The 137,375-nt window shown below is 37.5% G+C and overlaps 1 protein-coding gene across 1 annotated transcript; it reads left to right on the top strand.

Moving 5' to 3' along the window:
• The first annotated feature begins 18,037 nt into the window (after window positions 1-18,037).
• Window positions 18,038-92,350, top strand: Smarca1 (SNF2 related chromatin remodeling ATPase 1). The gene is given in 25 exon segments (XM_034485783.2): window positions 18,038-18,357; window positions 23,664-23,765; window positions 26,435-26,601; window positions 26,933-27,033; window positions 27,138-27,238; window positions 30,882-31,061; window positions 33,732-33,887; window positions 34,993-35,124; window positions 36,053-36,121; window positions 40,430-40,539; window positions 41,451-41,677; window positions 43,888-44,009; window positions 49,239-49,391; window positions 51,181-51,313; window positions 52,119-52,267; window positions 54,369-54,488; window positions 63,156-63,266; window positions 63,526-63,538; window positions 63,541-63,638; window positions 73,468-73,590; window positions 75,840-75,972; window positions 78,508-78,626; window positions 78,739-78,951; window positions 90,957-91,067; window positions 92,125-92,350. Coding segments are annotated over 25 exon segments (3,186 nt in total). The 5' UTR covers window positions 18,038-18,186; the 3' UTR covers window positions 92,197-92,350.
• Window positions 92,351-137,375: the final 45,025 nt, after the last annotated feature.

Here is a 137,375-nt window from a genome sequence, read left to right as displayed (position 1 = left end):
CCTCCAGGCTCTGCGGGGCTGCGGACTGCCAGCGGATTCCACGACACCGCCTCCTGCGGCCTGCCGCACGCCCGCCTCGCCTAGGCGGAGAGGAAGGGCTCCGGCGCTGCCCGGGCGCGGGGAGCCTGGGAGCCCGGGAGCCCGGGAGCCTGGGAGCCAGCCGGGGAGCTGGGGAGCCGGGAGGAGAGAGTCTGACCCGAGAGAGAGCGGCGCCTCCCGCCTCCGCCCCCGCCCGCCTGCCAGGCCGCCGCAGATTTCGCCCCCTGCGGCCAACCTGGGGAACTGCAGCCAGACACCCGAAGGACTTGGGAACTCCACAGCAGGTCCTGCTATGGAGCAATCTGGCTTCAAATTGCTATTTGCAACACCCTAGAAGGAAATCTGAGGACTTTGAAGACGCTCAGAGAAAAGAAACTGCCACATCAGTTGAACTGGACCGATAGGACCCATAGCATACTGTTCCCCCACCCCCAAATCCTTAAGGTTTTGAAGGTTATGAAGGTCATCTTTTAAGGTGTTTTCTCTTCCTATTTCTTTCTTCTACCCCCTAAATTGGAAAATTACTCATAGCTCAGCCTTCTGTCCTTCTATCCCCCATTTTTCATCCTCCCCAGGTGACTTCCAAGTATGCAAAGTTCAAGCACGCAGGCCTCTTAGTTAATATAGCCCATTGTGAAAACGCTACTCATTGACAAAACTAACTTTCCATTTCACTCAGCCACCAGCTCTGGAATTCAAAGATACAAGCTTTCTTCCTCTCCTTTGATTTTTTATCCAAATAGACCTTGTTTATATTTACTTTGGAATGACGTTTTCAATTCCTTGTCTTCTCTCCTCCTCAACCCCCAAATCACTCTACTATAAGCTCTGTGATATTTGATCTGGGATGCTGAATCTCCCTCCAAAGAAATCCTGTTAGTTGCACCTCTCCTTTAACTTTTCTACTCTGCTGATAGCCACCGAAAGTACTATCATTTTAGTTGTGCATGAACACAGACCAGTGGAATGGAAAATACAGCCCCCAAATACACCCATAGGCTTATAGAAGATTAATACTCAGTATATATGTTATTTTCTTTCAGTGAGGGAAGAATCTATTCTTCACTAACTAACACTGGAAATATAGATTTTTACACATGTAATATTATAAAATTTGATTCTCACATCACACCATGAAAAGGGAAATTAATTTCAGGATATCTTACAGTTAGTAGATAGCCTGAGCCTATCAGTCAAGCTGTGTGTGCTATGGGGAGGTAAGGTTAACCAAGCACTTTAGAGCCCAGAAGATCACAAATGAGTCCCAGATACCTGACATTAAGCTTTTAATACTGTTGGATTTTTTTGTTGTTGTTTTGTTTTTCCTTGACCTGATTGTAACCATGTTCTGGTTCTTCCCTCTCGAATAAGAATATATATATATATATATATATATATATATATATATATATATGGATTTTATAAGAACCTGTAGTTAGTTAAGAGATTTTGGATTTTTAAAGAGAACTTAGACTTTAAAATTATGATTTTTAAAAAAAAACATTGAAACTTTTAAAAGTTGTATTGATATTAAGGTGATATCTCAGGAAAAATAAATGAAAAAGGGAAGGTGTAAAAGGGTATGTTTGTGTGTCAAAACTGACAAAGAGTGGAAGCTCATAGATTTTGTAAACTTAATATAAGCATAGCCATACCTGGGAAGAAGGAATTCCAACTGGGGAAGTGCCTCTATCAGTTTGGCCTGTGGGAGCATTTGTCTGACTACTGATTGACCTTGCAGAGCTCAGGCCACTGAACAGGTGGGGCCTACACTGAAAGATAGCTAAGCAAGTCAAGGACAGTGACCCAGTAGGCAGTATTCCTCCACAATCTCTGCTTCAGTTCCTGCCCTGGCTTCTGTTGATGATGGATCCTAAACTGTAAGATGAAATAGGCCCATTTTCTGTTCAAGTTGGTTCTGGTCAGTGTTTTGTCACAGCAACAGAAATCTAGGAAAGGTAGATGAAAAATCAGATGGTGGAAAGCAAAATGTTGCAACTTTCAGAAGAACATGGGAGAATAAGTGAGTCAGGCCATATGGGTCAGGTGATAGCACATACATTTAGCCTGCATAAGTCACTGTAACCCCTAGCAACAAAATTATTGTCTTAAAATAGAACAAGAATGAGAACTTTAATTATTTCATTTTTCACAATTTATATACTTTAAAACAATATAGTGAGGCATGGTGATGCACACCTTAAATTCAGGACTCAGTGGCGGAAGTAGATGAATTGTGAGTTTGAGGGTAGCCTAGGTAACACAAACAGTTCAAGACTGGTTGGATTTATATAATGACAGCTTATTCCCTGGGAAACAAGGAGATGGAACTCATCTCAGTGTGCTTGTCTACTATGTGCCAGGCTCTGGGTTTAATAACCAACAACACACACACACACACACACACACACACACACACACACACAGAAACACCATACAGTAGAATACTTGATAAAATTTATGAATAAATAATTGTCTAGGAAACTTTAGTGAGTGATAAAATCTAAAAGGATGCCCAACTTTATTTCTATTCAGGGAAACAAACAAAAAAAAAACTCATGAATTATTATTTCACAATCATTTGTTTAGCAAAAATTGAAAAGTTGGGTATTATCTGTTATGTCTCAGTCCCTCCATATATTTAGAAATGATTTCAAGATGGACTATGAAAGGACCTCTGGTAGTTAGATAAAAGCCAGCAAGTTCCTCAGGACCTTGGAAAACAAGTGTCTCACCCCCAAAATGAATCTCTCCCTCCAGCTATTTGTCCCTTCTATTATCCTCATGGCTTGTCCACACCATGCTCTCTTGCTATTCTCTGCTCACTCTTACTCTCACTATGCTCTCTGTCTTCTGCTATGCTCTCTCCACCAGTATCTTTTTGCTTTGCTCTGGACTCTTCTAGATGCCTCTGGATATTTTCTCTCTCTTATCCATAATAAAAACTTTCCCCTAATGAACTATTATGTTGGCAGTTTCTTTACTGCATATGCAGCACTCTCTCATATACAGCACCAATTCTGTGAGGATGTAGAACACAGACAACTTTGGGAGAATTTGTACTATAACTCTAAGTTGGTAAAGCACAATTGGCAATGTTTAATAAAGATATGAACACATCCTCAAACCCAGAAATTCATTTCTAGGTAGAGATCCTGGGAAAACTAAATATTCTGCATTCATTGTAACATATGGAAGCAAATCAAATGCCTGTTGGAAAGTAAATGGTTAAATTATGATTTCTTGAAGTAAAAATGAATGATTTTGGGTTTTAATTAGAACAGAATTAAATGTCAGAACTATGGAGTTCTGCAAAAGGCAAATTGCAAAACATTTAACATATATTTATGCAGAATCTGAAAATTGTTTGTGAGTATATATATATATATATATATATATATATATATATATATATATATTTAATATATAAGTCACAAAAGGGCATGATCACAAAATTATAAGGGAGGAAGAGGACTGAGGATGGACATAAAGCAGATGTCAGAGATATCAATTTTTCTCTTTTCTTTCTCTCTCCTTCCCCCACAAGACAGGGTCTCTGTAGCTCTGGTTGGTTCGGAAAAGACTATGTAAACCAGGCTGTTCTTGAACTTATGACGATCTTCTTGCTGTATCCACTCAAGTGCTAGAATCACAGGTGTGTGCGCCCATACCTGGTTTTTAATATTTCTTCCTTTTTTATTTTGCCTTTTTCTTTTAAAAAATTATATTCTTCTCTTATATATTGCATCCCAACCACAATCTCCTCTCCCCCTCTTTCCCCAGCTTCTCCCTCCTACCTCCCTTTTCCTCTAGGTCCACCCCTCCCCTCAGGAAAGAACAGGCCTCTCAGGGATTATAAACCAGACAGCATAACAAAGCACACAGTAAGACCAGGCACAAACCCTCATATCAAGGCAACCCAGTAGGAGGCAAAGGGCCTCAAAGGCAGGCAAAATAGTCAGAGACAGCCCCTGCTCCCACTGTTAGAAGGCCCCATAAGAAGGCCAAGCTACACAGCGGTTACATATGTGCAGAGTGACTAGGCGAGTCCCTTACAGGCTCCCTGATCTCTGCAAACGCCCATGAGCCCAGTCAGTTGATTCTGTGGGCTGTGTTCTCGTGGTGTGTCCTTGTAATGTTTCTTTCTTGCGACGCAAAATGAAAGTTGTTGCAAGCTTAACAAGAACCGGGGCGATGGGTATGTATACTTGTTCTGTTGTTCACAAGTTTCCCTGCGTTCGTAACCCTTTTCAATCAATGGAAAGGGAACACTCTAGGAGAGCGTGAGCAATGTCAGATGCTAAAATTAGGCCAAGGAAAGTGAAAGCCAAGAGAGTTTCTTTGGCTGTTGCAAGGAGTCCACTAGCAAACACAAAATGTGTGGTTTTAATTAGAGGTGTGGATAGAAACAAGATTATAGAGCGTGCAAAGGAGCTGTGTCCTGAAAAAGTGGATGGAGACAAGAGACCACAATGTTGAAGAGCTTTGAAAATAAAAATGAGAAAAATCATTAATTTAGCTAGAAGTGTAAAACCAGATTTTGGCAGACCCTGAAGGCACTGTAAAGCAAAGGGACAGGAGGCAGCAAGATCCCACGCAAATGCCCTCAGGACAAGGGTCCAAGCTGGCTATAACAAAATCAACTTTGGAGAACGGGCAAGATTCTCTTTCCTCCAAGTTTATAGTAACTTCTGGACCTTAAAATAGTGCCTACCAGATAGCGGTTTTTGAGGTAACTCTTCGTTGGGTAAAGGAAACCAATAAGCAAAAATACAATAATTTATAATCAAGTAGCTACAAAATAGTATGTTTTATCAAGCATATCAATTTTAATCTCATCCCCAAACCAATTCTGTTTTGTTTTTCGCAGTGTTGTTGGCTTGCTCGTGCTAGTTTAATGCTCTACCACAGAGTGTTCAACCGTGCTTGGTATCCTTCTAGCTCTAAAGCCCATGATATCTGAAAATTGTTTTGAGGTCGGATCTCCCCACTCCCCCCCCCCCAAGTCTGCGTAATTATTATGGGAGAAATCACAGCCATCCTAAATTAAATTAGTTATGTGCAGACAATTTCAAAAGCAAAATTACAAAAGCCCTTTCAAAAATTTATAGCAAAATATAAATGTTTAATGCAGGAAGGGATGCATTTTAATATGTTTAATTTGTTGCTGGCTGGAGCTTCCACAAGTGATACTGCTTAGCGTCTGTGAAGGCAAAAACAGGCCTGCTTGGCACAGATGAAGGCAGGAGGGAAGACTACATGGACGTGAGTCAGCAGCCAGAGGCTGGAAGGCAAGCGGAACGAGACATAAATGATTCATTGATTTTTTAAATTACCACTAGTTAAAAAGCCTTGCTTTTCCCACACAGAGACCCAACTATTGGAATGGCTTTCCTTACAGAGGTGCATGAAAAGCTCATTCTTATGTACATATTTCTTTTTTACATCTCTGTGATGTATATTTCTAGTTAGGCATTTCTGTTTTGTTTACATATATTTTCCTTCTGTGCAGAATTAGCACTAAGAAAGGTTTATTACTGGGGGGTCATGTATACTCTAGAGAAATGGTGAGAGGCCCAGCAAGCGGAAACAACTAGCCTCCTTTGGCACATGATGCCCTCCAGACCCTCCTTTTCCCCTAAGCCTCACCTCTCATTTGGTGTTTTCCCCTTCCCTGGCTAAGTATTGTTTCCATTTCCTGCATACATTGTTCTTCTCTTTGGACCATGTCGTTGGCTTGTGTCTTTCCACATATTGAATCCCACAGCCAGGCATTACCAGGACCTACTTACCTTCACATCTCAGAAGTTAAAGAGATCCAACTGAAATGGTGCAGAATCAACCTGCCCTTCTCTTATCCAAGGATTTGTCTTTGTTGCATTTTTGTTTGTTGTTTGGTTGATTTTTTTCTTTTAATTTTTAATATATATATATATATATGTGTGTGTGTGTGTGTGTGTGTGTGTGTTTGTGAATGACATTTGTGGTGGTGCACAAAGGACAATTTGAAAGAGTCAGTTACTTCCTTCCAGCATGTGTGTCCCAGGGATTGAAATTTAGGCTGTCAAGTTTGACAGCAATGCCTTTACATTCTGAGCCATTTTATCAGCTCTGACTTTTGTTTTGTTCTGTTCTATTTTTTGAGACAGGATCTCTCATTCTACAGCTCAGGCTGTCTTGGAACTCACTAGATAGAGCTGGCAACTCTCAAAATCACAACAATCCTCCTGCCTCAATTTCACAACAGCAACACCTGTTGGGATCACAGATGTGAATCACCACACCTGGTTTTGAATGTCCTTTTCTTCAGTTATAGAAGGCAGATCCTTGGGACGTGCACACGCCAGATCAGTGTCCTATTACTGAATTCAATTCAATTTAGCCATCATGACTTTGGAATTGAATATGTGGAATAGCTAGGCGCAACACGATTGGTTTGAATCACAATGCCAGTGTTCAGTTGTTTATCCACTTGAACACTGCTAGCTTGCCATCTTGGTTTTGACCTTTACAGTATGTAAAATTACAAAGATGCTCATAAAATAGTCACTATCTTTCCAACGAATCAGAGTGATGGGGATGTTGAAGTAGAGTGTAAAATTGATAAAATGTCTACAAATTATCAAGATGATACTTTACTCATCAAACCCATAAGCTGATCAAAAATCTGATATTTTATATAAAGTGTTCTTGAATTGGAACTCTAGAAAGCCTAAGAAAAAGAACAGAATGATGTCTCCATTCCAAATCTGTGTGACATTGAGAATAAAATCAGCCATGTTTGCCAAATTCAGTAGTGATCTTTAATTTCATGTCTAAACAAGATAAAAATTATTTAAACGAGCAAGAAAATATTTCTCAAACCATAAAATTCAAGAGAAGGGGGATAGCCTTTAATTATCCTTATTATAATTCTTATCCTTTAGCAATGGTGTATCAGATGCTTGAGGCAGGAATTTAACCCAGTGCTGGGTTTGTACTTGCAAAACCGAGGTCACCACTAGGGGGCAGAGTTATGAGTTATTTTATTTTATTTTATTTTATTTTATTTATTTATTTATTTATTTATTTTAGATTTTTCGAGACAGGGTTTCTCTGTGTAGTCCTGGCTGTCCTGGAACTCACTCTGTAGACCAGGCTGGCCTCGAACTCAGAAATCCGCCTGCCTCTGCCTCCGAAGTGCTAGGATTAAAGGCGTGCACCACCACTGCCCGGCCTAGTTATGAGTTATAAACAGAGGTTTTATTATTAGTTTTTAAAGCTAGCATGCAAAATAATGGGTTCCGTCGTGGCATTTTCATACATATGTGTCATTATTATACTTCTCATTTATCTCCTCTCTCACCACCCTCTCTTTGTCGCCACTAACGAATTCTCTTCCTTTCCCAGATCACTTCTCCCTTCTGTTTTGTTATTACAAAGTATCAGACGTTGAAAACAGCTTCTGCTTGTGAATGCTGCAAGGTCGAGTAATATTTAGTTGACGCTGCTATAGATACAGTTAGAAGGTCTATGAAGATTGACTGACTGCACCTACCTTGGGACCCTTATTGATGAAGACAGTGTGGCCCCAGACTGATCTTACCTCTGATGAAGGTGCCATAGAGGGAGAGAAGAACCTAGTCTTGGTTTTCATTTTAAGTCTCAGTGCAGGTTATACGAAACATGTTTGGTAAGAATTTCTGCTGATATATGTTACATCCCTCACTTCCATCTCTCTAGCTTCAACAAACAAAAGCCAAAGAAGCGATTAGAACACAAGTTGGAAGAGAAGAGAAATTAGAAGTGGAGGCCTCGTGGAATGATGAGATGAAGATGTGTTGGGGAGCAGTAGGGGCCTGGGCCTTCGAGGCCTGATAAATGACTCCCTTAGTGGATGGCATCATGTGTTGGTAACTGTACACATCCAGCAAGGCCCGGGAAAACTACAGCCAGAGGTCAAGGAATGGGCTCCTCCCCTCTCCTCCAACTGATACTTCAGTTGTTTTTTTCTCTTTAAACTCTGAAGTTCAAAATCAATATGGCCATCCTGAAATCAGGAGAGGATAGAGCCTAAATTTCATTGAGTCTAAGTAGAAAGTGACTGAAAGAATTCCCCCAAAGTGAATTGACCTAGTTTTATGTGGATAATCTCATCACTGTTCTCCAGAAAGAAATAATGTTCAGATAGAGGCCGTGTAAAGTCTAGAATTTAGTCTCTATTGCTTATGGAAGTATACTCACCAGTAAGTACCCAACGTAATAGCGTTTCTGTAAGCACCTGTGAAACGTGTAGTATTTTCATAGGGATCTATTAAACATTCCTTAAAGAAAAAGATGAAAGGCCTAGAATTTTCCAAAAGGTGTTAAAGAGCAAAATCAATGTAGAAATGTAGTCTCATTTCCGGAACATGTACTCCTTAACTTCAATGTCCGTATTAATTTAGCTCTATCTATCTTCCATCTCCTCTATTATTTTACCTGAGGGAACCCTTAGTTCTTCGGTACTCACCTTAATAGGGCCGTTCGCTTTGAAGCTCTTCTCCCATTACTGCTCGGCTGGAAAGGAATGCTCCCGCTTCTGTGCAACAGTGCCTCTTTGTACCTTTTAGAGAACTTCTTGGAACTCTTCAAGGTCGGTCTTGTATCATACTGTTGCAGACTGAAGCAGCACATGATGGCCCCTGCTCATTCTTATCTCTACATTCCCACCATTTTCTCAGCACTGTAGAGTCACCCTTTCTAAAGCAAATGCTTATAAAAAAAATCTGTTTATATTTCATATGGTGTGTCTGCTTCCCCCCTTCTTTTAAAGTGCATAAAAGAGTTATTCACACTTTAACAATAATTATAAAGCAAAATGTCCATGTAAATTCTGTCTGAATAGAAACAGGAAACCGAACACAATACCGATCTCATTATTTCTCTCCCAACTTGGGATTAAACTCGGACCAGTTGCTGAGCCAGAATTCTCTGATGTATAAGAAAATGACTGTTTACTTTCATTTGTCAAGGTCTGTGCCATACTGTCTGTTTAAAAAAAAATCTGAATATTGGGCTATGGGAGCAGCTTAGTGGTAACAGGTTTCCTTGGCAGAGTCAGGGCTATAGATTTGATATCCAGCACCACAAAAATTTTATTATCACTTCTGGCCATAAACCACTATCTTGACTTTTGTGATAAGTGTTTCCCCCTTGTTCTCATTTTTATGTTATAACATATAAACATTATATATATTATATATATTTGCATGTTTAAGGATATATAGTATATACTTCATATTTTGTTAATTTCACCTAATAGTTTCTCACAAAAGTGGTTGTATATAGAGACAATACATTTTCATTGAAACTTTGGAACAACTAATACCCACTGGTGAGTTTACTGTGTGGCTGAAATGGTCCCTTTCATCACTGCCTGATTTATTTACCTTAGGTATGCAAAACCTTGGCCCAAGTGTCTCTCTGCAGCTGGGGCAGACTCTGGAAGCTAGTAGTTGAAGGCTAGCTCTTTACTTTGCTCTCCAAATATGAAAAAAAATGCACTTCCTTGAAGTAGCATCTAGGTGGCACATCTCTGTCTCTTCCACAATATATGTTTTCAATTCTAGTAATGTAATGTAATGCCAGATTGGTTTAAGTAGCTGCATAATGTCAGAGCCATGGGGTATCTGCCAATAATGTCTACATACAGGGAGTGAAACTATTCCAAGAGAGAAGTGTTGGTGGGGTGGTATCATCCAAGCCATTTGACAATGGATGAGTCTACAGGTATTGCTGTTTGCCCTCTGGTCTTGCTTTGATCTAGACTTTCTTCACTATTTTCCTTTTCTTCCCCTTTGGAATGCTGACATACATTCTGTGCAATCATATGTTGTGTGGTGGTTTGAATAGAAATAGCCCCCAATAGGATCACAGATTTGAATGGTTGCTCACCAAAGAATGGCACTATTAGGAGGTATGGCCTTGTAGGAGTAGGTGTAGGCAGAACTGTGTTACTTTGGGGGTGCACTTTGGGTTTTCAAATACTCAAACCAGGCCCAGTCTCTTTTTTTAATTTAATAATCCAGATGTAGAACTCTCAGCCCCTCTCCAGTGGCATGTCTCCCTGCCTGCTACCATGCTTTCTGTCTTGAAAGCAATGGACTAAACCTCTGAACTGTAAGCCTGACCCAATTAAATATTTTCCTTTATAGGAGTTACCATGGTCATAGTATCTCTTCACAGTAATAGAACAATGGCTAAGACAGGTTGGAGGTATGTAATTTGCTTTTGGGGGTCTTATAGTGTATTACAATTAAGAGATTGTTTTGAGTTTCAGAGGAGATTTTGGACATTAAACAGTGTTTAGATTGAGAAAGCCTGTGGGTACTTTTGAAGCTGGACAAAGTACATTTTGGATTATGATATAGCCATGAGTCCATGGGGGCTAGGGAGTGGAATGTGGTGATTTGAATGAGAAATGTCCCACATAGGCTCAGGTATCTGAAAAATTTGATTCCCAGTTTGAGGCACTGCTTGGGATAGTTAAGAGGTTTGACCTTGCTGGAGAAAGTATGTCATGGGGTGTGTGGGGGAACCTTTGGGTGTTTGCATTCTCATAGCACTTCCAATTTACTTTCTTTGCTTTCTTCTTGTGTTTAAAGATGTGAGCTCTCAGCTTCTTTTTCTAGCTATCAAGTCTGGCACTTGCTGTCATGCCTCCCACCAGGATGGACTCTTATCACTGTTACACTGTAAGCCAAATTAAACTTTTTTTTTCCTTCTGAAGGTCCTACCAGCAGCTGACTGAGACAGATACAGATACTCAATCCCGGAACTGAAGTTGGAGACCCGTATAGTTGAATTAGGGGAAGGATTGAAGAACCTGAAGGGGAGGGTGACTCCATAGGAAGACCACCAGTCTTAAGTAACCTGGACCCTCAGGAAAATACCAGAGATGGAGCCACAAATCAGGCAGCATACACAGGCTGGTCTGAGGCCCCCAGCACATATATAGCAAAAGACTGCCTGGTCTGGCCTGAGGGGGAAAAGATGTGCCTAATCCTGGAGAGACTTGAGGCCTCAGGGAAGGAAGATGGGGAGGGGAACACCCTCTCAGAGGCAAGGGGTAGAGGGAATGGGGTGAGGAACTGTGGGTGGGGAGGCGCTGGGGGAGCAATGGCTGGAATGTAAATAAATAAAATAATTAATTTTAAAAATGATGAAAAAAGTTACCCTGGTCTTTATATTTTATCACAACAGCAGAAAAGTAACTGAGAGATACTGTAAAGGAGCCTCGAAGATGTTCTATGCAAGGTGGTTTCTTTTTGCTGTCCCTAGGCTGAGTTTGGATTCTGTGCTGGAAGCTGCAATTCCCAAGTCCTGTATTTTTTTTTTTTTTCAAGAGTGAAAGGGATGAATACATCTGTGTTATTTAAGGAGGTGAATGTGAATATCCCTTGGGACAAATGACATGGCCTGGATAATACTCAGACTTTGTACAGGGGTATAATGAGAGAGGAGATGTATGGCATATGGAATTTAGGGGATGCAGTACCAGATCTGAAGTGATCTTCAAATGAGTAAGAATCATATTGATGGATGATTGAAGATATTCCAAACCATACTGTCCCAACTGTCTAGAAAATGAATGGCCCACATTAAAATGTACCATAAAGTCAGAGACAACAGTTGTGGTAACTTGTCATTACAGATAGCAACACATCCACCACATAGAACATTCATTCAAGGTAAAGACATAATTTGAATTCAAATGTATTTCAGTGAGTTATAAGTAGTAGAAACTAGGTTTGATGCCTGAATAGTTGAATCCTGTATTGTTATGTATGTGATACCTGTCAAGACTGGGAACCTAGGACAAGATAAAAGAAGGAAAATGGAAGAAACATGAAAAGCTGATGTAGAAGTCCAACGGTATTGTATGGAGGGTGAAGGGCCAAATGCAGCCATGATGCCAGGTCTTAGACTGAACACTCCTATGCTATTTTCAAAAAGAGAATCATTCTATTGTAGTATCTGACATGTAAACTGTACTGTCATACACAAAGTATTTTTAAGGAGGAATTAGGTATGTTCTCTGCCTTCAGGTAGGTGTCAGTCTATGTTGGGAAGTGTCTTCTTGACTCCCTTTTGCCTAATTTACTGCCTTTCTAGGGAACTTGCCTTTAGAAAAGTACAATTGTGCTAGATTGCCGACATTTACAAATAATAATAGACTCAGCTAACTTGGCAACTGTTTAGGGCTGACTTCCAGCCAGTTTTTTTAAAAAATACCCTTGGCTCAGTTTGAAACTTGAAATGTTACCTTGAGTTTTTTATCATTTTGTTAATTAACATTCACTGACGGAATTTCATACACCAACACCTTTCAAAATGTTTTTCATTCATTTAATTTTTTTTATCTGTTTTATGTTGAATCTTTATTAACTTCATTAAATTACATATTATCATATCTGTTTTGCAGATGCAAGTCTGAGGCCAGAGAGATTAAATAACTGAGTAGAATTTAAACTCCAAGCTTTTGGATCTGCTAATTTGCCAGAAATAATTTTTTTTTTACCATGAATGATATGCATTTAACAAACACTATTCATATAATTTATCATATTTTATATCTTAGGGTATTATACATGGATCAAATTTCAGGATTGGAAAGCACATAAAAATTTTATGTAACTTTTTTCTCACCTAGGTTTTACATGATAATTTCTAAAAGTAGAAAAATCTTTATATAATACAGTTAAAATGGTTATAGTTAAAACCAGTTTCTTACCCAGCAAACATTAATGTACTTAGAAAAACAACATCATTTTATCCTAAAGAAACAATGTGGCAGTGATATGTAAAGTAGTAGAAGCAATGTGGATTATTTTACTAAGTACATTAATTAAGTACATTTACTAAGTACATTAATCTCTTGACCTTCTAGCCTTAAGTAATTAAGGCTAGAAGGTCAAGAGATTAGGGCCAACCTGGGCTACATAGTTAGAAAAACAACATCATTTTATCCTAAAGAAACAATGTGGCAGTGATATGTAAAGTAGTAGAAGCAATGTGGATTATTTTACTAACTATGTAGCCCAGGTTGGCCCTAATCTCTTGACCTTCTAGCCTTACTTTCTTGTTATTATTGGTGTATGCTTCCACACTCATGTTTTCCTTTCCAGTGTTTGACTTCTACTAGTTCACACTTCTTGCTTTAAGCAATGCTTTAATTTTCATCCTTTACCATTTTCTTTATTCCTTACATAAAGAAAGAGCTTCATCACAGACAACTAAATATAATAGAAAAATGTCTCCCATTGTCCTACCACATTGCTATAACTACTGGTAACATTTGGAGCAGGAATTCTCACTATTTACATAAATTTTCTTTCCTTTTTGTCTAAAATGAGAACATACGGTTCTTCACTTTTCTTTTCATTCAACTGTATATTGAGATCATATTTCTGTGTTAATAAATGCCTATTTATATAATCATTCTTTAAAAAATTGTTCCTGATTTATTCATTTTTATTTTATGTGTATTTTGCCTGCATGTAAGTCTGTGCACTGTATGCATGCAGTGCCCAAAGAGGCCAGGAGAGGGCATCAGATCTCTTAGAACTGGAGTTACAGATGGGTGTGAGGCCCTCTATAAGTGCTGGGAGTTGAACTGTGTCCTCTGGAAGAAAAGTAGTGTTTTTTAACTGGTGAACCATCTCTCTGGCCCCCAGATAATCATTTTTAATGTTTGTGTAGCATTCCATTTGTGAATGTGCTTTACAATTGTTTTTCAGTATCTTCTTAAATATCTAAGTTGTTTCCATTAGGGTTTCCCCTTTTTAGTAATAACTGTCCTGAGAATCATTACTGTTTAGATAATTTATAGGCAACAACAGGAAGATAGGTGACAAATATTTTTCAGTCATTTTCTCAATAAAATTTCCATGACTAAGGAGGAAGCTGCATGAAGAACAGGGAACTTAATAAAGATGAAAGAAAGAACAAGGGGTTGCATGAGTTTGGGGGTTGAATCTGGTTTACAACACTTACTAGCTATGGGCCTTTAGAATTTAACCTTCTTAAATTTCCATTTTCTCATCTGCAAAACAAATATGTTTATTTTTATTTGAAAAAATTATTGGGAGGATTAGAAGTATCAGATAGTAAAAATGTAGTATACCAAGGGTCAGGGGACAATGCAGAAGAGGGAGAAAAAGGCTGGAAGAGCCAAAGAATGTGGAGATGCGCAGCAGAAAAATGTCTTCACTACATGATGTAATTATTGCACTGAGGTTGTGGGTACATGTAGAAGACCAGCACAAGAATAGGGCTATTATCTTTTCATCATGGATGAAAGGTGGGACCAAGGTCCCATCTCTCCATGAGGGACTATTGGCTGTTAATTGTTGTTGGGGGAGGAGTATCATTTTCTTTGGTAGAGGTAGCCACTGGTAAGTCACACTCTTGCTTCAGTAAATAACCTCCTACCCATATGTGGGCAAAATTTCTGATTCAACCCAGTGGGTCACACACAAAAGGAAGATGCAAAAGTAAAAAGACATGTTCTAGCAGGAGAAGTAGGGGTATAAAACAGGGGCTCGAATTATTTATGTTAATGTCTGAAATTGTCAAATGATTAAAAAATAAATTTACTATAGAAAATTTATAGCATGAGGAAAGAATATAGTATACTATCTGTTACAGGATTAGGTTGGAAAAAATGTCTATTCAATATGATCATTAGCTTTTCCTTAACACCATCAGTACCAAGAACATATGACTTTAAAAAACATCAGCACTACAAATTAAAACAAAACAAAAAAAAAAAAATGAGGAAGATTGTTGGCTCGAGCAGACTGGTATCACCGCAGCAACTAAGATACGTTGACCAGAACTCTGTGTTCTAGCCTTGAAAGATAATGATGTGGTTTGAAGCCATCATGTGGTTCCCATGAGAAATTTCAGATATAGGCTAAGAGAAGGAACACCAAGCCCTTGAAGTGGCCTTTATGAATTTTGTCTAATACATTAATACCACGAGTGAACATGCATTCTGGTAGCTACTGGACATGTCTAACTCTATCGACGTAACAATTGTGCAACTTCTACGATGTTCATATCTGTTAAAATAAACATCTAGTATTGTAGGCAAGATTAATTTTGAGATTCCTACATTCACATGGCTCTGGTTCTTTATAACCACTTGTCTTGTTCTCCAACCCCAGTGAATAGTAAAACTAAAGACCACTTAAAAAACACAAATTCATATTAAGGTAGAGTAGACGCACCTAGAGCAGGGTGTTGAGAATCATAAGCTAGCTGACTTGAACAAAGTCTACAAATTATGAGTTCTAGGCAGATTCACAATAAGAGGGTACACAGCAGCTGTTGCTCTAATTACATGAATCTGGTGGCAAAGTCTATTGACTAAGCATCAACCTTTACAGCCAAATGTGTGTACTTGAATGCACTTACAGCACTGTCTCAAAAAGCAGGAATCACATTATACATATGTGGGAAATTGCCAAAGTACAAATATGTTCTATTCCCAGCTCCCAAATCAATTCCCACATTCTTCTCTTGGAATGTGGAACACATGTTCACACAGAAAAGGTTTTCCTGATGAACGTACATTTAATCCGTAGTACACCATAAACACGATAGTAGCAATGAGTAACACAGCATCACACAATATCTTGTTAGCAGGGACACAGCAATAGCTAACAAAGATTTCTTATGCTTTTAGGCCTTTTCTACAAGCCGCAGGTGATAAAAAGGGAAATTCTATTTTCTCTCCGTTGAAGTTTGGATGAAAAACAGAAAAAAAAAAAAAAAAAAAAAAAGGAAAACTCTTTACTTCCTCTGTTTGGTAGGTATGTGTATTTTACTGTGTCCCTTCAGGTCTTCAGTAACTTGTTTACCAAAGGACCTTAATGATTGAGGAGTTTGTACAGGCAGTGGGGAAAGGGTAGGAATTTGCATTCCTTAATATATTTACTCATTTAATAGAAAATTCATATTCAAATGGTGAGTTAGTTGACTTAATTCTCTCCTCCTCCTCCTTCTCCTCCTCCTCTTCCTCCTTTTCCTCCTCCTTTCTCCTCCTCCTCCTCTTTCTCTTCCTCCTCCTGTTCCTTTTTCTCATGGAATCTGATGCTTCAGGAATACTAGTTCTTCATGTTCTAAGGCACCCAGTGTCCATTGGATAGTGCATGACTGTACCTCAGTAAGAAACATGAACAGCAGACTTGGGAGGAAGGATCCACAAATAATGTAGGTAAAATGAGAAGATATTGTCATCAGGTTCTTCTCTCTCTTTGGCACACTCCTTCAGTCACCAGCTTCTTCCTCGCCTCTTTTTCTGTGTTTAAAATTTAACCATAGAATGCAGCATAGTTGCTTACGCCTGTAATTCTAGGGTTTGAAAAGCTGAGGCAGAGCAGCTGAAAAGTAAAGGTCAGCTTGGGCTACAGAGCAAGACCCTACCTTAAGAGGTGGAAGAGGGGGAAAGAGAGGGAAGTAGGGGAAAAAGAGAGGGGGAAAGGGTAGGGAGGGAAGGAGGGGGACACAAAGGGGAAGTGAGAGAGAGAGAGGGAGAGAGAGAGGAGAGAGGAGAGAGAGAGAGAAAGAGAGAGAGAGACAGAGACAGAGAGAGAGAGAGAGAGAGAGAGAGAGAGAGAGAGAGAGAGAGAGAGACTAGTGTAGGGATGGAATCTCTTAGCCATTCACACTAAGGTATGGGTGACCATACCTTAATATTTGGGGTCATCTGACTGCTATGGTACTATCTGCACAAACCACACCTTATTTTAGAAGAGTTGTTTAGGAAGGTGTGTTGATGCCGGGCGGTGGTGGCGCATGCCTTTAATCCCAGCACTTAGGAGGCAGGCGGAATTTCTGAGTTCTAGGCCAGCCTGGTCTACAGAATGAGTTCCAGGACAGCCAAAGGCTATACAGAGAAACCCTGTCTCGAAAAACAAAACAAAACAAAAAAACAAACAAAAAAAAAAGAAAAAATAAAGGAAGGTGTGTTGATGGAAGCTAACTGAACCACAGCTACTTCCGAAAGCATTTGCTTCATTTTGGAAACAGTATGCTTTGCTATTGTTTGGTATACTGTTTCTAACATGTTATGTTGTCTGTCATCTCTAATGACTGAAATTTAAAGGCTAAGATATCAGTTTTTTCCATTGTTGATAAATGATGAGGTGACAAAGAAGCAATAATTAACAGATGTGTTTATACATACTCCCACCTTTTACAAAATACATTCAGCGATCATTGATTAATAGAAAGATGTGAACACAATAGAAACGAAAAAAAAAATCATAGCTGTTCGGAAACCTATCTCAAGTTGCCTTGGGGTTTCTGGAAGACTTTGACATTGTCCCCCTTGATTTTTAAAATTCAGGGGTGCAGTCAAAAGAGGGACTCCTGCGTACTGGCCATCAGAGAAAATCAGAAAGCAAAGCAAAACGCTTATTCATAAAGTATGAGTCAGGTTTTGCCTTCTACCAGAAGCGATTCAAGTTCTCTTTCAGCAGAGTCTCTGAAGGTGACTGTTAACCATCAATCTAATCCTTTCTGAAACCCGGGAAAGAGCAGTCCTTAGAGGGACTGTGGACTTTCCAAAGAAACACTATGCTGAGAAAGACCTATAGTGCACTCATAAGCAGAGGAGTTCTTTGTGCAAGAAGGGGAGAGCGCCCCAAGGTACAGAGGTGCAGAATAGGTAGAACAGATTGAAGGCAAAGAGAATTTCTTCTGCACACATCTGTCAGGGGAACTCAGGCTCACTGTTGGGGGCATATGGAGAAGTAGAATTTTTAAGGGGCCATGAGCTGTGGGTTTCGTTCTCCACCCTTGAGTGCACCCCACAGTCAGGCAACAGTTGGTCGTGTGGGACCAGCCTAGGCTCTGGATGGGGAGGGGGAGTCTCGCGATTGGTGAGGGGGGGCGAAGGGGGAGGGTGATGGGGGGAGGCCATGACGTAGGGTGGGTGGACGGAAGTGGGGCAGGGTTGAGGGTTATTTAAAGAAGGTGGGGGGCGAGCGAAGGGGTTGGAAGCTAGTATTCCCTACCCCTGCTCTAGCAAGCTCTTTCCAGCGCAGCCACCGCCGTCGCCCAGGAACCTCCCATCTCCCCTTCCTCGTCCCACCTCGTCTTTCCCGCTCCAACGCCATGGAGCCGGACACGGCCACAGAGGCAGCCACCGTGGCAGCCTCGGATGCCAGAGCCACAATCGTTGTCGTGGAGGATGAGCAGCCTGGGCCGTCCACCTTTAAAGAGGAGGGAGCGGCTGCTGCCGCCGCCGAAGCCACCGCGGCCACTGAGAAGGGCGAGAAGAAGGAGGTAAATAGGAAAGGGGTGTGTGCGCGCGCTCTGTGTGTGCTGGACACATCCTGTGCCTGGCTTCTCGCAGGGGCCCAAACCCTGACCCTTTGGCGCCGACAGGTACCAAGATCACCGCAGGGATGGGGGCAGCAGGGCGGCAGAACCATCTAGCATTCCCTCCCCTCCCCCTTTCCTGCTGGCCGCCTGCTGAGCGGGGGCGGGGCAGGGCGGGGGCGCGGCCGGGTGGCGGGGTGTCTCGATCCTGAGCCCCAAATCTCTCCTATCCACGGGTCCCCTTCTACCTTCCCGGAACTGGGGGAACCTTGTGGGGGATGGGACAGTGCAGGAAAAATGCCTCCGCCTCTCCCTCTCCTTGCTCGATCTTCTACCCCCCTCTTCCCGTCGGCCTCTGCCTGGGAAATCTGGGCCCTTTAGTCCCACCATCGCGCTGAAGGGGATTTGGCTGAGGCTTATTTTTGTAATTTAAATTTCAAGGTGGTGGTGGTGGTGGTGGTGGTGGTGGGCGGGGGTTGGGGGGGGATAAAGAAAGGGAAGAGGGAGGATGGTTGGAAGATAATGCTTGCTGTGATTGGCAGTGTCTGTCTTCGGGATTACAGAAATAAAAAAAACAATCTCTCATGTTCCTTTGATCCCTGCCTCATGGTGAGGAGGGGGTGTTATGTCAAGAAGACGTCCTCTCTGAGCTTTATCTTACAACCCTCACACCGAGGAACCATGCTGTCTTAGGAAAATGTCCAACCTTTGCACCCTCTCCCTCTCCTGCCCCGCCCCTGATGGTATAGTGTTTCACTCCAGGACATCCAGATGATTCCCTTATCTGGCCTTTGGCCTTCCAGCCTTTCACTTCCCTTGCCTAGTGGGGCACCATTCATTTCTGGACACATTTTATTTTAAACGTTGTAAAGTCCTACTCTGTAGGGATGAACACATGAGAGAGGACCACTGTCACACCTATTACAGACAAATCCAGGAAGTAGGTATTATTTCCCATGACTATTTAAGTAAAACTATAAAATGCTTTGAAAAATCGATGTTAAAGAATAGGGTGGAACATAAGTTTTGATGTATAATAAAATTGCAGAACAGACCGTTTATAGGTGGATTTTTCCCCATTTAACAATATACATGATGATTTAAAAATGGTGGGTAATTAAAATTATGCTTTAGGAATCTCAAGTGGCTTTGTATAAATCATTGTACAATGGTATATGACTAAATAGCTTTTGGTGGAAATTAACACCTTTTGCCTTGAATTAGAAGAACAATGCTAAATCCATTAGATAATTCATGTAGTTTGCTGTAGCAAGGTTGATTAAACAAAAAGTGCTAAGTGAAAATCATGGAAAGCACTGGTTATAAGATGTGTCTGGTACTAAGATCATTAAAGCTGGGCCAAATACTAAGTATTTGCTTAAGAAATTTAAAATGCACCTAGTGCCTTTTATTCTCTGGATTAGGCAAATGTTAATTACTTCTCCTTCACATGTTAGTCAATGTTGAATTTTGAAATTGTTTAAGTTTTTGGATTTCCATTTTGAAAAGACTGGGGATCAATAAAAATGTATGTAATAAACATGAAGTTTATTGCTGTATGTTCATGAATTCTGTATGCTATTATGAAGGCACTTCATTTATACACTTAGGATAGAAACTGCATCTCTAAAGATTCCTGGATCTCTAAAGATTCTTATTTTGATTAATCTTTTTTAAAATTTATTTAATTTTCAGTTGTCTTTAAAAACTAAGTTTGGGATGGGATAGGAGAAAGGGTTAAGAGCCCTTGATATATAATCATGAAAACTAGAATTTGGGTTCTACCAACCACATAACACAGCATGTCTGCACACACCTGAAGACCTCATCTTTGAGGGTGACAGAGATAGGATAGGACAATTGCTGGGGCTTGGTGGCTGCAAGCCTAGTGAAGAAAAGGCAGCCCTTGGTTGAGAGAGAGACTCTGCCTCAAGGAATAAGTGGAAATGATATAACACACTCGATGCTCTCTCCTGTCCCTTCACACTTGGTTCATGGAACCACCACACTCACATATGCATACAGGCACACAGATGTATAGAAATGCACATAAATGAATCCTTTAAAATATTTTTTACTACCTTGAATCTATCTGTAAGGGGTTCGCATTTATCCTTTCCTCATAGTCATAGGTTAGTGTACTCTGACAGTGTTACAAAGCCAGTTGACATTAAGCATGCTGTTTTCCCTTAACTAAATAACCTATTCTCAGACTCTTTTTAGTAATAACTTCTAACTATTTGTTTCTAATAATTCTTTCTGTCTCCTCGCTAGCCAGCTATTCACTTACAACTTTTAAAGACCTCATCTGCTTTCATCAGAAGAAATTTATCTACCATAAAACAATGAAAATACCAGTGATGCCCAATCCCAAGGATAAAGGATGCTACTATGCAAGAAGAAGCATTTTAGATTTGGAGTTCTGTCATCTATTTCTGGTGTCCAGGATAAACCTTGTTTTGGTGGTCTTTACTGTGTCTTTTGCTACTGCTTTCATTTCTTGGGGTGTGCAAAAGTAGACTATCAAATGAGGTGGAACTGGATAGAAATAAGGGTAAACACACTTCTGAGTGAAGAATGCTTTCATGCTGAATCAATTAGATGAGCTATCAGGGAACTGATTGTGATGGTAAGCCCACACAGCAGTATTTTCAGCTTACCTTCTAGTTCTTGAATTTATTTGGTTAAGTGACAATTGGATTACTGGGGAATGTAGAAATAGATAGTATTTTGCAGGAGTAAAGACACTAAAGTCATTGTCTTTAAGGCCAAAGTTTTTGGTGATCTTGTGCTACATTCTCCTGGCATCAGTACTATAAGATCTGCACATGAAAAAGGACAGGAAAGTGGGGTGCATTAACTTGGATAAAGAAGAGCTCACCAGAAGTGAGAGAGAATAAGAGAAGAGGTGTGAAAATGACCAAATATATTATGCACATTTATGAAATGGTCAAAAAAATTAAATACATTAAAGACTGCAAGGTGGTAAAATCCACAAGTAGTCCGTTAGACAAATCTTATTTACCTGTTATCTTTCCTTGTATGAGAAGAAGAAGGAGAGGAGAAGCTAGGTGATGAGAGAGAGAAAGAGGGGGGAGACAGGGAGGCAGATATTCATGTATCCACCAGTCAAAGATAGTTGATATATCTAGGTTGGGTATTGGGTTACACTTCTGATTGAGCATTACCAAACTTATAAAGCTTTTGATTAACATTTTTAAAAAAATGTATAAGTGCAAAAAGGAGAAGGGGGCATGGGATAGGGGTTTTCTAGGGAGGGGAAATGGGGATGGCATCTGAAATGTAAATAAAATATCCAATAAAAAATTAAAAAAATAAAAAAAGAGAAATGTATTTTGGAACACATACTCAAATAGAAATGAGAAGGTTGGAAAGGTAGTTTTTTTTTTTTTTTTTTTTTTTTTTTTTTTTTTTTTTTTTTTTTTTTTTTTTTTTTTTTTTTAAAAACCTAAGGAATTTGCTGTGGAGAGTAGTGTCAATGAAGTTGTTACCCACTGCTTTTAATAGTACTGCTCAAGATGAGGGATTCAATTAGTGTGTGATTAGATTTTTAAGCACAGAAGTAATGAATACATGATTTTCTGAGATGTAATTCTCTGAAAGTGAAGTTTTCTTCACACACACACACACACACACACACACACACACACACGCGCGCGCGCGCGCGCGGGCGCAGTGAAGTTAACTGTTACTGTTTTAAAATTTGAAAACTCTACTTCACTGATCTTTTAAGTTAAAGATGTGAATTTTGATATCTAAGATTCAGTTTCTTTCAAAATGAGACTTGTACTATATGTGACATTTTTTTTTGTTTGTTTGTTTAAGACAGGATCTGTCTATGTAGCTTTTGCTGTCCTGGAACTCTCTATGTAGACCAGGATATCCTCGAATTCACATAGATCCACTTGCCTCTGCCTCCTAAAGTACTGGTATTAAAGGCAGATCCTACAATTCACAGCATATGTGATATGTTGCAAGTATGATTTTGAAAGTGTCTTTCTCAGTTTCTATTCCAATACACCCAGAATTCAATTCAAGACATCTCATGGAGTTTTGATCATGACACACGAGATGCTGTAAGTTAACATAGTTCTTATGTGATTACTGCTCCAAGTAGGACTCTCACCAAGGTCAAGCTCCATAATTTTTGGTTGAATTTCCTCAAAATAAAACTTTTAGCAAATGTTGGAAGACAGTCATTAATTAGTGGAAACATTCTTTTTCTTGCTTAAGGTCCTATTCTGATGCTGAATTATTCTGGAAGATTTGAACAACACATTGACAAAAATTGTGACAAATGTGACCTCATTTCTTTTGTTTTTGCTTTAATTTCTGCAAAGTTTCTGTTCAAACTCAAATATCCTTGGTATTGATTTGGATGGATAGGCTATTGCTTTGTTATTTTATCTTTTTATTTCTCCTAGAGAAGGCTATTTACATCTGTCCTGATATTTAAATCAATAGGCTTGTTTTTACAAAATGTGGGATACATAAGATATCAATCCGGTACTTCCAGGTTGTTTTAGATTTCTCAAGTTACTGATCGATGCTAGCTTTCACTAAACTACAACTTTAAAAGTATCAACAGGCAACAGAGAATAGCTCTGATGAATCCCTCCTATAGAATATTCTTGTAACACGAATTGCCAGAATAGTTTTCTTTGCAGAGGAAATAAAGTGACCAGTTTGAAGCTGTACTATTGGGTTATTTTAAGTGTATGAGATCGTGTCACACTGTATAAAAATATACATGCTTTAATTAGTCTAAGAAAACAAATTTTAAACGTGTCATTTCAGGAACAGAAGCCAGAGTCTTTTATTCTGAAAGTCTGGCTTGTTTCCAGCACATAAAGAACTGTTTGGGAGAGTTATTATTTACATTTCTTGAATTCTTTGGTTTGTGGTTGAACATTAGCCTGTTCAGGATTTCTAAGTCTCTTATTTTATGGTTATGCATTTCTTCTGCTTTAATTAAAAAATAGATGAAAAGGCCCACTGTTTTATTTTTGGTTTTTATTCGAATTCATGTCATGTCTCTGATATTTTATTTTTATTGGATCTCAGGTACACAGAACTGGATTAATCATAAGGCTTGCTTCATAACTTTCATTGTTGCTACAATGTGTGCCCCTCAGTGATTTATTTATCAAGTTATTTAATTACTTTTGTCTTCCTTCAAGGGAGAACATCTACCAGCCTAAAGACCTTGCTTTGCAATTGGCTGATATTTATTTCCTTTTAAATTCTAGAAAATCACTTCTCAATTTCAACTCAAACTTGCTGCTAAAGCTTCCAAATCTGAAAAGGAAATGGACCCAGAATATGAAGAGAAAATGGTAAATATACCCTTGGTAAGGTGGTAAACAGCATGTTTCTCTTTGTTTGTTTGTTTGTTTGTGATTATTAGTGTACACTACCATACATGGCTTATAGTTAATTTTTATAGAAATTTCAAAGATGAAAAAGACTTGCCTGTTTATGATGCATAATCTGATTTCAGAGTATAAATGTTAGTTATGGAACTGTCACAATCAATTTTCTGTGTGTGTGTGTCTATGTATGTCTGTGGTTGAGTGTGTGTGTGTGTGTGTGTGTGTGCATGTGCAAGCATGTAGGCGGGAAGTCTCTGTCAGGTTTCTTTCTCAGTCAGTGTTCACCTTAGTTTTTGATCCTGGCGTCCTCTGATTTACACTGAGGAAGAGTTTGAATAAGGCCTTCCTTAATCACTCTCCATATTTATTATTTTTTTTCACTGCCTTAACCAAGAGTTCACAGATTTGATGAGGCTGGATGGCCAGTGAGCTCTAGAGATCCACACATTTCCTCTTTGTTGATGCAAGGAATACAGGTGTATGCCACTGTACCTAGATTTTTATGTGGGTGTTAGGGATTTGAACTCAGGATGTCATACCTTTGTGATAAGCACTTACTCATGGAACCTTTTCTCCAGCCAACAATTATATTTTATTGAATAAAGTAATCTCATCTTCAAAGGTGAAAAATTAAAGACTATGGAAACTATGTGGACTAGTTGGGATGAGAACTCATATCTCACTTTTTCTTAGTGTTCTTTACCTAATACGAAAGTAAAGACGTGTTGTGTACTCAGTAGTATAGGGATCGGTGGGTAGCAGTATCAGTGTGGCTTTATACCCTGAGGGAAATGCAGTCACAATGCCAGATCAGCATTTCTCCTTCTTAAATTATATATAAATGAATGTTATACATTAATGAAATGTGTAGTATGGTGGTATACCGTTAGAGGCATATTCAGGCTTATTAACCCAATGCATGAAAGTATCACATAGTTAACTAGTGTAATCTTAGTTGAACCCCATATATTGCTTTTGTGACTTGTTTAATTTTCAGACACTGAGGACTGAATAGGGAGTTGAAACTGATTTTCCCTCCAGAAGGAGTATTTTTGTAGTTTTGAAACTAAATAGCTAGGAAATATGTATTTTAGTTTCTGGTAGCTATTTTTACAGGAGTCTGTGCCTTAATGTTTAAGACCACATCTAAGGAGACATCTAATGTTTTAACAATTCTAAAAACAACATTCCAGAGAGGATAACATGAATTGGGGAAGTTTTGGCCTCCTTCCATCTTGTAATCGGGATGTGCTTTTCTAAGTCTAAGTATCTGTGCTAATGAATTGTCCTATACATTTCTGGTGTTATTAATTTTTCACCAGTAATCAAGTATTCTCTGACTATAAATAAAAAGAAAATCTTTATTTCTTCCTTTATTTAGGATGAAGTAAACTGTTGGTCTTTTAAAGTTTTGTTGTGAACCAGTTTATTTTTATTTTGTTCTATTTTTTATATGGAAAATAGGATTTTTTCACTATATTCTGATTATATTTTTCCTTCCTCTAACACCTCAGATTTTTTTTTTACCTCACCTCCCATCTAAATCCACACCCTTTCTTTCTTTTATTAGAAAACAAATAGGTATCTAAAAATAAAGTAAAATAACCCATTTATTTTGATGGTTTACATTATAGGTAATGCTTCAGTACTTATTGAAATTTTAAACTACACATCAGCATTAAGTATGGAAATACTTAGTGTGTATGAACTACTTCACATATATGTGTGCCAATATTTTTCTCTAAGTTCTGTTCCCTTGTGTAGAAACCTTAAATACTAGTAGCATAAAATATAAAATTCTAGGTTGACATAATTCAAAGAAAGAAATGTCATTACTTTATAGTAGTACCATGACATTGAAAATATTTCTGAGAGCAGCTTTTACTCTATGCCTAGATTTCAGTTATTTCTAAGTGCAGCTTGGTAATTCTCAAACGTTTGAGTATGTGTTATAACTTGTATGTATTTTATTCATTTATTTATAATTATTTTTGAGATAAGATCTCTCTTTGTAGTCCTGGCCTTACTGAAACTTGCTCTCTGGACCAGGCTGACTTTGTACTTGCAGAGATTGTCTTGCCTCTGCCTTCCAAATGCTAAGATTAAAGTTGTGTGCCACCATGCCTGGTTCCAATATATATGTGTTTCTATGTTTAGGACATACATAACTGATGCAATGTTTTAATCAGAGAAAAAAAAGATCATGTTTAGAGAGAGGATTAATTTTCTAATTTTGACTTTCTGATCTTTTTGTCATATTGGGCACTGGGAATTGAACTCTGGGCCTTGGCAATACTGCAGTACACTTCCAATCCCAAGGGTATACTTTTTTGAGGGAGCATTACTAAATCTGTCAGGCCATTTTTCTTCTGTTCAAATTACTTGAAATAGCATTTTAAAATGTGGTTACTTACAATCTGGGGAAGCTTGGGAATGTTCCTTGCCCATTCTGTGCCTCCATTTTATCATCTGTAAAATGGGTATGATCCTAGTGACCACCTCATGGATTTCAAAGGGAATTCTGTAGATTAATATGTTAAAAGCACCAAGGATATTGAATAAATGAAGCAGAATATAAATGTTTGATAAATAACTTTGAATGAACATAAAAAGCCAATCTTTACCTTTCTCTCTTGTTTGTAAATTAGAAAGCAGACCGAGCGAAGAGATTTGAGTTTTTACTGAAGCAGACGGAACTTTTCACACATTTCATTCAACCTTCAGCACAGAAGTCTCCAACATCTCCTCTCAACATGAAACTGGCTCGTCCTCGAGTAAAGAAAGATGACAAGCAGAACTTGATTTCTGTTGGAGAGTATGCAGTCTTCTTTCTTTCTTCCCTTTCCCTTTTTTTACCTCCCACTTTGCCATTTCATTTGCTCAGTATAACTTTCTATGAATAATATGATTAATGGCAATGTAAATATGTTTTGGAGACAATGATCTTTGTTTTTTTCCTTACCAGAACTTAATTAGTTAAAAAACAAAACAAAACAAAACAAAACAATGTAGACTGCTTCTACCACATTCTATGCTAGACACTAAGTAACACATTCTTTTTAAAATAAAAGACATTTGCAAATCTAACTTGGTGTCTTAGTGTTGGTAGTGAATGTGAAAGTTTTTGTTTTTGTCTTTTCACCTAGTTATCGCCATAGGCGCACAGAACAAGAGGAAGATGAGGAACTTCTGTCAGAGAGCAGGAAAACATCGAATGTGTGTGTGAGATTTGAGGTCTCACCTTCCTGTGAGTACTTTATCACACCCATGGTTACTTTTGCAGTGGGAGAAAACCAAATTTCCTTGAGTCTACTAGTAAAAGTCTGAGATGTTCTACATTTCTGTTTTCAGATGTGAAAGGAGGACCCCTGAGAGATTATCAGATCCGAGGACTAAACTGGTTGATCTCTTTGTATGAAAATGGAGTGAATGGTATTTTAGCTGATGAAATGGTAAGGCACTGGTATTCAAAGGATGTTCTGAGTTACTACAAGTTTTCAATGTAAATTTGAATTACCTATGTTGAATTTTCTTCAAGCCCTATGTCCAAAAGCTTTATTTAGTGGCAAAATAATTTACTTTTTAGATTTATTTACTTTATGAGTGTGAGTGGCTTGCCTGCCTATATGAGTACCATATATTTGCAGCACCTGAGGAGGAGAGAAGAAGGCATAGGATCCCCTGGAACTAGAGTTATGGATGATTCTGAGCCATCCTATGAGGGCTAGTAATGGAACCCAGGTCTTCTGTCAGAGCAACAAGTGCTCTAAATTATGTCTCCAGCCTGCAAAAGAATGTTTGTTGTCTACAACTGTTCAAATAACCTGTAGAATATAACCCTTTGCATGGCTCAAAGATTGTACAACACCTAATTTTGCTCTTGTTTTGGTTTGAACGTGGGCTTCCAAGAAGCCCAGAGAAAAGTGCAATGCCAAAGGTCTGCCCTTTCCTCTTCTCTCCTCTCCTTTCCTTATGGTTTATCTTCTAGTCTAATTTTCCTTGATAACTTTTCATTTCTGTTTTACCATTAATTTATGTTCCATGTTTTTATAACAGCCAAGCTGGAATCTTCTTGGGAATGAGGTGGGATAGATAAACCAAAACAAGTAAATAAACCAATGAACAAATTCATACATAAATGAATGTAGACCCTATAATTGCCCTATAATTCGCCACTACTATATGGCCACAGATGAATAGGTTTCAATCCTCTTGCATTAGCCTTCTGAGTGTTGAGATTATAGGCATACCCACATGTTCAACTTCAGTGTTGAGCCTCTGTAACAGTAGAGTGCCAAGTCGCAGTCTTTTGATAAGCTAATGAATAATGGACATGCATGTAAAATAACGGAAGAAAAGTAAGGCCATGTAAGATGTCAACTGAGTAGATGAAGGGATTATATGAAGGCCAGATTTGTATGTTAAGACAAAATTCATAAAATTAGACTTAAGAGAGGGGACTTATATATCTGTTTAACCCAATAATATAATATCTATGAGACTTGGGAGCCATATTTTCAGTCACTATTATCCAGAAAGCCAAATGATGAAATGCATCTTCTGACATCTAGTCTAGTCTATCCCTTAGGGACTTACCTTTGGCAGAGCAGCTGTCAGGTGTATGGCCGAGCATTTTTTTTTTTTTAAAGCAAGGACTTGTAGCTCCTTATATTTTCATTATTCTGTTGAGGGTCATATTCTGCTCATACCAGGAGGGCCTTGGTTTATCTGTCAACAGAAGGTCGAGTATTATTTACCCCAAGAACTTGTAGGCTACAACTTGTCTAAGACAAATGATCTTAAGATCCTTCAAGAATCTGTTGATGCCGTATAAATTTTAATTCTATCTTATCTTTTACTGTCTTTCCCCCTTTTCTTTCCTTTTCCTTTCCAGTACTGGAGCTTAAAACTAAGGCTGTGTGTGTGTGTGTGCTAGGCAAGTGGTCGATCATGCTACACACCAGTCCCTTTTATATGTTTTGAAATAAGGTCCAATTATATTGCTCAAGCTTTAAACTTGTGAGTCTTTTGCTTCAGCCTCCCTTCAAGCTGAGATTACAGATGTATACCATCATGTTCAACTTGTTTTAAGTTCTAAAAGAGAGGAAAGCATTTTAGAGAATATATGCAATTTAGAAAAAAATAGAAATTAAGTAATAGTAATTATATAGCAATTCTGCCATTGAGAAATAACCACAGTTGACATTTTGCTATGTTTTTTTTTTTTTACATTTTTCTCTTTATTTAAATCTTTTATTTAAAATTTTATTTAATCTATTTTTACAGTCCAGATTTTATCCCCCTCCCGGGGTCTACCCTCTGTTCCACATACCACACCTCCTCCCCAAGTTTCCACCAGGATGTCCCCTCCCCCTCCCCTTCACCTCACCAGACCTCCCTATTCCCTGGGGCCTCCAGTCTCTTGAGGGTTAGGAGCATCTTCTCTGACTGAGTCCAGACCCTGCAGCTCTCTGCTGTGTATGTGTTGGAGGCCTCATATCAGATAGTGTTTGCTGCCTGGTTGGTGGCTCAGTGTCTGAGAGATCTCGGGGTCCAGGTTAATTGAGACTGCTGGTCCTCCTACAGGGTCGCCCTCCTCCTCAGCTTCTTCCAGCTTTTCCATAATTCAACCACAGGGGTCAGCAACTTTTGTCCATTGGTTGGGTGTAAATATCTGCATCTGACTCAGCTGCTTGTTGGGTCTTTTGGAGAGTAGTCATGCTAGGCTCCTGTTTGTAAGCACACCACAGCCTCAGCAATAATGTCAGGCCTCTCAGCAATAAGGAGCCTCCCCTTGAGCTGGATCCCAATTTGGGCCTGTCACTGGATCTCCTTTCCCTCAGGCTCTTCATTTTTGTCCCTGCAGTTCTTTCAGACAGGAACAACTTTTTTTTTTTTTTTTTTTTTTTTAAGATGCATAATTGCGATCATGTGGTTTGTATAATTTGGCATCCTGACCTTTTCACATTCATATGTATTTTTCATATCTCTCTAACATTTTGTCAAAGTAATGTTTTACTGTCTAATAGTCTTAAGGAGGTTCCAGTGATTCCTTCCACTCCTCTCCTGTCACTGCCCATTTGGATTGTTAGCCATGCAGTATAATACTATGACAATTTTATTGTTAGTTTCCTCTCATGTTGTTATCATAGAATTCCTGGAAGTAGAATCAGTTTCTTAAACATTTTAAGGTTTTGGTAGATCTTGTCCATAACAATTCATCCTAAGTGGCTTATCAGATAAGATATAGCCCATAAAAGTGGCACTTAGCTTAGATTCATAAAGTAAAGTTTTAGGCTCTGCTTAGAGATTAAGCAAAAGCTGCTTAATTATTTAGTGTTTACTTTTACTCCGGAGGCTGGGATCAAACCCAGGGCTTCATACTAAACACGTACTCTCCACTGAGCCACACCCTAACTCTTATTTTAAAGTGCTGACTCTTATTTTTAAAGACTGACTAGCATACGGCATAGTTCCCGTTCCCACGGGCTAGGCGCCAGACTCATGGGTGTTTGATATATTGCTTTTTAAAAGTGCACTGAGTAAGTGATCTCTAAGGTCTTTTCACATTGCTGTGCTCTGTGACTTTCTGGTTCTTAAGGTCTTTGAGAGCGTGGGCTGTCAGTGACAGTCATGAGCCTCTTGAACTGCACAGTCTGAATATTTAATGCCTGGGCTGGAATAATGTTGGGGACAATAGGAAAAAAAGGTCACTATCTCAACAGGCTCAAGAAGGAAGTCTGTTTTTTGTGAAACATGCACCCTGAAATTCCTAGGTTTGCACCTACTAGAAAAGATTACAGATCAGTTTGTTTTAGACTCAGCATATCCTAAATGGAAAAGTGATTTATTAAGCAATATTTTGACTGCAAGTTTTTGGTTCTTTTCTTTTCCACTCACAACAAACAATGAATTGAAATGGTTTTGTGCCTTTCTTCTTTTTTAAAAAAAATCTCGTCTCATTTTCATTGCTAGAAACCTAATCCTTAATGCAAGATAATTGGCCAGAATTTTTTTGTAATGTTATTTCTAACAAATTGTTTCATTTTAAAAAAGTGTATTTACATGTCTTTTCCCTTGTGTTGATAAATACAGGGTCTTGGGAAGACTTTACAAACCATTGCTTTGCTTGGTTACCTGAAGCACTACAGAAACATTCCTGGACCCCACATGGTTTTAGTTCCAAAATCTACTTTACATAACTGGATGAATGAATTTAAACGATGGGTTCCATCTCTCCGTGTTATTTGTTTCGTTGGTGACAAAGATGTGAGAGTAAGTGAGAAACTACTTTTAAAAAGACTGTCAAGAATATTATATTTCTAGACTGCAGATGTATAATGTTCCTGTTAAACACATTTAAGTCAGCTATGACTACTACTACTACTTTTACTAAGTGATACTTCAGATGGACTGACTCCCAGCCAGGCTCTGCTGTATTGTCCATATACTAACTCATTTACCTACCACATTTATGAATTGTATTTACTTTTCAGTATGGACTATTAGTCACCTTATCCTTTGGGCTACTTAGGAGACAGAAGTGTGGAAATTGGAACGACTTAAGTTTTGCTATTTAAAGTTTTGGCTTTACACACTTGTCCATACATAGAAATCTTCTGTGAGTGCAGAGAACCTCACCATTTTGTATTTATGCAAGGCTTGGAACATGCCTGTATATATTCTCAGATAATAGTAGAAATTTGGATTTTGGCCCGGGAGGAAGAGGTATTTAGATTAGCTATTTGTCCAGTTAGTAGGCTGTAATTATTTTAGGATTGTAGAATCAATCAAAAGGTAATAAATTATGCAAAATCACAAAAAGAATAATTTGCTTAGATAGAGTATTATTGAAATTTGTCTGTATTTTGCCTCCAGAGAACAGAGTTTAAAATAAAAGTTTATACTATTTTACATATTTAGATAGATAAATTATCAAGAGAGACTCTCAGTGGAATAGTCATATAATGAATTATGTAATTTTATCATTATCATTTTGCTTGAAGAAAATTACTTAGATTTATTTAAATTTAACTTATAAATAATTTAAATATTGAAATACTGAGTTCATAAATTTAGAATCACAAGGTTGATTCTTTCTGAAGCCTACTATTTCTCCATAGCAAATTGGTCACTTAGAATTCTGTTCTGGTCATTGCTACTATTTAATATAGTACTATTCATGTTGATGAATCTAAGATTCTAGATGACCGTTTGTAGACCCATTTGAATCTTGGTATCCTGAGGTAGATATGTTGACCCTTCTATTTTTTCTGGCTTTTAATAACTACTTTAGGAGGCAGTATTTAACAATGAAAAAAATCCAATTACTATAAAAGGCATTTTAGTTGTGACATTGTTAGTGATATTCTCGATCCTGTCTATATAAAAAGAGATTCTCTTGATCCTAGTTGATATAAAGTCATGTCACAATCTGTTGCAGTATGGTTTTTCTTTATGTATTACAGAGAAATCTGTATCTAGTGGGCATGAAAACAGATATGGTCTTAATTCCCATATCACTACTGATTGTATACTTATGAGTGAATTTCAATGTGGACAATTTTAAGAGCCTTTGGGTTGTGTGGTCTTCAATATTTTATCAAGATACTTAACCCTAAATCTGGTCAATAGTTTCATAAATTCTAAAAGAGAGTTAAGTTAAATAAAAAACAAATCTTAATTCCATGAAATTCTTGAGGAAGCATGATGCAGAATCTTTCACTCAGTGAAACTAGGATAAGGTGGTACCAGGAGTCAATTAGACTGGTACCCAGTCCTCTCCACCACTTAAACAATCTTCTCAAATTTTAACTGCCTTTTGTTTAAAATGTGATAATTTCTCAGCATATAACTGAGGTGGCTACAGAGGTATTTTTCTGTCCACTGTGTTAGTCTAGGAAATCTTTTTTTTTAAATTAACTTATTTATTTTATGTATGAGTACACTGTAGCTGTCTTCAGACACACCAGAAGAGGGCATCAGATCCCATTACAGATGGTTGTGAGCCACCATGTGGTTGCTGGGAATTGAAGTCAGAACCTCTGGAAGAGCAGTCAGTGCTCTTAACCGCTGAGCTGTCTCTCCAGCTCTAGGAAATCTTTTAATACATACTGAATACTTATAAATATTGTTGGATGAATCAATGCATTTGGTGCATGTTTATGAATTATGTAGTAGAGACTTTGTAATACCCCATTAATTTTTGTTTATGCACCACAACTCTGAAATTATAGTACCAAATGGTTCCTTTTCACATAGATTTTTCTGCTTCCTTTAAAATTTTGTGGTTTTACTTTAGCCCATAACATCTGGAATGAAGTTCATACCAGTTAGAAATGTTTTCAGTCAAGTCGGCTACCATGTTGGCCACTGCCTGTGAAGATTTTAAAATAGTTGTAAATAGTCTCTCTGTTTTTAATAGCTTCCTTTACTACACAGAGAAGATTCCCTTTATGAGGCCACATCCGTACACTTATAATAACATTAAGAACTTCAAAACTATTAAGGACTCCTTACCAAAATACATAATTATTCTCTGCTGGGAAATGGAGGAATATATAAGATGTCTCCAAAGGCGAGAAATGTTGCTATGTGCTAAACATTTTATGCTTGTTAAATGAGATTAAGTTACTGCTTAGATCTTTGTGACACTAAGGTGTTCAGCTATGTTATTCCATGTTCTTTTGGGCCTCCCATGACATAAAGTGTTCTGATTCATGTAAGGTGAGATTTTGTTTTGTTGATAAATATATTCTCAACACAGCCAGACTATTGCCCACAAAGTTATCTTTGAGCCTTTTTGTGAGAGACTTTCCTATCTCTCAAATGAATTAGAGAAAGTGGTCTATGATGTCCCATATAGCTCTTAATAGTCTCCTGACAGTTTCTTTCAGTAATTACCTTGTCAACATAATCTAATATACAAACTTTATTTTGCATTAGGCAGCTTTTATTCGTGACGAAATGATGCCAGGAGAGTGGGATGTTTGTGTGACTTCTTATGAGATGGTAATTAAGGAAAAATCGGTGTTTAAGAAGTTTCATTGGAGATACTTAGTCATTGATGAAGCTCACAGAATAAAAAATGAAAAATCTAAGGTAAGTTGTCAGTAACATTATCCAAGTAGTAGGCTTGTTTGTACACCTTTTTTTGTGTATTGAAAATAAAAAATAAGTAGCAGAAGATCATGCTTTTATTCACAGAATGCGAATGGCAATTACTTTTTAAAGTGCCGATAAAGGCGTTACTCAATATGGAACCAATAAAAGTTGAGCACTGGCTTTAGTGCAAATTAGATATCTATTTGCAATCTCTCCTGTTGCAGCCTAACTCTGTCATGCTACATTATTTTAATATTGCTGAGAATATTTGATGTACAAATATCATTTGCATTGACTTATTTTTTTTATTGAGGAGCTATTTACCTTATGTGTATATATTCCTATGGATTAGAAAAGGGAGTTTTGTGATTTATGTGAATTAGAGTCTGGTGTTAATAATGAAAAATATAAATTATTTGTTGCCATTCAACTTCATAAACAGTAGAAAAAACTTCACTTGTAACGATGAACCTCTCTTTGGATTGCTGGGCTTCTTTGGGAGAGAAACGGGGACAGAACTAGAGCAAAACTACCAGGTGGAGCGTACTAATTTCACATGGGAACTCATCCTTGATAAGAGGACACATGTTAAAGAATAATCACTTCATTAAGAACATTATGAAAATAGGATTTTTTCTAAAATTACTGATTTTATGTTTTTGTCATTTTTTGTGGTCTTATAACTTGAAATTTTAATACAAAGTATCAAAGAAAATGAGCTCAATCCTGTTGCTAAATAATTGTGCAAAGGCCGGAAATTGGAGCTTAGCTATGCATGTAGACAAAGCTGGTTGGTGGGGAGAAGATGTTATAAAGTGATAGCTTGGATCCAGTGGAAGAAATTTGATTTTCCGAAACCCAAAATGAAGAAACTAAAAAATTTCACGATGGGCGAGGGAATCTCAGATATAAATATGATTTGTATTTTTTCAGGTGTGGACATGTCTAGGATATTAGTGTTTGGTTGTGCTTTGTTGTGGCAATACCAACTGAAGTAGGATATTTTTCCATAGAAAATTAATTTGAATGAAGGATATGATTGAATGTTGAGCATTCCAAGAACTAGAACAATGCATATATAACTTCTATTTTTTTATTTTAGCTTTCAGAGATTGTTCGCGAGTTCAAGTCAACTAATCGCTTACTTCTAACTGGGACACCTTTGCAGAATAACTTGCATGAGCTCTGGGCATTACTTAACTTTTTATTGCCGGATGTCTTTAATTCTGCAGATGTAAGTTTAAAACAAAGTATTTGGGGGGGGGGGCAGCGGTGCTCAGGGCTGAACCCAGGGTGCTTAGCTAACGCTTTACTATTGATCTCCAATCCCAGCTCGAAGCCATACCTCTTAATATATATTCCTAATATTCAGGACCATCTATACTCTCTCCTTCCCTCCCTCCCTCCCTCTACCCTTCCCTCCCTCCATCTTTCCCCTTCTCTCTCCTTTATTGTTATTGTTGTTTGTGTGAATATGTGAAGATCAGAGGAAAAATTGATCTAGTCAGTTCTCTCCTTGCATTTTTATGTGTGTTCTGGGGAATCGAACTCGTGTTATTATGTTGACCCTGAGAGCCACCTTGCTGGCCTGAGACATTTGTTTTCAAAGTATAGAAAACAGGTTAAATTTTATACCTTTTCTATTGGTGATTCTTCATTTGAGTAGCTTGGTTTTCTCAAGCATATTTTGGGACATAGTATGTTTCTCTTCTGATTATTCTGTCAGTTATTTTGTGTGTATTGTACTGTTACCACAGTGATAAGAGAGATGTAGTTCGAAGTGGTGTGTCCAACCTTTTCATTAAATTTGAGAGGCTTATATTTTTCTTCATTATCAGCATAGTTTTGTGAGATCAGCAAATTAAATGGAATAATTTAGGGGTTTTAAGGCTTGATTTTTGTATCCCATTCTTCTTAACTGGATATAACATTATGTGATATAGTAAAACCTAATAATTTGTAAGGTGACGGTGTTACTTTACATTGCCATTAAATTTTTGTCAATGGTTGCAGTATTTTCACCTATTATAAAAGTAAAACATTCTGACTATTACAATAAAGTGTTTAAAAAGTACGTTTAAAGCTGTGTATGAATGCATAGAATACCAAGTTTATTTTTAAAAATCTTGTGCCCTTACTGTAGAATTTTCACCCCTCCACAGGACTTTGATTCTTGGTTTGACACTAAAAATTGCCTTGGCGATCAAAAGCTTGTGGAAAGACTCCATGCAGTAAGTAATAGTGGTCATAAATGTCAACAATTTAATGGAATATAATTGAGCAAGAAAACAAACATCCATAGAATCTGAAATTCTGGGCTTCCTGCTTGCCTCAGTCTCATTACTTCTCCTATATAGCCTTCAAAATAATTCTATGTTGAACAAAGCCATTATATCCTTGACCTCTCCAGAATAACTTTTTCTTTTGGTCTCGATAATCCTGTGGTCCTTCCTTGTGGAGCCTCTTCACTCTCATACCCTACAAGTTCTCCAAATAGTATCAGTATTCTCCTTGTTGCTAAGTAACCTTTTTGAGCTATTGCTCCTCCACTGTATGTGTAAACCTCTGTTTCAGAACCAAGAGGCCTCTCTTGGTTCCATCTCTCACCCACTGTCTTCTCCATTATCTGTTAAACAACAGGTGATGCCCTCATATTTATTGGTCGACATTTTTTTTTCATTCTTTGATAAATATATCTACATTTACTCATTCAAATTTCTTTTGTAACATGGAAGAGATCTCCAGTCCCCAGAGCCCTTCTTCAATTTGAAACAATATTTTCCAGACTTGGATTACTCTTTTGCTCCTACTGTGGAGCCTTTTGCACCCTTGTTCTTCTGCTACACCTGCCCTGACAACACCAAACTAGAATAATATAATGCTGTTTCCCTGTATGAGTATAGAGATTTTCTTTGTACCGAAACTGCTTGATACTAAGACAATTCTACAACTCTCCTGGTGGGAACAACTATGATTTTGTGTTCTTTACAATAAGCTGGAATTTCATGGTATTGTCTCCTTCAACATGATCTTCTATTGTTATAGTCTTTGTTCTATTTTCTTATATCAGCCGATTTAGGTATTGCCCAACCTCAAGACTTCTATGTCAGGTATCTCTTGCCCTCCACCATGCTCAGTACGTAGCACTATTCTCTTCTGAATGACAAAACAGAAGTCATTAGGTAGAAATTCCTTCATGTGGTCCTGTCTTCTGAAGCTTTGTACGTTTTGGTTAGTCAGCTGCCTGAGTGGAAACATTATGTTTTCTCTGCTCAATGGCAAATTCTTCCATGCGAGCTCCGAATCTCATCCTTTCTTGTTTCCTTGTGGACTTTATCCTGTGGTTTAGTCCTATAACTAACTACAGTTTTTATTCTTCCTTCTATATTGTCTCATTTCCCTCAGTACATAAACATGCTCAGGTAGCTTCTCTGAGGTCCTTGAGAATAAGTTTCTGCCTTACAACTTGGACTCTGACATTAGCTTGTTTATTTTATTTTATTTTATTTTTTACCATATTTAAGCATAGCACAATTTTGAAAAAAAAAAAAACAGTTTTTCTGTTAACGATTCACTCAGCCTCATGAATACAACAAAGCTTAAGACATGTTTACATTGAAGCTCTTTACCAAGTCCATGTGGCTTCATATCTAAGATGGTTTCTTTAGTCTTAGAAAATATGCTTAAGAGGAGGGTCTGTGGGGAATGACTGAGGTAAACATAATCCTGTGGGAATCAGGATTTGGCCTGCCCCTAAGATAAAACAGAAGACAGTTACAAACTACAAGTGACATCTCTCACAAGGATGAATTTTATGGCCTAAAAGCAGTGCTCAATGTTTTAGGAGGAAAGGGGCTGGGATAGTAAAACATAAACACTCAAGATATGGCCAGATCCTGGTTTATCAGACAGCAAAGGATTAGCAGGTTGTAAACTATGTCCATCCCCAACATTCCAAGAGGATAGTATGCTAAACATCCTTTTCCTTTGAAGGATGCCTGTGAATTTAATTTTCCTGGGTTCTCCAGTGCTTAACTGTATGCACAAGCACTTTCCTCCTATTGATCCATCCATCCATCCATCCATCCATCCATCCATCCATCCATCCATCCATCCATTCATCCACCTATCTTCCTCAACTTTGGGTCCTTAACTGTGATTTTTCTCTTCATGAAAGCTAACCTCTACATCTTCACTATCTAACTTACTATTTACTCATAAACCTACTAATCACTGATGGCTTTTCATTTCATATGAATGAAACCTATTCACATAGTTTTCAATGACTTTCCAGTTGCTAAACTCAGGGTATAGTAGCAGTAATGCACGTGTTAATGATTATTAGAAACTATTTCTTGGTTTCTCTGGAGATCTACTGTTATGGTTTTCCCTACCTTAGCCTGTATACTTCTAACTCAAGTTCACTACTCGTAAGCATCTTGTAAAATCTATATAGTACCTCTCTTTTTTTACAGCTTTCTATCATTCCAGTTACCCATGATTAATCATAGCCAAAAATATAGAAAATTATAGAAATAAAAACAATGATTAATCTCTATGCATTAAATTCCATCATCATTGTCCTTAGTACAAAATACTTCCTGCTGTTGAAAGAAAATTTATTTGTATAATTTATATTTATGTTGTATTATAACATATTTGTTCTACTTTATTATTATTGACCATATTTCTGTGCTAAATTTATAAATTAAATTTATCATATATATATATACACTATGAGACATCATATTATATGTAGGATTTTATATATCTTGCTATTTTGAGCATCTTATAGAGATCTTGGACTCTTTTTCCAATAGGATTAATCTTTAACTTTCTATTGTCTTCAGAGCATTTTTGCCTGTCTTTTGTTTGTTTGTTTGTTTTTCGAGACAGGGTTTTTCTGTGTAGTCCTGGCTGTCCTGGAACTCACTCTGTAGACCAGGCTGACCTCAAACTCAGAAATCCGCCTGCCTCTGCCTCCCAAGTACTGGAATTAAAGGCATGTGCCACCACCGCCCGGCTTGCCTGTAAGTCTTAAAGACAGCTTGCTTAATAAACTTTTAGATAAGTTTGAGATGCTCAAGTCAGAAACCAACAGTCTTATTATCTCTTACAAATCTCTAATAATAATGACTACAGTTTATTGCATATCTATCATGAATAACCTATATATGAGCTACTACAAATTTATCAGCCTTGAAAATAGCTATGATTATTTTCAATGCAAACTATGTTAAATATTCTTAATGAAATATTTTTAGATGAAGAAGTAAATATGAAAAAAGTCTGAGACTTTAAATCTGCTTGTACTTATTAGTAGAGTGACTTAAGTGAATTTACTGAAATTGAAATAATCATATTTAGCTAGATGTGATGGTACACACACTTAATCCAATCACTCATGAATCTGTGAGTTTGAGGCTAACCTGGTCTACAAAGTAAACCAAAACCAAAACCAAAACCAAAACCAAAACCAAAACCAAAACCAAACCAACCAACCAACTACCAACCAAAAACACAACAGAAGAAGAACTCAGAAGACTTAGAAGAAGACTAAGCATCGTGGAGGATAGAATTACTGGTGGGAGCACGAGTGCACAAGAGAGAGAGAGAAAAGACTCAGGCTTGCTTCCTGGCATGTATATGGTAGCTCACAAACTATTCATAACTCTAGTTCCAGGGGATATAGTACTCTCTTCTGGCCTCCAGGGGTACTAGGTACACACATGTTGCACAAACATACATGCAGGCAAAACTGTAATAATTAAATAAAAAGACTCTCAAATAGTAAATAAAATAAGTCAGAAAAAATTGAAAAAAATAATAATTACATTCATTTCAATGATTTATTATAAGGATTAGCTTCTACCTATAATGTTAATGGTGCAGCATGTGGCACATTGCTGCTAGGTACTCTATGAGGGACACAAAATCTCTCTTTCAGGTATATACTAATATCCCCTTTTATCTCCATCCATTGTTTTTTTAAACAATATTGAAACTGTCTTTTTGACATCGATTTTTTTCCTCATTCGTTTATTTAATTATTTTAAATGACAAAATTTTGTTTGTTTTGAAGGAATTTAAACTGAAACTCTAATGTCAGATTTTCCCCATGTTAAAAACCCTTGTATTAAAAGCAGTATGTAAAGCAAGCCTCCTTCCATGATTATTCAGTAGCCAATAGTCTTGTGTTAAGTTTTAGCTTATTTTTTCCTGTCAAGTCATGAGTGAAGTTTATTTTTCCTCCCTCATTTCTAGAAGATCTGGGAATTGAACCTAGTGTCTTGTGAATGAAGAACATTCACTCTCTCTTATGAACATTACCCAGGCCTCCACTCTCATTCTTTAAGGTGTCATGATTTGGTGGTTATTTACTGAGAAATTAGGCAGCTGTTGCTTTTTGTTATTGCTGGTGTTTGTTAGATCATACATCAGGATAAAAGTTTTAACTGTTAAAGCTGTAGTATTAGTGAAACATACTATTTGAAATCATAAGTGCTTTATATGCTTTTATAATAAACATTGCTTTTTAGGTTTTAAAACCATTTTTGTTACGCCGTATAAAAACTGATGTAGAGAAGAGTCTGCCTCCTAAGAAGGAAATAAAGATTTACTTGGGACTGAGTAAAATGCAGCGAGAATGGTGAGCAATTTTATATCCAGTAACATTTATTTATATATGAGAATTTATTAAAAATCACATTTGTTGATTGTTCAGCTATGATAATTTACTTAAATGGTGAGCTATGTTGTTTAAATATTGTATTAAAAAATTAATGTGTTCCATTTAAAAAGGAAAATGAGATTGCTCTTAGCTCAAATATGAGTATAGCTCAAACAGGTAAAAGTTAGCTGTAAACTTTCAGCAAGTATTGTAGTTAGATAATTATCAGATGTAGGTGTTGGAACAATCAGTAGCTGATGGTAGTTTCTACTAACATAAGCAACATAGATGCAAGTAACATACAAAACAAAATATTCAAATCTTTAGTTTCTTTTCTTTCTTTTTTTATTGGATATTTTATTTATTTACATTTCAGATGTTATCCCCTTTCCCCGTTTTCCCCCTGACACCCCCATCCCATCCCTCCTCCTCCTGCTTCTATGAGTGTGTGCCCCCACCCACTCCCACCTCCCTGCCTTTGAATTCCCCTACACTGAGGCATCCAGCCTTCATCGGACCAAGGATCTCCTGTCCCACTTATGCCTGACAAGGCCATCCTCTCCTACATATACAGATGGAGTCATGGTTCTCTCCCTGTGTGCTCCCAGGCTGGTGGTTTAGACCCTGGGAGGTCTGGTTGGTTGGTATTGTTTCAGATCATATTTTCTTTCAAATCAAAAAGATTTGTTTTTTGTTTATGTGATTGAACCCAGGGCACTGTGCACATTAATCATGCATTCTATCATTGACTGACACCTCTAGCACTCAATTCAAATCTGCCTTTATCTACTTTATTCGTACTTAATAGGAATCCAGCCATTACCACTAGTGGGATATTTCTTTATGGCATTGTTTTCTTGAAATTGATTAATTATAGTTTCACATTTTAGGTATACAAAAATTCTGATGAAAGACATTGATGTTTTAAACTCTTCTGGCAAGATGGACAAGATGCGACTCTTAAATATTCTGATGCAGCTACGAAAGTGTTGTAATCATCCTTATCTGTTTGATGGAGCAGAGCCTGGCCCACCATATACGACAGATGAGCACATTGTCAGTAATAGTGGTAAAATGGTAGCTCTGGATAAGCTATTGGCGAGAATTAAAGAACAGGGTGAGTGAGGATTTTTTTTTTAGTTAGCATGGAATAGACTCATGATAATGATTTGTATGTGAACAAAATGCCTTATATTCATTCATTAGGAGACATTGTTGAGTACTTATTCTTTGCCAGGAGTTCTCCTACAGTCTAGGAATGCAAAGATGACTACAGCGATAGTTTTGCCTTAGAGAAGCTCACAGTGTAGTGAGAAAGAAGAGTTGCAGTTCATTGTGCTAAGTGCACTTCATCGTGCTGTTGAGAAAGTGAGAACTGGGAATGTCTTCACAGTGATGATATTTGAAAGTGAAGACTGGGGGTTGAAAGCAGGAGTGAGCCATTGGTAATGGGATGGGTGTGCTTGTCTAGGGCAGGGAAACAGGAACCATAGCACAGGCATTTTTGGTATGTAATGTAGTGTGGCATTTCTCGAACTTGGAAAAGATAGATAGTGTCAAATTATGCACCATTATGTACCAAATTATGGAAAGCCTTTAAAACCATACTTTAAAGACTCTTATGTTGGATGTAGAGAAGTTAAAGAAAACTCAATGACAGGAAGTAACATGATCAGAACTGTATGGCAGGAAGATAATGCTGGAAGCACTGTGTGGGAAATCTGGGAATGAGAGAGCAAAACCAGAAGACAAGGTGAAGACAGTTGCAGTAATAAACCAGAGAGAGATTATATGGACCATTGTAGATCCTTGGGACAAAGACAAGGCAGAATCTAAGCCATGGTAGTGTATGTGCAAGAATTTTTTTAAAAAAATATTTATTTATTTGTTTACATCCCAAATACTGCTCCTTTTCCAGGTCCCTCCCTCACTAAGTCCCTTACCCTGATTCCCCCTCCTTTTCTCCACCGAGCAGGTGGGGTCCCTCCTGGGTATCCCCCCACTCTGGCACATCACATCTCTGCCACATCAGGTGCATTCTCTCCCACTGAGGCTAGACAGGGCAGCCATGAAGACTGAGCTATTTGTCTGCTACATATGTGCCAGGGGACTTCATTCCGGCCTGTGTATATTCTACCAACATAGTTCAGATTCTAAGAGCTCCCAGAGGCTCAGGTTTGTTAACTTTGTTGGTCTTTCTGTGGAATCTTCCTCCACTTCAGGGGCTTCAATCTTTCCCCCTACTCTTCCATAGATGTCCACAACCTTTGTCTCATGTTTGGCTGAGCATCTCTGTATCTGTTTTCAGTAAGCTGGGTAGGGCCTCTCAGAGGAGAGTTATGCTAGGGTTCTGTCTGCAAGCATAAAAGAGTATCATTAATAATGTCAGGGGTTGGTGCTTGCCCATGGGATGGGTTTTGACTTGGGCTGGATATTGGTTGGCCTTTTCTTCAGTCTCTGCTCCATCCCTGCATTTTTTTTTAAGACAGGATAAATTTTGGGTTGAAAGTTTAGTGGATGGGTCCCTATCCTTCTCCTATGGGTTCTGCCTAGCTACAGGAGGTGATGTCTGCAGGTTCCATGTCCCTAGTGTTAGGCATCTTGGCTAAGGTCACCAGCATTGGCTCCTGGGAGCCTCCCCCATTCCAGGTCTCCGGGTCTTGCTAGAAATTCTCCATTTTCCCCCACCCCAGTCAGCTGCAGATTTTCATTCATTCTCCTAGATCTCTGGGCCTCTTCCCATACCTAATCATGACCTCCCCCATTTCCCAACCTCTCCACTCTCCCACCCAGTTTGCTTTCTCCCTTTCCCTCCTATGACTATTTTGTTTCCTTTTCTAAGTGTGATTCAAGTATCCTTGAATCCTTGCTTGGGCCTTCCTTCTTGTTTAGCTTCTTTGGGTCTGTGGGGTATATCGTGGGTATGCTGTACTTTATGGCTAATGTCCTTTTAAAAGTGAATGCATTCCATTTATTTCTTTTTGGGTCTGGATTATATCACTCAGGATAATATTTTCTAGTTCCATCTACTTGTCTGCAAAATTCATAATGTCTGCAAGATTTTTTAAGACCTAAAGAAAACTTTATAGTTTAACAAATAGATAATTTTGTGTAACATTATTTATTTATTTATTTTTTTGGTGTTTGTGTTGGCATGTTCATATGGCATATTATTTAGATTGTTTATGATACTGTATTTTCTTTTTGGTTTTCAAGGTATCTGGATTTATTTGCATATATTATTAACTGCACAAAGATAATGTGTTTCATTATGTAGTTTTCATCTTTGAACATGTTGTGTAACTATTTTCTGGTGAAATACTTTAGGATCAAGAGTTCTCATATTTAGCCAGATGACTCGACTGCTAGACATTTTGGAGGATTATTGTATGTGGCGTGGTTATGAGTATTGTCGCCTGGATGGACAAACCCCACATGAAGAAAGAGAGGTGAGGACAAGAAAGTAAAGCAAGATATCAAAAATCAGAGCTCAGTTGCACAATATGTTTCTTTACTGTTGTTTTAAACTTTGGTCTCCTCTACTGCTCAGTGATACTGACTTCCTCACTGCCACCATGATCTTTCTTCTATCATCACTCTTCCACACTTAGTTTCCGTTCTGCTGACTTTTTCCAAATCATCTGAGGCTCTTCGGAGATAGGCTTTTCTAAGAACACAATCTCTTTTAGCCACTGCTCCATTGAATACTGTCTCTCAAACTAACTCCCCGACTTCTGATTATATGTTTCTTTTCTTTCTGAATTTGTGTCCCATGGTGGACCCTTGCCATTTGTGGAGTTTAATAGTGGTCATTTGGCTGGTTTATGATCAACCAACTCTAGTGTTGAAGAAGCAGTCTTGGCTGTAGAGGGCTTTTGTAAAAATGAAGTATGACAAAACAGGTGCAGGTACTTATGAGTTTGGGATTTTAGGATGGTAAAAATGTTGGTCTGTAAGCATGAATAATTATACCTACCTAGCACCCAGTGTCTTCTTTATATTTGAAAATCCTTGTAAGTCTTTAGGTTATCCATCACAAAAATCATGATTGAAATCCATTTTAAACCCATTACATCATTTTGTGGATGGCTTTGCTATTTCTTTCTCTCTTTTCTATGATCCTTTAGGTCTCTCTCTCTCTCTCTCTCTCTCTCTCTCTCTCTCTCTCTTTTTCAAGTCAATACCCATGTTCTGGGCAAATGAACAAGATTTTATGGAAATACCCTGAACTTGGTTTGAAGACCTGATTTTTGCACTAACACCACTACTTTCTAGTGGCCATTTCATTCTACGAGCCTCAGTATCTTTATTATAAAGATAAATTAATACTAATGCTTCTTACTGATGACATTGTGAAGATTGGTGGGTAGGAATAGAGAGGATTAGCTAGGGTTTATTGCATAGCCATAACCTATTAGTAGAAATCTGTATAATTAATATCAAGATGAAGATATAAATTCTTAAATGGCACCAATTTACTTTGTTTACAAATTTTAAGGTTTTCATTGGCATGAGCTTCTTAGTGATATAAGAGTGAGATGAATATTGTTACTCTCATAGGCATTGTACCAGTATAACACACTTAGGAATACAAAGCTTAGACCCAGTCCTTCTTTAACTTTTTTAACTGATTTAAGATGGTCAGCCTGTGAGTTAAGGGACTATAGCAAATTCATGACTTGGAGTTTATTATAAGGGTGTTCTCTATGTTTTATTTAGAAATAGCTGAGTGGAGTTAACAGGCAACAGTCCAGATTACCTTACATGGATAGCTGGTTTTCAAAACATCAGAAATCCTTAGAATTGACAGGACAAACATTTCAGTATTAATGTCCATTTTCATTAGAGACCTGTCTGCTCCGGACAGCTTCCTATGTTAAACTCTAAGAAGAAATTGAGCATCCTTGGAGTTACTCCAGTTGTGGTGAGACAACTCATTCAAGCCACTAGGCAAGAATTGCCACTTTCCTTCTACAGACAAATTACTGTCCAGAAAAGGACACACTTGCAGAATAGTCGACTGATTATATCTGCCTAGACAGAGTAATCAGCCCTTAATAATTCTGCAGCACTAATGTCTGTCAGATGATCCTGGGCCAGAAGGCAGAAGAACAGATGCTCCAACGTTTTGAAGTAGAGCGAGTGTCCAGGTGTTCAGAGGTACAAACAGATTTAAAACCATGCACTGTGTTATATTCTGTGTGACAGGAAATCACACACACGTCTATTTCTTTCAGAACACCTTCTGAGGCCACAGGAATCTCAGCCCATGTTCCTCTACTTCCACAGTTCCTCCCATTGACAAGGCTTTCTGTCTCCTATGTACACCCTTATTAAAACCTGGCTACCACATACTGAAGCTTTGCCAACAGCACACAGACTTTTATGTTAAGGCTTTTCTGCTACCTGTTAAAAGAAAACAGTCATGGTAACTTTTGCACATAAACGAATGTTTAAAAACTTCAATTATTTCCCACCTTATAGTTTGAAGTTCTCTGAGACAGTTACTTGAAACGTTTGTTGATTTAGTCTTGAGAACCCATTTCTTCAATAAGCATAACATCTTTAGTGTTGAGAACCGCACTAGCCCCACGTTCGGGCGGCCAAAAAATGTCGCGGCCCGAGCAAAATGTTGAGGCCCGGGCTGCCCCGTATTTGGTGGCCACTGTATCCCGGTCCAAGCTGCTGCTCCGGTCCGTGGGTCTTTGTTCAGCAAGAGAGAGAGAGAGAGAGTGAGGCCGGACTCGAAGAATGGAGACCAGACAGAATGTGTTTCAATCCCGTTTATTCTTCAGTCTCTCTTCCTCTCTCCAAGTCCCAAGTCCTAAATTCCTAGTCCCTAGTTCCTACTGCCTCCAAGTTCCAAGTTTCTTCTTCCAAGTGCCAAGTGCCTAATGTCTAATAACTAACTCCAAGTTGTTCTCTCTAACCTAATTCCTAGTTCCAAGTTGTACTCTCTGAAGTGTCTGCTTCTCTGTCTCCTCTGTCTGATTCTCTGATCTCTGTCTGCCTCTGCCTTTTATATGTCTCACTTCTAAGCCATGCCTTTTGTTCACACCTATAATCATGCCCTTAGGTCTTGTCTCTAAATCTGATCTCTAGGTCACTCTTAAGTCACACACCTTTAATCTCACACACCTTTAATCTCACACACCTTTAATCTCACGCACCTTTAATCTCAAGGTATCTAAACCAAGATTATCGGAGTGTGCTCAGCTGTTGTAGGCTATTGTAATCCAAGTCTCATGTCAGGGTATATGGCTCAAGATGGCTGCAAAGCTGATAGCCACTTTCTGCTAAAGTTGGCCCCCAACACTTTAGTACTGTTCAAGATGAATGCCCTTTCTTGCTAGAAATGAAGAGGACACCAAGGCAGTATTTAGTAGGTATTATGTGGCCTTAAAATGCCAGTTGTCATTTCTGACCTAGCTATATGGAAATCTTAGTTTTTTTGTTTTGTTTCATTGTTTGTTGTGTTTTTCTTTTGTTCTTTCTTTTATTTATTTATTAATTATTTTATTTATATCCTAAATGTTGCCCCATCCACCTCAGTTCTTGCTCCTCCCCCTCTTCTTTGCCCCCGTCTCTCTCTCTCTCTCTCTCAGATTTATTTATTTATTTTATATGTGTGAGTACACTGTAGCTGTCTTCAGACACACCAGAATAGGGCATCAGATCCCATTACAGATGGTTGTGAGCCACGATGTGGTTGCTGGGAATTGAACTCAAGACCTCCAAAAGAGCAGTCAGTGCTTTTAACTGCTGAGCCATCTCTCCAGCCATCTCTTTTTTAAAATCTTCAAGTATTATTCTGCGTTCAAAGATTTTGAATTACAAGCATCACATTCTAATACCATGATGTCAGAGTCATTCTTTCCTCTGGGAGACATATTGTTTATATTGCTATTCATATAATCATTTCATGTCTTTTTACATTTGATTCTTTGCTCTGTGTATCAGCAGTGGAGATATTTTCCCCTCAATAGTTCTGACATTTGCCCTTTCCCTATGGATAAACTCAGCTAGCTAGGCCTCTGATCATCCTCTGACTTAATTGGTTTCACTCTTATAGGGAAAGGACTTAACATTTAGTGAGAAGCTACTGTAAGCTTGGCACCTGGTGGTTCACAATGATTCTCCCAATAATCTGGGTTAAAGTACTGATAAACTTGTCCAGATTAAATTGTGTCCCAGAGGAGTTAAAGACTTGTGTTTCAGATGTGTATGTATGGCTGAGTTGTGCTTCACTTCCAGGTCTTTGCAATTTTCTTTACACCAGGGTGCCTGTCACTGCACCTTTTTGCATTCTGTACTCCACGGTTTCATGCTCTACTGACTATAGAAATGCTAGGCACCAACTCTCACTAGAACATAGACCATCTTTCTCTATTGCATTAAAAAAATAACTGTGCATTTTGTGACTATATAAGTAATATGAGTACTGAGAGAGATTTACAAAATCAATTATCTCTGGGAAATCTTTATGAGAAATAATATGTAAGAAGTTGGTACCATACTATATATGCGTGCTATATATAAAGTTAAGTATATCAATACTTTTAATCAGTGCTTAATCATTGTGCTTTATCAGTAAAAATAATCACTATCTATAGTTTTAGGAAAATATTTAACCACAATGATATGTACATAATATGTCCCTTTTGCGATAATATAGGTTGTTTCCAATTTTTCACTGTTGTAAATAATGCTACAGTGAAAGTCATTATAAATAAATCTTGTGCACATCTCTGATTGTTTCCTTAGGGTAAGTTCCTGAAAATGGAATTATTGGGTCAAAGGGTATGAACAGTATTAAGGCTCTTGGTGTGTGCTGTCAAATTGCTTTCTAGAAAGGTTCCAATTTACACTCCCAGAAGCAATATCCCTCTGGTCCCTCATTAGCTTTGAGTATTATTATTTTGATTTATTCTTAAAATGTTATTATAGTGTTTGTTTGCATCTATTTGGTTACTAGTGAGAAACTAACGTTATTCTTGTAGTTTTTGTATGTTTGTATTTATTCTGTGAGTAGAAGTTCTTCTTTAAGGCTCATTTTTTTATTGGAGACAGCATTTTTCTAATTAATTTCTATGAAAACATTGTATAGAGGATATTAACAACATATTAATTTTAAAGATTCTTTATTAAATATTCCTGGACATGTCATTCTGATTTTCTTGATTCTTCACCCATTTTCCCTTTGTCATTATACTGAAATAGATCATTTTACTCTCATTTGTATTTCTCAACTTTTCTCTCTTGATTGATCTTAGCCACATGTTGTTTATCAGCCCTCAGAATGATATTGACATTTCTGACATGTTACCTGAAAATATATTTCAGCTCTTAATCAATTAGAATAGTTTTACTATTATCTTCAAAGAATGCAAATGAATGAATTGCTTAGTTAAATTTATTTGTATGATTGTCCTATGTCTCTATTGGTTAACATTTGCAAGTTTCATTTATAAAGACATATTTTCTCTAGCAACTCACACAGGGCAGTGTATAGAGAAATAGCATGGAAGATGGAAGAATATTATAAAGTATTAGGTTATGGAGAATATTATATTCAAGGTATAAAAGTGTTTTCTATGAGTATGCTAACTTTTCTCTTTCTTAAATTTTGGAATGTAATTCAGTTTTTCTCTTTTTATATTTCTTCGTTAATTAAAAAGGAAGCGATAGAGGCCTTCAATGCTCCGAATAGCAGCAAATTCATCTTTATGCTGAGTACTAGGGCTGGAGGACTCGGAATTAACTTGGCAAGTGCTGATGTGGTTATCCTATATGATTCAGACTGGAATCCACAGGTCGATTTACAAGCTATGGTTAGTAACATTTAATGATACCAGGAATTCATTGAACCTCAGAATGCTATTGTTTACATAGGACAAAGGTAATGCATAATGATAGGGTAACAGTTTTTTTTTTTTATAGACGTTAAAGTCACTGAGTTAATTGTGAAAACAAGTAAAAGAAATGAAAGCTAACAGATATGCTTCAAATAAAAGTGTAAAACTTATTCATCTATCTATATGTAATCTTTATCTAATTTTATCTTTATATCTATTTATGTCAACTTTTGTCTATTTTTGAGTATTGAGGAGGCTTTCTTAGTTTATTTTAATAAGGGTTAAAAATTAATCTCATTTTTTTTGATTAACAAGTGCCTATTAAAATCTTTAGGTTAGGCATGATGACTTTTAGTCCCAGAAGCAGAGCCAGAGGGATCTCTATGAATTTAAAGTCAACCAGGTCTACATAACAAGTTCCAGGCCAGCTGGGGCTTCATGGCTATACCCTGTTTAAAAAAAAAAACAAACAAACAAACAAAAAAAAAACTTTAGTACCGTTTAACGTTTGTAATAAATAATTGGGATGAATAGGTAAAAATGCAAGAAAGGAAAATACGCTGTTTGAGGATATCATCTGAAAACGTGTGCGTGTGCATGCATGTGTTGTATGCATTTGTGTGGGTGTGTATTCCTAAGACAGCACATGTGAAAACCTGAGATTGACAGGAGGATGTGTTCCCCAATTGCGTCTCTATCATATGTTTGAGACAGGTTCTCTTACTGAACCTGGAGTTTGTCACTTTGGCTTGACAGGTTGATCAGTGCTCCCCAGCCCTGCCCCGAGTCTCAGCCTCCCAGTGCTAGCTTTTTAAGTGAGCACCACTATGCCTGGCTTTTATGTGGGGTGCTAGAGATCCCAACTTAGGTCCTTATATTTGAACAGCAAGCACTTTACCCACTGAGTCATTGAATGTGTGTGTGTGTGTGTGTGTGTGTGTGTGTGTATTTTAAAAGAATGTTTTATCTTACCCTTTATCACAATCTGGTCATTCAGAGATTACTGGTTGGAGTTTAAAGTTTTAGATATTTGTACAGTATGGAATCTTCCTTGAAAGTGCCTTATTGAAACATTTGACTATTGTATTGTGTTTACATTTACTACAGGGACTGTTTTCAAGCCCGTTTCTTTGATTCTCTCCACCTCCTCTCTGTTCTCATTTGCTCTCTTAGTTTCTGCATTTTAAACACACTCTCCACATTCTTATATTTTGCCAGAAGTTGCCACCTGCCACCTTTGCTAATTATAAACCATTGGAGCAATTTTAGAATCTTAAAATTATGAAGATCTCATTAATATTTATGAGCCTTTACTATGTATCCCAGAATTGCCTTGGTAAGCAGAAAGAACTGCTTGATGATGAGATAAAGCAGACTTTTGTTAACATAGCAGCCGTTGCTATCTGCTTTGTTCCTTTAAAAACTCCTTGCTCCTCCTGGAGATGGTTGCATTAAGTGAGTTAACGTTACCTCGTAACTCAGTGTGGAAGCCTTAGCTGCTGTTTGTCCTCATCTTAAAGAGGATTTGCATTATGACATTCTGAAAGTTTCCCAGTAGCAGCACAGTACACTTTGAGATTTCTTTGTTCCCAGAAGTCTTTGGATATCCTTAACAGCCATCATCCTCCTTTCAAAGGTGAAAGGTTTAGAGAGATTGAAGTCTGAATTTTATTTTCAGATATTTATAGCATTGTAGTTATATGTCTAAGTCTCGTCCACAGTCTCCAGCATCTTACAGTTGGATTTTTGTTGTTGTTGTTGTTAGGATCGGGCACATCGCATTGGTCAGAAGAAGCCAGTACGAGTCTTCCGTCTCATTACGGACAACACAGTGGAAGAGAGGATTGTAGAGAGAGCTGAGATAAAACTGAGACTTGATTCAATCGTTATACAGCAAGGTATTCCTATGTAGAAACTTCATTAATTTGAGGAGGTGCAAAACACATTTAGTTTCCTTCAAAGGATACTGCTTTTCAATAAAGGTTGACTGAAAATTACAAACAGTGAAAATAATCTTTTCTCCATTTATTTTTAGCTCATAATATAGTTTAGTCATTTATTTCTTACTCTTCTTCCCTCCAAACACACACACACGCACACACACACATACACATACACATATGCATGTATATATGCACACACACATATATTTCTCCTTCCTCTTTCAAATTAATGGCCTCTTTTAATTGATTGTTATTACATGCATATATGTATATGCATATTCCTAATATAATATGCTCAGTCTATATAATGTTACCTGCATATAAATAATCTTTGAAAAGATGTTCATAATCTTTGTAATTTAAGCCTATGCCTTCAGTACATGAAATAAATGCACTGTGTTATACTTGAATGCCAATGACATGTCTTTTGTACTTTTGTAGTACTTTATAACTATTATTTAGCAGAAAAATATTGGCTTCTGAGAAATTTAAACAAATATCCATCAAAGCATCTTTTCCATGCAGAGAAGTTATCTGAAAAATGAAATTGGAACACAAAGAAAGTATTAACAGGATAGCAAAATAAAAAATGTGCTAGACCAAAACCTTCTAGTTACTTATTAAGTAGATAACATTAAACTTAACAATTTTCTCATAAAGCTGCTTTATGTATGATTTAGTCCAATGTGTCTGATCAGAACCATTATATTGTACTTTCTTTGAAATATAATGGAATATATTCCATTTTGATTGTTATTAGGAAGACTCATTGACCAACAATCTAACAAGCTGGCTAAAGAGGAAATGCTACAAATGATACGTCATGGTGCCACTCATGTTTTTGCATGTAAAGAAAGTGAGCTGACAGATGAGGACATTGTAACTATTCTGGAAAGAGGGGAAAAGAAGGTTAGTTGAAAATAGCACTGTATTCCTATAATGTAGGTTATACACATTCTATACGTTTCCACATATATGTTGTATTTGGGTCGAACTGCATGTTTCAAATTGACTTAAGTTCTTCCTAGGAATCTGAAGGATTGTCTTTGCCAGCACAGGGACGTGATTTACTTTTTTCTTCTTTTTCTTTTTTAAGGTCAGCACCACTAGGCAGCAGCATTTAAAATTAAGTGACTTGGTGTCCTTTTGAAAATACTGTACTTAAACATCCAGTGCATCTTGTACTTAATCACATATGGATGGACTTCATTGTGTGATTTTTTTTGCACTGTACTACACAAATAAAACCAATTGAAAGTGTTTTGTAAATAGTGTGAGACATTAAATCATTCTTTATCAAATCACCCTAAGTGGTTTTACAATATTGCAATTTTACATGTACTTATGGCCATTCCACAGATGATTCTTAGTTTCCAACAGAAGAGAAGGGAAACAATGTTCTAATGATTTTCCATGTGCTTATTGCCCTTCATACTTAAAAAAAAATCATCACACCATTGTTTCACCTGAAACTACCTCAGTATTTTTAATGACATGAGATATTTAATATCCAGTAAGTACTCAAACTTTTAAGTGTTTCATAGCTAGTTAGTTGTACTTAAAGATATATTGCCCTTTTTAAAAAAGTGCAGGTAAAGTCTGCACACTGCAATTGATGATATGTTGTCCATAAGCCCACTCTCTCTTTGTGTATTTTCCCCCAATTTACTTGGCAAAAACCCTGGGTTGTTTGCCTTTTGACTTAATCATTGTATAGGTTTTGTGGGTTGCATATCTATGGCTCTTTTAAACATGTTCAAGATTGTCTTGCTTCTTTTGATCTTTCTATAACAAAATACCTGAGGCTGACTACTTTGTAGGGAAAAAAGATGTTTGGAAGTCCAAGAGCTGGTGCTAGCTTTGGCTTCCAGTGGGGGCCTCGTGGAGGATAGCATTATCTGGTGGGAGCACATGTGCACATGAGAGAGAGAGAGAGAGAGAGAGAGAGAGAGAGAGAGAGAGAGAGAGAGAGTAAGAGAAGTGCAGAAGAAGATTTCCTGATTTTATAACAACCCATTGTCATAGTAATTAATCCAGTCACACAAAAGTTAAAGAGCAGGCCTCTGAGACCTAATTTACTTCTGAGGGAAACCCTTAATCTCTTTTAAAGATGTCAACATCTCTTTGATGTTCCACCAATTCAATACCATTATGGTGGGGACCAGACTTGCAGTTTATAATCTTTGGGAAATAAAAAAAGAACTATCAAAACTGTAGTAAATACATATCCTGCAAAGGTTCAGTTTGGTTCTCAAAGTGCTTTCGTTTTAAGGGTCATAGAACATTCTTGTGTAACTATGTTTTATATCAATATGCAAAAGTGTTTTATAAAGTTTAACTTTACCTTTATGATAGTACCAGCTATTTCTCTCATTAACATTATACAACAGAAATTATATTAGGGCTAGATCTTTAGTGATAAATGTCCTGTAAAGAAGCCCTGAGTGAAAATATTTGGGAATGAAGCATTTCATTTTTTTTTTCAAATACTTGGGAGAAGTTAAAATTTTAGATGTATCTGACTGGAGATAGAATGTAGGGCCTTGCATGTTGTATGTAAGTACTCTGCCACAGATTTTACCATCACGTCAAGAAAAACATGTTCTCTCTTGAGTTCTTCCCCCTCCTCTCTGTCATCACTGTTATTTTTAGAATTTTTATTTTACTATTTTATTTTATTTATTTTACGTATATGGGTATTTTCCTCCATGTATGCCTGCATACAGTGTGTGTGCCTGGTGTCCCTGGAGGACAGAAGACGGTGTCAAATAAGCTTGGATTGGAGTTATGAGTCAGCCACCATTTAGGTGCTGGGAATTGAGCCTCTACAAAGAGCAACAAGTGCTTACACTGCTGGGACATCTCTCCAGCTCAAGTGTTTTATTCTTCTTTTGTAACTTAGCAGAGTAGATATTTCATGTCAAATCTGGATTCCAGAAAACTAGAAAATTCACATTTTGTAAGTTGATTCATTGATAACTTTCTCATTTCAATATATATTCAACTTTAGACTGCAGAGATGAATGAACGCATGCAGAAAATGGGAGAGTCGTCTCTAAGAAATTTTAGAATGGACCTTGAACAAAGTCTGTACAAGTTTGAAGGAGAAGATTATCGTGAAAAACAGAAGGTAACTTAATACTTTCAGCCATTAGGCTGGCAGACTTTTGTTTTTCCTTATAAAATCTATTACAGTAACACAGTCACTTATGTAGTGCAAGGAATAGCTTTAATATATTTTGCTTTGAGATGATGATAGTCATATTTGCTGTTGTCACTGCCAGTAGAATAGTCTTGTCCCAAGTTTTGGATCGAAAGCATTTCATGCTTTGGAATTTTATTTTTTTGTTGTGTTGTCGTCCTTGCTATTGTTTTTTTTGTTCGGTTTTTGTTCTGTTTTGTTTTTTGGGTTTGTTTTTGAAATATTTGCAGAGATAATACTGGTCTGACAATTTGAAGTCTGAACTATTCCAAAAATTTCCTTAAAACTTGGAATTTGAGAGCATTTTGTATTTCAGATGTTTTTGTTTAGATGCTCAAGCTGCACTACTAGTTGTGTTAGTGAAAATGAGTCCAAGAATGTGGCTTAGACCACACCAGAAATCTCATTTCTATCACTAGGTAATACCTTAGGGTACTCAGCTTTGTTATGTTCCAAAGGTGGATTCTAGTATATATACAGAGTGACTTTTATGGGAAATGAGTTAATATTTGTAAAGTAACTAGCACTGTGCATACAAGTGAGTGTCTTAGTTGCTTTTCCCATTACTGTGATTAAAAAAAAAAAAAAAAGCAAAAGCAACTTACATGGAACTGGAGAGATGGTTCAATGGCTGAGAACATGCATGCGCTGCTCTTTCCAAGAATCTGAGTTCAATTCACGGCATCCATGTTAGGTGGTTCATAATCTCTTAGAACTCCAGCTGCAGAGGATCTGTCACCTCTGTCATCTGTATACCTTCCTGCATACAACAAACCCATACCTAATGTGAATAATAAAATGTCCATAAAAGAAACTTAAAGAAGGGAAGGTTGTTTATTTTGGTGTACAGTGCAAGGTACAATAAGTACATCATGGCAGGAGTATCAAAGTAGTAGGAGCTTGAAGCAGTTGATCATATGCATCTGCTGTCAGGAAGAAGGCAATAAATGCTTTTGTTAGTTTGCAAAAAATAGTACAGAGCTTAATGTTAATATATGTGTTACTTTAATTATTGCAATGTTAACAAATTACCATCAGTTTTCCCCCTTGATGTTTCTTTTCCTCTTCCAGGGGCTTCATTCTAGAATTCTACATTGCATTATTCAACAAACAAAGAAACAAAAAACCAACCAACAAACAAATACACATGACTTTCACAGGGTGTGGTAGTATACTCCTTTAATCCCACCATGAGGCAGAGACAGAGGCAGATGTAGAGGAGCAAAGAGGCAGAGGGGCAGGAGCCAGGAGGCAGAGGGGTGGGGGGGAGGGGGGGGGAGGGGTCGGGGGAGGGGCAGAGGGGCAGAGGGGCAGAGGGGCAGAGGGGCAGAGGGGCAGAGGGGCAGAGGGGCAGAGGGGCAGAGGGGCAGAGGGGCAGAGGGGCAGAGGGACAGAAGCAATTTCTGTGAGGCTAGCCTGGTCTACATAGTGAGTTCCAAGACAGCCAAAGGCTACATAATAGAGAGACCCTATCCCAAACACCAAAAACCAAACCAAACCAAACCAGAACCCAAAACAAATTAGACTTTTAAGTTCCCAACAAAATCAAATGGAAAGATTATATACATTTTGTCTCTGACATACACCACCCACTCTACAATCTACATCCTATACCAAAGTGGTACATGTCTTACAATCATGATCATACATTAACACGTTGTCACCCCAAACCCATCATTTACAACAGGGCTCCCCGTCCCAGGGTGGTGTATTCTAACGCTTTTAACAAATGTATAGGCATCTACCATTATAATATCATCGAGTACTTTCACTGCATTAAAAATCCTTTGAGCTTTACTCATCCCTGCCTGATTTTCTCTTGGCTCATGACAAACTCTCATTTTTTATTTACTGTTTCTTTAGTTTTGCATTCCTCAGATTGTCATACCATTAAACGAAGCTTTTTTAGGTTGACTTCCTTCATTTAGTAATATATGTTTAAGTTTCCTTTGTCTTTCTTCGTGGGTCAATAGCCCAATTTCTTTTTAGCACCGAGAGAGTTTTCACATTCTGAATGCATTGCTGTTTATTTTTTCATCCACCTACTAAGGAACATCTTGGATCTTTCCAAGTTTTGGTGGTTATAAATCTACTATACACATCTGCATGTAGCATGTCTCAAAAGCAAAAGATTTTTGATTCCTTTGGGAATACCAGAGAATATGCTTGTTGAGTCCTACGACAAAAGTAGGTTTAGATTTATAAATCTAATTAAATCTAATTCTTCCAAATTGGCTATGCCATTTCACGTTCTCCCAGCAGCAAATAAAAACAGTCCACACCTTTGCCCGCATTTTGGTGGTGTCAAAATATTGGATTTTCACCTTTCTAAACAGGTATATAGTGGCTTTTCCTTATTTTATTCTGCAATTTTAATTTTTGAGATTCCAATATAATTACATCATTTCCCCTTACCCCTTTACCTTCCAATAATCCCTACATTGTTCTCCTTAAATTTAAGTTCTTAAATATATAAATACAACCTGCTCAGTCTCTATAATGTTACTTGTATGTATGTTTTCAGGGCTGACTATTTGGTACTGTATAACCAACCCATATGCTCTTGCCTGAGGAAGACTGTTTCTCATCCTGTTGGCATTCTTTTGTTACCTGTAGTTCTTTGTGTAGGGTTCAGGCCATATGAGCTTCCCTCCCTACATTAGCATGCCTATCAGTGTTTTTCTTGTTCAGCTTGAATTTAGGCAATTATGTTAGTGAAATGTCATGGGTGTAGCTTCTTAGACATTTCTAGGAGACACAACCTCACAGTAAGCATTCTCTTCTGGATGTTAGAAAATTTTATCTTTCTGTCTTAGTTAGGGTTTCCATTGCTGTTGAAGAGACACCATGACCGAGGCAACTCTTATAAAGGACAATTGGTACTAGCTTATAGGTACACAGGTTCAGTCCATTATCATCAAGGCGGGAGGCATGGCAACATCCAGGCTGGCATGGCGCTGGAGGAGAAACTGAGGATTCTACATCATGATCCCAAGGCAGTCAGAAAGAGACTTGCTTTTACAGACAGTCACGAGCAGGCTCTCTCTTTAGCAGTGGGTGGAGCTTGAGCACTAGGAACCCTCAAAGCCCTCCTACACTGTGATACACTTCCTCCAACAGGGCCACACCTGTTCCAACAAGGCTACACTGCCTAATAGTGCCACTTCCCATGGGCCAAGCATATTCAAGCCACCACACTTCCACTTCTGAAATGATCGTGGGGCCTCCAGTGCAGGAGTTGTGTTACAGATGTATCAGTTGGGACTGGGAGCCACAACTCTGCACTTTGATTGGTTATAGTTTTCTATGATGATCTCTGTTGTGAAGAGAAATTTCCTCAATGTAGGGTGATAGCTACATTGTATCTGTGTATATAAGGATTAATATTCAGAATTCAGTAAGGATTTATGTTGGTTTAGTAAAGTGGTGCTTATAGGTTCTCTGCAAATATCAATGGCTTCACTAGCCCTGGGTAGTTGGGTAGGTTTCTAGTACCAGGCGTGATTTCCCTCCTCTTGAGTGTTTTAAGTCCAATTAAAGAGGCCTATTGTGTCATGCTGGTCATCATTGTGGTTTATAAGTATCTTCAGCAATTAGGGACTTTCCTTTCACTTCTAGGAGGCAACCAAGGTTAATAGCAGTCCCATGAAATATTTTGGGAGTCTCTTGGGTCCTGTTGACCCAACAACTCAAAAGAGGACTTCTCATGCCTGATGTTGGGGCTTTTATCAGATAAGTCTGTGCCTCTTTAGGAGAACATTGCCAGCTGAGAAGGGAAGGTTTCATTTAAGCTATCTATGTATATTTACACACAGGTGTAGTATATCTTATAGGTATTTTTAGGTAGTTAGTGTATGATTCCTTGTGACTTTTTCAGACATCCTTACTGTTATTTTCCTCTTCTTGCTCCTTCTGTATTTATCTGCCTCCCCCTCTCTAATTAGAGATATCTTCATTACCCCACTTCTTCCTTCAGCTGACTTTACCCTGCTATTCCCTTCTCTATTTCTAAGAAGTGTAGATTGTTTTCTCCTTATTTTAATCTGAAATTTCTTGATGATACGTTGAACACATTTTCACGTACTTAACTCTCCCCTCTTCTTCTTTGATTTAAATCTTTTCTTTTTTTCTTTCAGTGGAATTGTTTTCTTTGTTTTAGGATTGTCAATATTTGAATACTTATTTTATTTTAAATAGTGGCCCTTTAATCATATTTATCTTTTGCTAATATTTTCTTCCCACTTTTAGGTTATTATTTTATTTTTTAGCTCATATTATATTTTTTCTGTGTATGTTCTTAGTTGCTTCTACTCTGTGAGAGTTCTCCAGTTTTTTTTAAAGTTTTTTTTTTTAAATTTTATGTATATGAGTACACTATAGCTGTCTTCAGACACACCAGAAGAGGGCATTGGCAGATTCCATTACAGATGGTTGTGAGCCACCATGTGGTTGCTGGGAATTGAACTCAGGACCTCTGTAAGAGCAGTCAGTGCTCTTACCACTGAGCCATCTCTCCAACCCAAGTACTCCAGTTTTTGTTTCCTTTCATGACCTGGATGCTTTGGAGAGGCATTCATCAGTTATTTGTAACTTGTCTCTCGCTTTGTGTGTGGTTTTTTTTTTTTTTTTTTGACAGTTTTTCATGCTTTTACTGAGATTCTGTATTTTTGGCAAGAATATTCCAGAAGGGATGTTGTGTCCTGTACATAGTATCAGATACTAATATCAGTGATACTAACAGGTATTTTCATGGGTGATATTAACCTTTTTTTACTTAGTGGATGTGGAAGGCATCTGCTGAGTTTCTTTCCTATGAATTTAGTATTTTTGCTTTTGTAATTGCTAACTGTCTTGTTAAGGATGTTTTCAAGCTTGTATGCAATGAACTTAGCATCTGTTGGGGGAATTAATGTCTGGGTGCTTGCCTGAAGGTAATGTCCTCATTCCATCTATATTTCCTACTTGGGAATTTTTGTAAGAAGCGACCCCTTCTCAGTCAACTATTTCTGTCCTCGTTTATTTATATCACTATAGATTCGCGTCTGTTTATTTTTGATGTACAATAGAATTTTATTGTTGTTATAGCTAAAATTGGTCCATAAAACATAGTTTTGAACAGATAGAAATGATGTTTTATTAAAGAAAAACTTCATTTTAGATGTTGATTTTACTGAAAAATGAGAGCTGAACCATTTTAAATTGTATTGCACCACTATACTGACAAAGCTTTCTCGCTGTGGTCTGCTTCTGATAGGTTTTGTTTTTTGACTTATATTTGCCTGTTTTATTTGCAATTTTAACTCAGACTGCTCTGTGCTTTATCCTGCTTAGATGGAGGTGATGGCCTTTCTGCACAGGGTGGAAATTGCCTGCCTAATATGTTTTTTAGATCTAATTATATGATATGACTTTTATTTATTCTCCAATTATTCCTATGGGTTATTGGTACTAAGACTGTTTTATAAAGTAGAAAAAATATCAATAGGACCTAAATATCATTGGAACTTCTTTTTTTTCCCAGTCCTGCGACCCCCTTCATGCTCAGCACATCCTATACTACTGAACTATATCCCTAGTTCCATTCAGAGTTTTAGAATAAGATTAGTGTTAGTAAAATACTTGTGTATGTGTAATATAATAGGCTTTTCCATGCTTTGATTTCTAACAAACATCATAATTTACAGATAAGATATATAATTTATTTATTTTTATTTTATGTATATTGATGTTCTGCTGGCATGTATGTCTGTGTGAGGGTGTCAGATCCATGGAACTGGAGTCACAGACAATTGTGAGCTGCCATGTGGTTGCTGGGAATTGAACCCGGGTCCCTTGGAAGAACAGCCAGTGTTCTTAACAGCTGAGCCGTCTCTCGAGCCCCAGATAAGATATATTTTAATGATTATGATGATTTTTATAATTGAATGTCCAACATTAACAATAATAGCCAAAAATAAGAATTTTTGAGTATTCTCATTTTAGATTACATATTATTTCTGTATATTCATGTTTTCTAGATAGGATCATAAATTAAGTTGACCTTGTTTCTAAAGAGAATTGAAAATCTGAAGGTATATTGTTTATAAATCTTAGAAATTATATGTTAAGGTAGACTTCCTCATATGATTTGTTGAATCAGTTACATTATTTTACTAGCATGCCTAGTAAATTAAATCAGAGTAGCTGACATTAATCCTCTATAAATTGACTTGAATATGTTAGTATTAATATACTTGCATCTAAAACAAGCCAATTCAGTATAATTTATTCTGTTTTTGAAAGTTCAAGAACTGGCCTTTAACATTTATTTCAAATTTCAACATCCAGACTTTCAAACAAACACTGATTGGATGGCCAAATACATTACTTTTAAAAAGGTAGTTTCAAGTATAAAGTTTTACTTTTGAAAGGTTAAATTATATGTTGTTTATAAAACCTTTTTTTGCAAGCATGTATATGTGTATATGTATGTTCCCATTAATGTTGGTCTACATGTATGTTCCTATGTATATGGAGGCCAGAGGTTGATATCTGATGCCTTATATATTGAGGCAGGGTTTCTCACTTGAAACCATAGTTCACTGATTGGGCTCACTAGATTGCCAGCTTCCTCTGGGGAATCCTCTGTTGCCATCTCCTGAGCTATTTATAAAATCTCTTCCTCCCCATTACTGTCACTTAATACACAAACTCATTTGGTCCAAAAAGCACAATTCATCTCCTCCTTTACCTTATTTCTTTCCCTCGCTCCCTTTCTCCCACTGTTTCTTTCTTCCTTTGTTTGGTGGTGAACCCTGGGCTTCTTGCATACTAGGCAAGTCCTCTACCACTGACATGCATCTCTAGCCCTGGATGTGGATATTATTTTATTTAGGCAGCACATTATAATTTCTTATAACCTTTTCGAGTTAGAAGACATTAAAGGGCATTTACTCTAACCTTCCTTGTAATTCGGAAATCTCACTTTATAGGGTGAGCAAGATGGCTCAGTGAAACCCTGACAAGCTGAGTTCAGTCCTTGGAATCCGTATGGTGGAGAGAACCGACTCCTAAAAGTTGTTCTCTGATCTTCGCAGGTGCGACATGGCATGAACATGCATGCACACATACACCCATGTGCACACACAAATAAATAAACAAATAGGATTAAAAAAGAAACCCCATTTACAGCTTCTCCAACAGATGACAGCTTGTGTTTTAATTCTGAAGTGCTGGGATTCCTCCCTCTCTCAGGGTAGTGCCTTTCACTGTTTGCCATCTTGCCCTTGTGTATTCCAGGCAAACAGACTACCCTGGAGCTGCACCCCTAGCCGTGTTAAATTTTATGGCATAATGGTGTTGTTTCTTGTATGTTTTGCATATTGCTTTGAATCTTAGGAATCAACAAAAAACTGGTTTTTTTTTTTTGCTATTGCACAGACTTTGACTTATCTGCCCTAACTTTGGGATTTACTTCTCTGCACCGTGTGAGAGCTCGTAGATCCCTAACCACCCTCATTATCCTTAGTTTATTATTCATAGTTTTCTTAAGTGGTTTCTTAAGTGGAGATTGAACCAAGGCCTTGTGCATGATAAGCAATTGTTCTACCACTGAGTCACAGGCAGCCTTGCCATCCACTTTTTGCCTATGACGCCATATTGAAATCAACCTTAAGGTAAGAGATAGGACAATTAATGATACACGAATGGCCTTTTAAATGCCCCATGGCTCGTTTAGTTTAAAGTCGCTAGCCTAATAAACAGTATGAAATTGAGAAAAATGGGAATGAGAAAAAATTTCCTTGGACTCCGGAACTTTGTGTTGTCAGGTTTTTTTTTTTTTGTTGACTATTAAAATGCATTTTCTAGCTGATAATGGGGTAGGTTTTGTAATGTTGCAAGTCAATGGTAATATATTTTCCATGTGTAATATTACCTTATATTTAACTGTTGAAGTTACTGTGTTTGGTGTTGTGGCTCCAACCCAAGGCCTTGCACAAGTTAATCATACATGGTGCTACTGAGCTAGATTTCCAGATCCTCTGTGGTCATATTGAATCCTACAGGTAAGTATTAAATATTCTCATTTCATGAAAAGCAGAAATAATCCTCAAAGGTGTATGACCAGTGAAATGCTAGGATTCAGATTCAAATCTGAATCTTTCTGATTCTAGTGACTTTATTTATTCCACTATAGCTTATCTTTCTTTGAAGTTCCCTTTGAAACTTTTTTCTTGATTTGAAGATGTGACTGACATGCTGTTTCTTGTCATTTTCTCGTCTGACCTACTGTATGTTTAAAGTTACCAGAACTGATATTACTTTCCTTTTTATGAGAGTTACTTTTTATTTACTTAAGTTGGCATTAGATGTTAAACAGATTGTGCAGATTATTCTCAATTAAGGAGGGACTAATTTTCAAATTATTTCCAAAAGTGCAAAACAACAATGTCTTTGTTCTTAAACTTGAGTTACAGCAGTGCTCTGGAACTTTACAGGTAGAAGTAGGATTTACAAAGCAGGTTTTAATTGCTTCTAATTACTGCCTTATTGCATGTGGTGCTGAGGAAGTAGTTTGCAGTAATTAAACCTCTTGTTTTTGCTTGTTGTGTGTAGCTGGGTACGGTGGAATGGATTGAACCTCCTAAACGAGAGCGCAAAGCCAACTATGCAGTGGATGCCTACTTTAGAGAGGCTTTACGTGTCAGCGAGCCAAAGATCCCAAAGGTAAAATGGTACAGGGCCACTTCTTGTATGCTGTTGTAGAATTTTCTTATAACATGGTTTGTGATTCAGATTTTCTAATTACTTCCTAAAATATAACAACGAAGCAAAAATTTGATGGGAGACAGCTACATGAATGGATTCTATTGTATTTAATTTTCCAGATGTAAAAAAAAAAAATCATTTGGACTTACATTAGCTGTGCTTCATGAAAACAAATATGTATGTATGTAATAGTATGTAATATATTTTTCTCTCACAGGCTCCTCGACCTCCAAACAGCCAAATGTTCAAGATTTTCAATTTTTCCCACCACGCCTATTTGAGCTCCTGGAAAAGGAAATTCTTTATTATCGGAAGACTATAGGTTACAAGGTAATTCTTTAAATTAGTGTGCTACTATATTTTAAAATTATTTTGCTATGAGTGTTTTGTGTGCATGTTTGTCTGTACACCATATATGTGCATGGTGTTCATACAGAGCGGAAGAGGGTATTCGATTCCTTAGAACCAAAGTTACAGGCGGCTGTGAGCCATTGTGTGGATGTTGGGAAATGAACCTGAAAAAGCATCAAGTACTCTTAACTGTTGAATTACTTCTTCTACTCTTAATAATCTTTTGTGTACTGTTGTTGTAGAATTCTATTATAACATGGTTGGTTATTCTGATTTTCTTATATTACTGCTAAATCATAGGTCCTAAAATATAACAACACAGCAAACAATGATTAAAAAGTAATACACTCTATTTACTGTTAAAGAATATAAGAGCACATAACAATGTTTTGAATGATTCAACTTTCAAATCACTCAAAAGGGACATCAATGAAAGCAATTGGTCTCCAAAATTTCAACAATAACATCTGTAATGTTATTTTAATAGATTTAGTGTTTGGATTGTCAAAGCATATGTAGAAAGAACAAGTATGTGATTGGAAATGAATTTTTATATATTATATGATTTTTAAATGATTTTCTTTAATAGAACTAAGAAACAGTACTTTTGTGTTTATTGCTCATAAGTTATAAAAGCTCTGTCGATAATTAATGTTCACTTAGACGCCAAAGGTAACAAATCATATAAGAAGGATTCATATAATTTTAAAATAAAATGATCTTTAAAATTCAAACTTTCTTTTTGCATATACAGATGCAAATTTTAGTAAATAAAATTTTTGGGTTGTAATAGTATATCTATATCCTTGAAATATTAAGAATACAGGGTTATTTTTCTATGTGAAAGTTGACTTCCTAGTCAATGGAGATGGTTGTTCAAAGGAATAAGAATAACTAATTTAAAGAAAAATTTTTATTTATTATTATTTATTTATTTACACTCCAGATTTTATACCCCCCCCCGTCCACCCTACAACTGTTCCAAATCCCATACCTCCAATCCACCTCCCTATCTCCATGAGGCTGTCCCCACCCCCACCCCCACCCCACCTGACTTAAGAGAAATTTTAAAGTATCAGCAGAATTGTAATCTTAAGAAAATTTATGTTTTATGAATTGGAAGTTGTGTTTTAAAATTTATTTTATTCCACCTTTATTGGAGTTGGAGCTATGATAAATTATTTTGATTAGTAGCTGGAATGTACCTAGAGAAACTCTATATACTTAGAAAATTAATTTATATTTCCAAACTAGAGTGGGCCTCTAGAATGTTTACAGTATTTTTCTATAGTGGGAGTATTGTATTAGAATCAGAGCAAAAAAGTCTTCCTCACTCTGTATGTGTGAAGGTTTAAAAAAATCATATACACACCCAGGTCTAGTGGTATATATGTCTTTATGTAATTCTAGCACTTGGAAAGTTAAGGCAGGAGGATTGCAAGTTTGAGGGCAGTTTGGACTGCATAGTGATTGTCTTAGGGTTTTACTGCTGTAGAACAGACACCATGACCAAGGCAACTCTTATAAGGACAACATTTAATTGGGTTGAATTACAGGTTCAGAGATTCAGTCCATTATCATCAAGGTGGGAGCATGGCAGCATCCAGGCAGGCATTGTTACAGGCAGAATTGAGAGTTCTACATCTTCATCTGAAGGCTGCTAGCAGAAGACTGGGTTCCAGGCAGCTAAGATGAGGGTCTTAAAGCCCATGCCCACAGTGACACACCTACTCCAACAAGGCTATGCCTTTTCATAGTGCCACTCCCCATGGGCCAAGTGTATTCAGACTAACACAGTGACTTCAAGGACAATGAGATCTTGTTTCAGAAAACTGATGAACTTAAAGAAAATATACATGGGTTAGTTATGATGTTGTTAGAGAAATGTGGTTAAATTAGGGAAGAATCATTTGTAGGACAGTGTAGTAGAGTAAAAGCAACCATGTTTGACTACTCAGGGTATGCATAAGACCACTTTCAAAGAAAGTGAATGTAACGTAGAGACAGAATGCAAAATGCAAACTGTTTATTAAGTAGTTAATTTCCCAGGATAAACAGGCATATAGAAGTTCGCCTCTGTAGTCATTCTTGGCATAAACGTTATTTTCAGTTTCTTTTATCAGCTGTTATCAGTAAGACTTGAAAGGAGAATTATTTGGAATACTAGATCTTGACTACTAAATGAAATATTTGTGTAGAACATTGTATAATTTACCCAGTGCTTTAACATATATTTCATTTGATCCTAACAGCCTCATTACATGGGTTTGATTGTCTGCTTGTAAATGCCGAGGAAACTGAAGTTCAGCAAGGTTCAGTTACTTTGTACAAGGTCACAGAGCTAATGAGGTTGCCCTGCTGTCTCAAACCCACTTATTGCACTTTAAATACTGTGTTCTTTCTACTCAGACATTCTTGGCTACTTCTGCATGTGCTATAACCCCATTTGTTTCTGTAATCCGAAGTAAGGATTGTGTTTATTAGTGGTGTGACATGTCATTTGGGAGGTGGGCCAAGTGGTAGTCAAGTAGCAGCAATAAACAACAACAACAACAACAACAACAAAACCCAAAAAACTTCATCACGCCTTCTTTGGAGACAGTGTGATTTTGTTCTCAGTGAGAATTCCAATGCCCACTACACCCTGGCCACAGATTCAGATAGAATGTAAACAGTGCCTTTCAGTACAGGCAGTTTGTGGTGAGGAGCGAGGTCTCAGAATGATTATTTGGGTGGTGGCCAGCTGGGAGAACTCACAGGAGGGAAGAAACCTTATAAGACAGGGTAATGAACGGACAGCTGCAAGGGCTAAGAGAAAGGAAGAGGGAGGGGGTGAAAGACAAGAGGATAAGCATGAGTGGGGAGGTGCAAGATGCTATGCAGTTCACATTCTTGCACTGTGCTGTTTCAGTTCCCTCACCTCACAGAAAGTGGTAGAGAATAGCAAAGGGTGAAAGTGGGGGCCGGCTCCATTTAATAACCGTCCGCCGAGCACTGCTTTGTGTTAGGTGCTGGAATAAGCACTTGGGAGAAAATGATAAACAAACTTGGCTGCTGGATTACTGCCATGATGAGACCCAGGCATGCTCCTAGAAGCGTCCTGTTCTGGTTGATAATCCCCTTTACTGCAGTATTGATACTTGAATGGAGTTGACATCTGCCTGTGTGAGGCAGCACATTCACAAACTGACAGAGAAGGGCCAAACTCCATCAGCTCAGTCTGCTCTTTAGTACCTGTTGGGCTGAGTAATATGATCATGGGAATTCATAAGTCTTAAGGACTTACCCCCAGCCTTCCTGAAGATCATTACTATCTAACTAAGGAAACACTTGCTATTTGTAGGCATCTTCGGGGGAACTGAAAGGGTAAATGTACTAAATTCCATCTGATCCTGAAAGACAAATTCATTGATTAACATAATACTATCAAGATCATCCATCAGAAATATAGTTCACAGCCTCTACCCTAGTGGCATAATCACACCTATGTACTCAAGCAATAAAGTTTTACAGTAGTAGTAATAGTGCTATCACTAGTAATAATGATAATAAAGAAATGATAGACTCACAGAGGCGGATGCTCACAGCCAGCCATTGGACTGAGCATGAGGTCTCCGATGGAGGAGTTAAAGAAAGGACTGAAGGAGCTGAAGGAGTTTGCAACCAATAGGAAGAACAACATCAACCAACCAGACCCCCCAGAGCTCCCAGGGACTAAACCAGCAACCAAAGAGTACACATGGAGGGACCCATGGCTCCAGATACATATGTAGCAGAGGGTGGCCTTGTCTGGTATCAATGGGAGGAGAGGCCCTTGGTCCTGTGAAGACTCAATGCCCCAGTGTAGGGGAATTCAAGGGTGGGGAGGCGGGAGTGGGTAGATGGGTGGGGGAATACCCTCATAGAAGCAAGGGGAGGGAGGATGGGATAGGGGGTTTCCGGAGGGGAAACCAGGAAAAGGGATAATATTTGAAATGTAAATAAATAAAATATCCAATAAAAATAAATAAATAAATAAATATTTTTTTTAAAAAAAGAGAGAGAATTTAGATTATAATGCCAGAGACAGACATTAACAGACACATTACAAAGCAGTGGTGTTATCCATGCTTACAAAGGGTGGCTGTCAGGCAGTTTGGTAGGTATACAAAGTGGTACAGAAGATGGAGGCAATGCTCCCTAGGGAAGAGTCACTGAAGCCAAGATTTATAAGATGATGGGATTGAGCCTTTAAAGTGTCGGAGAGAAGAGATCAGGTCACCATATTCTTTGTGCCAAGCAGAGCCCTGCGGTGGGAGAGGGGAGGCAGTTTTCCAGAGATAGAGTGTGATCAGAGGTGGAGATAGTTATAGGTCATAACCGAGCTGAAATTTAACTTTAGAGTAAAGGAAACCACTCAGATGCCTTTAAAGCGGAGATGTGGATGAGTGGCAAAATAATACTGATCTAATCTTTCCTAGTGTTTCATAAAGTTACATGTTCTGTATAAACAGTAGCCTGGCATCCTCATTATAGGAACTACATCTTTAGTTTACAAATGAGGAACTGAGTCATAATAAACTTTTCTTAGAGTTGTAGGACTTATAAGTGGTAAAGGCTGATTAGATTTACATTTTGCAGAATTATATTTAAATTTGTATGTGTGTGTGTGTGTTATGTGAGTATGTGCACACATGCGTGCTCCTTTGCATGCTGTGCACAGGAAGTCAGAGCATGACATTCTGGAGTTGTTTCTGTCTTCTCACCCTGTGGAATCCGGGAACTGAACTCACATTGTCAGATGTATGTGGCAAGAGCTCTTACATCCTAAGCCATCTCACTGACGCTTGATTTCTAGTTTCAAATTATCACCCTGGATGTGATACAAGGCATAGTACATTTATTAGGAAAACCACCCAGAAGACTGTTGAAATATGAAAATAAAAGACGCAGGTGAAACCTTGGGCTGCAGTTGTGGCAGGCATGGTGGTGGCGATGACAGGAGAGCCATTGCTCTGCTGTTCTCTTCCTAGCTTTGTGCTCTCTTTGGTTCCACCTTGGACTGCCACTGCATGTTTAAAGATTTGCTGGGAGTCTCATTTAGGGATACCAAGGCAAGGATTTAGAAGATAAATACCACATTCCAGTTGCTTAAACTTTCTGAACTTTGTGTCTCCCATTCTTTCCTAAGAACTATGGGTCTGAGCTCAGGTGGGTTATCTAATTGGAAGGGTCTCATGTTTGAGTTCAGAGGGGGTTATCTAATTGGAAGGGTCTCATGTTTGAGTTAAGAGGGGGTTATCTAATTGGAAGAGTCTCATGTTTGAGTTCAGAGTACAGACAGATCAGAATGGCCTGTTAATCATCTACAGAGCTTCAAAGATAACATTATAATATGCATCTTCTCAAGAAATACCTGGGATTGGGCTGGGGAGATGGCTCAGCCAGTAAAGGTCATTTGTTGTCAAGCCTAAGGACCTGAGTTTAACCTCTGGAACTCACATGGTGGGAGGAGAGAAGTGACTCTCTCAAGTTGTCCTCTGACACCCACACACATGCTGTGGCATATGCTCACCCACACATAAACCCACACAGAATAAATGTAAACAAAAAAATCAAAGATAAATATTTACCTAGTATTGATTTCTACCTTATGCATCTAGAAAACTCATCAAAGTTACAAAATCAATGAAGCAATAGTTTATTTTTATGTGAGCCAAGCTGCTGTAGTGGAGTTACTTGATGTTTTCTATACACAGGTTCTCAAAAATTCAAGCTCCTTCTCCATTTGATGTTTGTCGTAATAACCATTCAGGGGTGTCCAATCTTTTGTCATTTCAGCATGACCCTGTCATCTACAGCGTTCACCCACAGGACCCATACAATTGAATTATAAAAAATAAACAAGAATCTTGTGTTTTAAATAACTTTATGGTTTTGTGTTAGACTGCATTCATAGCTCCCCTCGGCCACATATGGTACATAACCACAGGGTTGTGAATATGGGGTGAGCAGAAATAGGTATTGTCTATAGGTGAGCACACTGTAGCTAATGATGATGCGTATCTATTTTGAGTCTCCAAAGTGTTACCCTACAGTGATTGGAGATAGGGCTAGCAAGGGGCTCAATGGCTTGCTAATGTTTTTGTTCTGAGACAGGGTCTCACTAGGCAAAGCTGGCTGGCCTGCAACTCTCTATTTAAGTCACACTAGCCTCAAACGCACAGAATTCTGACTGCCTCTGCCATCCAGTCCTGGGATTAAAGGCATATACCTGGAGGGCTCACTAGTTCTGAAGCCATTGTTTAGACATGTTCGCGAGAGCCTGCTTATTAGTTATTAGCATTTTTGTTTTCTACTGTCTCTCCTTCCACATTCAGTACACAGAGGCCACAGCAGTAGTGTGGCTACTAAGATTTTCAGTTAAAATTTTCATTGTGGGTGGGAGGAGCGGTTGTTTGCTTTACTGTAATCACTTTGTGACTGGCGGGGGGGGCGAGGGGGGCAATTCTTCTCCACCCAAGCTTTGACCTTGCTGTAAGTGAGACGTCTTCAGAGCCTTTATTACTCTCTACAATGGAAGGAGTTGATATTTAATATACTTAACTTGTACACTAAAGTCTTATCATTGGAAGAGGGTGACAATTGAAATTTTAACTGCAGAATAAAAAAGTCCAGGCTACCTGGAAGTTATAGCCGATCTAAGAGCGTGAGTGAAAAGTGGTTTTGCCATATTTAAAGCTGCACAAAGCTTCAGGACATTCCTGTGTCTATCTCCAAGAGATTTCTTTAGGGACAGATATAAACATTTGACAAATGGACGAGGTTCCATGCACTTTGTGAGCTTTGGTAATGTATCATTGTGGGCTGCCTGTTAAACTATGGGGAGCTGATTTCAGGCGACTGCTCTCATTTTCTGTGCTGCCACGTTTAATTTAGCAATCCATATTTCTATAAAATCTTGCTGAACTCCTAAGCAATAAGGTTTTTTTTTTAACTCTCTTGTGGAATCTAGCTCCTTTTCATTCATTTATTTATTTTGAGGGGATAGAGAGAGTTCACACCACTGTGTGGCCCCGGAGGTCAAAGGACAACTTGTGGGAGTCAGGTCTTTCCTTCCACAACCATCTGGGCTACAGGGATTGCCGTTATCTGCTGAGCTATCTGGAATGACACTGCTGCCCTCTCATCAGCCTCTACATTTCATGTTTGCTTTATGCTTTTTCTATTTCTTTTGTCATCGTACTTCATTTCCAAGTAAAATGTCTCAGCAGTTCTCTGTCTCTGTCTCTGTAGTGAAGGGACCTTGAAGTCCGCACAGAACACACCCAGACACCAACAACTCAGCACAAAGGAGATTTATTTTACCTCAGAGTGTACAAGTTGGGTGATGGGGTGCTGTCTTTGGATCTGGCAAAGACAGCAGCAGGTGTCTCTGCTGGAGTGGTTTTTAAGAAGAAAAGCAGGGAGTGGGAGGGAGGAGTCTGAGTTAGGATGAATTCATAAGTACTGATTGGACATGTTAATCAGTGGACTCAAATGATGCATTTTGATAACTGGACCTTGATGTTTTGATAGCTGGACCTTGGTGACCAGCTTCAGGAATGAGTCAGGCATAAAGAAATAGCCAGATAAAGGAATGGACCTTGGTGGTTAGGTTTGGAATATGGAAGTGCCTGAAAGAAGGAATCTAATAGTTTAGTAAGGGAGAGAGAAGGGAGGGGCAGGGCAGGGCAGGGCAGATTTGCCTGCACTATTTTTGCATTGTGCTGGGCCTGTTAGAGAGCCCTTAAGGTAGCTTCTGTACTTTGCTCCATGTACTTGGAAGGACTGTAGTGAAAATAAGTAATTTTGGTATTTCACTACCGAGATCAAAGCCCCTTGTGGAGTTTGGGACCCTCTGAGTCCATGTACTTAGCTGCGTTTTTGTATGTTTGTTCTTTTCTCAATATTAGTCCCAACACTTTTTCTAGTGATTGCAATAGAACACAAAATTTTACACTCCTCAGCATAACCCATGCTAATACAACTCTAATGTATCCCCTTGCATTTCTGCTTCCATGCTTTTGCTTATATTGTGCCAGTCTAGAAAAGTCTTTTCTTCCCATGTCCCCAGAAATTTAGGGTTTTAATCGCTGTCTGTTCCTTTCATTTCTTTGCTCTCCCCTTCTTCCTCTCCTTTTCTTTCCTCTTCCTTTCCTACCACTGCCCCCTCTCTTTTACTCTCCCCTTTTCTTTCCTCTCTCTCCCTCGGTCTGACTCCTGAGCTATTCTCCTGCCACAGCCTCCGAGATGGTAAGGTAAGTGGATGTGTACTAACATAGTATTGTCCTTTCTCTTCTTATGAGAACCCAGCTAATCTTGAACTCACAAAGTAGACCAAGTTGGCCTCGAACTTACAGTCCTCCTACTTTGGTCTCGAAGTGCTAGGATCACAGTTGTGTGCCATCACATACGGTGAAACTATGTCAAAATCACAGGAAGTTTGGGAATTTCTTGTGTCCAGTAAGTCAATCTGTGTTTATTTTAGTACTAATATATAATGATTTGGTTACTGATGGTTACAAATGAATCTGCTTTTTAATATCCAGTATTTCTTTTAAAATATCTATTTGGTAAGTTTTTAATCCAAAAAAAAAAAAAAACCCTATTGGGTATAACACTTTTAAAATGCTTACCTTTAAGTTATAATGATACAATTTTAAATGCTATAAAATATGTATAACAATGAGAAAAATGTCCTGTAATATATGCTATAATTTTATTGTGGTATGTCTATTTGACATTTCTAGGGAATGAGTCATTTATATTACGTGTGCATTCCAAACAGTAAAGACTTACTGCCAGGCTTTTCATTTTTCATGTTTAATGGAATGCTATAAAATGTACTACACATGTTCTGTACCTGCTGTCTTAAATCATTGAGCTGCGTCGTGTCTCCAGATGTTTGGAGTAATGATAGGAGGTTTCAAGGCTGGAAACCGGATTTGTCCTTCCATACAAAGAATGCTGTCCAAATGCTGCTAAACTCTAGTGGACCACATACACATCCTGATGCACTGAGGCCTTCCGAGCTACCATTCTGAAATGCAGATGACTGCTGGATTCCTCAGAAATCTCAGCTTCTGTCCCCAGTGGTTCTGGTCCATGTCTACCTCTCAGTTGTTAGTGGTTTTGCAGTTCTGTACTTTAAAGAGCACTATTATTATCTTTATTGGTCACTGCCAGTGCACAAGTTTTCTTCCATGAATGATGGCTCTATCACAGCTGTTAGTCTGCTCTACCATACACTCCCTCTATACACACACTTCTTAAATTCTTCATAGCTTTGTATCCTTCTTCATGTTGCCACTCTCTCTTATATGAAACACCCTGTCTTTATAACATCTATCAGGGAATAAAAGCACTCTATTGTTTTCATGACTTAAGATGACCTGAACATTGGCTGTTATCTTTAGTTGCAATGCTGATGTATTCCCTGCTATATACAGCCAGGAGGCTTTAAACAATAAACACCAAAATGTGTGTTTATTCTACACAAGGCCATATGATAAGGATGCATTTTATTACACAGCATAATGAGATGTAGACTACAATGTGGCATTCATTTATCAATGGGCTGTAATCCTCAAATATTATACCCTGCAGTATAAGAATGATTTTTAATTAGGATAAACCATAGTGGTAGAAATGTAGAGAAGACTGTGTGCCATCTGCTTCTGAGGTTCCACTCTTTACTGTTGAGACAAGTCTCCAGATTAATATGTGTATGTATACTGTTTCTGATTAATTTTTCTCAGAAGTTTATTCATTTCTCTTTCAATCTTAGGTCCCAAGAAATCCTGAGATCCCTAACCCAGCTATAGCTCAAAGAGAAGAGCAAAAAAAGATTGATGGAGCAGAACCTCTTACACCACAAGAGACCGAAGAGAAGGATAAACTTCTCACACAAGTAAACTATTTTAAGTGACTAAACTACTTTTAGTCAACCAGTAGACAAAAAGGATAAATAATGTCCACTTTTAGTGTATACAGATGTCCTTCCCGATCTGATATACCCATAAACACACATTTTGATCATATATCTTTATTTTTTAGAAAATTCCCTTTGTAGAAGATGCTCTCTTGGAAATATTGGGTGAATATATACATGGAAAACAAAAGTGTCAAGTATTAAAAATAAGACATGCTTTTATCAATTATAATAATGTCAGTGAGTCCAGATTTGACTTTTATTAAATAATAATTCCCAATATATACCTGAAAATTAAATTTCTTTGATTTTCTTGATCCCTAAAACTGTACTGCACACATTTTTCTTTGTTTATGAGAAATTCCTTTTGAAGGAAGTTAAGAGTTCGCAAGAAAGAACACGAATACAATAATGAGAAATTTCTGAAGCATTTTAATGTGATCATCATGTAATTAAAAGCTAATATTAAATAGGGAAGGTTTTCACCTTAAAGCTTTCGAGTAATTGTTGCTTTAAAAATTTTCTTATCACACTTCTGAAATGAGTTCTGGTAAGATAAACAAAGTGTGAATTTATGACACTGTCTTACACAGCTAAATTTATTTCTTGAGAAATTTTTGGAACAATGTGTAAGACACAGTGGTATGAAATTCTCTACTGTAATTGTTAGCTGATAGTTTTTCACACAAAGGAAGAATTAATGCTTGAGGTGATATATATGTATGTTGTAGAATGTGCTTTATAGTATTACACTGTGTCTTAGGAATATGAATTAATTAAAAGTAAAATAAGAGTTTTTTATATTTATATGTTGATACAGGCCTTTTTCTTTTAATATCATATAATTTTATTGAATGAATTTTGACAAAATACTTTCATAAGTTTTTGAACAAATGCCTGGAAGTCACCAAAATTTAATGTTAAAAATAATTGCAGTTGGCAGAGTTTTAAAAACAACCACAGAATAAAATATTTAAATATTAATGTTTGCTTTTATTTTAATTTCAGAACTTATTTCCTGAGCACAAAAATAAAGTTGTGCCCTTTGACTGCTACACTGTTTATAATATATTCTGAATATATAGTATAATGTGAATATGTAATCTCAACTGAGATAATTTAGTTCATAATTAGAAGCATAATCAAGTTTTTTGTCCCTCAGAGTTGAATTTAAGCCATCTTTTTCTGATGCTACAAATTTAATGCTTAACTTTTTTTTAGAGTTTCATGTTTCCCATGATGGCTTTGAATTCACTCTGTAGTTGAGGATGCCCTTGAACTTCTGATCCTCCTGACTTCATAACCTGCCTGTTGGAAATACATGCATGTGATGCCATGTCTGTTTTATGTGCTGCTCTGGATTGAACTCAGGGCTTTGCCCATGCTAGGCAAGGTTTCTGACAACTGATTTACAATACCATTGATGGAATAATAATTGCAAAGTGACCTAAAACACTTATTGTTACATATTTTAGTAAAAAAGTTCAGATGCCTGAGTAATGTATTTACAGAGGTCCTATTTATGAATTAGTCTTTAAAAATCATGTTATTTATTATTATTAAAAGAGGCATGTGCATGTTTAGCATCTACAGAAAGGTCATAGGACAACTTTTGAGAATCAGTTCTTTGCTTCCACAGTGGGATCTGGGGCTTGAACTGAAGTTTTCAGGCTGGTATGGCAAGCACTTTCTACTGTTGTTCTATCTTGCTGGTCTCCTTATGAACACAATTTTGAACAAATTATTTATTCTTTGTAGTCAGGAATGATGGAAAGAACGTCTTGCATTCTTCCTGGATTTTCTTTCAGTGTTCTCTCAATTCAACATCCACATCGCTCTCTCTTAATTTACAGGAGAACAGATTTGTGGGAAAAGTCATTGAAACACTGGGATACCAGAACTCAAGCATTTATATAAGAATTTACATTAGAATTGTAGATTAATGTTGTGGGCATCTGGAACTATGGAATTAAGACCATGCGATGTCTTCGGGTTATAAATCAAGTTAAAGTACTTGAAAAGTACATTTTCTTTAAAATAAAAAAAGCAGTTATTTCTCTAACAACTCAAACTCAGCTTTTGATTCCACATTAAAGAAATGAACTTTATAAAGGGCACACGTTAAGTATTTTAAACTGCTTTTCATGCCTCATTGTTCAGATATAAGTAGGATAGTAAGTGAATTTATTAATTTGCCCTACTGATGATGTTTAAATTTTTATTCATAGGGTTTCACAAACTGGACTAAGCGAGATTTTAACCAGTTTATTAAAGCTAATGAGAAATATGGGAGAGATGACATTGATAATATAGCTCGAGAGGTAGAAGGCAAGTCCCCTGAGGAGGTCATGGAGTATTCAGGTTTGTATGTCACTTCAAACATGATACTTTTATTTTAAATAAAAGTCTTTAAAAAAAAGATTTGCATGTCTTTTGAAAAAAAAGATTCATTTATTTTTCTGTGTGCATTTGTGTCCACATGGATGTAGCCCATGTGTGTACAGGTGCCCATGGAGAACAGAAGAAGACATCAAATGCTCTGGAGCTGGAGTTACAGGTTGTGAGCTGTCTTATGTGGGTGCAAAGATCCAAATTTTGGTCCTCTAGAAGAGCAGCAAGTGCTCTTAATCACTGAGCCATCTCTCCAACCCCTGTTTCTTTGTCATTAATTTAGTTGCGTCTTTGTTCAGAGATGTTAAAACTTTTGGGAATGAGATGTAAGTAAAGATATGACGTGATTGGCTAGGAGATAGACAATGAACATTGCCAAGTAAAGCGTTAACAAAAGTGGGCACTGCATGGCTTTTCTATTTTCTCATTTCTCTGGTTTGGTCTTTTTAAAGTCTTGTCCTGAGGCTTCTGGTTTAGCAGTTTGAAATAGTCATTGTAGGTCATCTTTGAAGTAGAGAGTTCTTATCAGGCCCATTTAGAGACTCAACTGCCCTCAAGGAATTCAATCAGGTAGTGGCGGGCCCTATTAACTTAAGGCAATTTAGAATAGATCTAAAAAGATTTCTTGGCTAAATCTGTTCAGTGGCCCTTGATTCATTTCCCTCTCCTACTCAGCTGTGTCTTTAGCCTCAATCAGAATCAGAATAGCAGCACAGAAGCATGTGGAGTTAATATTAATTCCTGTATTAGAGCATATCTAAACTGTCAGGCTTCTGGAAAGAAATCTTATTAAAATAGGTTAATCTATCTGTTTTCTATGTGTAGTTAAATTTCAAATAGGCTGACCTTTCAAATTTAGTTTGAATATCAGGTATTTTTTATAATTGAGAGAATTTTCCATAAAAAAGGATGCAATGTTAAAAAGCAGTTGTATAGTTTCTTTGTCTCCTCCCTGCCAGATATTTGAGATAACTACTGAAATTCTGTGTTTATTAGCAAAGAAAACAAAATAAAACATTAAAAAACTCATAAATAAATCAAAGCTTAATCATTACTAGGTATAGCTTTTAGTTTACTTAGAGTACCAGTTAGCACTCAAAGAAAATAAGTTTTAATTAGAGAAAACCTACCTACTCTATTTTCCCTTATGGAAATCTAAAAGGGAATTAATTTAGATGTTAATTTTGTCTGGAATCTATTTCATATAACATTGAATTCACAAACCTCTTTTTTTTTCTTGAACAGTAGCCTGACACTACTACTTATCTTACGGGTAAAAACAATGAGCACTTTTGGGAAAAAAATAGATGGGAGAGATACATTTTCATGAAAGTTGAATTAAAAGAATGTACAGGGACATTGCATGGGTGTGGGTCAAGCTCCAAGTTATAATAGTGTTCCTAAAAGATATCAGGTAGCCAGGCATGGCGACACATGCCTTCGATCACAGTGTATAGAGTCTGATATAGGAGAATCAGGAGGTTGATGGCAGACTAGTCTGTATAGCATGCTTGTGGCCAGCCTGGGTATAGTGAGATCATGTTTTAAAAATATAAGGACTAAGGTGTCATGGCAAGGGTCCTATGTTCCAGTTACTGCTTTGTAATAAAGAAAGGAAGAATGAGAGAAAGAAAGTGGGAGAAAAAAGAAAAATACATTGAGCAGGGTTTTAGTGCAATGGTAGATGTTCCCTAAAAAAGTGTCACTAAACCAAGCACCAGGAAATGAGTGTGAAAGGCACGTACAGTGGGATTTTCTGAAGAATTTTCTTTCTTCTATCCTCAAGCTCTATGGAGCAAGCCCAGGGCCTTTAAGTCCAGGCAAGTGTTCTATACAGAACTAAAGAATTTTCTTCACACTTCAGGGAGATGGCAGGACTGTTTAATTGTTGTTCATCAGATTGGAGATCATGTCAGAGGCAGGGGAGAATTGAGTGGGCTTGTTTGATTGATTAGTAGCAGAAGAATTGCATGAAATTGGATGTTCATGAGTATATTGTGTCTTAATGTAAGAAGTTATGTGCATGAATGCATGAGTGTGTGTGTGTGTGTGTGTGTGTGTGTGTAATGAGTAACTGGAAGAATGCATGAATGAATATAAGTGCTTATGCAAGCCATCAAGTGCTAACATACCTTCCTTAATATGCTCTGAAATGGAAGGATTTTAGAATGTAGATAATGTCATTAGAAGGCCTTTCACTGAAGTCAAAAGATGTGACATATGTGCAGCAGATTATTTGGCTCATCAGTAAAATTTGGTTGAGTGACTCAGGGATTTGAATATCTTTCTGTATGTGTCCAGGTAAAATCTCTCATCTTTTAAGAAACTATAGGTGACTAGAAATGTAAGATTAGTGAATGATTGCAGATATAACCAACAGTTTCTGTAGAAATTGTCACTTCATAAGAAAAAGGTAATAAAGTTTATTTCTAATTCTGTATTCTGTAATTCCTCAAATTCATTTGCTTAAATGGCAGTAATTTAAAGTAACCACTTTCTTTTCAGCTGTGTTTTGGGAACGCTGCAATGAATTACAGGACATTGAGAAAATTATGGCTCAAATTGAACGTGGAGAAGCAAGAATTCAGCGAAGGATCAGTATTAAGAAAGCACTGGATGCTAAAGTAGTATATTCTATTTCAGTTTATTGGTAGATTATTTTATTTGCTGTAGTGATTATCTTTGACTTGTTATTACATATTCCATTAAAAGAGCAATTTTTGTTGAAACTTACAGATTGCAAGATACAAGGCTCCATTTCATCAGTTGCGTATTCAGTATGGAACCAGTAAAGGAAAGAACTATACTGAAGAAGAAGACAGATTCTTGATCTGTATGTTACACAAAATGGGCTTTGACAGAGAAAATGTATATGAAGAATTAAGACAGTGTGTACGGAATGCTCCCCAGTTTAGATTTGACTGGTTTATCAAGTCGAGAACTGCCATGGTATGTATGCCTTTTCTTGCTTCCTTATTTTGGAAAAGTATACATTTCAAAGTTTCTCTTTTATTTTGTTCCTTCAATTGTTACCATTTCATTCCATTAGCTTTCTCTCACATCTTCTGCAATATATATACACATATGGACAAAGTATAAATAATGTGCCTATTTTCAGAAATATCAAAACATCTATATTCAGAAACACACCTGCACTTTACATTAACAAATAGTTGTTTATGTAATGTATTTATGTAAGTATATACATTTACGAACCATTTTAAAGTAAATTGCAGGCGACAAAATTGTTCATTGTAGAATTTACTTTAGCATATAGGATGATTTCTAACATCATCTTCAGGCCTCCACTGCACATGCACAGACAATGGGCTCACTCATATGCTAAAAATACACACACACACACACACATACACACACATGCACACACGCATATAAACACACTCATACACATGCTTGCATACGCACACACACATATGCTTTCCCCTCCCCAACTCATGGAAAACAAAATGAGGAGGGGAGGAAAGATGAGTCATTGGTTAAGAACAATTGCTACTCTTCCAGAGGACCTACATTCAGTTCCAAGTAGCTCACAACCACCTGTAATGCCAGCTTCAGGACTTCCAATGATGTCTTCTGGTCTCTACATGCATTCATACACATGTGGCACAGAAAGAAAGATAAGTACATACATATAATTATAAACTTTTAAAGTGAATAATAAAGTGAAAGAATATATAGCTCATAAATAGATCTTTCTACATAATAACTACAATCACATGCAAATATTAAGATTCATTCAATAATACAAACTCCTATAAACAGACTTTTCTGACAGTTCTCCAAGTGTCTCCTTTTTTTGCAGCACGCCACCAGGAATACTGTGTCAGACTATCACACTACTTGTGATGCTAAATTTCCTTACTTGGTTTATGTTCTGATTCCCAAGGCTCACCACTTTTTATGGTGCATTTTCCCTTTGTAACTAACCAGGTTACCTTTGAGACTATAGAGATGACTTGAAGATTTGTTTTCAGTGAAAAGAGATTGTAGTCCAAGCTGGGTCTTCCTAGGAACACTATACGAAAGTAAAGTTAAATAAAAGTTACCTTATTTCTTGGCTCTATAGCTTTCCAACATGAATTCTGTTCTTTGAAAATTCTACTGCTCCTGAACAGCATTGTTTATGATGACACTCAAATATATGTAGCTTATAAAAAACAAATAAACAAACAGATTTATTGACAGGTTCTCACTATGTAGCTCAGGCTGGCTTGGAACTTGCTATGTAGCCCGGTGTGTCCTAGAGTTAAAACTCTTTCTACATTATCTTCCCAAATCCTGGGATTACAGGCATTCCCACCATGCTCAGCATCATGGGAACACACTTTTAAGGTTGTCATTGAAGTTCTTTCATGAGGCATAGTCATTAAAACAAAACTAGAGTTATATAGCCTAAAACTAAAAAGAGCACAAACCCAACAATCCCTGCAGTATTTTTGTGACTAGTTGTAAAATGCCATCCATTTCTTAAGTTGTTCTCATAAATATTTTATTTTCTAAAAGTTCTTTAGGGTATGAAAAAGTGCTTCATATTTTTTCAATTCATTTTATATCTTCAGTTCACACTGATGAATAAAAAAGAAAATATAAGTTGTTCTATTGAAGGCATTATTTTCAAAGAAGCTTTGCAATATTATTTGTTCAACCTTTAATACATACTTTGTTACCATCAAACATATAGATGACACAATTTTGGGAGAGTTAGCAAGTACTTCCTCTAAATCCAGGATCTGTGAGAACTTAGGCCAGTTGGAATACTGTTTTAGTTGAAATTTTCAGCAGTATTTAAGTGGTGTATTTATGTAAAAGGACATGGAGTGGTGTGTACATTAGTACGATACAGGAGGATTGAAGAAAAAATGAAAAAGATAGGAATTAATCTGCAGCACAAAAGACCATGATTGGCCTTAGGGACAGAACAGTTGTCTGACAGGGTTCTTTGAATTATTGAAGTAGATTATTGAAACAAAGGTAGAATTGCTTTTTAACGTTCTTTTTTTTTTTTTTTTGGAAATGAGATTTTATTTTGACTGTGAGCTAGCTTGTCATCTCATTCAGGGAATCATGAATATGCATAACAGACAACTCCTTTCAAAGCCACACATTTAGCTTTCTAGCCACTTGTTTTTTTTAAAATATAACGACATAATTTAGGGCAGCACCAATAATTTCTAAAAGAAAAATGCTTAACTGCGTTTTTCGAGAAATCACATTTTCAAACATACATGCCCTTTTATGTGATGAAACATTTATTGAATTCTGTGATATTTCAGTGATATTTTACTAATTTTTAAGAGGTTGGAAGCTTAATGTTGGGTCTAGTTTCTTCAGTTATTAAACTAGAGCAATAGGATGAAAGAGATTAAAGGGAAAGAAAAGACTTGGGCTGTTTGTTAGGTGATCCTACAATGACATAGCCTTCATACTCAGTTACAGAGGGAAAAAAGCTCCGGTATTTTAATGACCACTAGATGTCTCTGAACTCCCTTGTAAAGAATTTTCGGCTTCCTCCATCTTATTTTTTTCCAAACATTTACCTTCATGCTTTTTCTTTTTCTAGATATTTAAATTTTCAGAGCATATTTGCCGAAAGGCAGATATTAACTATATAAGTGGTTACAAATGTGAGCCTGTATTTTGTCTATTAAACTTGGAAATGCCCATGTCCTTTCTTACCATTTAGAAAGTAGAATTTCTAATTTTTACAGGCTCTTTAAAAACATAGTCATTTATTATATAATGCAATATGTTAATTTAAGGGCTTTTAAGGTAAAATCTTCTTTTATGCTAATATTTGATTATTTCCCTTCTACGTAGTGGACAACTTTTACTTATATTTCTGGAATTAGAGTATAAGTTATATATTTAAAATATGCATATACTTACTTATATCATCTTTTTATATTATATTAATATCCAAAGTTATAGTTGTAAAAATGGATTATTAATATTTGTAGATCATCTTCCTTCATTTTAAAAATAATTTTCTTTTTAATGAGTCATTTTAACAATCTAGAGAGAGAATCCACCTTCTTGAGAGAGGCAGCTATGATTTCTGTAGTAAAAAACATTGGAAAATCGTTGAAAAATCTTATCTTCAAGATACAGGATGCAATTTGATTTGTTTTGTGACTATAGTTGTGTTTAAATTAAAATCTTCCTAATAATTGAACTCGGCTTACTAAAAGATTCTTCTTTCCCAGACACATTAACAAATAGTGTGAAATCTTTTTTAGAAAAAAATGTAAGAACCTTAGTAGTTATATTCTATGTGCTAATCTCAAAGTACTGAATTCATGACATCTGACTTAACATCCACAAAGTGCCTAAAGGAACGAATCCCCACTTTCAAATATGCCTCACTTTGAAAGGCTTTGGCTATAGGTGTAAGATTTCAAAGCTCTTCTCTATTTAAAACTGCTGGCTGTACAAAAGAGAAAATAAGATTCACTTCCATCTCTCTGTGCTAAAAAAGATCGTGAATTTTCTCAGAGAAATTGTGTGGTCTTTAAGTAAGTAATCAGCCTCTATTGAACCCCATAAACAAGTAGGAAGCATATGCTGAACTCGGATTTTTAAGCTCAGAGCATATGAATTGCCTTCCACTCTCGTCCTGGTGCTGGGGGATCCTAGAATAGGGCCTTAGTGTTTGGTCGTTCAAAAACTACCCTAAATAAAAGGCTGCTTATGAAATGAGCATGAAAGGAACTGGTAATATGCTGTATTTGTGTAAGGTGTCTTTTATAGGATGCTGACCTGTCTCCTTATCAACATCAGCTCATTAATTTTCTTGCCATCTCTGTTCATTTATTAGTGACTGATGGGACATAGCATGTTGAAAAGAATCTGAGACTTCTAAAGGACATAACACATTGGTCAGTTCACTGGACAGTGCACATGGGAAAAGAACCTAACCTTCAATCACTAGTACTTTAACCTTTCTTAGTTTCCTGCTAGGTAGTTAAAGAAGAAAAAGTACAATTTAATTCTCAGAAATAAACATTCAATGATAAAAAGTTTATTGTTTCCTCTATAGGATGGCCTTGATTCTTAATTTTAGTTAATTTTTTTAACCTTTCAATTGATGAAGAACATTTTTTTTCTTGTCAGCCAGCTTAGGAAGCTGTGTGTTGCTTTGCCTGCAGCCAAGAACATTACAGTTGAAGCCGTGTATTAGTAATTAGTCATTACAATTACCCTGTCTTTTGTAGTAGTTTAAATGAGTTTTGGTGATAGCATCTCAGAGAATCACACACTGTTGAATACTGGGTAATAAAAATTTCATGTTATTAGTTTGTTTTCAAATCACAACTTTATTATTAATGAAATTGTGCCTTATTTAAAAGTAATAAAGTGACATTTCTCATTAGAACTGTAGGAGAAAAAACTACTTTTTAGAAATTATTGCTATAGCTTTTTATAAACTTGCTCCTCACTTTATATGGTTATCACAGTGGCTAGTAAATGTTAATTAGATTACTGGTTCTGCACAGAATACTTTTCTAAATATTCAATCTAGTCAGAAAGGATGTTTCTTTTTAGATATTTTAGAGGAATAAAAGGGAAATAGAAATTTCCTGGTTCTATAATCATAGTGATGGTTCGTTGCTTAGGACTTTAGTAAGTTATGTCATTACTTAACTGCATTTAATATCTAGTGTTGATATTTTTAGGAGACTGCATTCTTAATGAGATATAAGAAAGATTAATAATACACTGGCAAAATTGATAACCTATAAATGTTCTGATGGGTTCTTCTTTAGTATGGCATTAGATATGACCTAAAAGTGGAAAGAAAGTTCTTAGGAGTGGGAGGGCAGAGAAAGGACGAGCAGATGGGGAAGAAGTGGAAGCAGAGAGAAACAACAAAAACAAATTTTTCTTAGAAAAACACAATAAAACCCGATTCTTTGTAAAGTCAATTACATTTTAGCTTATAGGAACCTCTTTGTTTCCTTGTGTTTGAAAGACTAAAATGGTCCCTCTCTGCCTTAATTTTGAAAATGTCTTAGAACAGAGAAGGTAGTGATTAACTTTGCTATGTGGCAAAGGAATCAAGGAAATACTTTGGTAGAAGAGGTACGTTTCGCCGGGCAGTGGTGGTGCATGCCTTTAATCCCAGCACTTGGGAGGCAGAGGCAGGCGGATTTCTGAGTTCGAGGCCAGCCTGGTCTACAGAGAGAGTTCCAGGACAGCCAGGGCTACAAAGAAAAACCCTGTCTCAAAAAACAAACAAACAAACAAACAAACAAGGAAAGTAATGAGCAGATAATGAGTTCCAGGACAGCCAGGGCTATACAGAGAAACCCTGTCTCAAAAAACAAAACAAACAAACAAACAAAAGCTATGTTTCAATTTGTGGAAACAGGATTATGCAAAAGCGATAAATAAGCCCAGTATATTCCAAAAGTAATTCCAAGTGATGGAGAAAGCTGCTTCATTGAAGACTAGATTGGGTCATTAGTGTATCGGAAGCAGTGGAGTCAATGACAGATTGTAGCAGAGCAATCAGATTTATGTATTGTAAACACTGCTCTGTAGATGTTTACATCACTTACCAGTTATAGTAAAAATTCTCAAATTTATTTCTTCTTCATTCCCTATCTTGTTTTGCTCTCTTTGACCAATGTACCACTGTCTGTCCTTGAGTCATTTCTTTCTACCAGTTTTAACCTTGAAGTGACACTGATTTTATTCAAGGAGATCAGCATAGAATCTTACCCAGAGTACACATTTAGGTCAATAAACTAACACAGATTATTTGGGCTTCAGTTTGTCCCAACCCCTGCAATTGAATAAGTTTTGGATGGACTCTGAGGAGTTGCACTAATATGCTACAGTTTATTTCTGACCCCGTGTCCTGCTAGATTTTTGACTGTAAGTCCTGTAGCTTTTATTTATTGGTATGTTTATATATCACTTGCAAACAACATTTGTGTCTACACATGTAGCTACAGTGTTTCATTTTTGCAATCCTAAACTATTTGGACAAATAGAAATATAATTAGTGGACTAAACAGGGATCATTTTGGGCATTTACTCCAGTGCATCATTAGGTGGACTGTGATAACATATTTCATGAATTATCAATGTTTTTAAGTGACAGTACTTACATAAAAGCATCTCACCATTCAAAACTTACTTGGAAAATGTAGGCTACCTTTATTTGAACATGAATTTCCATCCACCTGCCAATATTGTTGGGCTATGAATGTCTAGTGTATACTGCTATTTTTTTTTGTTAGTATTATAAAGGTTCAAAAGTGTTTTCAAATCTGGGAAATATACTGCAGGATTTGCAGATGAAGATATTTATTTTAAATAAGTAGGTTTTTTTGGGGGGGTTAATATATAGGGAATACATGAAAGAACGAAGGAGAAAATATGCCCGTTTTGTTATACTGAGAATTCTATAACAAAATTCTGACCTTACAGAATTTCATGTACAAATTTATAGATACACATTTGGAGTCTAGTTGTTTTCTTTATTTTACCTTTTTTTTTTTTTTTGGTTCCTTGCTCATCCATTTTTTTTTTTCAACTCTAACAGACAAACTGGATCTCACTACTTGTTTCATATGGCATATAGGCTAAGAATTATTTTTATACTTTTGTAAAGAAATCAAAACAATGTTTTGACATATGAAAATTATAATACAAAATTTCAGGATTACTATTTGTGCTTAAGAATTTATTTGAACTCGGGTACTGCTCAGTTGCACATTTTCAGTGACTAGTTACATGTTACATTGGAAGAGATGAATAGTGTGACAGAGACTGTATCTCTTATAAAATTGACAATATTTGCCATCAATTCTAGTCACCAAGGCAGTAACTCAAGGCATAAGCCTGGAGATAGGAGCTGAAACACACACCATGGACGAACACTGTTTATTGGCTTGCTTATTGTGGGGGTTTTCAGCTGCTTTATAGTATAACCCAGGACCACCTGCCCAGGCACTCCCCTACAGCAGAGAGTTCTTAATCTTCCTAATGCAGTTTAATATAGACCCTCATGCATAAATTTATTTTTGCTGCTATTTCACAACTGTAATTTTGCTACTGTTATGAATTCTAATGTAAATATCTGGTATCTGATACACAACCACCAAATGAGTCATGATCCTCAAGTTGAGAACTGCTGCCCTACAGTGTGCTGAGTCTTTTCATGTTGATTATTAATCAAGAAAACGTCCTGCAGATTTTTCCCTCTCCACATTTCATTCCATCTGGATCCCCAGAATATGGAATAGTTATACGCACATTCAGGTCAGGGGTTCCTGTTTAATCCTCTCTGAAAATAACCTCAAAGGCAGATGGAGGGCTGTGCTCTACCAATCTGTGAGCTCAACTCCATCAAGTTGACAGACAAGATTAACCATCCCAAGTAGATTTACGTGTTGTGCATCTTCCAAGAAACGTTTTACAGGAAAGATGGGTAAAGAGAGGATATTTACTCTAAACATGGGGTATTTATGGTTCTACAGATGATTCTGGTTGAGGGAGCTGTCTTGATACACAGGGTTAGGCAGGGAAGAAAGTGACTTGTTCTGTTTGACTATACAGGTTAGGTATGGAACCAGTTGTTAGATATCATAAGATAACAAATAGCAGTGTTGCAGAAGGAAAGGTGTTTGAGTTGTCAGAGTTGAAATAGCCAGGTTTGGAGAGTAGCAAGTACTCTGACATTGGCGGAAATCAGATAGAAGGCCAGGCTGCATGACTTATTAGCAAGATCTAGTATTGAGGATTCCTGTATCAACTTGAATAATTTTTAATGTTAACCTGTTCCTAATTTTGAGTCTGAGATTTTTATGAAGTGCTAATCTGTATAAAGGAGTTTCTGAACACAAAATACACATTGCTTGTATCTCCCATCCGGCTCAAAATTTGGCACAGAGCTCCCTTTGTCAGTGAAATTATGTATAAACCTTTAATTCTTTTTTCCTTGACCTGTATATAACTTAGCTTTAGCCATTGCTATAATTTTGTGTATGATTTGCCAAGTTGGCTTCTACTAAGTATTACTTCAGAACCAGAAAAATGTTTTGTACCAGAAAAATAGATTTGGGGCATGCTGACATTGAATCTTGCCACGGAGACTTCCAATCTACATTAGAATGCTAACAGCTTTGAGTAGTTTGTTTGCCTCTTTGAGTTTCCCACACGTGTGAACACAGAATTCTTAAACCATTTCCCACAGCTTCCAACCCAGCAGAACAGTTTTTCAATTTGTCGTTTTTTATTGTCTTCTGTCGCCCTTAATTGCTTTGGCATCTCTTTTCTGACTCCCCTGTGTTATTTTTCCTTCTTCCAAATTCATTCCTAAATCAAGAGTGGGGAATCGGTGAAAGAGATAATTAGACTACAGAATTATAGAAGTTGTTTGACATTCCATGAACCATTCCCTTAACCTCAGAAAAATAGGAAGACAAGAAACAGAGAAGCCGAAGAGAACAAAAGTGCTTGTCCTTTCTTTGTTGCCTTTCTGAAGAGGTTTTTTTGTTTTTGCTTTTGGTTTGGAGTAGTTAGTGACAGGTTCAAAGGAATCATGGTGAGAATTTATTTGAGTAGTCTATTTTGAATCATTTTGAAGTATCCTATCTCCTTACATATAAGACTGTCTGAAAGTATTAGTATTTGTCCCTGAATTATTATGTGAACCATGAATATGTATCTAGAGATATCTGCAGTCACAGGCAACTATTACTTATTGAGAATAATAACAGCCAGAGGGTATAGCTTAATGATTCAAGACTCAGCTTTTTATAAAGAACTTATGTAGTCTCCCTAGCAACCAAAGATCAGATCTCATCAGGGTCAACTTAGCCCCTTTTATAATAGACAAATTGAATAACATGTTGTTTAATTTGTATGTGTATGTATTATTGAATGAAACTATGATGACTATTTGGTCTGCATATTCAATGTCTTATTACTTTGGTAAGTAATCAAAATTACAGTGTTATTGTTATCAGTTTTTCTAATCTTGGGTAATTATGGATATCTAAGAAACTTGAAAATTCTGGTGTTGCAATGCAAAAATTGTTTTTGTTTTTAATTGGAAAACACAAATTTGTTAATGTGTAATATCTTTCTGGCTAGTCTCTCTTTTTATTTGTTTCTTTTGGGGCTTGAATTAGACAGTAGGAAAATGTTTGTTAGTTGATAATATATTCATTTTCAACATTTCCTGTGTTGTGCAGCAGTTTTCTGGATCTTGTTTAGAAAGATAAAACTGTTTTAAAAGTATTTTTTGTTATTTCTTACAACTATATAAATTTTCTTTTTTTCAAGATCTAAATGATCATTTTAGAAAAGTTGGGAATATAGATGCGAGTTGCTGTGGCAAAAGATTCTTTAGAACTTTGGTGTAAACACATCCTCTACAGAATAAATAGACCTAATTGCTTAAAGAAAAATTCACTGCTGATCCTACTTTCAGAGCTAGCTAGTGTCAGCTACTAGTTAGTGTTCTTTCAGCTACTTCCAGTGTCTGCATCTTTATTACCAATCACCAAAAATTTGTTTCAAGAGTTAGAACAGTAGTTTTCCTGCTATCAGTGTTATAAATACTTTCTTGAAATATTTTATGTATCTCCTTATTATAGCAAGTGTCTAAGAGTTGGATTGTTAAGTCACAGGATGTCAAATTTTAGAAATATTTCTTTGCTATTTGTAATTAATTTTCTTGAAGGGTAGTGTATCAGTTTGCTGCTCAATGCTGTAACAAAGAACCACAGACTTGATGGGGTAGGCTACACTTCTTTTTTGTTGTCTTGTTCTGGAGCCAGGATTAAGGCACCAACAAGGGTAATCTATTGGGTAGATGGCCACCAAAAGTGATGGGAAGGTTAGTAGTATCCTACCCCTCTGGACTCATTTAACCTTAACTAATCCTATAAATTATGCTTCTCTAAATATAGTCAGAAGATGGCATTGGACCTCATGGATCTCCTAAATATGACAGTGAGCACTTTAACTGTTTAATTTTTGGGAGAAAGTTTAGTTTAGTTTATAACAAGTAACATTGTCATTCAACATCAGAGAATGGAAGTTCTCATTTACATCTTATTGCAACCAAGTGCACACACTGCACTCGTGTGCACAAAGCATGGGCACATCACTACTAATGTGATAGATATGGCGTTTTGCTTCCCGTTTCTTTGAGCCTTGGTTTCAGAAAGCAAATTGTGTGTGTGTGTGTGTGTGTGTGTGTGTGTGTGTGTGCATGTGCGCAACATGCATGCGTATGTATTTTGCTAGACATGTTGCACAAATGCTTTACCCCTGAACCACATCCTCAGGTCTTGAAACTAAAAAAAAATCTTGTACCAGGCATGGCAAGATGACTCAGTGTGTAAGAGTACTGGATGTTCTTCCAGAGGAAGAACATGGTGGTTTACAACTGTCTATAACACAAGTTCCAATGGATTTGATGCTTTCTTCTGGCCTCTGTGCTTACCAGGTACACATGTGGTGCACAGACATACATACATGAAAACACTTATAGGTATAAATTAAAAATAGATCCTTAAAAATCTTTGAAAGTTTGCTGAGTTTTCTATTCTTAAACTTTGATTATTTCTATTTTTCTTGAGTTTGTTCTTAATTGCTAGAAAAAAATAATTTTCGATTTGAGTGTTTTGTGTTTTGTCAGGCATTTTCTTCTTATACAGAAAAGGAATCATATATTTAAACATTATTGATCCTTTGGTATTAATCCATTATTTACCTTTAAACACAGCAAAGTGTACAGGGTTAATAATAAATGAGTTTCCATATTAATGAATCATATCTTTGATGCTCACCATACATTCATAAAGTCTGTTTATAGTTTGCAGGCATTGATTGCTGGCAATAAAATATAGTAGTGGCAAGGTTAATGCAAAAATCTTTTCAGATAGTACTTACTCTGAATTAGCAAGTTCATCCCTGATTCCCAGAACTTAAATCCCATAAGATGTATACTGAGACTTATGTTGGCAAAGTAGCTTTGGGAATGGCTGCATCTTACAGTGATCATCAGAGACTGAAAGGTTCCATAAAGCCCTGTAATAAAGAAATCTGTTTTTTAGCAAACCACAACCAATCAAAATATAGAGTTGTAGAGCTCAGTCCCGATGGATACAAGTTGAGTAGCTATAGTGTAATATTGCAATAGGAAAACTCATTATTAGTATAATTCATTAGTATAATCTATTAGTAGAACTTGTTGAGATATCATTTGTACAGGCATTGTATGTGTGTATGTGTGTATCTTCATGGAATGTTACCATTTGTAGACATATGGGAGCCATTGTTTCCACAAGTCAGTTGCTAGAGGTACTAGCAATATACATTCTTCTATTCTTAGCATTGAACAACCATTGTTCTGTTTGAGTCTCTAATTCTATCCTTTAATGGTGTGTAGCCAGGCACAGTGGCCCATACCTGTTACCACAGCATCTGGGAGGCCGAGGCAGGAGGATTTGCTGAGCATTTAAAGCCAGCCTGACCACATAGTGAGTTCTAGTTTAGTATGGACTAAAGAGTGACACCATACCTCAAAAACATGTCATATAAATGGAAGCATACTAGACATTGCCTTTGTGATTGGATTTTTCACTCAGCATAATTCTCTGGACTCCATGATGTTTTAATGCATAAATAGTTCCTTCCATTTTATTGTTGAGTAGTGTTCCACAGTAAAACAGACCAGCTTGTTTAACTTGTCAATCAAATGACACAGCCCACCTCTGTCTTACTGGGACTTATTAATACCCAATAGGAACAGTGTCCTAAAGAATGCTAGTTTGATGGGAGGACAGAGATAAAATACAAAATTTGGAAAGCTTCTTCTACAGAAATGATACAGTTAAAGAAGTATAGTATCTTAAAATTTTTTTTAAAGGATATGTTTTAGAAATTAAGTTCTTTATTATTTCATTTAGGAATTTCAGAGACGTTGTAATACTTTGATTTCATTGATTGAAAAAGAAAATATGGAAATTGAGGAAAGAGAGAGAGCAGAAAAGAAGAAACGGGCAACTAAAACTCCAATGGTAAAATTTTCAGCATTTTCCTAACTTTTAGGTAGATCTCTTTTTTTTTACATAATTACAAATGTTTATACTATGTTTAATGCTGGGTTTTATGAAATGCTAATTTGTTTAAGATTGAAGAATTACATCATAAACGTACTTCTTTTTTGTTTGAAGAACGTGTGGTTAGGAATTCCCTTGTTACGAGACTCAGTATTTAAACAGTATTTAATAAATTCCTCACAAATTTAAGCAGAGGCATAATGCAAGTGAGATCCTGTGAATTGAGACTAGGTCGCCGTGGGGGCAGCGGAAGGTTAAAGTAGGAATGGGATGGGGAAGACTGAAACCTGGAGTTCTGAGTTGATCAAATAAGTTGTTTAATCTTTGTGGAACTGTGTATACAAATGGGAAGGAACCCTGAGCAGACAAGATAGCCTGTTTTGGCACTAAGTTAACTGCTGGATAAACATGTGATTTTAATCCTGTTGGGTTGCTGTGTATATCTATAATTCAAAGTATTCTGTTTGAGTGTGTTAAGTAGTTCACCATATTTCATCAAATCTAAGATGCTTTCTGTTGTAAGATACAACATTTTTTGTGCCACTAAGAGATATGAATGCCAAGTATCATCTGTTATCAGTTGTAAGATACATCCTGATGTCAGAGATGCTAGTGGGGAAAAGAAAAGTGCATCATAGAAGACATGAAATATGGTGTGTTAACATTTATCTTAATGTTATAAAATAACACTCATAAATAAAAATTTCCCCAGAAACTTTAAATATTAAGTAGTTCTTTAAGATAAAAGTACATTTATAAGCCATGTGTAAGTAGATACTTGATGACTATTTTTGATGGATATTTTATGTCTTTTCATAAAAGAAACACCTTTAAAAGTTATTTTACATTGGGTTATATAGTTTGTTGGGCTATATAGAACATTAACTGTGAGTCTAACATTGAAGTGAATATTCATGTTAAAATTTTTAATGCATTTACATCCTAGATTTAACATTGTTGGGCCATTTAAAAGTGTGCATATTGGAGCAGAATATTTAATCTGTTTCCATTTTAGTCACAGAAAAGAAAAGCAGAGTCAGCTACTGAGAGCTCTGGAAAGAAGGATGTCAAGAAGGTGAAATCCTAAAGCCTAGAAATAAAGTTTTAAATGGGAAACTGCTATTTTCTTGTTCCCATCTTCAAATGCTAATTACCAGTTCCAGTGTATTCATGGTACTCTAAGGAAAAAAAGAAATACTCTTTGGTTTTGATTTCTTGCATATTTTATATATTTTACAATGCTTTCTACCTGAAATGTGTAGCTTTCTATTTTATGCATTCTAGTATTTTGTGTACTGTATTTTGTGCATTTCATGTCTTCATCAAATTCCTCTCAGTCCTTGTTTTTTTGAAGCTTGTGCTGAGGTTTTAGCTTTTCTATGTTTTATATGCCGCTGCTTTGAAAGAGAACCTAGATTCTATAGCTGTATTATTGTTGTTTCAGACTTTAAATTTATATGGCTGTGGAAAAATGAATTAAAATGATTTGAGGAGAAAGACTTTTTCACTTCTTTGTTGCTTTCTTTTCTATTGAGTCTGGGCTTGTGTGTGTTACTGCATACTGTGATTAGCATAATAATTGTTTCTTTGAGGTCATCTAAATACTTTTTCCCAAGAAAATAAAGGGTGAGAAAAGAAAAAACCTTAAAAATAAACCCTAAAATTTGATACTGTGCTTGCTGTCAGTATTCGTTACATTTAAATTATTCTCTAAATATTCAAGTGGGAAAATATAATAAAGGACTGTCTATAAGAAATGTAATTATTTCCTGTTTTTTTGTACAGTAGAAAGCCATTGTGTTTACTGAATTGTATTGCTCATTGCTGTGTATTTTGGGTTAAAGGTAAAACTTTGCTTGCTGATTGGTTCATGATCATCTATCCCAAAGAGCCAATACAGGGGACTCTAGGTGTAACATATAGATCTCATTACGACTAAATTATAAGATGATGACATAGGTGCTGTGCATTGCAGAAGAAGGGAAACTGTTTTCATTAGGGATACATTCATGTTCACATAGCAAGCACAGAGCATCGGGGGTTTTGAAAACCAATAATTTGTTTCTTGCTCACACTGCAAATCCCATTCAGGTCAGAAAAATGGGATGGGAAGGAATGTGCTTCACACAGTCACTCACTCAAGAGTCTACACTGAACTGAAGTTCTGCTGTTTTATAGTTTATCCATCTGGGGCACACTGCCTTTTCATCTGGCACTGTAGGAGAAGGATAAGAGTCAGGAGAATTTCATACAGGCTCTTGACTGCTTCAGCCCAGAAGTGACACATGTCACACCTCCTTAGATTACATTGTCCTCAGCTAGCCACATGACCCTGTGCATTTCCAAGAAAATAAGCAAATGTAGAGGAACAAACGGAGATGGCTACATTACTCTTTCACTAACTTGTGCTATGACCCACAAACTGCAATCCAGAGCTATTAAGCTTCAAATCAGATTTTGGGATTTTTCCATTCAAATGAGTTGAAAAGCTCATATCAGTCACCAAAACTGGAGAAAGTGATACCTGGAAGGTCACTTGATGCCCCCAACTTCTATGTATTAGAGAAACCTTTGTTTGTTTGTTTGTTTTCTGAGAGGGGGAAGATGAAGGGAGGGAACATGCGCACTTGGAAATGTAAGTCTTTACATCTTATTCTTTCTCTGTTAACCCAAAGTGGTTAATGTGTAAGCTGTACATGTCTGCTGTAAGGAAGAAAATTTGCAGGTAAGTTCTTCAAGCTTGGTCCATAGCATGAGTTGTACCATCCAGCTCTCGAAGACTGTCAATAAAATCTTGAGGCATCATCTTTAGAAACTTGTGAAATGGTTTTATGTAAGAGTCACAAAGCACACACTATACATGGTGAAGCATGGCTTTTGTTTTTAAAGATAGGCGATTGCGTTACTGAACTTTAATTAATTACTTAGCCTTTTAAGAAGACCACCTATACAGAGATCACCAGAGGATAGCATAGTCTAAATAATGTCACATTGAAGGCACTGTAAGACCCCATTTAGTTGTTAAATTTCCAGGGAAACCAAACTGGCACAGACGATTTTAAAATTCCAGTAGAGAAATAACATTTCAAACAAGAGGTCTAGAGTTATGAAATCATATCCCTCGAGGTGGCTGCCATGTTCCAGAGAGAAAGATGCAGAGGCAGTTTGCCACATCAGCTGCTTGAAAGCCAGGAGAAGCAGAACAGAATGCCACATATGCACCTGGAATTTTATAAAAACACAATGGCCCTGCATGTGGCTCTCTAGCAATAGCATTCTAATTGATTGCCAACCCAATTCTTTGTCTGGAAAGTGCGCAGGGGGTAAGGAGGTGGAGAAACATGGACCCTTTGGAGTCTCCTTCACTTAAAGAATCTATTCTGAAGACAGGGGCTGATGAGGTCCCCAACAACAGCAAGGTTTCTATAGGGTCCCTCATAAAGTAGCCATCTTATCTCTGGTCTAATTGCCTTATACTCACAGGATGAAGCTCAGTCATTGCTTTCTCATCCCCACTCTTTGGATCTCCTTGGTGCACAGTCTGATTGTATATTTTTTCTATGTTCATGAAAATGTGCACTTTGAGGCCCTCTGTTTACGACAATTTATTTAATAGAACATTTGCAGCTACATTGCTTGCTATGATACATGTTTTGGTTTGAAAGAAAAAACCTTCCATTTAACTGGTAGAATTACCCACTATTGCTGAAATAAAATGCCATTTCCCCAAGTTTTTTCAAAGGTTTGTCCTTGTGGCCTAATTGTTCCTCCTATTAGCAGTACTTAGGTTTCCCTGCCTGGTGTCAGGCCCACAATTAATATTGAAGTCCACATTACTTTCTCTCCAGATGTTTTTTTTTTTTTTTTTTTTTACCAGCTCCTGAAAACCTCAAATTGCTACCAGATTACTATGTTTTTGTACCATTTATCACTTGCTACTCCTCACAGTGTTTTCTCAGGCCAGCTTTCTCTTTTGCTTTTCCTATTCCCCATTCTTTCACTGGGGTTACTTATGTAGCTCAGGCAACTTATGCTTTTCAGCACAATTGGCTCTGGGGTCAGTTCTTAAATACTTGTACTGGAGTCAGAATTGTCCTTAGGTTCTGCTTCTGAGGAAACTCACAATAAGACATCTTGCAAAGATAGTCCTTCCTTGCCCTTAGTGAATTCATGAAAAGCTGGGAGATATGTAAAGATCAAGAAAGTAAAGAGCCAGGCAGTGGTGACACATGCCTTTAATACCAGCACTTGGGAGGCAGAGGCAGGCGGATTTCTGAGTTCGAGGCCAGCCTGGTCTACAGAGAGAGTTCCAGGACAGCCAGGGCTACACAGAAAAACCCTATCTCAAACAAAACAAAACAAAACAAAACAAAACAAAAAAAAGTAATGAGCAGATAATGAATCACAGATTTGTGTTTATAATCATCGAACTCTAAGAACAGTTAGTAGGCTTCACTGGGACATGGGCAACATTGGGTACTACTTTCTCTCTATTGACAAAATGTTCTCATATCATCAATGGCTGCAGTATTGGAAATTATTCGGTACAGGTTACAAGATACCTAAGGGTTGGTGGGCCAAAGCTGGTGTCTAGGCTATTGTCTCAAAGTGTTCTCCATGCTAGCTGGCACTCTGCCAATTCCAGTGGTGTGTTGGACCAGGTCTTGGACTTTATTTTTGAGACAATTTTGAGCAAAACCACATTATTATTATTATTAGATAATTTTATAGAAGTAAGAAACAGCAGATAATTCTTCGTCTTGTGTTCTAGTAGTCTGCAGAACAGAAATTTGGTGAGATGATCATACAATCAGTTCAGATCTAATTCTTATAAAAACATGTTTAGTCTAATTATTAGTATTAATTTTATTTTTGTTTATTTATTTGTGTTTGTAATATATACCCCAATAGCTGCCTCCCTGTCCCTCCCTCACAGAGTCCCTCCTTCCATTGCCCCTCCCCTTCTCCTCTGAGAGAGTAGGGGCCACCCTGGGTATTCCTCCACTCTGGTGCATCAAGTCTCTTCAGGGTTAGGTGCATCAGCCCTGTTGGGAAATGCATTCCAGAGACACGGATAGCTCCACTCCAATTGTTTGGCAACCACACGGAGACTGAGATGCATGTCTGCTACATAAGTTGTTGGGGGCCTTGGTCCAGCCTATGAATGCTCTTTGGTTGGTGGCTCAGTCTCTGAAAGTCCAAAGGGTCTAGGTTAGTTGAATCTGTTGGTCTCCCTATGGAGTTCCTATCCTTTTCAAGGCCTTCAATTCACCTCCCAAATCTTCCATAAAAATTCCCAAGCCCTTATAATTGACTGTGAGTATCTGTATCTGTTTTAGTCAGCTGCTGGGTGGAGCCCTCAGAGGATAGTTATGCAAGGCCCCTGCTGCAAGAATAACAGAGTATCAGTAATAGTGTCAGGGATTGGTACTTGCCCATGGAGTGGGTCTCAAGTTGGGCTGGTTATTGGTTGGACTTGGCCTTTTAAAAAATTTATTTATTTATTTCATTGTGGCATGGTGTATAAGCAGTATCTTGCAACTTGGCTTCATTCACAATCTGCACCAGCCGCGCAGGGACCGAAATTAAATTGTTTTCACCTGTGGAATAAACACCAACAGCCTCCTTTCCTGGGCCACAGCAAGCCCTTAGCCAATCTTGTAGCCTCTTGTTCTTACGAGGGACAATGGCTGTACGGCATTTAGCTGTGGCATTTTCAAAAATCATCTGTTTTATCACTGGCATTGCTTGCTCTGAGCTCGCGGGGCACTCCCGCTCTTGTGACACTTAATTTTTTTTCAATCATTGGTCTAGTGAATTAATCATTTGCCTTTCTTTTGGGAAAATTATCTAGGCTATTATAGTCAGATTCAACCTAAACTTTTAAATTAGCTTTAAACCTTGCTTTAAACCTTCCATATTTCCTATAAGACCTGCCTTTGCACCTTTGTTATTTTCACTGTTATATGAATATTAGACTTTAATAATATGCTAGACTAGTAAATAATGTGGGCTACTTTTGAGGGTCTCTGTGCATCTATAATATGTAGATGGTAAGCACTAATCATATCCAACTCTTTCTTTTGTTTTTGTTTTTTTGAGACAGGGTTTCCCTGTGTAACCCTGACTGTCCTAGAATTCACTCTGTAGACCAGGCTGGCCTCGAACTCAGAAATCCACCTGCCTCTGCCCTCCAAGTGCTGGGATTAAAGGCGTGTGCCACCACTGCCCGGCTCATATCCAACTCTTTAACTCACATTCTAAATACAGTTTTGAACTAATGTATCTCCTTCAGGAGACAAAGCCTGTTTGACATATCCAAGACAGAATGTCTTTCCATAAGGCCAGAATACAACCATTAGTCTTTCTTTCTTTCTTTCTTTCTTTCTTTCTTTCTTTCTTTCTTTCTTTCTTTCTTTTTTAATTGGATATTTTATTTATTTACATTTTAGATGTTAACCCCTTTCCCCATTCCCTCCCCACAGAAACTCTCATCCCATCCTCCCTCCTCCTGCTTCTATGAGGGTGTGCCCCCACACACCCACCCACTCCCACCTCCCTGCCCTTGAATTCCCCCTCACTGGGACATTAAGCCTTCATTGGACCAAGGATCCCCCTCTCCCACTGATGCCCTTACAAGGCCATCCTCCACTGCATATACAGCTGGAGCCTTGGAACCCTCCATGTGTGCTCCCAGGCTGGCAGTTTAGACCCTGGGAGCTCTGGTTGGTTGGTATTGTTGGTCTCCCCATGGGGCCACAACCCCCTTCAGCTCCTTCAGTCTTCTCTCTAACTCCTCCATTGGGTACCCTGTGATCAGTTCAATAGTTAGCTGTAAGCATCTGCCTCTGTATAAGTCAGGCTCTGGCAGACCTCTAAGGAGACAGCTAAATCAGGCTCCTGTCAGCATGCACTTCCCGGCCTCCACAACAGTGTCTGCACTGTTTGTTGACTGCACATGGGATTGATCCCCAGGTGGGGCAGTCTCCAGATGGCCCCTCCTTCAGTCTCTGCTCCACAAGATTTCCATGGTATTCCACCCACTGCTTTCAGGCATGTGTTATCTGCATTGTTTATAATTGAGTAGATGGCCTTCATTAATTACAATTAAGTTTGAGATTTGATTATATCATTGTGGGTATATCAACAAGTCTTTTTATATGTTTTTTCTGGTTTCTAAGATCCCAAATGTTCCTCTTTTTCTCCATTTCCTAATTCTTTTTTTTTTTTTTGTTTCTTATAACTTCTAAAACTAAAACATCCCCTGGACAAGCCTGTTTGTTCATTTAATATATCCTATAGCTACTGCTTGCTAATCAAGGGTCTTTAAGTGTGTCTAGGGCAACCCAATTCTCAGAGCAAAGGCAATCTGCTTCCTAGCCATTACTTAGTGTCTTTCTTGCTTTAGGTCTTTTTTCCTCTTTCATTAAGTTTCATTCTCCATCTCAATCCATGAAAAGCGCTCAGTCTATTTTGTTAGTGAACTTTCTGTCCCTGCTTTCAATGGTTGCACTTAGACTCTGAAATCCACAAGCACTAGACGTTTGGCTAAGATTCTTGTTCAAGAAGCAGTTATAAGGAGTCTGTTGTCAAGTGGTTAGTCATTGCAGTTCACTAGTGGTTCTTTCTTTACCTGCTCTTAATATGTAGGTTAAGGTTTATACAATTTAAAACCAATACGAGAATACCTTCTGGGGCACGGACTTAGGAGGCTATATTGTGATACCCAAAGATTTTATTGCACTGTCAGTTTTTCCATATCTCTGAGCATAGTTTAAAGAAGAACAATCTGACTTTGACATCCGGTTGGCTACCAGAGTACATGGACGTTATGATCTAATAGGCTACATATACATATATGAGGCAGTGTTATTTATATAAAAGAGACTTAGCTCATGTGGAACCTTGTTGCTCTTGCAGATTCAAATCATGGTCAAGGTAATCTCAGCTTCTCAACTGTCATGTTTTCATGAAAACTGACACCTGTCAGGTACACACAGGATTATATCCTAGGATTCTACCACCAGTGATTCAAGTATGTGGGCTGTCTAGTCTCTGTAACCTTATTTTTCAAAACAATGCCACGAGCAAATAGTTGCTCTTGCCTTCTTAGATGGAGTGTGTGTTAGAGATGGAGATTGAGTTTGAGATGCAGTTAAGGGATAAATCATGGTGATAACCAGCCCAGGAATATTTGAGTCCTGCGTTATCCCTACCATCTATTTTTATTCCACAAAAGATACGTGTGCCCCAAGGGTGACAGATGAAGCACATATATTTTATTAAGTAGGACATTAGCCCCAAACCTTAGTTCAGCACTCTACTGATCTAGTTTTGATCATTAAGGGATCTTAGGATGATAGCCTGGAACTCAAAACTGAAAAAGGATGAGTATTCCCTTAAGCCAAAAATCAACTTTCTAAATTTGCTGTTCCAGCAAGAAAAATAACCATAGCTACCAGACTAGAATAGAGACTTCCTATCTATGTGGTATTGCTTATATATTTTCAGGGCTCCATACACTAGAAATTGTTCTTCAGTACCCAAGGATATTACCAATCATTTTAGTACTCTTCTGCTACTAAGAAGGTAGTTGGGGAGTAGACCGGAGAGGATCTTCAGACTTCTTCCTTTGGAAATCAATCTGGTCACCAAGATTAGACTGCTCAGATTCTGTAGTGGTGTCAGTTTCTACAGCTCATGGTTGATTATACACTCTTATGTGGCTAGAACATTGAGTAAAATAGAAAGTATCACAAGAAGCATGTTGATACATAAGGATTGAATCTAGGGCTTTGCACATGCCCAGTAAGGGCTCTACCACTGAATTACACCCATAGCCCCAAAACTCTCAACTTGTGCTGAGAACCATATCCTCTACATGAGATATGTTGCTACATATTAGTGTGTGTGTGTGTGTGTGTGTGTGTGTGGTCATGTATTGGTGAGACTTTCATTGAGCCCGAGCCCTTGATATACATTTTACTGTATATCAATGCCAATATTTTGAGTCTTTTGAGAGATGGCAACTGCTGCTGGTCACCATACAGCAGAAAACAAGTTCCTTTTATAAGCTACAACAAACACACATCTGCTGCAATGTGAATATGCCTGGGCTTTGAAATAGATTGCTTTATTATTTTTTTCAAATATCCATCTAAACTATGCATGTATGATTTGCATGGCATCATTTTCCCCTGTGGCAATCTTCCATAGTGTTAGGTCAGTGCTGTGACACAGCAAGCTGCACTGTGTGTGACTCATGGAACTGCAAGCTGGGATTGTCTTGCAGGAGGCTTGGACTCACTATACTGAAAGCAAACATCATGAGTTCTATTCAGAATTGTTAACCCAAGGCTTTGACAACAACTGTGTTTGTTTTGGCTTTACTTTAGTTAGAATCTCTATCAGATTTTGTTGCATAGCAAATCACCCTAAAATGTAGTGCCTCAGAAACAATATTTAACTTGTAATTTTGTTAGGTTGGCAGTTTGGGTTGACCACAATATGTCACGTATCCGGTTGTCTAAGTTTTTTTTAATGCATTCACAGAAATACTTATGAGTTGAAAGGGGGTATTAAATGAAACTCTGAGGAAAGCTGAATTAGTATAACTCAAGTGGGCTGTATTCTGAGTGGATGAAAGTGCAAAATGCAAAACAAAAATGCCTCTGCAGTCAGATGTCAGGATCAAACTAGGTTATCTTATTTTGTCCAAGAAGGTCCTGAGGTCCAGGCTAGCAATCAGGCATGAGACTTCCAACTCTGGTATCCAAGGAGTCTGCTTCAGAACAAGCCTTCACACCTCCCTATATCTGCTACCCAAACTGTCAAGGTCTGTGATCCCCTGATTGCCATTTCATTGTTGTTTGTGCTGCAGCTTTATTGTCACCTGTTATGACTAAATCAATGTGTCCAGGGGCCCTAAGTGAGATCCTTACTGAGGCCACCATTATGTACAAGTGCTGTAGTAAAACCTATTCTAGAAATTAAACACTTCAGCTCTTCAGAAACACTATTCATATTGAGCATCTCACCTTACAGATTCAGTCCTGTGTCAGTCAGACGACATGGGCTGGGGCAAAGACTGGCTCAGTGCCTTTCATTCCTTCCTACTTTGATAATCAAAGCTTTTCTGTGTTGTATGCCCTGTCCAGAGACACTTTGGTATACCCCAATGAATGCTGCTACTTTAGTTACTCTTTCAAATGTACTTATATATCTGTCATTCATGCATCTATTTATTCTTTCATGGACTAACTTCCAACTAGACCTTAGATCAAACCCCTTGAAAGAAGGGGTTTTGTCTATGACCACTTTTCCCATAGAATGTTTTTCAAGCTTTGAAGTCACAGGGATGACCTGTTTGTCTCAGTTTTGTTTTCCCATTGGTCTGTGTCTCTCTTCAGTTGTCTCTGTTACTGTATACTTAAGGCAGATGCTTAAAGTAAATACTACCCTCTGCAGATATTCTAGTAACTAACTTGGATTACATAAATCACAATAGGATGGCTATTAGAAAGGCCTCAGGCATTAGGAATGTAGATACTTATGTATGTTACTTCTGTTACTTTCCAGGTAGCAGGATACATGTCTTTATGTCTCTGTCATCATCTTTCTCTCCTGTGGTTTTGTTTTTATCTATTTGTATCTATTAGCTTAAGACAGTTGCTCTCAACCTCCCTAATACTGTGACCTTTAACCCAGTTGCTACTTCATAACTGTAATTTTCTACTTTTATGAATAAAAATGTAAATATTGGATATGCAGGGTATCTGATATTCAGTCCCCTCAGATTTATTTAGTTTGGGGGTTCATGAGCATCATGATAGAAAACATGGCAACAGGCAGGCAGGCATGACACTGAAGCAGTACCTGAGAGAGCTTACATGTTGAGACAACAACCATAAGACAGACAGACAGACAGACAGAGAGAGAGAGAGAGAGAGAGAGAGAGAGAGAGAGAGAGAGGTAATTTGAAATGTGGTAGGCTTTTATAATGTTAGAGCCCACCTCCAATGACACACCTCCTCAAAAAGGACCATACTTCCAAATCCATCACAAACAGTGAAATCTCTCACAAACTGGAAATCAAGCATTCAAAGTTATGGGTCTATGGTTCCATTCTCATTCTAGCCTCGCAGGTACTGAATGTACCTTAGGATGATAATCAAGAGAAGGTTTTGTGGAGGTAGTAATGTCTGAGTCAAACATCAGCTAACTAATGTCAATCCTAACAAGGGTGGTAGCAATGGATTGAGGGTAGTATGCTTTACACAGAAACATGCCAGGCAAAAGAGTATGTCTCAGTTGTTAGTGGAGTAGGTATTTGAAATGTCTATCTTCTTTCCCTAGTACATTTCCTGAGTTTGGCTTCTGACAAAGCATTACCCCTCTTTACCCTTGCCTTAAGGGATGATCTAATGATTTTGTTTCTTAGAATTCCATGTTGTGTGATACATTTGCTCTCATCTTATTATGATTGATCATGTTTCTTCTGACCTCAAGATACATTCTTGTAAACCTTTGCCCTTATTTCTCATTGTTAAGTGTTTTCAAATTCTGAGTGGGAGGTTCATATAGGTAGATTGTCTCCTATGTAAGGTCACTTATAGGTAAATGTCTTTGCTGACTTGGCTATAGGTTGGACATGGGTCATGTTCTATGGCTGAAGGGTGAAACCATATAATACAAAGCTGGTCATTATAAGCAACAGGATGCAAGAAAATAGTGTATTATCAGGCCACAACTGACACCTCCCTAAAGTCTGTTTCTTGCCAATTAGTGCACTAATATTCTCCTCAACTCAATAACAACGTTGTCTTTGCCTAGTGTCATTCAACTCTTATACATTAACCACAAAATCCTCTTCTCCAGGACAAAGACAAGCCAGTTTCATTTGGAAGCAATTCCAAAGGGACACATTAAAAACTGCCTGTCAGTTATAGTGTCTGTAATATTTAGGGGATGACTTGATACTTCCAATTTTCTTGGCCTGCCATTTCCTAGAGTGCATATTGCATTGTGTAGCTACTTAGAGATGGTTAATTATTAGTTGGAGGCAATAAGCATAAATATATTCCAGAGATGTGAGTTCTTTTATCAGCATTTCTGAGAAACTGGAGAATTTGCCTCAAGGGGGTGTTGCCTTTGAGATGCCTAAAGGGCAGAAGTGGTCTGCTTCTAGCTAATGCTGCACCCTGGGCAAAACCAGCTTATAGATTGGGTTCACTTACAGTTTGGATTTTTGATCAGAACCACATGGATGGCCTGTGACTGCTAAAGTGTACCCTCTGCATTTCCAAGTCAGTGGGGATTTGCATTCCTTCTAAGTTTTCAAGTGGTGTTCCTGTTACTGAGGTACTACATTTTGAGACACATCATTCTTTTTTGGATGATAGCTTGAATCAGACTTTTGGTGGCTGAGTAGGAGTGGGTTTCTGCTGTATTGATAAGTTCCACCCAGAAAAAAAAAAAACATTTTCAAGGCTGTCTACTAATTTCATTTTTCAGAACCCTTCATTTTGTAAACCACAAACAGGTCTCCTTGGGTTTTGTCCCTCCTGGTAGCAGGTTTGACAGTTCTTTCCTATGTTCTGCTGATTGCAATCTTTGTAGCTACTTTTATGATTAACTGTTGCCACTTGGATGATTGAATCTTCAGCTCTTGTCATCCACTGTGTTTTCAGTGATGCTATTGTCAGAACATCTTCCAAATTCATTTCCTGCCAGGATAGAATTAACCTTCATGTACATCAAAATTCCCAAGACTGGGAATATGGTCAGCTCATCACTTTATCTTTATGATTGATTCTCATTGTGAGTTCATCCTGAGTTGTAATGGCTCTAGCTAGTGGAGACCAGAGTCACAGGATAAATATCATAGCTGACTAGGCAATAGGTGTTTTGACTGAGGGCTTAGTGTTTGGAAAGTAGTAATGGACATTTTGAGTACTGTAGATTGACTGAGAGGGTTAATTTATCACCAACATAATGATAGTTTAAGTAATATTAGTATATAGTATATTATTGAATATGACTCAAATTAAAATATAATACTAGCAGTTATTTAATAACTAACTGAGCAAGTGACCTGATCCATTCCTACTATTCACAATAACTTCTGACTAGCCAGCAACAATAGATTTGTTTGTGCTTTAGACTTCAGCCTTGGAGCTAATGTTAGCTTCCATTTTGATTTGCTAATGTCTATGTGGTACCAATTACTATTTTGGATGCCACTCCCATGACTTAGACAGAAGGTCAAAAAGTTACATTACAAAGAAAAATACTCATACTTATATAATATGTTCTATGTGTATAGTTATTTTGATATAGTTGCAAACCATGTATTTAGTGGTTTAGTTAATTTTTTTAATAAAGCAATTTTAGCAATTACTACTCTGAATTAAGCACTTAACAGTAGTTTTGTTAAACACACACACACACACACACGGAGAAATCATGTGTTCAAATTGTTTTTAACTGATAATCATTGCTTAGGTTCATTATGTTTTGCCTGAAAAAATAAATTTGGTCCTAAATAGGACTGATTAAATTGTTGTAGATCAATATGACATACCAGCAAAACTGAACAAAAGAAAACATTCCTCTGTTCTTTGCAGAGAAGAACAGATTTCATAGCAGAAGCAAATCTATTAGAATGTTCTACAGGGCTGTAATAGAAAACAACATCAAAGCAAACCAAACATTGTTGAATGTTTTTATTCCTAGTAGGAATTCAGCATGATGTTCAGTGTCTGGCCACAGTGGTATACAATGGCTGATTGAAGAATTCAGTAAATAACTGTGTCCCCAGATGGATATATAATAGTTCCTTGGACACACAATTCTTTGAAAAATTGTAGAATTTATCAGCCAACAGTGAAGTATATTAGAATATAAACTATTGCTCTGAACTTCCCAGAACATCGTCATGGTGGGTATACTTCCCAGCAGTTGAAATGTTTGCTAAAAGAGCTACATTTTGTAGATCTCATTTAAAGAACATAGACTTTAGGAAATACAAAAGGAGCAAAGATCATTATTTAATAATTGTATCTTCTGTTGACCCATTTGGTGTCGAAAGTAGCAAAAACATACAGCTACTGTTTATTAAAATAACAAAGCAAGGGTATAAAGCAGCATGTGTACTTGTATGTCACGTGCAGAGCAAGGATCATTGTAACCGAGCTTTTGGGGCTACAATAACTATGAGGTTTAATTGTATTTTTTCACTTGGCTGCCATGTGGGCTTGATACATTACCTTACTTATGAATGTTCATTTGCCTATCTGTAATATGCTTAGGATTGACATCAGCTCATATTTGCAGCAGGGGTAGAACACTTGTTCATAGTTGAGCTCTGTTCTGCCTGGAACAGTGTTTACTCTGATTGATGGGTGTCGATGAGAGCCTTTTAATGAAATAGTTTTGCTGTTGCAATTAAGAAGACTTGATAAATAGAGTTATTGGGAACATGAAATGAGATAGTATGAGGTTCCTGATACAGAGCTACTACTCAATAAATATTCCTTTTTATTCTTCTCTCAAAGAACTGAACTGAAGAAAAAATTTGTAACAACTTTTATTTTTGTTCTTAATAGGTTAAGGAGTGTCTAACCATTTGACATTGTGACATGGTGATCTGCAAACAAGTTGGGCTGAATTCATAGCTTTCATGGGTGTGGCCCTAAGGGTGTGGGTTGGGCAACCTTTGTTACACATTATATTTATTCAGTACCCATTAAACAAACATGAAGTTCTTATTAAATGCCAGAGTATGCTGGGACTAAAAGGATGAACACTGCATAGTTTTGAGATCATGGTCCCTGTTCTCTCTCTCTCTCTCTCTCTCTCTCTCTTTCTCTCTCTCTCTCTCTCTCTCCTCTTTCTCTCATTATTGTGAGTGTGTGTGTATGTGTTTAGTTAGTCATTTGTACAGAAGACAGAGAAGGATGTCCACTTCTATCATTCTCCAAGATATTTCTTTAAAATGGGCTTTCACTGAATTTGAAAAAGGCTGGTGGCCCAGAAATCTTCTTATCTTCTGTACCCACCACAGTGTTGCTGGGTTTATAGGTACATAACCATACTTGGCTTTTTTTTTTTTCTGTTGGTGCTAAGGACTTGAGATTTGAAATCCGATTCTCATGCTTATCTCGCAAGTGATCTTGCTTTCTGAGGCATCTACACAGTCTGTCTCTGATTTTAATCCAAATAGCTGGAAAAGTCAACAAAACTTATACTTCTATGCAAATGTAATATAAAGACTTTATTTAGGCAGGTACAGCCTGGCTTGGCTTGGCAGCTGACAGCAGGCTGGATTTCAACTCCTAGATGATTGATTGTAGGTAGTCCTGAGAATTGTTGTGAGAGAGATATTTCCCATATGCTTGTAGTGGGAGGAGGAAAATTCTTAAGTTTTGCAGAAAGTGGCATTTGGTCAAATGTAGATGCAGGAAAGAATGGAAGAATTTGTGCAAAAGGAGAAATATGAATGACCTGGGAGATTAGGGGAATTAGAAATGTTTTAATCCTCAGATAATATATTTGGAATCTTATTTTCAATAAGGAGATGACAATTCTATTAAATACTATGATTATACTATTTGTAAATTGATATTTCCCCATCTTTCTAGGAAAAATGCAAAATAATATGAGCTACATGATAGTTTAAATTTTCATTTGTATTAAAAGTTTTGCTTTCAGTTGATGAGAACACACTGTTCTTTAAGGTTATTTGAGGTCATCTAGTGATTTTTTTACAGGTCTTGGGCTTAGACAAAGATCAGTGATCAATGAAGGATAAATGAGTCAGAGAAATAGTGCTTAGTCAAAAAGATTATTGAACATCTTGCCACTGAATTATGGATTCATGTTTCCTTCATAGAACATTAAATCATACTTTCAGAGCTTTGAGATCTTTGGAGACCATTGGCTGTAATCTCATTTCAAAAATGATTTTATTGTTCTTCTAAAAATGGTACATGTTCATTATAAAAATTCTAGCCATTCAAAATAAAATGTTGAGAGCTAAAACTCTTCTAAATCTTGCCATCCTGCTATGATGACTATTAACACACGGTCAGCCGGTTTCCTTATATATCATTGTGTACCTGAAGACAGATGATAAGTAAAAGGAACCATTTTTATGAAATTTGGATTATACTATACATATTTTAATAAAAATGTAATTTTGCTAGGATTTAGTGGAATATATAAAATAATATAAAATGGAGACAAACATTCATTCCTGCTAGGGATATCAATTTCCAACAGATCCCTTTAAAGTTGAGGAAAAAGTAATGAAAATACTCAAAACTTGGTGTCCTTATGTTTTTTTCAAACTTTTTTTCCAATTGTAAATAGTATTGCTTGATGCTCTGTTATGACAAATGTATTTTCTTCTTTTTCAATATTATTTTATTTATAAAATGATATATTATGTTGTCAGGTCTGAAACATTTGCTTTATGTTGAAGGAATCATTTATAGATTGTGTTTTCCAGTTAGTAAAGGCAAAACTATAGAAACTTAACATGTACAAATTTAGTTTTGATCAAAGCTCAATGATTGACTCCTTTAATTCCCAGAACTTGGGAAACAGAGCCAGGATGATTTTGTATTTGAGGCTAGCCAGATTTCCACTGAACTACACAGAAGACATACAAAAGCAAAAACAAGCAAAAAGAATTATTTCTCATATGAAGCAAGCCTAGAGTTGATATTCAAGGCTCCATGACTCATTAGAGATCCAGATACTTGTTTCCCGATTGACCATGATTAAGGTGTGACTTTTATTGTTAAGGTTAATATGGCTGTTGAAGTTTCACTTACTTCTATGGTTCAAACAAGAAGCCAAGATGAAGAAGGTGAAAACAAAGCAATTTCAGCAGTCCCAAATGCCTTCTCTGTTTTACTACTTAGGTTCATTTTGGGGAGATTGATGAATTGTATTTTCCCATTTCCAAGGTTCTTGTTTTTAGATTTATATTTACATTGATTTAATACTTTGGAAAATGAATGGATTTCACCGAAGGATCTCATTAAGATTTTAATTTTGATTATCTCTTTCTTGAGTAGATTTCATTATTAAAGGAGTTCTTTCCAAAAGGTTCCATTGGAACTATATTACTTAAGTTTTTGATTGCATGATGTCTCTCTTAATTGTAGAGTATAGGCTGTCTTATATGTCACCTGAGGTTGTTTCATTTTTAAAGTATGGTGTACGGTTTCTTGATTCCTGTTGTTTTCAATTGATAGTTCCCTCCTAGAGTCCCCTTTCCTCTCATTTCAGTCTGACATGATTGCTCTCTGGTACTAACGCATATCAGTCATCCTGTGAGTTCTTTTCACTGCAGTCTTGGGATGGATACACTGGTTATTACATCTCAGTGACTTTTCCTATTTAGCTGGAGCCATGCCTTCTGTAACTTCCTAATAAATAATGTGTGAGGTAAAAACTTTCTGAGGGAAGCTGTTTTGATTCTTTTGTCATTTTTGATTGATAGGTTTGTACTGTAAAATTCTCAGCTGAAAGTCAGTTTTGTTCAGAACTTGAAGGCATGGCTCAATTGTCTCTTAGGATCCAGTGTTCCTGATGAGGCGTGATATTGTTGGCACGATGCTTGTGTTGCTATAGGCCATCAGTTTTCTTTCTTTCTATTTTTTCAAAAGCTTTTAGCACATCCCTTTGTTTTATATGTTCTAAAATCCAGGGTGATGCAGCTTGCTGTGGGGTATTTTTGTACTGGGTACTAAAGGATCTCATTTGATACAGAAACTATTATTCATGAAGTTTCATAAAATTCTCTAATTTTGTTTTGTTAATTTCTTCCCCTTTGCCTATTTGTGTTTAGTGTTTGTACTCTATATTTTGATGTTTTAAAATGGATTTTCCATTTCTTTGCTTTTTCTTCCAATTTTATTGGGAATTTCCTAAATTTTATGGTTGATATCACAAATTTTGCTTTGGAAAAAGCTTTTTGCACAAGCTCTTTCTTGTCTTCTGATTGGCTTATAGATTTTCTTTCTTTCTTTCTTTTTTAATGATTTGGGGCTTAAGTATTTTTTTATTCAAATATTTTTGTTAATTTGAAATTTTCATACAATGCCTTAAAAAATCATAATTACCCCATTCCTTTCCTTTAACTCTTTTCAGATCCACCCCACCTTCCCACCTTCCCACCTTCCCACCTTCCCAACTTTGTGTCCCTATTATATTTTTAAATATAATCCACCTAGTCCACTTTGTGCTGTTTCTGGGTGTGAGGCACTTCACCGGAGCATGGTTGACTTACCAAGACCACACCTTTAAGGTAAACTGACTCTGCCTTCCTCCATTAGTGGTGGTGACACCCGAACTCCTTCTCACATTGTGCTAGGATGTTAGCAGTCTTGATCTAGTGCATGGCTTTTGTAGATAACCTCAGCTGCTTTGAGCTCAGAGGTGCTTTGTCCTATCATGTTCAGAACATGATGTTTCACTTCAAGTACTTGCTTTTACAATCTTTCTGCCCTTGCGTTTGCTTCAGGTCCCTGCACCTTGGGGATTAGGTGTAATATTGTGCCTAGTTCTACAATATCTTCAATCTCCTTGAGGTCCCTGTTCTGTTCTTACTAGTAGTAAAGTTCTCTTTATTTCCTACATTATTGCTGTTTCTCTTGGAGCTATTTTCATGTTTATTATCAATAAACAATAGTTTTCTATTGTCTCTATTTTTCAAATGTCTGATCATGCCTGAGTGTCATCTTCTATAAGAATATGAAGCTGCTTGGGAGACCTGTGCTTATATAAAGCTTTTCAACTCTGTTTCACTTTAGGGTAATTTTGCAGGGAGCAGGGTCAGAAGGTTGGAGACTTTGTTCTAGGACAGTTTAATTTCTCCAGAGAAAAAACCTGCCCATCTGGGATAGAAATCTTTTTACTGATATTTCTGTGCATAAGAAATTGGACCTGGAATCAATTATTCATATTTCAATCATTAATCCCCATATTGTTAATTCTATAGATAACTCCCTTTTAAAAAATTATTGGTTATTTTATTTATTTACATTTCAAATGTTATCGCCTTTCCCAGTTTCTCCACAGCAAAACCCCTATTCCATCCCCCTCCCCTCTGCTTCTATGAGGGAGCTCCTCCCCTACCCACGCACCCACTCCTGCCTTCCTGCCCTAGCATTCGCTTATACTGATGCATCGAGCCTACACAGGACCAAGGGTTTCCCCTCCCATTGATGCCCAACAAAGCCATCCTCTGCTGAATGGGTAGCTGGAGCCATGGTCCCTCTGTGTGTACTCTTTGGTTAGTGGTTTAGACCCTGGGAGCTCTGGGAAGGGGGGCATTCTTCTTATGGGGTTGTTCAGCTCCTTAGTCCTTCCCCTAACTCCTCCATTGGGGTCCCTGTGCTCAGTTTGATGTTTGGCTGTGAGCATCTGCATCTGAATTGACCACCTCCAGTAGATAGGCATGGCCCCCCAAAATTTTACCATTATTGAATGAATGGGTACGTATTTTCTGGCCAGTTGAGGTAGCACAGGGTCATAACTGAGTAAGATTATTCATGATAGTTCTCCCACAGAAGCCTACATACAACCTTCTGGGAATATGGGGGCTAATCCAGTAGAGAGCAAGTTTGTAGTCCAGTTCCAAATTGATTTCTGTATGTCTTATGGCCAAAGCATGTACTTTATTCAGCAATAGGATTTTATTGTCTTGTTCTAGTGGGCAACCAATAGAAACGGTAATAGCCTGCATTGTTTTAAGAGTCTCTAAAATCCCTTAAATAACAGCCCAAAAATATATCCCACACCCAGGCCTGGGATTTTTATTTAATAATCGATAGCTTCTGGAGGCAGTTTTATTTACTTACATAACTGTTCAAACTCATTTTTCATTTGTTCAAATTAGCTTACAAAGTATGAGGTTTGCTTATGACCTTTTCATATAGCCTTGGTTTGGATTGACCCTCCCCTCCCCCTTCTTTCTTCCCATTTCTATCTAGTCATTAACCCTATCTCCACTAAATCTTTCCACCCCAGTATTATGTCTCCTTCCACTTCAATATAACAATTATGGCACCATTCCTCCTGGTTCTACTCTGCCAAAGCCTTCTCTTCCAGTTCCATACTTCTTATTTGAGTTTCCTGCCCCCCTTCTCTCTCTCTCTCTCTCTCTCTCTCTATATATATATATATATATATATATATATCCTTTTGTGTCTGAGCAACTTTGATATAATATTTTCCAGTTCCATCCGCTTTCATGCAGATTCCATAATTTCATTTTTATGGCTAAATAAAAATCTGTGGTGGTGGCGCACGCCTTTAATCCCAGCACTTGGGTGGCAGAGGCGGATTTCTGAGTTCGAGGCCAGCCTGGTCTACAAAGTTCCAGGACAGCCAGGACTACACAGAGAAACCCTGTCTTGAACCCCCCCCCCAAAAAAAAATCTGTGTATATGGAGCATATTTCATTAGTAGATAGGCATCTGGGTTGATTCCCTTTCCTTGCTATTGCAAATAGAACAAAAAGGCCCATTTGCTCCATACTGAGTTTCCATATATATGTAACTCTGCTTCTAGGCTCTCTACCAAAGCCTTGATCCATTTTAGAAGATGTCAGTGAGCTATGTACTGGCCTAAATATGGTCCCCTAACACTCAAAAGCCAGCTTATGATACAAGTGGCAGAGAATCAGCCAGGGCACACCCTTTACCTCTGTTCTCCTGCCCCTTCTGCTATCCATTTTTTGTTGCTTTCCAGATCTCAAAATCTCTGCCTACTTGGAGGCTTTACTGTTGATAAGAACAAGTGTGAAGCAGTGAAGTTGTCTCCCATTGCACTCATGGTCTGGGAATCAGAGACTGAGCAAGTTAGCACGGCCAGCTCTATGGAAGGAAAGAGGGGTATGATGAGATCAGGGTATGATTAAACTTAAAACCAAACTGTCCTCTTATTGTCTCCTAAGACTGTCTGGCCCTTTTCTTTCAATAGAGTGACCAACATGACCATTTTCTGAAACTAGATAATTCCTAGGACCCAAACAAAGGCAGCATCAGGACAGTTGGTCATTGTAGCTTTACCTTTTGGACACTAGGGTGCAAAGCCTGAGACCATAGACTCCAGGAACAAAGGGTGGGAAAGGACAGGGGCTTCTCTTTTGTTATGGAACTTTCACACCACACCCTTAGCTCTCAGTTTTGCTCCTTGAATTGTATAACCTAAAGGTTTTACTGTCTAATGCTTTATAGAAAAAATATGCTAACCTATATTGTTTCAAAATTAATACACTTTGTGATAATTGAAACTGCTTTAGGGATGTTGATTTGCTCTGCAGCCATTTGTTGCACAAATGATATGTTACATGGCTTTTTGCTAATCTGAGAGAGTAAACCTGCAGGAGGAAAGATTGCTTTTGGTTCACAGTCTTAGATGTTCTAAACCCTGGTTACTATTCTCTGTTTTTTTTTTCTGGTCCTGCAGTTGGATAGGACAACACAGCAAGGAGAGCACAGTGGAGGAAAACTGTTCAGCACACAGTCGCAGTAGAGAAGTAGAGACAGACATTTGGGAGAGAGGGAGAAAGGAAGAAAGAGGAGACGAGGAAGAGAGGAAGAGATGAGGGAAGGAGAGAAGAAACAAGAAAGAGAAGGGAAGGGGAGGGAGGAGGGAGGGGGAGGGATTGAGAGAGCAAGAGCAAGAGTAAGAGCAAGAGAGATCCTAATGTGAGATCAGCACTGTCCGCTGGGCAGATTTAAGAAGCAACCTGTAAGAAACAGAATCTGCTAACCTCTGGTGACCTGTCCTCTCTGTCTCTATGAATTCGCTTATTTTGGACTACTAATAAAAATGGAAAGAAATGCAAGGGAGGAGTTGAAGTGAGGCAAATATAGGGTATTAACATATGAAATCCTCAGAAATTATAAAGAAGGTATATAAAGTAAACATTCACTGGTAGTAAATCATAATTTATTTTAAAACAATCGTTTGGTATGCAAACACTTTTCTCATATATTAAGGACCAAAAAGTTCTTTTTCCTTTAAAAATGCAATCCCAAATGTGTGGCTTTTTGGCTCACTCATATAGCATGGATGATATTCATAGCTTTTGTGGATAAATTGTATTCCATTACATGGGTAAGCCATGGTTTGATTATCTGTTCATCAATTGATTGCTGTTTCAGTTGTTTGTCCCCTTTAGTTGCTGTGGCAATTGCTGCTATGAACATTTGCATTTACATTTCTGTAATTGTAAGCCTGTACTTTCAGTTCTCATGTCTGGGCCTGGGATTGCTGGGCCACATAGTAGCTGTCAGGCTTTTGGAGGAGTTGCCAATGATCGGTCAGGTTTCCTTTGTTTTTGTTTCCACTGTCTACTCATTCAGAAGTCAGACATTTCATGTCTTCTCTTCAAGTAGTTCCTTTTTGTAAATTATAGAAACCACATGACTTAAAAAAATCTGATCTATATTTTTGAGACAGTGCCTTGAGATGGAGATAAGACTGGCCTCAAACTCATGATAAAACAGCTTCTGCTTAAGCCTCTCAAATGCTGGAATTGCCACCATGCCTGGCATAAAATCTGTTTTCTCTGAATAATGTAAAAAAAAAAATCATCACTACCTTTTCCATGTTACTTCCTCTTATGCTAATTTTAACAAGTTATTCCTGACTGTACTACTTATTTTAAAACTCGGTGCTTTTTCTATTTGAAACCATCTCCCTTGTTTTCTCTGCTTATGCTCTCAATGTTTCTCATGCTCTGAGTGTTCCTTCTGGAATCATGACTTGTTTCTTACGGAGGTACATATTTCCATTGTCTTTCAGCAAAGAAAGAATGGAAAAAAACGCTCTTAAGTCTTGTTTCTCAGAAACTGCCTTTTGTTTGTTCTCATTTCTTAATGATTGTTTAGCCAGGATCAAGCTTCATGGGTAGCAGGATTTTTCCCCTCATCTCTTTGAAGTGATCATTCCATTTCATTTGAGCCTCCATTGTCGATCTAATAGTCATCTCTTCGCAGGGCTATTGTGCTTTGTTGTTTTATCTTTGGCATTCTGCATAATGAGTTGCCAAAAAGCCAATGATTGGCATTCAGGATAGAAGAGTTCATTACTTTGAAGCTAAATATAAAACTGCTTCCTGAATATTCAGTCAGTGAAAAAAAACACTCAGCTGGTTTGTGGTGATTTGGGAAGTTAATTTAAACTTCACATGGCGCTGTGTTAAAGAAAAGACATTTTTATAGCATCTGCAGAACTGATGGATATGCCATTCCTTCAGCTACAATGCAGTGTCGATAGGGTCAAGTGACTTTTCTTGCAAACACAAAACTGCAGGAGAATAAAAGGAAGATGAAAAAGGAATGAAGCACAAAGGGAAAAAAGTGTAGTATGATGCACAAGATCTTAAAAACCATGGAAGGGACGACTTTAGGAACACGTGCTGTGTCATGCAGCAACATGCAGTACATTTTTAATAACAAAGGATATCAGCATGGGATTTCTTTTATTTATATCAAAACCAGTCGTTTACAACCTACACAAAGCATCTTTGAATGTAAAAGCAGGAACTGAGACAAAGTTGTTTCCCCCCCCCCTTGGATTATGCTTAGTTGTTGCCATCCTATAGGTTTTGTAAAAACACATTCACAGAAATGGAAGGACAATGGCATTTAGCTCACAATTGTCAGGTATCTAAGCAAGTAGCTTATATTCCCTTGTGGAGTGACATCATGCTACTGCAGGGGCTAAGAATAAATTGACTAACTTTAATTCCAGTGGAAATTCAAGATGAGTAAAAAAAATAGTATCCAGAATGAAGGAGCTCATTGATGAGCTATTTCACTTTAAGGGTCTCATGCTACGTTTTCAGAAGTTTAGATGAGTTTAGTTAATGGGGGAAAATACCCTCTTCAAGGCAGTTAGTGACCATGCAAAGTCATCTGTGTATTATATAAAATGGAAAACTTAGGATCAGAGAACTGAAGTCCTGAGTTGAGTCAGAGCAGATTCGGGACAGAATCTTAGCTCAGTGTCATTTCTGACAGTTCATACAATTTAAAATTTATTGTGTTGTTAATGCTGGTGGGATACTGACCTAGTATATACAAGTCCTTGGTTCTGATCCCAGCACCACACATAAAAAGAAACTGTAGCTGTCTCTTAGGGTACTTTATCAGAATACCATGAACTTGTGTCTTAAAACAATAGACTGCCTCTGAGTTTAGAAGTTATAAGTCTAAAATCAAGGTATTAGCATAGCTACACTTTCCTCTATGGGGATAATCCTCTCTCTCTCTCTCTCTCTCTCTCTCTCTCTCTCTCTCTCTCTCTTCATGGTTTTCTTTCTTCTTTTTTCTTTTTTAAAAAATTGGTCATTTTATTTATTTACATTTCTGTAATGGCCTGTTCTACCCCTCGATTTGGGTTTAAGTGCTCTGGTCAAGAGAGAGAGAGAAGGGGAATAGAGGGTGAAGAATGGAGACAAGCCAGGGTGTGTAGTCAAGTCTCGTTTACTATCTCCCATTCACTATTTCTTATTGTCTCCCCTCATTACAAGGAAATCCTGGGTATTTATAAGCGCAAGCAGGGGAACACAGCTGAAGACACTTTACCACATGCACCATGCAGCTGGGGGTCACTAAACAGCAAAACAAGATATGTGGGATAAACAAGATGTTTATCAGAGTGTGCTTCAGCTGTTGTAGGCTGCTGAAAAACAAGTCTCTTGTCAGGGTATATGGCTCGAGATGGCTGCAAAGTTGATAGCCGATTTCTGCTAAAAGTTGGCTCCCAACACATTTCGAATGTTATCCCCCTTCCTGGTTTCCCCTCTGCAAACCCCCTATCCCACCCATCTCCCCCTGCTTTTATGAGGGTGCTCCCCAATCCATCCACCCACTCCTGCCTCATCACCCTAACATTCTCCTATGCTGGGGCATGGAGCCTCCACAGGACCAAGGGCCCCCCTCCCGTTGACACCAGATAAGGCAATACTTTGCTACATATGCAGCTGGAGCCATGGGTCCCTCCATGTATACTCTTTGGTTGGTGGTTTAGTCCTGGGAACTCTGGGGGGTCTGGATGGTTGATATTGTTGTTCTTCCTATGGGATTGCAAACCCCTTCAGCTCCTTCAATCCTTGCCCTAACTTCTCCATTGGGGTGGGGGATGAGGAACTAGGGGTAGCCACTAGAAAGTCCCAGATGCCAGGAAAGCAAGAGGCTCCCAGGACCCAACAGAGATGACATTAGCTGCAATACCCAACAAAGGGGAGAGAGAACCTGTAGGGACCGTATCCAGGGTCTAGGCATGATTTCTGGTTGAGGGATGGGGCCACTCACCCATCTCAAAAATATTAACCCAGAATTGTTCCTGTCTAAAGGAAATACAGAGACAAAGAGTGGAGCAGAGACTGAAGGAGGGGCCATCCAGAGACTGCCCTACCTGAGGATCCATCCCATATACAGTCACCAAACCCAGATACTATTGTGGATGACAAGAAGTGCTTGCTGACAGAAGCCTGATATAGCTGTTCCCTGAGAGGCTCTGCTAGGGCCTGAACAATACAGATGTGGATCCTGGCAGCCAACCATTGGACTGAGCACAAGGATCCTTTCTTAAGTCTTTCTAGATTCTAGTAGTGATCTTTTGTCCCTGTTGTTACTGCAACACTCCATCTCCTCTTGTCAAATGACACTTTTCTTGAGTGTCATTGTTTAAATTACCTTCTTTCTATAGGGACTCAGATAAATTTGAATAGAAATCAAGCTATTGATTTTGCTTAACATGAGTATGGCTTTAAATACCTTACTTACAAATGAACATACTATTTTGGGGAGACATAGTTCAATCCACAATAGCTTTGTTGAAATGTAACTGACATTTATGATAATTTACCTGTTAAAATGGCAAGATCTGTCTGTAGGTTTTAGTATAGTCACAGTATTATGCAACAATGTAGTTGCAGAATTTTCATTCTTGATAGAAAACACATTCAATTAGTACTTCCTCCCAATTTTCATCTTCCCTAAATCAATCCTAAGCAACTATCAATGTAGTTTGTGCTCTAAAAATATGCTTGCTATGAACACTATACAAAATATAATCATGAATATAATCATGCAATATATGATCAATTCCAATAGTACTTTCACTTAGAAAATTGTTTTAAAGGTTAATAAATGTTATAGCATATAGCAATAATTTTATTTGCAGGGCTAAATAATATTTAACTACAGGAACAATATTTTGTTTACACACTCATTAGTTGATGGACATTTAAGCTGTTAATTATGAATACTGCTACTAAGATTATCTGAAAACTTTTATGTGGACATATATTTTTATTTCTCTTTGATGCATAACTAGAAATGAAATTCCTGGGTGTTGTGGTATGTATGTATTTAATCATTTAAAGAACTTTCATATAATTTTTCATGGTGACTACTATCTTACATTCCTACAAGGTATGAGTCGGGAGTTTAAATTTCTCTACATCATTTGAATATTTGTTATTCTTTATCTTTATTATAGTCATCACACTCAGTGTAAAGTATTATTGCATCATGATTTTGATTTGCATTTCACTAATAACTAGTGGCAGAGAGCCTCTTTTTATGTGCTTTTGGTCATTAGCGAATATTTGGAGAAATGTCTCTTCAGGTTATTCAAACATACTCTTAATTGAGTTGCTTAATTTTTATTGTTGAATTTTTTTACATAATCTGGATGCATCTTTCATCAGATCCAGGTTTTGCAAATATTTTCTTCCTTTCTATTGATTCTATTTTTATATCTTTTATTTTTATAAAACAAGTCTTCATTGCATAGCCCTGAATGTTGTGGAACTTGCTTATATAGATGAAGGTGACCTCAAACTTACAGAGATGCACCTGCATCTGCCTCCTGAGTGCTGCAGTTATAGGTGTTTGCCGCTACATCTGGCCTTACAAATCTTTTGAATGGCAGCAGTTTTACATTTTGATGAAGTCTAAATTTTCTTCCTAATACTACTGGATTTTTTCCCTAATACTCTTCTGCAACCCCCCCCCCCCCCCCCAATCTAAGTTTGTAAACTGTAGCCTCTCTTTGGCTACTTTGTAGGTCCTTTTATCTTCTACCCTTTTCTACCACTTTTCTTACAATCTTTCAATTCCATAACACTAGATAGGAGAGAAAGAAGCATAGAGGGGAAAAGGGGTGAAATTATCTTTAGACTACTCCCTGCTGATTCAGGGCTTTGAGTTTCTTGGGGCAAGTTTGATCTTCACAGTCAGGATACTTAATTTCTTCTTGTTTCTTCTTTGTACGTGACTAATAAACCACAACCGACAGCAACCAACAACCAATCAGTAGCCAACTAACAACCCACAACAGCCAAGCTTGTCTGTGCAGGCCCTAGCATTTACATACCCTCTGAAAGGTCCCCAGAATTCCAAAGAGCACACAACTGCAGAAATTACATCAACAGGCAAAATCATACTCTTGCTAGAACATGAGGCAAATCATGGAACTGTTGTGGACAGTCTGAAGTAACTCCGTATCCCACACTTGGGATTGAAATGAAAATATATTCTTATAATATTTCTGTGAATTTTTTTAAAAACAAAACTCCAAAATTCTCACTCAGTGAATACTTTACCTTTTTGTTTTCTTTTAAGAATGTCATAGTTTCATTTTTAAAATTTGGGAGTTTGATCCACATTGAGTTAGTATTTCTGTGTTGGGTGTCAAGTAAAGGTAAAAGTTCAACTGATTTGTCTCTCCATTAAAATAGTATTAGCACTCTTGTTGAAAATCAGTTGCTTGTAGGCACATAGCTTTATCTCTGGGCTCAGTTTCATTGAACAGTATGTCTGTCCTTTGAGAGTAATCAACTATGCCAATTATCATTGCTTTTTCAGTAAATCTTGAAGTAAGGAAGCATGAGTCAACCAACTTTACTTTTTTCCCCCTATTTGTGGAACCTTGTAATTCTGTTTGAATTGTAGAATCATTTTGTCAGTTTCTACAAAGAAGTCAGATTCTGACAGGATTATGTCGATCCCTGATGCACCAATGTGCAATACATCTTTAAAAAAAAAAAACAAGTTTTCTAAACCTTGAACATGAGATTCTTTTCTACTCACTTAGAATTTTAGGTTATATCAATAATGGTTGATGTTGTAGAGTAAAATTTTGCCTTTATTATAAAACTGACCCATTGATATTTTGTTCTTTCTGATGCTAATGCAGATGCAATGTGTTCAGGCTCTTTATTATAATTATACAAAAATCAGGTTAGTTTTACATATGAATATTTTATTATGCAAATTTAGTGGATTTCTTTATTAGTCCTAACATGCAATAGGTGAATTCTTCAGTGTTTTTAATATTCAAGATTATTCTCTTTTTACCTTTGTATGCCTTTTAAATCACAACACTTTTAAATTTTGATGAAGTCAAAATTATTTATTCAATTTTGTATGCACTTTTGTCTAAGAATTCTTCGGAAATGAAAATTGTTTTACGGTTTCCAACTTGGACGGCTTTTGTTTCTTTTTCCTAGCTTAGTTGCCTTGGGTAGAGCTGCATGCAGTGTTGAGTGGAAGTGCTTCAAGTGAGCATCTGTGTCTCTTCTTAACTGGAGAAGGAAAGCTTTATGTCTTTTCCTGGAAGGATGATGGTAACTATGAACTTTGAAGCTCTCTTTTAATTGGTTTGAATGGTTTTCTCCATCTCCTTTCCTACAGCCTCTGTGTGCCAGCTGCCCAACTTTACCCTAGATTTCTTACAAAAGCTCAATGGCCTGACTGACCTGATTTTCCCCTTCTTACCACATGTCCTGTTGTGTCTGTACTCATTGATTGTAAACATAAGTGAATGCCCATTTTCCACAGGAAATTTAGCTTACATACTTCCTTAGGGTAAAACTCTATTTCCTAGATTACTGCATCATTACCTTCCCAGCAGACACAGTGGACACCTACATAGCCGGACACACAGACTCAACAGAAAGTGATTCTTTACCTACCCATTTCCTGCATAATTGAAGTTAATTAACATTTTACCTTGGCTTGTACTAGATCATTTCAGCTCCTAAATATTCTTTTGTTATTTCATTTGTCTTTGTCTTGGTTCTACCAATTACATTGTAAGTTTCTTTGGAGGGAGAACTAGGAAGACCATATTTGAATTAATCTCCCACGGAGCTCAACGTATAAAGCTGTACAGACACAAAATTGCTTAATGAAATATAACCGACTTTATCTGAATTTGTTCTTCTAGAAAGATCTCCTCTACTCTGTGAACTGCTGTGAGTATCAGGGACTGCCTGGATGCCACCATAGTCCTCTATCAGGCCCCATCTCTATTTGCAAACCACCAAACCATTCCTTTTCTTCTTCATGTACTGGCTGAGTTTCAGGAGGGAGATAATTGGCTCCATCAATTTTTACAGCTTAATGAAACTCTCAGCCATGTTTACCTGCTTTCCTTCCTGGCTAAATGTACCACAAGTCAAGGCAAAGTCATTCCCATAGCCCTTGTTTAGAAAATGTATGATTTTTATATCGTCCCCATTAAAGCAGTACAGTTCAGTAGATATAACCTCAAACATGACCTTCTTTAAAAATGAGTGCCTCTCAGTGTGAAATGGTCATTTTCAAGGCCAGACCCCTGCTGGGGTTTTGAGGGTTTGTAACAAAGGTCCCAGATTACTGAACACAGTGCCTAATGTTGCTTTGCTTTCTGTGGCTTTGCTTGTTTTTCGTGCTATCCTGCAACTAAAATATTGACATCTTCCTGCTCTATCTCACTAACCATAGCAAATGTCACACAAAGTAAATCCTTTGCAAAGCACATGCTACAGATAACAGACTATAGGTCTTGGTTTTGCTGCCTTAACAGCTCAAGAGGCATGCTGTATTCTAAGTAGACTTTATTATGCTTTTGTTTTTGCTGAGCAGAAAGCCTATTCCAGGAACAGGGCAATAGGTAAGTCAATACATGATTGCTGCTTTAGGGAAGTTTGTAGTTTTAGCAGGGCACTAAAAGCAATCTACTTCAGAAAAAGTATTAAATTATAGCTGATGGATGGATATTCGCTAAAATGAGCCATAGGAACACAGGGTGAGAATGAGTTTTGAAAGAAGATGACGTCTCACACTTGACTTGGAAATATTTTGGTGGACAGAGCAGTGTAAGGGATACTCAGAAGAATAACAGGAGGTTAGGAGTGGGAAGTATAGCTTAGCCAGTCAAGTGTTTGTCCATACATGTACAAAACATAGATTTCATCTTCAGAACACTCAATTAAAAAAAGTGAAGCATGATCATAGTACTCCAGCACTCATAAAAATTGCAGTGGCTTTGGTGTCTATACAAGGCCTGCACAACATTAAGCCAGTCAACATTCTAGCAAAGAGAGGAAAAGCCCCTAACCATAAATGAAGAATATTGACAATTGATTTTGGGGGGTGGCGGGGAGAGAAAGTCAGTTTTCTTTAAAGGTATGGCCAATGATAGATTGACTAGGCTTTAGTGGATGCACCTGAGCCCCTGAGACTATGAGGGAATACAAATTGGAGCCTGTGGGAAGGTGAAGGTAGATCTGGGAAGGGTTAACTGATGAGTGGGACATGAATATGATGAAAATACATTACAGGAAACTCCAAAGGAATTCATGACATTATTTTAAAAGATAGGCATGCTGGCTCAGGCTTATAAACTCAGCCCTATACACTGAGACAAAGGAGGGAGAGACAAATGCATCCCTAGGGCTCGCTAGCCATACAACCTGGCTTATGCATCAAGGATCAGGCCAATGAGAGACCCTTTCTCAAAAATCCAGGTAGCTAGTTCCTGAGGAATGACACTCGTGGTTGACCTCTCGTCTCCATAGGTATGCATGTACACCTGTATACACACACACACACACACACACACACACACACATGCATAAGTGAACCTAACCAAACATGTAACCAACCATATGAACACATACCTCTACATACCTACTTTTTCCCACAGAAAAATAAAGTAGTAAGAAGTTGACAACGTATTTGAATATACATATCAACAATTTTTTAGAAAGGATATTGTAAAACTAAAATGAATATAAGGTGTGTTACAAATGTGTAGAATTGGCTACCCATAGGTGAAGGTTGGGGAAGTCTCAAAGGTTAGGAGAGTGCATTATTCATCTACCTAGTATTTCCAGGATCTTGTCCCAGTTTAAGAAAACATTCAGAGATGAGCCTAAGTAAAGAAATGGGAAGAAGTTCATCATAGGTCAAAGGTATACACTTAAGGAATGAGGATGTGCTTTGCAAGACAGAGTCATACTGTGGTAGTTTTGACAGCTCTCATATTGAAATTGAATGGAAAGTTACTCATCAGTTAAGATGAGAAAAGGCAGAGAGTTCATTCTAAGAATGAAGTGGTTTGTCCAGAATAGGAACCACTTTTCTTTTTTTATATGTGTTTTTAGATGTGATATGATTTCAGATGCATTATGGGAGCAGACACTTTTATAAGAGTAGAGATGTGAAAAATGACATTCCAATGAAGCAAAGGATAGTTAGCAGTCATTGGTAGCCATGTAGATTCTAGCAGGTTTGGGGTGGTCTTCTTGTAACTTGGCTTTATTGTTATGTTCACATTGTAGTTTGGTTTATGTTTTCTTGCGTTCTTTATAGCCTATCTCAGAACCACAGTTCTGAGTCCTGCATGGTCAGGGAAGGATGGCGTGATATCCGTCATGGAAGAGATGGTGTGAACATGGTTTCCTGCCCCTGGAGCAGAACCAGCAGGGTGTGGGCCTCCACAAGTGTTGATGGTTGCTGGGCATGAGGCTTGTTTGTGGTATCTATCTATCTATCTATCTATCTATCTATCTATCTATCTATCTTCATGTTTCTACTTCAGGAAATATTCTTCCTGCCAAGGTTATCCAGAATATCCTCTCTGCCAAGGATAATGACTTCATGATAATCAGAGACAAGAGTCCAGGAGGCAAGGGTGTGTCTATATTCTCAGGAAAAAGCCAGTAAATGCTGTGACTTTCATGACAGCCTTTAACACTGTGAGAAAGAACTCAGAAAACATGAATTAAAACATACACAATTTCTCACCTATATAAAATATAAGGATGCAATATGAAATATATGATGGACTTCACAGACCTAAAAGAACAGAGGCAGCTGCACTATGAGCCAGCTTGTCAGAAAGATACAAAGGCAGACAGATACAAAGGTAGGCAGATTCCTGAGTTCAAGGTTGGCCTGAGACAGAGAAAATTTAGGTTCAAGTGTGGTTAGAATGACTTTGGTCTGTGAGAGCTGAGCTAGCTGGATGAGCTATCTGGAAATCTCCAGAGAAAGCTGTTTTGAGCAGAACACAGGTTATCAGCTTTTACCCCACGTTTGACTTCGAGTCATTTTTTGTCTCTATCAAACACTGCTTCTTCTCAGGAACCCCTCTCCAAGCCCAGGTTTGTCCTTTGTGCCACAGGATTTTAGAGCTGCTAATATTGAAGCTAGTCTAATGTTTAGCTCTTGAAGTTTTCAGCAGAATTCTTTCAATGTATGTATCTTTTTCTTCAAATTAAATCCTGTATTTTCTAAAGCCCAGCAGCCCACTGTGTCCAATTAGTGCTATTCATATACACATGGATGGGAAACATCCACTGACTCAAATACATTGTATACATATATAAAAATTTCAAATAGTAAATGCAAATCTTATTCAAAACTCTTAATATGGAAACAAGAAGTCAAATACTTTAAGCAAGTTCAAAATCAGCCCTCCTCCCACATTTTTCTTTATAAATTGATTTATTTTTATTCTTTGATACTGTCATATGTGTATACCTATGATTATCCTCTTTCACCTTCCTTCCTTCTGCTGAAACCCCTCCTCACAAATGTATTTTGCATATATAGCATCAAAATCCCTTATAAATATTTGCTCTTATATTTTATATTTATAATGTTTATACATTAGTTCAGCTCTTAGCTTTCATCATAGAAGCTTCTTTTGCCATGGATGGAGGCTAATACAGAGACTCAGAACTGGTGCCAGTGCAGAAGAATGTGACTGTAGAGTTCTTAGTCCTAAATACCACACACACACACACACACACACACACACACACACCCCATAAGATTGCAACCCCATAAGAAGAACAAAAATATCAACCAATCAGCCCCCTGCCCCCAGAGCTCCCAGGGACTAACCCACCAACCAAAGAGTACACATGGAGGGACCTATGACTTCAGCTGCATATGTAGCAGAGGATAGACTTGTCTGTCACCAATGGGAGGGGAGGCCCTTGGTCTTGTGGAGGCTTGATGCCCCAATGTAGGTGAATGCTAGGGCAGTGAGGCAGAAATGGGTCGATGGGTGGGTGTGGGAGTACCCTCATAGAAGCAGGGGGATGGGGAGGGGATAAAGGGTTTGTGAAGGGGAAACCGGGAAGGGGATAACATTTGAAAGGTAAATAAATGAAATAACCAAAAAAGTATTTATGATTCTCTGAATTTCCTCAGTGTCTGTGGCAATATTACCTTTTCATTTCTAATTTTTGATAATTTGGTAACCTTTATTTTCCTTTAAAAATTTTAGATTTATTTATTTTATGTATATGAGGTTTTTTTTTTTTTTTTTTTTTTTTTTTTTTTTTTTTTTTTTTTTTTGCATGTCTGCATGTTTATGCCTGGCTCCTGCTGAGGTCGGAAAAGGGCATTGGATCCCCTGGAGCTAGAATTAAGGATGGTTGTAAGCCACCATGTGGGTGCTGGAAATTAAACCTGGGTCCTCTGTAAGAAAAAAAAATGTTCTTAACCTCTGAGACATCTCTTCAGCCTTGGGTTGGTTAATTTAAAAAAATATTTTCAAAGTACCAATTTGTTTCATTTATTATTTTGTATTGCTGTTTTATTCTTATTTAATTTCTGCCATGATCTTTGTTATGTCTTCATACTTACTGCTTTTGTAATTGGTTTGTTCTTTTTTATATACCTTTATGTTTCAGGTTATTCATATGAGACCTCTTTGTTTTCTTGATGCTGGCTCTTAGAAGGTACCTTGTAGAAATGTCTTGTTTCTCATATGATTTTTTTATATTCTATTTTCATTTTTATTAGATTCTAGGAACATATTTTCTGTTTTCTTTGTCTTTTCAATGATCCATTAATCATTAAATTATGTTTTTAATCTCCATGAGTTTGCATATTTTCTACAGTTTCTTTTGCATTTAAGTTATAGCTTTATTTATTGTTATCACGTGGAATACATGATGATAACAATTTCATTTTTCTAAAGTTTTTTTGTATTTGTGTCCAAATATGTGATCTATTTTAGATATGGCTCTATGAAGAATTGAGAAGATATTTATGTCCTTTGGTGTTTGGATGAAATGTTTCATAGACATTTGTTAAGTTTATTTGATTTATAATGTCATTTAATTCCAGTAGCTCTTCATTCATTTTTGTCCAGTTGACTGAGAGTGGGATATTGAAGTCACTCACTATTACTGTTTTGGGGTTAATCTATGACTTTAGGTGTAGTAGTATTTATGCAATTGAATGACCCTGTTTTTGGAGCTTATGTATTTAGAACTGTAATTTCCTCTTAACTGATTGTTTCCTTGATCAGCATGAAGTAATTCTCTTTATTCTTTATGGCTAGACTTGGTTTGAGATAGATTTTGTCAGATATTAGACTAGCAATGCCTGCCACTTTCCTGTTTCTATTTGCTTGGAATAATTTTCCATTCTTTCTCCCTAACATGGTGCCTATCTTTGGTGTTGACATGTATTTTTTTTTTCTTTTTTGGAGTCAACAAAAGGAAGGATCTTGATTTCTATTCCAATCTGTTAGCTTATTTTTTTGATGTTGAAATTGAATCCAATAATATTCAGAGTGATTATTAAAAAGTGTGTATTGACTCTTGTTATTTTACTGATTTTGCAGTGTTGGAGGATTATTTTTTAGTTCACTTTTGCTCATCCAGTATCTTAGCATTGTTTATTTTTATCTCCTGTAGCCTCTTGAGTGTGCTTATGATTCTCTTCAGGCCAAAGTATTTTCATCAATATACTCTGTAGGACTGGCTTGGTGATCATAAATTCCTTTACCTTGCATTATTCCTGGAAGTATTTTCTTTCACTTTTAGTTATGACAGACAATTTCACCACATATGTTAGGTTAGGTTGGCATTTATCCTTTTAGAATTTGCTTTTGTGGTTTGAGTTGAAAACTCACCAGTTGTTCTGACAAGCTTGCCTTTGTATTTGACTTAGCTTTTCTTTTGCCATTTTCCTGCCACTTTATCCATCTAGTCTTGCTTTGGAATATACTCCTTATTTACATTAATTGATTGATTGATTGATTGATTATTATTCCTATTTGTCTTTTCTGGATTCCCAGATCCACTGATGTTTTTTGTTTGTTTGTTCTTGTAAAACTCCTTGGCTTTGTTCTGTGGTCTGGGAATAGCTAAGACAAACTCTGCCCAACCATAGTTGCTATGAATACCACAGGGTGGCAGTAGTTCCTATAGTTTTGTTGTTTCCCAATGGAGCATTGATGGTGGTCCTGGCTGAAGTCACAGGGCGGCCTCTTCAATAAGATCCCTATTTGTATAGTTTTTGTTGATTTCTTGGAAGAGGTATATTTGCCCAGTGTGATGGTTTGTATATGCTTAGCCAAGGGAGTGGCACTATTAGGAGGTGTGGCCCTTTTGGAGTAGGTATGGCCTTGTTGGAGTAGGTTTGTCACTGTGGGCATGGGCTTTAAGACCCTCATCCTAAGCTGCCTGGAAGTCAGTCTTCTGCTAACAGCTTTCAGATGAAGATATAGAAGTCTCAGCTCCTCCTGCACCATGTCTGTCTAGACGCTGCCATGCTCCCACCTTGATGATAACAGTCTGAACCTGTAAGCCAGCCCCAATTAAATGTTGTCCTTATAAGAGTTGCTTTGGTCATGGTGTCTGTTCACAGCAGTAAAACCCTAAGACACCCCGTTTGAAGTGAAGTGCTAGGGTCTGACGGATTATGTAGTGGCAGTGGCCACTGCTCTGAGTATAATTGCAGTGAGAAGTTTAGTTCCCACAGTAGGGGAAGTTTGTTGACACATTGATCAAGTGGATCATATGGAGTAGAGAGTCTGTTGATGGAGTGATAAAATGTTCCTCTCCTCTTTATCTTCCTAACTTTAATTAGCCATTCATTCCAGTGTGGCTTGTAAACTGCCTTAATTCCTACATTTTTTTTTAACAGTAAGAAAACTCATGAAGTAGAAATTTCTGTTTTTTTGGGGGGTCTCAGTTTTGTCATGTGACATGTGTTTTGCTGAAACAGACACAGGTGAGAGGATGTTTTGCTGAAGCAGACATGTGAAAGGATGCAAGATCATTAAAAAGAATATAAATATAACCCCACAGACAGAGTGATGAAGCTCTTGAATTGGTTTGCCTTGCTCTGCTTTCCTTGTCTGTACTGACGATGTCTATGCATTGGTTAGCCTTGCACCTCATTGCTGATCTTTGCTAGTGGTGGCTTCATAGAGACTAACTTGCCAAAGAACTTCTCGTGATATTCTGGTGGCTTCTTGCTGATTCTATGGACTCATGCTGATTGGTAGAGCCTCTTGGTTTCTCCTGAATCAAAAGGCCACTGCTGATTAGTGTTTGGTGTTTGCTGAATGGACTAGACTGCTGCCTGTATTGATTCATGTCTGGTGTTTTGGATTGGACTGCTGATATTCTGACAAAGATTGGAATCTTCTAAAACAGGTTCACAACTTCTGTTTCCTATGAACCTTTCTTTTTCCCTACATCTGGTAGGTATGCTAGAAGGGGGATTGAAGTGTTAAAGAACCCGTATTAAAGTAGGTTTTGAAAAATCTAAACCTACAGACTCAAATGTCACTAAATCTCAAAGACTCTTAGCACCCACCCTGCCTGTCTTCTCGGCAGCACACTGCATTGCACGATGTCCATTCTTGCTCAGGACCCTCCTTTCCTACATTGTGTATGATGCAACTATATGGATATTTTACTTCCTGGCCTCTCAGTTCCACTATGTGTTTGATTTCTTACAGTTAAACTTTGAATAGTGCATGTCTCAGGTTTGAGTTGGACTTATTTTTACTTGCCCTCTGTGATGGTTGGTTTTTAATGTCTAATTGCCACAATTTACAGTCATCTGAGAGGAAAGCAGTATCTGAAAAATTGCTTTTAACAGCTCGCCCTGTGGGAATGTTTGTGAGGGCTTGTCTTAATTATTAATTGATGTAGGATGGCCCACAACTACTGTGAGCATCTTTATCATTAGGTAGGTGGTCCTGAGCTTTACAAGAAAGGTAACTAAGCATGAACCTGTAAGCAAAACTAGGGTGTGATTAAGTAAGTGTCATTCTGTGGATCTGGTTTTCAGGCTCCTTTCTTGAGTTTCTGCCCTGCTCTGCCCTTCCTCAATGAGAGATTGCATCCTGGAAGTAGAAGCTAAAATAAACACACTTCTCTCCTCTGTTGCTATTGGTCAGTGTTTTATCACAGCAACAGATTGGAATTTGATGATGTTATTTTATGGATCCATGCATACCTTCTATATGATAACTCCAAGGTTATTACTGACTTTCCTAATGACTAAAGATCTTCAAGTGGATCCACCACCCCTATCACATAGTGAAAAATACACAAAAATCATCTCTCTAGCCTTTCATGGTTTCACCTTTGACTGTACTCTTCATGTGAAAGTGATTGTCCTGTTTATATGAAAGCAAATGAGATGGCCAACCATCCAGTTCCCTATGCCATATATATTGGATTCATTCATTTTCAATTACTGGGCCATATTCATTGTAATTTCTAAACATCTCTCTAATAACTCATTCTTCTACTTCTCTGTTGCTACCATCATTTCTCTATTGTGTTACTAGGAATAACCTTTTAACTTGTCTTTTTGTTTTCTTTACTGACCTCCAACTAGTTTTCTGCTTTGTATTCCACAGTGGCTTTAAAGGATAAAAGACAAAAAAGACTTTTGATACAGAGTTTCACTATGTAGTCCTGACCTGCCTTGAAATCACTATGTAGCCCAGTCTGGCCTTGGATTTGTGAACTTCCTTCCTATTGTTCTTAAGCTATGCAATCACCAGAACACACTATCCCACCCAGCCTATGGAATAATCTTGAATATACCTTTCTGCTGCTAAGAAATCTTCAATGATATCCCATTGCTTAGGGATAATTTCTAAATTTATTAACTTGTCTCATAAAGCACTTATCCAATCTTATTTTTTACATCATCTCCCCTCTCTCTCCCTCTCTCCCACTCTCCCTCTCTCCTTCTCTGTCTCTGTCTCTGTCTTTCTCCTCTCTCTCTCTCTCTCTCTCTCTCTCTCTCTCTCTCTCTCTGTCTCTCTCTCTCTCTCTCTCTCCACTAACATTCCAACTATGATCAAATTGGTTCAGTCCCAATGTGTGCAATGGTTGCAGTCTGCTGACTCATCTTCTGGTCTGCATGAACACTTTATTGCCTCTGGGAAGCTTTCCTAATTCTATTCCCTTTCCAAAATACAGAATAAATATCCCTCCATTGTATTTTCTGTAGCCCCTTGAGAGACCCTCTAATGCAGAATGCATCACATATTATTTTCATCTGTCATTGTTTTTCTCTAATATTAGCCATCTTGAGGTCCATCTTGGGTATACCTGTACCCTCACTGTGTAAGATGATGCCTGAAATACAGTAGATTTTTTTTACTTTAAAATAAACAAACCATTTTGCTAACATAGCCAGTAGCATTTATGGGGCAAACAGTGAGATATATTTCCATCTCTATCTCTCTATCTCTATCTATCTATCTATCTATCTATCTATCTATCTATCTATCTACTGAAATTTACTCTCAGTAATTTTGAAATATGGAATCCAGTATTCTCATATATAGTTAAAATGCTATTCATTAGATTTTATAGAAACCTTCTTCTTTGTTTATTTGGAGCTTTGTGATTTTGAACAATATCTTTCTATTTCCTTGCCTCCTAGCCTCTGATCATCACAGTTCTGTTATGGTTTTATGAGTTTGGTTGTTTGAGAGTATACACACAGTGTTATGATACCTCATTTGTCTTTCTGTACCTGGCTTATATCACTTAATCCCATGCCCTCCAGCTTCATCTATATTGCTACAAATGGTATGATGTCAATTAAGAAATAGAGTACTAATAGTCCATCGTCTATAAAGTCCATATTTAGTTTATACATCCATCCACTGATGGACACTTGGATTGGTTTTATATTTTGACTATAGTGTAATGTTCTAGGTCATGTGGTACCTCTGTATTCTCCAACTAATGGCTGCAGGATAGGCTGCTAGATTATGTAGAATTAGAGTTGTTGCTCAGTATTGATGGGACAAGAAGGTATACTCTTAAGAAATGTTCAGTGGCAGGTATCTTCCTGACTGTGTGGGACCTTGGAGGATGCTCCCAAGGATAAGCACAGCTGGTGTTTGGGCTCCTGTTATGTCTAATGCCTGTGGTCTGATAAAATACTCAAGTGGCAGTGCCTCTCCATCTTAGTAAAGCCTTGGACTATGCTCTGAGATGGAGAAGAGTTTATTTTTGGATTCTTAGGTCTTGTGATACTATCCTGTATTCTGCAGAAATCAACAGATGTGGGTGTTTCTCTGCTAGAGTGGGACCTACGCTAAATACTGAAGTGGTGGTTGTCTGCCAAAGGATTCCAGTCATTTTAAACTTCTCAGCAGTTTTCTAAAAGTGGCTTGCTTATCTTTTCGGGTAGGCTTTGCTGATGACTTGGGTGTCTGATCAGGTGCTACTGTGGGTTGGCATATCAAATTTGGGCCATAAAACTACTCCGAGTGTCTGGTGTACTATTTGTTGGGATCTCCACTGCTTTGGTACTAGTTGACACCAGGCAGTCTGGCCTTCCCATTCTGAACCCTCAATGTTCCTGATTGGGCAAGGTTGGTATGAGCAGTCTGGAAAATGTCCTGGAGTTCTAGGGAGGTTTAGAGTCCTCTTTGGTTTTCTTTTACCATGGGGTCTGGGCAGTCTTTTCGGACACTTTGATAACTAGATAGAAGGGGAAGGGTGACACAGTCAAAGCCACAGTAAGACCATTTTCTCTTAACTTTTCAAATCTTGGTTTTATTCAGTCTTTTGTTGCATGTGATTCTATCAGTTTTGTTCTCAACTTTGGGGGTTCTCACAAAAGTTCTTGTTTGTGACTAGTTGCTAGTTCAAGTTTCTGACTGAAGAAATGGAGGCTGTGACTTCTTACCTTGTGTTTTCCTGACATCATTGCAGCAAGGCTCTTAAAAAGATGTCTGCTGAATGCCAAAATGAGTCTGTCAAACCATGTGTGAAGCTTACTTTACTTTCCAAAAGGCCCAAGAAAATGTGGTGACAAAAGTAAATTTGCCACAGTTTTCCCATTTTATTGTTTTTATTTGGCAGCCTTTTAAAAAAGAAGACCTTGGAAGATCTTTGAGTTCTTGGAAAATTATTTGCAAATGCTGCGGGCATGCTTCCATGTGATGATTAGATATTTGGTCAAGATGATTGTGGTTGAAAATCTTACCAATTATTCTGTGGGGAGGGCTTTTATTTTGGCTTGAAATTATGGTTACCTAACTTCTGCAAAGATCCACTGGGGAAATTAAAAACCAAAAGAAAATTAAAAACATATGAATGACAAAATTTTAAAACATATGCAGATGTAGACTTTCTCCTTCCTCAGCTGTTTATCACTTATGAATATCAGAGTGTTTTTGCTTAGAGAGGCTATTTTGTTGGTGATTTGGGTATACTAACAGAAGACTAGACACCGGAAAGCACAGAAGACAAGTGAGAGACTATCAAAGGTCTATGTGGCAAATTAACATTCTAACCCCATGAACTCCTAAATTCCATGATTTTCATTTTAAATAAGCAGATGGAGCCAATTTCAAGCCCTGGAGAAAGAACCCTGCCATTTTAACTGCCTCGCAGGTTAGGAGAATTAGAGGGCAGCCTTCTGCTCATAGCTCTGTGACCTCAATCCTAACTCTTAGATAACAGCATCTGGCTGAAACAAGATCATACATTCCTGGGCTTGTGGTTGCCTCTAGCTCCTTTAGGAGAGGAGGATGAATATCCTAACATGTTTCAGATGCCATATCTTCAAAGTTCCTACTTAATACCCAGGGTAGTCTACTGCCCTATAAAAAAAAAATAGCCTGCAGTAAAGCAGCATGTGAGTGTTTTGTGATGCCAGACCTTGGAGCTTAGCAGTGGAAGAGTTGCTTCGACTTACCCTCCATTCCCAAGAGGGCTTGTAAGTAGGTTAACATAAAAGAGCCCATAAGGGAGAGAATATGCATCATGTGACAACCAGAGAAGCAGTAGATTGCTAAAGCAAATGGGAAGGAAAACGGCCTAAGTAGGTATGGCTTGTATAAACATCCTGACTCTTCCCTTTAACGTAGCACACTATTATTTATAGACTGTAGTTTCTGGTCTCTCCTTAACCTGTCTCTCCTTACAATTGTCCTACACTCACAATGAATCGTTTCTTAGAAAAACAGAATATGAAAACACTACGTCAAACTTCCATTGCCATTCAAAATATCCCAATTCTAACTTCTTAAGTGATTGTTGGTTTCCTTGGACTTTCATTAAAAAATATTTCCAACTGAGTGCTTTGAAAAAGAGACATTTATTGTCTCGGTTCTAGAAAATGAAAGTGTGAAATCAAGGTATAGACAGGATATACTCATTCTGAAGGTACTAGGGAAGGATCTTACGCAGGATTGTCTCTTTGCTTCTGGTCATTGATGAACAGATTGCTATCACAGCTTCCATATGCACTTGATAGTCTTCCCTGTCCATGTCTATCCCTTTATATGTTGTTTCTTTTTGTTACATTTCTTAGTCAGATTGGGACTAGACCCAACTCCACACTGGTGTAACTTCACCAATGATACATATATGTTTACTCTTGGATTGATTTTGGTAATTCTCACTTTTCTTTAATGGGGCATTTTTTTTCTAGTTTATCAAATTGATTGCCATAATTTTGTCTCTGGTGTTCTCTTATATTTCTTGGATGTCCTATTATGCTCCATTCACGCTCCTGATAGCACTTATTTTGTTTTCTCTCTTTTAAAAGTGGTCATACTTGCCAATGTTTGTTTTAAATTATCTGAGAATGCTAACCTTTTAATTATTATTTTTGAGATTTCCTTAATTTTTTCACAATTAATTTTTTTTATTCATGTTATATTCTGATCATAGCCTCCTCTCTGTCCTCCCAGTACCACCTTTACAAATCCCTCTCGTTATTGTTCCCTTTCCTTCTCTGAAGAGAAGGGAAGTCCCCCTTGTATATCACTCCATCCTGGGGCATCTAGTCCCAGCAGGACTAGGTCCATCCTATTCCACTGAGGACCAACCAGGTGTTCCGGGTAGGGAAAGGGGATCCAATGGCAGGGAACAGAGTCAGAGACAGAGATTTTTTTATTATTTTTTAATTTAAATTTTCCTACACTATATTTTGAGCATGTTTTCCCTTCCCTCAACTCCTTCCAGTGCTTCCTTGCCTTCGTATCTACAAACCTGTAGTACGTTCTATATTTTAACATGTTTTATCTATTTATTTTTCAGTCCTACCTCCATTAAGTTCATTTTACTGTCTTTTTTTAACCTTCTAGAGTTGATGATAGCTATTCTATTTTTTCAGCTTTACTGATAATGATACAATTTATTTCTGAGTAATATTTGGCCATCTTTTTTTCTATTTGGCCATCTTTAATTCTAAAAAATGTTTATTTTTTCTTTATTGTGTATTTACATATGCATATACTATAACCCATATGTACAGGCCAGAAGAGAAGTTGGGGAAATTGATCTCTTCCATCATGTGGAGTCTGAGGGTTTCAGGTCATCAGATTTGGCAGCCAGTGCTCTTACCCACTGAGCCATATCATTTTTTTATTTGCTCTTTAATCTTTTTTTACAGTCCAGACTTTATCCCCATCCTGGTCCACCTTCTGACTATTCTACATCCCACACCTCCTCCCCATGTCCCATCTCCAAGAGTATGTTCCTACCCCCACCCCCACCCCACCAGACCTCTAAACTCCATGGAGCCTCCAAGTCTCTAGAGGGTTAGTTGCATCTTCTCTAACTGAGTTCACGCATAGAAGTTTTCTGCTGTATGTGAGGTCTCATATCAGCTTGTGTATGATGCCTGGTTGGTGGCTCAGTATCTGAGCGATCCCCAGTGTTCCAGGTTAGTTGAGACTGCTGGTCTTTCTCCTATAGGGCCACCCTCCTTCTCAGCTTCTTCCAGCTTTCCACTAATTCAACCACAGGAGTCAGCAGCTTCTGTCCATTGGTTGGGTGTAAATATCTATATCTGACTTTTTCAGCTGCTTGTTGGGTCTTTTGGAGGACAGTCATGCTAGCATTAGTAATAGCTTCAGGCCTTGGGGGCCTCCCCCTGAGCTGGATCCCAATTTGGGCCTGTCACTGGATCTCCTTTTCTTTAGGCTCTTCTCCATTTTTGACCCTGCAGTTCATTCAGACAAGAACAATTTTGGGTCAGAGATTTTTACTATAGTATGGCAACCCCATCCCTCCACTTAATTCCCTTTCTTTCTACCCAAATATAGGGCATTTCATCAAAGGACCTTTGAGTCCTGAGAGTCTCTCTCATTTCCCAGATCTTGGGTACATTCTAGAGGGTCCCCCTCCCACCTCCTGCCTTCCAAGATTGCCTGTTTAGATTCTTTCTGCTGGCCCTCATGGCTTCAGTCCTGTTTTTCCCCTAGTAACTGATCATGTTCCCCTCTTCCCCTCCCTGTCACCTTTCTCACCCAGGTCCCTCTGTCTATCACTCCCTGCCCAGCTCCTGTGATTGCTTTCATCTTCCTATCCACCAAGAAACCAAACAACCCAATCAAAAAATGGGGTATAGAACTAAACAGAGAATTCACAACAGAGGAATCCCAAATGGCTGAGAAACAGTTAAAGATATGTTCAAAGCCCTTAGTGCTCAGGGAAATGCAAATTAAGAGGACCCTGAGATTACACCTTATACGAATCAGAATGGCTAAGATCAAAAACTCAGGCAACAGCACATGTTGGCAAGGATGTGGAGAAAGAGGAACACTGCTCCACTGCTGGTGGGGTTGCAAATGGTACAACCACTCTGGATATCAGTCTGGAGGTTCCTCAGAAAAGTGGAAATAGATCTACATGAAGATATGACAATACCAGTTTTGGGCATATATCCAAAAGATGCCTCACCATGCCACAGGGACACATGTTCCACTATATTCATAGCAGCCTTATTTGTGATAGCCGGAAGCTGGAAACAACCTAGATTCCCCACAACAGAAGAATGGATACAGAAAAGGTGGTTCATTTACACAATGGAATACTACTCAGCTATTAAGAATGAGGACATCATGAATTTTTCAGGCAAATGGAATGAACTAGAAAACATCATCCTGAGTGAGATAGCTCAGACCGAAAAGGACATGCATGGTATGTACTCACTGATAAGTGGATATTAGCCAAAAAAGGACACCATCCACAGAACTCAAGAAGGCTAACAAACTGAAGGGCCAAAGTGAGGATGCCATATCATTTTTAAAACTATTACTAATGCATAAAATTTATAATAAAATGTATAAAGCAAAAGTATACATTTCAACTAATTTTCACAAAGTTGACATGTTTGTGGACCCAGCATTCTTATCAAAGGACAAAGCTCCCCTCGCCCATGCTCCCTTTCACTTGTCTTTATCTCCCATGTCAGGAGTGACCACTATCTTGAATCATAGCAATGTACAGATTGGTATTGCCTTCTTTTGAAAATTTATGTAAATTGTTGTTTCTCAGCCTATTTTATTTCCTGACATGATGATTAGTTGTTAGTTCAAACCATCCCTTGCAACTGGACTCTGAGATGAGAAGACCCACATGAAATGTAAATAGAAAGTGGCATCTGGAACAGGGAGAAGCAAGACATCTGAGGCCTGTGACTACAGGAAGTGCTTATAAGCACTAGAATGAGCCATCGAGCCTTTATCACCACTTAATAGTTTTGTGACCTTAGACTAGTGTTTTTTTTTTTAAGCTATGATAGGCTTCATTCAGTCTTCTCCCTTGTAAAATGGGGGTTTCTCTATTTTCTTGATACTAACATGTGAAAACTTCTAATTTGACATATATCTATATCTTCAAATTTATGTGTACAATTAGTACAGGTTTTGTTTAATTGATAGCAAGTCTTAAAGTCAGTGGGTTCTGAGTCAGTAGAAGGGTTTTATCACTTGTTTCACAGAGCTTTTGGGAATTTCTGTAAGGTAATTAATACATGTGACATTCTCAGTTCAGTCAGTGCTTAGCATATAAGTAACTGTTCACTGAATTGTTCACTGAGGAACAAGAAACTGGACTGATACTAAGAATGGATCCTGGGGCTTAAGAGAAGACAGTCTTTGTGTACATTTGACTTAATGACAAATAAAACAATTTCAGATGCTAGAACAAATTCATGGAAAAATTTACTTAATTGGGGCACACACTTCAGTGCTATGCTAATAATAAAATCAGACTAGTTTTCCATAAAGGCAACATACCATATTTTTTAAAAAAATATAGTTTATACTTTTTATCCAAGGTATGATTATTAAGCATAGGAAATATATTAGTCATCTTTCAAGACATGTGACCTGTCAGTATCTGCCACCTTTACTCTGTTCTGTGGATTCATTATTTAATTATTTGGTCAGAAAATAATAATTATTATCATTATTGTCTTGGTTTTGATTTTTCTTCTGAGTCTCTGCTTCCCTTCTCCCTCATTTCCCCAACCTGTTATTGTACCCGTCCATTCCTCTTCCAGTGACCTCCTTCCCCACTTTGTGTTTTATGTGTTCTATTTGTCCTCTTCTTCAATGTTTTTTTTTTCTTGCCTGTGGTCTCCTTTTGTCTTATAGTTAAAAATCTGGAGGTAGTTTTCAAAGGGAAGGAGGCAGAGTGTGTTTACCTTCTTTTCAAGAATTTACTTATAACATTGGGAGGGGGTGTTCACAAAGCTCCAGCTTAGGGCATTTGTATTGAGGATTTATCCACATAGCATAAAGCCGACAGTGTCAGGAATGATTGCTTTGCTTTCTGCTTTGTGTGATTCCAATCAATAATTACACCTATTGATCAAAGGCATACATGTAAAACATTAATTTACATCGAGC

The sequence above is a fragment of the Arvicanthis niloticus genome, chromosome X (assembly GCF_011762505.2).
Source record: "Arvicanthis niloticus isolate mArvNil1 chromosome X, mArvNil1.pat.X, whole genome shotgun sequence".
NCBI classification, from domain to species: Eukaryota; Metazoa; Chordata; class Mammalia; order Rodentia; family Muridae; genus Arvicanthis; species Arvicanthis niloticus.
This window is presented reverse-complemented; position numbering and strand designations above follow the sequence as displayed.